A 144,179-nucleotide genomic window follows, 5' to 3' on the forward strand; every position below is an offset into this window, starting at 1 on the left:
ACCTGAATGGCTTCCTGGTAATCTTTTTCCAGTTTCTCAGCTCTGCGAGTTTATCTTCTTCTGAGAAAACTTATTAACAATCTTTTTTTGTTTGCTTTTCCTTGATGTTTTAAACAGCTGCATTTTCTCTTACATTGTATTTACAGTTTGCTATTATATTCCTGTTATTCAGATCCACTTTTTCTTTTGGTTTTGTTCTGGGTTTCTTACTGTAGTTGTTTTGCTGGACTTCAGTGTGTACCCAATCTCAGTGCTTGGAATGATGCTGGTAAGAAAATGCCAGTATACTTGCTTATGTGAGTGAAATGTATTATTAACACGCATTTGGGATACAAAGGCCTATGAAATTTACTGTGAACACAAAGAGGTCTACCTGTGTTCATCTTGTTACAAGAACTGAGCATAGACCCTCTTCCTATGTATAAGCAATTAGAACTGTTAGACACTCATCATGCCAAATTAAATTAAAGGCACTGGAAAGTCCAGAAAACTGTGCAGGATTACAACTGTTTTCCAGGTTAAAATCAGGTAAGCAGACTTGAAAATATTAAGATGATTTTTGAAGATAGAGACTTTAAGTATCAGAGCTCAATCAGATTCAGCCTTGTTACATTATTGCCTTTTAAAATGTAAAAATACTTATTGGGCTGGGTTTTTTTAAACATTTGCTTTCAGAGACTTAGTAAACACAGGGTTTTTTTTGTATATAGGAAATACCTTTTATAAAAGATAGGATTTTTATATATATAACCATTATATAGGCTATGATTACATGAAAAGAAAGATGAAGCTTGATATAAAGGCCCTGTGCACTTAGCTCTGCTAAATTCAAGTAAGCAGGTCATGAATTTGAAAACATGAGAAATGATGGTTGGTTTTCAGGAAAGCAGACGTTTGACACAGTGATACTCAGCTATGAGCCAACCAGGGAAAATGTCCACTGTCGGAAGAGAACTACCTGGCTTTTAAGAGTTGTGTCAAATGTTGTGTCAAATTGCATAATACATAGATGATAACGTCTCCAGCTTAAATCTGTGAGCACCTGTACTTGTCAAAATGTAAAAGTAAATACTAAGCTTTGAATAGTCTGATTTTTATGAATGTAACTGGTTTAATGTTAATGACCTTTAATTAATTCCAGAATATAAAGAGCTCCTAAACAACCTCTTATTTTACCACAACTTGTATCACATCTGTTAATTAGAAGGGAAAGTAGATCTTAAAAGTGAAAAACAGTATAGAAATACAGATTATGCTCAAGATAAGTTGTTGTTGAGAAAATGTATGGTAATAAAGACAACTAACTTGAAAAGCCAAAAATATGCAAGTTTAAAAATTCATTTTCCATGATGAAAAATACAGGAGGGCTTTCTGTCCAAGTTTCTAATAGAGACTATTTTAAGTAATCCTTTCTTACAGTAACAGTAGTTAAAGCTACTTGGTAATTTTCCATTCTCAAGTGATGAATGTTGACTGAGCAGTTACAGCTATAGTCTTTTCAGTCTCTTTACAAAAGTTTTMTGCAAAATGATGTCATCAAGACCCTTTCACCTGCTTGACTGCATAGTGTTGCATGGCCCCTAGGTATTTTATGCATTTTATTTTTTGGAAGATTTTAGAAGACACTACAAAGTGAGATGAATGAAGTTCAGAGAGCAAGATTAAGAACTAAGGACAGGAACACTTGTCTTTGGGTCACATGCCAATGAAAAGGCATTCCTGGAATAACAACCTTATATGAAGGGAGTCACAAGTTTGACCAAACTCTTTCTATAGTTCAGGAAAGTCCACCAAGTACCATGCCATTGCCACCACTTTGTCTCCTTGACTGTAGCTCTATTTCCTTTTCAACACACTGACTTAGCAAACAGCAACAGCTTAATAGTTCATATTATCTTATGAACTATTCCTTTTTAATATTACTGTTAACCTGGATACTACACTACCTGTCTGTTATGCTAAGAAAGAATGTGTGCGTATGTGCACGTGTGCATATAAGCTCCTGTAAAATCCACAAGCAGGCACTAGAAAAGTTCCAGTGTGGGAAGAGCCATAAGCATCTCAGATTTTTCCCACCTTACATTACTTGAGTTTCAAAGAACACTTTCATGTTTACTGTCTGAAATCCCTTTAATCTATGTTACTAGCAATATTTTACAAATTTAGGTCCTATCYTACAGTTGTGATCATGCATCATCCCACTAGGCTAACAGAATCTATTTCTATACCTGGTTTTAGACAAACAAAACATCAGTTTTTCTTCATTTGGACAAACTCTTCCTTGACTATGAAAATGCATTAAAATAAAAACCTGCATGAACATGATTACTGGTTGCCTTGAAGAGCAATACAGCAATAAACAAACATGGAAACAGCAAGTGATTTGAAATAAGGTAATAATATCTGAATTATATACATATTAGTAAATCACTCAAGTTTGGCTATGAAGATTATTTCTGTTATGTGCCATGAAATCCATCTGTTTCTATGCAAGCTTTGATTTTTGTTCTTGGTGCTTCTACATTTAGTTGCACTTGTGTTTTCTAGTTTGATTCTAGTCTACATCCATCAAATGCCACCTTGCGAAACCAAGCTCAGCTCTTCCCCAAACCATCACTGTTTTTCTGGTTTGCAGATCTACATTTACACAGCAAACTTACTTATCAATATTACTTTTCATGGGAAAACTGCCAAATAGTTGGMTTTTCATAATGAAATGAAAGCATCAGATTTCTTCTGCAATGTGACAGTGCTAATGAAATCTCATTATCAAAAATCACTTAGGGATAGTGTTTTGGYAGTAGAAGCAAACTCGTGAGGTCCTTATCCCAGTGTTCCCAGCAGTCTAGGTTTGGATATTAATCTCTTATAGGGAAAAATCAAATTCTATATACTTCAAGCCCACCTGCTGTTCATATTGATGGAAATTTTATAATTTACTAACAATGGAAAAAAACAATTCTTGAATTAAAGGATTTGTTATGCCATATCTCAGCAGTTATTGAACTACAGGCACATTGAAAAAAATCCAAACAGGTGCAGATTTCATAAATTTTACAAGAGATAGCTATTTAGCATATGTAAGCTTTTACTCTCTCTCTCTTTTTTTTTAAAACACATTCTCTGAAGTACTTATTGGCTCCATGGCTCAAGAATGGAAAGTACTGTAGAAAACATGTAAAAGTGGGTTCTATTTAAAAAAAAAAWTTGAGAAAAATGCAAAGTTGTTCAGTAAATTCCAAATTAAGAAATTTAGAAGAACTGGTCCATTTTGCAGCCTGAACAGACTAGTAAGGGAGTATTGCCAATGCGAACAGAACTTACTGTATATAACTTTCATATAATTCAATTGTGCTCAGTAGGTCCTACTTCATTTTACCCCTTTTCCTTCATATTTAGACTCTTACAGGTGTTTTGTTACAGGAGTTTATGGAACAGATGACAACTAGAACATTAAATTTTCATTTATATACATAAAGGTACTAATTTAATGGGGAAACTATATGTAATATTCAGATGTCTAATAAGAATCAAAAAAATCTTTTAAAGAAAACTTTTTATTTAGATTTCATGACTTATGCACTGTGACAAAGTATATTTTTGAAATATGCACAAGTCTGAAGTATCCAGCCAAGGTCAGACATATTTCAGTATGTTTGCCCCTCACCCTGCCCTCACTCCAAAGAAACGAACCAATTTTATACATATCTACAGTATTTAATAAAGTAGTCCAAACCAGCCAGAGTTTTATATTTTTCAGCAGTTAAAATAAGAAGAAACATTTAATTTGCTCTCACACAGACAGCAAAATTAAATGGAAATATAACAATCTTTTGAAGAAAGAATGCATTGAACCATCTCTCTCTGTGGGGAAAGGCAGTATCTTAACACGATGAACTAACAAAAACAACAGGTTAAATCAAGCAGGAACTATCCTTGTATTTAAATGTGTAAATATTTGCCAGTTATATCACCCGATCAATAACAAATCTGTACTTTTTTGGAGTCTGAATTAGTATTTTTTTAAACACATTATGAGAAGTTATTCTGATAGGATTTTATATAAATTCTTTGGCTAAATATGTTAGGGAACTTAAATACACACAAAAGCTACTAGTTACAAGTACCTTAATAAATGGTACACATTTACAGATCATATAGGGATGAGAGTGCAAATGTGATGAAATACAGTTATTTTCAAGAGCTAAGTTACTTACAACATCCAATTTTACATCCCAAACAGAAGGCTGTAGACAAACTTAACTTGAGATTCTTCAATTTAGAAGTGTTTCTGTAGAACAACTTGGCCACCTAAGAATGCCTCACACTAAACTGTTGCTTCATGTAATACTCTTACCACTTTTAATTATTACATGTAACCTGTAGTGCTTCTCTTTTTTCTTTTCTTTTAAAAGAATGGTGAAGAAACTGCTCGTATAAAGAACAGCAATACTAGTTATATCCCTATATGGAATTATAATGGTTTTAGATTCTTTCAGGTCATTTGAAGATCTTTCGTAAGCAAAATAGCAGAATTTCATGTCAGTTTTTAGAAAAAGTTTAGGGTTATAGTGATTTCATGAAAATGCTTAATTTTCTTCTTGCAGCATTTCTTCTATTTCTTTGTCCCAGTTATCATCACGTTTTTCTGATTCTGTCACCACCTCATATTCTTGAAGCTCTTGCTGTAGTTCCTTTTCCCAATCAGCAGTCTCTTCTACAAGAGATAAATGATGTGTGAGAATCAATTTGGTAATATCAAATGTTGCCTTTTTTTTTTTTTTAATAGAACTAGATGAATTTGCATTGAATTAATCTTATTTCCCTTGTATTCTATGGAAATTCTCATTCAAAATTAAAGAAACGATCAAGATAAAAAATTTTATCTTTTGACTGACCATAAATAGGAATTAGTACACACATCTGGATTCCCGTGTGCATGCTATAACAAAGATATAAAGTAAATAGATAAAAAAAGCAAATACATGGCTTAGCTGTAACAAGTTTCCTTTTCCAAACTCCTTTCCCATAGTGAATTCAAGTCTTTCACTCTATTATCAACTCAATCTCTATCAAGTCTCACCAAAAAAATTGTGTGCTATTCAGGAAATGAATAAAAGTTCCTAAGTTTGTAGAATAAACATTTCTGAAAAATCAAGACCAAATATTGTGGATGATTTTAAAAAGAAGTAGGTATTTTCCACACTGACATTTGTAGCTAGGCAAGTTAATTTAATCAGGGTTAAAGGTAATCATATTTCATACTTCAGGGCAAAAAATGAGTCAGAAGGCATTCCTGTGTTGTTAATCTCTGTTTTAATTGACTCTACCTATCATATGCAAGAGAGTGGGGGAGGAGATGAGCATTTGAAGTATTACATAATAATTACTATTATAATACTTTGGATATGAAGGTAGGTAATTCCATAGTCCAAGTCAGTAAGGCCAGCTGAGATTTTTCTAAACAAATTGCATGTTAATGGCTTACAGGTTCTTTGGACTTAAACTCCTCACAAATAACATTCTGCAGGAGACATGGCTTGACTGTCCTAATAACTATTACTAATTTCTGTAATATTTCCTCGCAGAAAATGTCTCATACATTTTGAAAAACAACCATAAATTTATTTTCCTAAATTTAACTATAGTATGTTTTTTCTGAATCAACCAATCTTAAAATTACTCTATTTGGTAAATAAATATTATGGTAAAAAAATAAACTGCTTATTATGCAGCCCTCTATGACCATTAAAAAACCCCAAGAACAGATGTGGTAAAATAGCTGTTAAGATAAAGCAATTATCTTTTTTTTTTTTTTTTTTAAACCTTACCTTCTACTACTGAAGTCTCTTCTCTTTTTTTGTCTAGCACCAGTTGTTCCATTTCTTTTCTTAGGTCTTCCTGATTCAAATTACAGGCATCAAAAGCATCACTCACAAATTCTGATACACCTGGACTTGTGGAAATCTCCTCCTCATCCTATAATAAGATAGTTTTGTAGAAGCTTATCCAAAAAGGGACAAAAAAGTGCCACCAATACATACTTTCACTTGTGTGGCTGCCTTTTAGATAGAGTCACCAAACAAAACAAATGCATTACAAATGCATTTTTAAAGAGTATTTTTGTACAGACAAGAATGTTAGATAGCTGTACTGAAAACAATCTGCTATCCATCCTAGGTTCCTTTTTGTATTCTCCTAAAAACTTTAATTGTGTATTTGTAATCTTCAGGAACAATAATGAACTCATAAGTAGTTCAGAACAGTAGCTATGGCTAATATTAAGTTTTGAACACAATTCAGTAACAACTTTCTATATACAAATAAGATTTAGAGAGGACTGTTCTTTGGAAATATGCTTGTTTAATTTAGTGCACTACGTATTATTGCCAAATGAACACACAGCTCTGCTTCTGCCAAGAGAGCTCTCTGGTACTGATTTTACAACACAGAAATGAACAAGTGTCATTAGGTGGCCAAGTTGATGGTTTTTGCAGTGTCAAGCAAAGCGCTTATTTTCACAATAAAATAATGTTGCTATGGCAATGCATAATTTAGATGTCCTAAACTTAAGCTGGCTACTGCTAAAGAGTTGGACAAAACATGGCACACTGTCTGTGTGTGCGTATATGTGTGTGCGAGAGTCTATATTCTAACGAAGCTATCATATTTAAATACAATGCAAACTTTGTAATCCAAACATGTTGGAACCACCTTACTCTTCAGAGTTGGAAAACAAAAACAAAAACAAAAAACCCCTTGTATTATTACAGTGTGGAGAATACTAATGAAAGTATTTACTCTTCAGATACACTACTGCTTTTTCTACTAAAAATGAGCTTTAAAGTATATATACTAAAAACAAATATTCTCACAACAGAGCAGCAGAGGGAACAGCAGGAACAGCAGCAAGTTAACATAGAACTGGCAGATATTTATATTATTACAGTTTCATAGTACAACTAACTCAAAAGGATGCATAATTACATATTAAATGACAGTTTCACATGCTAAATACCAGATAAAATATAGAAGCATTTTTACCTCTTGAGATTTGAGCTGAGACTTTATTGTAACAGGTGGTGTTTTGGGCCGTACTGTTTCTAAGAAGGGGGGGGGGAAAAAGGTAAATTATATTTAAATATATAAAGATCTCATTTAATCTGCATAGCTATTAAATATACAAGGAAACACTGTATTTTCAATTTTAAGGAATCCTCGTGGTGAAAGACTGAATTCAGCCATGGGTGAAGCATTTGCACTAAAAACAAGACTGTGAAGAGAAGTGATGTTATATGCCTAATTAATTTTAAATCAAATTTAACAAACTATTTCCTCATTCTGAATCCAAAGTTAAACCATAGGAACTGCTCTGCCCACCTCAAAATGATCCAAATAACTATGAAATATGAACAGTTGGGAATCAGGAAGAATGTCTTTTATAAAACACTCATGGTTTACACCATAGGGCGCAAAATCTATAACGTTATAAAGATGTAGACTTGCTCCTGAAATCCAGTTACTGCCTAGAATAGTTCCCAAACTTATCTGGTTGGCCACCACTACAGACATGGGCAGTAGCTAGCTCTTAGATCTACCAGACTACACCTGTATGCACATCCCTAAAAGCACAGGAGAAGGGTGCTTTGCAGCCTTACCTTTTCTTTCCACATGGGAGGAAGGAAATCGCTGAAAAACAGAAACCCTAGAAGCTGTCCCCAATTTCCTAGTAACGCTTACTGTGCATTCTGAATTTAGTAGCATGGTGCTAGGTGGGCATGATCGTTTATATGCATGGACAGATCTTATTCTTGGTAGGTAAAGAACATTCCAGGCTTCCTCCTCCTCATCCTCCTCATCCTCCTGCAACTAGAAGGGTAGAGGAGTTGCCATGAAAAGCCATATGGTTGCAAGAACAATTAACATACTGGGCAGATTGGGGTAGTGGTTATGTGCTTGTTTAGCAGTTTTATTTGTTTAAATGTGCAAAGCAGCTCTGACCTTACAGCTCCGTGTACTGTGATGTGCCCAGATGGACCTCTTCTGCTTACTCAGCAATTTCTGAAGGGGGAATTTTGGGGGGTTTAATTTGTAAAATTAAGATCAGCTCTAATTAAAATAATTCTTTAATTGGTGGTTGCCATTGCTTATACAGCTCATCTACTCAATGGCTCCTGTCACACCCTCTTTATTCCCTCCCCTTTCCAATCTGCAGAGGATCTGCTACTGTACCCAACATCACCCCTACAGGGGTGGCAGCACCCCCGGCAGAGCAGGCTGCAGGACTCCTGGCTGTTCAATGCCTAGTGCCCAACGCACAGGGCAAGAGAGRTGCCTCAAGTTCCATCACCCTCTCTCACGTAGACGCAGCAGAGCAACTTGGCCCTGGGCCACATACCAGTCTGAAGTGTCTAGCATACCATTAGCACTGGTTTGGAACCGCTGGCCTAGCATCGTCTCCTACAACCACCTCCTTTCTAAGTAAATAGCTCCTGATACCTGGAGAAAGATTAGAACCTGGCATTTGGTTACATAGCTTGTGCATATAGCTTCTCTGTTAGAATGTGGGATATCTCCAATTTTTCCCTTCTTTCTTCCTCCCCACCAACCATGCTAATTAAACTTGGTGAAAATAGCATATAAGGAAGAGACAGATGGAGATAAAATGGAAGGCAATTAACTCTATTTTATAGACATCAGTCAGCTTGGAGGAGAAACTCTGAACATCAGGAAGGGTTACTAGCAAACAACTACTTCTAGTTTTATCCACCACTTAGGGAATCCAACCTTCTAAAAGGTCATTTTAATCAAAAATAAAACACAGATGATTCACAGCCCCCAAGACCTGCTAAAACTCAGACTCAAACAAAACATAGTCTAGTAAATATATCTTTGCCATTACATAAAATGTAGTGATTAGGACAGTAAACCTATCTGCACATCCTATACTGGTCTTCTGAATTGTATGAGATACATGTCAGGTCAAAAAACATTGCATTTTGTAAACTTTTGCTGAAGATATGTTTTGTTTTCAGCTGCGATGATAAGTTTTACTAGCAGAACTCTTTGGGTGTTATCCAACAGATTTCTCTTTGATTGCAATTTCTAAGAGTGTGGATGACTCAAAGATAAGAGGTTTGTTGTTCAATAGGGTGAGTTGCCCTGTCTCTCCTGCAGAGTTGAAACACATCCATTGAAAAAGCCATGTCTTGGCTTTGCAAATGTGACCTACATACTGTACTACTTAAAACCAAGGTTACATTGTCCTAGGAACTTACAGTTTAACACTGGMCATTTAACTACAGGTTTAACTTGCGTAAAGGAAACATTCAGCATTGTAATTAATGACAGAAGTACTTCTGTCTATTTGACGAGCCAATCAGCCACAACAGTAGCAGCTTTCTATTTTCTGAAATTGGTTTACTGAAGCAATGAAATGCAGAAACAGAAATCAAATAAGAAGCTCTGTGATGAGGGGAAGCATACTAATAGTAACCAGACTTCACAGTGAATATGCTTAAAAACAATTGTGAAGAAAATTTCTTTTGGCAGAACTTATGCTTTAGTAAGCGCAAAGAAATCTTTTCAAATGTCACCTTTTTCTCTACACTATGGACTAAAAGGCTCAAAGATCATCAAGATATATATATATACACTCAAAGATCTATTGTAAGGCACTGCAGAAACCAGAGGAGAAGACAGTCACTACTCCTAACAGTTTACAATATAATTCTCAGTTGATATAATGAACAATCCAAAGGAAAAAAAATCCCCAAAAGATAAAGAAAAAAATCCACAAAAAGAAATCCCCCCAAAAGAGAGAATGATATAAATGCATTCATATGCCAGTTAGTTGTTGAGGTTCACAAAATAATACAAATATCAGAGATTCCCTGAGTTCATGGTAGCTGCACACAGAAAAGAAAACTGCACATAAAACACAAGTTGCTTGTCAGGAAATGACAAAAATGGGAGCTGAATGTGGGAAGAGCATAGAAGTGATATGACACGAACAGGTGAATAGGTAATGGGCCTAAATGTAGTGCACTAAAAGGTAAAGAACAAGAACTTTGTTATGATGAAAGAGTTGGTGTAGGACATTAAAGAATAGCTCTTTTACACAAGGAACAAAAAGTCACAGCTTCCATGAAACTGCACCTTGCAAGATTCTGAGGTATCTGATAAAAAAAAGACCTTATGTTGTCAACTTGCTTGTGTTGGAATCAATAATACAATATCTCTCCTTTACCCAGACACCAAGTTACATGAAATACAYGAAGAATTAATATCTTTGAGGCTTTTTTGCTCATATTGAGTTGACATTATCCACTAGTTTCAAGCTATTCTTCCTTTATAATTTTTGGCCAATTTATGACTTCCTGAAAAAATGATTTTCTTTGCAATTTTTTTAATCCTGCTTTTTGGCCAACATTTGAATAAGCACAAAAAGAGCCAATTAAGATGTGGAGGTCTCAGTTTTGCATGAACAGATAAAAAAAAATTATGAAAAAAATCAGCAGCAACACTAAACAACAATACCAGCTAACAATATTATTATCCATCTTGTCAGGCTTCTAATTAAAGTAAATACAGGGAATGAATATAAAAGAAGGAAAGAAGAAAAATGAGGTTCACAGGTTTGGCCAAGCAAAATAAAAGTTGATGATAAGATACCTGGGAAAGGATGTTAGACTTGCATGAAAATACAGAACTAGATGACACATGAATATTGGAGGGGTAGATTTACTAGCCACCGGGTTAAAAAAAAAAAAAAGAAAAAAAGGGGGGGGGGGACAAAAAAAAAGGTACAACTCCAAGGCCACATACACAGTTAAGATTACACAAGAACATGAGTGCAAGTGGATAGGCAGAGTCAACCAAAGACAAAATCCTACAGCATAGCATAAAAGGGCAGGAGAGTATCCACTGAAAAAGTTACCACAGAGGCAGGCAAGGTGGGACCAAAAGACAGCACCTTTAGTAGTGTAAAAATGATCTGTGATAGTACAAATATGGGATATATACTCCATTGGTCAACACAGGCCAAGAGATTGTTAGCGTTTTTGTTAAAAAACACAGCACAAAAGAAAACAACAACCAACAGAAGCGGCAACTTGGAACAATGTTCATAAATGGTACATACAGGGCATGTACAGAAAGAGCAAATGAAAACAAAATGGTAACTGGAGAGGAACCTGAGGTCAAGGATTTCTTTTTTTAGGATATTTTATCATCTACTGAAAAAAATCAACAACTGAATAAAATTTTTAGAAGCACAGGTAGGTAACCAAACAGATTAATACATAAAATAAAAACAAGCCAGTGAAAGCCATTTCTCATATACATCAGGTAATAAACAGACACTGCCTACAGWATAAGTCTTCACTTTAAAACGGAAGTAACTTGAAGCAACTCAGGAAAACTCGAATATTTTAAACATTTTCTAACAAGTCTCTCAGTTGTTTCCCTATATAATCTTATTTTCTCTATTGCTTCTCTGTTGTATAAATAAAAAAACTCCATGCTTACAAAACCACTGAAACAGTAGGAATAYTCACTATCATGTAGCTTGCAACTTCATTTTTTGTAACTGGCACATTTTTAAATTAAAGGTGCAGAATAAAATACACAATTTTTATACTCCTTTGCTTAAAACGGTCCTTTAAACTACACTCAGGAAAAGAATGACATAATTACAGTAAATAGATAAATCATGCTGGGCTACCTCTATACTGTCTTTGTTGACCTCCTCAGAGAGAGGAACCCTGGTCCCCACAGCCCACTGGTGTGGGCTAAWAGTTACTCTGCTCAAGGGCTAGCATCCCCTGGAGCCCACTGCCTGTGGCCACATTGCATAGATCTGGCCTAGATCTCCTCTGTGCTCCACGTAATACTGTCATGGGCCATAATTTCTTTTTTAGCTTACAAAACCTAAAATAGTATGAGCAGTGTTTTTATGATTGACAGTGTGCTGTTCAGCGCGGGGACATGCTGCAACGTCTGAGTATACACAGCCCATTGGGACAGCAGAGAACTGTACTGGATAAAAGAAGTCAGAATTGGTGCCTTCCTGTCTGGAGTAGATTCCAGAGTGAACTGTCCTGTCAGTGTTGCTTGGATTTTGACTGAGAGAAAACTACCTGATTCATTCTAGAAGGGGGCCTTGCCTGGGCTAACACGCACACACTCAAACAGAATCTATGAGAAACAGAATTAGCCAAACTGTTGGCAAACTACAGTCTGTTTTCAAAAAGTATCTTCTACGCAACGCAAAAACCTTGCTCTGTAAGCCACCTTGCAACCTCCGCCTCACCCCAAGATTCAGCTGCTTGTGCCCAAGGAGTCAAGGCCCAGCTGCGTAATGTCAGCTTAGACCACTGAGAAAACTGCCCAGTTGTACAAGAGCTGTGAGAAAGCATAAAAAGATAGGAAAGGTGAAACAACAAACTGAAGTAGGATTACAGAGATGGGATCATTAGTTGCATAAGGACTCAAGAGGAAAAATACCAATATAGAAAGTTGTAATATCCTGAGAAAGTTGTAATAAAAAGGTGGAGGGTGGGAAGAATGAGTCAACTTGACATTTATCGTTTGGTTGTCAGCCTGCCAGCGTCATCAGTGTCAATGGATTTGATGGAAGATGACAATTTGGGGATCTGAGAATTTGTTGAGGGAGCAGTGGAGGCTGACCTTTCTCCTTCTGCTAATGCCTGCTGGGCTGGCAAAGATTCTTCGGATGTCTTATTGGGGTGGTGAATGTATCTAGCTTAAGTTAGGATTTAATGAGCTACTAGGTATCTTTTGTGTGTTAGCCAGTAACTGTTTTATACTCTTAAGCTGTACATACGCTGCTTGCAGAGTGTCTTTACACATGGCTAAAGATGCCCAGTGACCTAAAAGGGGGCCTATAACGATACACCGTATAAACTGCTCAGCCTAACAGAGGAAACCATAACAGAGAACCACCTAACCTATGGTGGCTTTTTCCATCTCAAGGTTGAATCTCAGCTAGCCTCATGTCCCCCCACCTTTCCCACCTTTCCCCATTTCTACAATACATTCTGTCCCTTTCCACATCCTGTACGCTTCTGTGCCTCCCCCGTCTACAGTAATCCTACCTCCACATCACCAACTTACTTGTTTGGCCTGAGGCCTAAGCAAAAGAACATGTGCTGAGACAAGCCTAGAGCAACAAGCATGGCAGCTGGCTGGGTTGGCTAGCACCTCTTGTCTATCAGATGTACCAAAGGTACCTCCTATTTCTCTCTGACAGGTCAAAAAAGAGCTCCAGAGACCACTTGAGTTTGTGTCTTGAGCTGTTATAGGCCAAGGACAAAATTTTCTCTCTCAAGATTTCCACTATTCTGTGAAAATTGGTTGAAATTGGAAAATGGGTTAAAAATGCTGGGAGCACCATCTCCTCCCTGACTAGACAAAAACATCCAGCAAGATGCCTGATTTCATAGGAAACCCAGGATAAAAATTCTATGTCACCCAATGCATATAGTCAGCATGCATGACAGAAGTCACACTATCCAATTTCATGAGCCATGTCAAAACAAATCCTTTCCATACCTTTCAGTTGACTATCCTCTTCTCTCCCTTTGTTCTCTTCTTTCCCTACTGCTTGCTGTTGAGCAGCAAGTGCGGTGAGTTGTGCAGACTGTTTAATTAGGGACACCCTGTAGAAGTAATTTCTCCAGAACACCTCCTCCTTTACACTAGAGAAAACAAACAGGTTTTGATGACTACATGTGGGAATGTGGTTTCTTCTACCAACTAGCGATGAAATAAAACTAAACATGTTGAGGGAAAGAGTAGAAAGAACTGCCTCTTAAGTAAAAACTTAGAAATTTGTGAAATAAATGCAGTTTAAAAAAACCGCAAAATTTTGGTCTCTTACAAGATAGTTACATTGGACTTGAAAATATAATGGTAACAGGTTATTTGTTTAAAAAAAGCTTAACAGCAGGCAGCAATGCATATTTGGAAAAACATTATGCTGTTCTATCCCTCTTTCCAAATCATGTAAACAAACTCAACAAAACAATAACCCTGTTCTATTTACTTCCTCTCTAAAACCTACATTTTCTCATTGTGAAAGATATATTCACGTACATCTTCTCTAGACCTCAAGTGAAAATGGTATCTTTGATTTACAGACAAAAGCCCTTCTAAGATTGCGGCAAGACTATTTCACTTTCTGCATGACTTTCAGCATGCCCTAGTCTGCAAGTGCAGGACGTTCAGTAGCTAGAAACTGCCATCTAGTAAACAATCAGCTCTGATAAAAGGAAGATAATCCCACCTCTTGGGTGACATTTCCCACTGATGATCCTCCAGCAAAGAGGAGGAGACCCAGTTTTAACCCTGAAGAAACAGAAGCCAGAAAAAGCTAGGCAGCTTGGGAAGGAAGCCATGTAGGTCAAGAAAGAAAGAGGAAAGACTGGAGTTACCTTTGTTTTTTCATGTCCAGGCAAACAGCGCCTACTGAGACTAAGAACAGAAGAAAATCTATTAAGCAATGGGGTAGGCTAGGCAAGGATAGCAGGACCAGAGACTGAAGACAGCATTGGAGCAGATCTGAAGAGCCAGAATACAGGCAGAGCATTAGGTCTGACAGACCAGAAAGAAACAGCAGGGAAGGGGTAAATACAATGAGAAGCTATGAAATTTTACAAAAGGAGAAGACTTAAGACAGAGAAGCTCACAAAGCTGTTTACTTTCCAGTTTCCATCCTCAGACAAGGAGACTAATGCTGGAAACTCCTACTTAACAAGAAAGGTGACTTGTGAAACAAGCTTAAGGAGCAGAGTCTGGGACTGGGTAGGGAAGGAGAACAGGACTAGAATAAAACTGAGATTAAGAAGCCATACTGGAACAGGCTAGAAGTGCTGGCACAAAAACATCACTTATCTTTTAGTTAAGTCCGCTAGAAGGCAGTTACAACACRGAACTTTTTCCCTAGCTGTTCAAAACTAGTTTTTCTTGCCTGCATTACTTCTATTAGAATCAGTCTCTGTAATGTGTTCTTTTGTCCTTTCTTCAGAGGGCCTCTATCTCTACTAATCTCTTTGGGGTGTCAATTACAGCACTAGATCTGAAAAGTTCTGTTGCAATATTTACCTTTCTTTGGGAAAAAAATTCTCAATCAATTTAACGCCTCGAACTTGGAAAAATTTGAGATCACTTTCATACTCAAATCTTAACAGGTCCTTAGTCCTTCTGAATTCCAAACAGACCTACTTCTTTTTAGCTTTTCTTTTAATTGCTAAACTACAGTGCACCTACAATATTCCATGTATTTGAAATTAGCAGATACAAAATACATACAGTGGAAGTACATACTGGAAGAATTGAAGGAAGTTAAAAGAAGAAAGCGTAATCTACAGATATTAAAGCAGAAATATTACAAGTACAATGATATATAGTTACCAGCAAAAATTACTTACTGTTTAGGAACGAGATCAAACCTCATCCTATTGAGAAGTTCATCTTCTTGTAACATAACCATTGCAACAGGGTACATTTGATCAAAGTCAAAATTAAACTGAACACCTGCTGGAGGATCCCGCAGAAAATTTCGTTTATCCTTTGAAGAACATATTATAGTTGTTAACGGATATCAAAAAAGGGATATTGCATTCAACACACATGACCAGCAAAGCAATCCCACTTTCCACATATTTCTAATAATAGCACAAAGCTGCATAACCTTAAAAAAAAATAAATAAAAATTGTATCAGGGATCTACTTTAGCTCAAGTCAGTGCTGGAAGAACTCCCATTTACTCTTGCATGTTACCGGTGCAGTGACAGACATCTAAAAAAAAATGCATATTGACAATACATAACTTAATAATGCCAGACAAACTTACTTTGAAAAAAAGGAAGTTTTAATATCTAYGACAGAAAAATTCCAGATCTTACAGCAAACAATACTTACTGCTGATAAGGCCAGTATTTGTTGTTGAATTGTTTCTTCTTCATTGCTATCTACCCAAGGAGGCACTGCTGCTTCTATAATTAAAAGGGGAAAAAATAATTACCTTTTTATTACATTTAAATACAAAATACAAAACCCTATCACTAAACAAAATAATGTAAAACGTCACATATATCAGTACACCAGTTCATTGTTCCTTTATCCTAAACTAAGCTCAAGGCATAAGAGATGAGCTCTAGTAATGGATCTTTGCTTAATAAAAGTAAACAGAAAATTTAAATAGCTGCTGATTTCTGATTTGCTGATTTTAAAACTAAAACTTCAGGGTTTTCTTCCCACTGTTCTCAGATTTGCATTTTTTTAGTTTAGTTACTAAAGCAGCGTTGTATAACGGGCTGAGCGGTCTGCACACAGAAATTTCTAGACGTACTTTAAACTGTGTCTGATTTTTAAGTTTTCAGAATAATTTACTATTGAATCAATTTTTTGACATCCAGAAGGCTGGTATCAGCTAAGGAAGCAATTCCTTAGCTATGGAGAAAAAGAAGTTCTAAATTTATAATATATTACAACATGTTATACACTGAATAAGCATACTCCAGTTGATCTGATTTACATATCTACACAGATATTTCCAGAACAGTTCATTCTGTAGGCCATAAGCAGAAAAAGTGAACTGATCTAGATGCACAAAAATAGATTAATCTCTTCACTGTCTATACTGATTCAGCCTGCAGAGACATCATGATGCATTGCTAGTAGTCCACAAATAATTCTTGTGCACTAGAACTAATGAAGCTTGGTTTCCTATGCACCTGGCATATTTAAGATCTTTCTCCCACATGGATTCACTGATGTCCAATAGGTATGTGCTGATGCTAATGCTTCTTTCAGTTAGGCCACCTCTCTCTCTCTCTTTTGTCAAGCCAGCTACCTATTTTCATGAAATTTGTAGAAATGTATTTATCAGCAGATGTCAAAGTTTATTAATAGAAACAAAAAGACAGATATACAGACAGCATGATCACATGAGCAGCACTGCAAGAAGAAGCCAGATTAACATATTAACTACAGACAGTATGAAAAATTTCATCATGATCCATTTAAAACTGTCTCATATTCAATGTTAAAAACAGAGACACTACTTATTCAAACTGTAACAAATTATGGTATTCAGGTTAACACATTAAAGAAGATAAGCCAAAGATGAAACGTAACATAGAAAAAAAATTTGTTTATTAGAGTCTCAAATAGATCCACTGATCTCAGTAATACATGGGTGGATAACTCAAAGAAGGATTTAGATCACAGATAATTACAAAGCAAATGACTTATGGGAAAGCAAAAGAGCAATTATGCCTTTAATATAAGTGCAGCAACTCCCACAGTAAAACTAATTAAATACTATAGTGCAACCCCCACCCCATGTTTTTAATTTTATTATTAAAATGTTACATGATTGCTAAAGCCCAAGAGAGGTAATCAGTGTGTCTCCTTCCAATAATACACACACTTGAAATTCAAAACAACAATAAAGGATCAGCTTTGCTAACACATTGATCTTTGTTTATATTATGGTAAGTTAAATTTGGTTAAAAAAGCAATCTAAACTAATGTAACACTATTGTTTTACTAATCTCGCATAAAAATGGCATCTTTTTTCCCAACAACACGCATTAAGTTCTGCTATAACTATGTTTCATTAAACAGAATGAGCTTAATTATTCAGCTTCCAGTAAAACTTTAGTTTATGCACAGTTACCCTAATAAAAAAGTACAGTACCAGATTTTTTYGTCTGTTGCTCTTGGACAAATTTCTCTTGTTCYTTCTGAAAGTCTCCAATAATTGTCTAGAATAAAAATGAAAGAGCCACAAGAAATAAAAAACTTCACTTTTTTCATGTTTAGACAGAAAATACTTTCAAATACATTGCAGTGTCATATTCTAATATCCCCGATCTTTTTTTTGTAAGSTAACCACAGATGTTTCATGTCAATCACACATTACCCTTTACTGAACCACTCCATTTTGCCTTTAAAATCCTAGTTGACAAACTTAATTTGAACATCAGCATACTATGAAATACACTTATCTCCTTACCAAATCAAATACAAACAACACAGATTATCTGTTTAGACCTATATAGAACAGCTTTTTAAAACACTATAAACACTCAAATATACCCTTGGCCTTACAACATGTTTTAAGGATTGACTAAGGAAATATATACATTGCAATAACAATTTTACAAGTCAAATTTAAGTATGATTTTCAGTTTGACTCAGTGAATCTCTGAAATTGAATCATTTCTCCTTTTATGATGCTGACAAATTTTCATCAAGGACTTACTTCCAGGAATACCCTATATTGAAGTTAACCTTAAAAATGGAGAACGGTCATGGAAGAGCTATATGCATCACACAACTTTACAGCATAAGATTTAGTGTTTTCAAACATATTTCCAAAGTCAGTATGCCATAATCTAGAAGTAACAATGTGAATGCCGTTCTGCAGTAGAGAGCAGAGGCAAAAAAGGAATCAAGCTAGAAGTTAAAACTATAATATTTAAATTACTGGTAAGATAAAAAAAATGTGAAGAGTGAGATCTACTGATCAATTAAGCAAGTTGCCAAAAAGCATATAAATTCTCAAACCAAATTACGGTGAATCCCTATAAAARAGTTTCCAGCTAAAAACCACAGCATTTCAGCACAAGGTAACATCAGTGAGAGAACTACTGTAGTGCCTGTTATGCAAATAATCGCATTGTTTCCTCCTGATCTTAAGTGATATAAATGTTTAGCGTTTAGAGAATAAAATACTTCACATGGTACAAGAGAAAAGCTTTAGGATGCTATAGAAACTATAATCTGATTTCCCAGTATGCAAGCTTTTTAGTCAAAATAGGGAATTCATGTATTTGCAGGTATTCGCAGAAAAAAGAAAATGCTATTTTAGGCATAAGAAATTGTAGCTAAGTTACCTACAGCATATTTTATGAGCACTACTATTTCTATAATAAAGAAGCATTATCAATAAMCTTCTCAGTCTATTTCTCCTTTTTTCCCAGCTGACACACAGCTGCAGATATTCTGTGGATCAAAAGCATGCCAGGTAGACTCTGGTATCCTGGGTAGCAGGGAGTATAACTTTGCTATTACGTACAGATAGCTGTCATTAAAAAGTCAATGAAACCTGGAGATAAAATACAGTCATAAGAAAAATTTAAGAGTCATTTGATGATTATTTTGAGAGAGGGCATGAACACCAATTATAGCAAGAAACTTAAGCTCACTGTATTTTATTTCAGGGGAGGAAAAAAAAAGTGCAAGGCTTTATTTCCCCAGGCAACCAAATCAATGCAACAGCTCACTGATGCTGAGACAGGGAGGTCAGAGAGAAGAGGAGTAGGGGTCTGGTTGCACCTCTCATCTCTGACACTCTCCCACTACACTTGGGTTGACTTTGGATGGTTCCCCTCCCCTTCCAAGCTGCCTTTGCCCACAAAGCGCACAACACAGACTTTTTGCTGGATTTTTTTTCTGCCAAACTTGTGAGTTAAAGCACTGAAAAAACATAAAATTAAGCAATGGAGCCAGCAGCCAGGAACAGGGAGAGGAAGCAGAGATAAGTGGCGGGATCAGGGACAGAACAAGATAGTAGTGAGCTGTTTCTTTAGCTCACTGGGCCTTATGAAACCGTAACTATACAGCTCTAAGGGCTTCCTAGACAATATCCATAAAGCTGACTTAATTCTGATTCTTGCTTCAGAGATGCATTTAAGAGACAGGTTATAGCATTTCCTCTTCCCACTTAAGTAAACTGAAGACAACTGCTGGGAAAAACAAACAAAACACACCTTACTTCTCCCAGACATCCCCCAACTGCCTGTCTCAGCAGGAAAATTACCTTAAACAAGCAAAAAGTAGTACCTGAGCTAGATCAACTTAAAATAAGTTTAAGTCAGTGAGCTGTTTAACTGAAAAGCACTGAAGAGCAACTTCCCTGCATCTCTTCCTAAGAAGCAAGAAGGCAGCTCCAGGCAAAAATGTCTTCCTCTAGCACAGCTGGACACAGAAAATTATGCCTTCAAAAATACAGCCGGATCATTTGGTCAACAATTATAATTGAATCTGCTTCTCCCCTATGACCCTTCAGACCTTTTGATCAGGCTCTGATTAACAACAACATTGCAACTAACCAAACTTCGGTCAAAAGAGCACACACTTTCCTGTTTTACATCTTAAATGTGAATTCAAATTTAGTTAAGAATTGTAGAAGATTCTCTCATAAAGCATATTAAATGTTCCATTTCCTGGTTACTGGCTTACAGAGGATAACATCATGATATGCTTCCAAAGCGGGAGGGACAAGCAGTTCTATATGCATTTTTTTTTTTTAATTACAGGATCACATTATACACCTCCCTCCATAAGAGTTCTGTCTCACTCATTGTACCTCGTTTTTCCTCTGTTGGAACTAAGGACTTTAAAAGGAGGCAGCTGTTGTCAAACCAGAAGACATGTCATAAATGATGCAGAAGACTGCAGAGAGAGAAAGGACTGTCTTAATTGAAATAACTGAATGCAGCCCCGGAAGCTGATTTAAATCCCTGAGCAACAGAACTGCTTTAAGTGTAGGCAATTAAACCTAATTTTTCCACAGAACTGACCTGCAAATGTGTTGAACGCAAATGGGCTGAACACTCATTACTGCATTTAAGTTGATGGAAACTGTGTGTTTATACCCTGCTATTCACTCTGGAAATTTAGGTCAAAGTTGTCTCCTACTGAAGACTMAAATTAGTGAAATCTTCTGAACATGTTGTAATCCCCCAAATACACATAAATCCAAGCAGTAATACAGACGTTTTGAAAATGTGCATCTCAGAAGGACCCCAATGGTCATCTAACTCATTCTTTTGCTGAGACGTGATCAATTTTGCCTCACAGCCATATAATTAAAGCTTTAAATCTCCAGTAACAGGGGCTCTATATCCTAAGTTACCCATTCCCAAACTTACTCATCTGCATTGTTGGAAAGATCTTAGTTATTTCACCCAAGATTAGCAGCAAATTAAGTTGTTTACTACTTGAACAACGATCACTAGAAATGGCAGATAGTTTATCACAGGCATCTTTGTTACACCCCTTCCTTAACCCTTGTAAAAAGACTAAAACAACCCCAATTCTTCCAGCCTTTCCTCCTATGTCATCATATCTAAAACTGTGTTCTGGTCTTTCTCCAGTTTATCTACATCCTGAAGGATACTGAACACAGGTGCAATATTGAGTAAAGAAACGTGTTAGCACAATTTGAGACTTCCCACAGTGATAAATAATATACACACACACACACACACACATATATATATATATACACTTTTTGCAACAGCATTCATGGATGACTTGTATACATTTTCTGGTGAACAAAAATCCCCAGATGATTTCCAGTAATACTTCTTCTAAATAATTTTGCTTCTTCTTCATCTCTTCAGTCCTGAAATTTCCAAAAGGGAAATGCAAAATACTGTCTTACTGGATCTTAGACATGTTTCCAGTCTTGCAAGGAATTCAGAATATAGTATGGAGATTGAAAATGATATTGTAACTTTTCCTACTCTGGAATAGTCTGCAAACTTTAAGTGTACTCTCTCTCCTGCAACAGTTGAGCTCTAAATGCAAATATTAGTGGAACTTCAACTATTATGCCTTTAATTTCAAAGCAAACCTTTTTTAGTGTGTGTGYGGCTTTTTTAATATAACATAGTTGCAAAGAAATTTTTTTAAAAAACATAAGCTGTACCTGACTTACAATAACTTTACCAGGTCATTTTCATAAGCACAATACAAAAACATGCTCACGTGAAAACCACATCACACTTTTCAGTCACACAATGAGGCGTGGTGTTCAACATATAGACCAGATGTCACAACATGAAGAAAATTATCAAAACTGCCTGCCATCTCACCACAGCAAAACTGAACTGTTTCCTACTCCTAAAACTTTCAAATGACTACTGCAAGGGACAAATGTTTTAGAAAAATACATGAGAAAGTCAATTGTGCTTTCTGGTAAGAACTTGAATGCTGTGAAGTGAACAGGGCTAAGGACCACAAAATGAACAACGTGAAGAAACCCTGAACAACTCTTCAGTTAGCGAGCACTGTATAACAGTAAGCCTTTAAAGTAATTTTATTATATTAAAGAAACCCACCATGGTTAGATATTTAATGTCAGTTGTTTTAACAAGTGCATATATTATTAAGCTTACAGAGAAGCTGTTCTATTAACTGCATTTTCATGTACAAGTTATCTATTAACAAGTTTTTGGCATGTCTACACTGTACACACACTTCAGTCAAGCTGTTAGTCATGACAGGAAATAGCCGCGCTTGAACCATCGAATTCCTAAAGCAAGTTTAAAGAAATAAAGTGTCATGTGCCAGATTTGTTACACATTCCAGTAACAGTAAGCAAGCAGATGTTACAGATCAAGTAACCGAAAAATGAAATACCTTATCAATTATACTGTCGATTTTTCCTTCTTCTACAGACTTCTTTATAGTTTGTGCTGTTTCTGCAACTGATTCAGATATCTTTTTTGTAGCAGCAGTGGCAAAATTGAAGAGGTAACCTTTCACAGATGAGAAGAGAAAGAGTTGAAAAATCTCTCTTTACATCCAATCTTACTAGATTTCTTTTATTTTTCTACGTTTGGCTACCTACCTGAAGTCTTCTTTCAGAATCATTTAACTTAGCTTCTTGTCTACAAAGAACTCCTAAAATCCTATTTATCCTTTTCTAGTTCTTGTTATTTAGTTATGTAACTGTATGTTTGATCAAAAATTTCTGTAAACCATAAACTATCATACCTTAAACTTGTTTACTAAACCAAACATTTCTAGTAGCCTTTGAAATGCTGCCCTCCAATCAATTTTCTGAAGCAATGTCTTTTATAACTTCAATTATTTAAGTAGTATTCAGACATTAAGCAATGAAGTAGCTTTAGCAACATGAATAAAACAGTTTTTTTTTAATTAAGAAAATCAACATGCACAATAAAGTCTCATGAAGTGAGTCAACAAACACATTAAAAATTTCAGGTAGATAAGACTTCAAACTCCTTCGGAAGTCTTAAGGTAGAATATCGCTCTTGATGTGGCCCCTTTTCTACTTTGCATTGTCTTTTTTAGCTTCATTAGAAATAATGTGGCTCTTYATTTGTTACTGCTATTCTGATGCCATTCAGAAAAATACTTTTTAAAACTCTAATTACCATCTTTTTAAAATTCTAATTACCATCTTTTATACCAGCAGTGCTGAACTGAAGAAAGGTGGCAAGAAAAGAACCATATAGCAGAAACAGTTGTCCTGTATTGTTAGTTTTTAACTAAGGGGTCAGAACATACTTGAGAAGGCAAGCATCAAAATGTAAATCATTAACCTTCAGAAACATTAAAAATCAATTTACTGACAAAGTACCTTAAAACAATATTGAATTAGTTTATTTCTCAGATAGTTACACTATGTCATAARCACTGTATTAAACAGATGTATTATTGTCTGTAATTTCACAATTACAGTATATACAATGTCAGCATCTATAATTTAGGCTTGTAGGAAGATGTAATGGTGTTTTTAAGCTGTATGGTGATTATCAGAGACATATTTGAGGCATAAGAAAGAACGCAAAGCATGTGGGATAGCAAGGATCTTTCAGTTATTCCAAGAAATTTACTTTTACATAGGGGACTTAAAAACAGACAGCAGTTGCAGAGGGTGGGGGGAGAGAGAGGGAAGAAAACAAGTATCTTCCTTTTCAGGACCTCGAAAATTCAAGTTGCCTTATAGGTTAGAAATGTAAAAAATAACCTTAGCATGTGAAAAAATGTGAGTTATTTTAACACACACAGCTGTTAACAACTAACAGAATGAATTGCTTTGGAGTAGTCATGTCACTTTTTGCAAAGCTGGCTGCTGTTCTTTGCGGCTTATAAAATGTTCTTTCTTAATGACATTGCCAAATCCGTACTGAAAAATGTAGAGGTCTAGTCAGCCCTTAAGAAAGACAGTTTTCTACACATAACTTCCATTTATAAGTCACAGAATAGTGACAACCAAAATTCCTCCCAGTGCTTGCTAGCATCTTTGGTATCTCTTATCAGGCTTCACACATCACAAGCTTCATATTGTATATAAAAATGCCTATCTTACACTATATATATATATATATATATATATATACACACATACAGTATACTCCTTATGACAGTAGAGGAGAGAGCAGCCTACCGGATTGCTTCCCCCAACCTTTATTTGTTGTTTTATGCATCCCTGGAAGGTTTCTTGTATACAATTGTTTCGGATGCAAAAGGTCCTGAAACATTTGTCATTGCAGGTGGTGTATGTTACACTACAACATAGCAACTTCTCGGTATAGTTGAGCAAAGTGTTTTTGCCAGTCTTATGGCCAGAACTGAAACTAGTCTGAAGAGCAAAATGTTTTTTCTTTCTATTAAGGACAAGTATTCTTCTTATTTCTTCTTATACTAAGGTACTTATAAAGCCTCAATAGGAGGCAGTACTTGGCCTAGAGAACTAGTGGTGGAAAAACAATGCTTCCACTTTCAAAGACCGAGAAAGTTTCCTTCCCTCTTCCAAAACTATGTCCCTATTAAGATTATTTGATGAGCAATATTTATATTTTTAGTTCATATTGACGAATTCTCCAACCACGGATGATACTATGCTGGCAATGCTACCTTTTGTAATAACTTGATAATGAGCATACAAACAATATATGCAAGATTTCAGTTTTACTGGTAGAATTCTTTATGTGCTAGGGAAATCTGTAATGTCCAACTGCTTTTAAAAAGACGACCTTTCTACCACAATCTTCTGTTGTGTCACAGACACGGATGGACACAGACATGCGTCAAATCCATGGATCACTAGATCAAATTCTCACTTCCAGAGCAAATTAATTCACTGAAATTGAATCTAAAGGAGTTACATCTTTTACAGATTACTGTGTTTACTGTTATGGGATGGACCTTTAAATGCATAATGGTCAATACTTATTCTTCCTCTGAAAATTCAGTCTTTTTTCTGTCTTCCACAGTCAGAGTGACTGCTGGATTAGGATCTACTTAAAACACTAATCAGACAAGCATCTATGAACAATTTAGATAATCTGCTGCAGTTCAGAAAGCCCAAGGCAAACCATTCATGAACCATCTCAGACTAAGCTTTCAAAAGATATTGATCCAGTATTTCAGAGCATTAGTAACAAACATTTTATCAATGGAGTTCCACTTTGTATGAACTAAAATTCTGAGAACCTACTATAGTAAATTTTGCCTACATCTATTCTTGCCTACACCTAATTACAACCCTGTCTTATTACAGATGAGTTTAACAAAATAGTTAAAGTATTTTTACATAAAAAATCGTGCAAAACCCACAGCACTTCACAAAGTACATTATTCTGCATGCTCACATCACTTCTCCCATAGTTAGAACAGAAACTTAAAGAAATACTGCTCATTTAATAACTTTTCTAAGAAAGATAACTGACATGTTTGTAGTCAATGCCTTGATTTGTATTTCAAACATCCAAAAAGATTTTTAAATGATTTTTGATTTCCAGTGTGGCAACATCCTTCAACAGCGCACAGAATTGTTAGCAACTCACTTAAACACTTCTTGTTGTCAGTTATTGTTATCTAAAAGGAATATCTAACTACATCTTCATTTTTGGACTTTATGAGAATCAGCTCACTTTCAAGCTTTCAGCTTTATCAATTGCATGGGACTGTTTCAGAATTGTGGAGCACATTGTAGGAAAAACTCCAACCTGCGAAATGCACGGTAGTGATGCATGTCATAGATCACAGTTAACAAACATGATTTAAAAGAGATGCAAAACAGGAAGATATACGGGAACATCAAAGAACAAAAGGGTAGAGAAGAATGGCTTTTAACACATTCTTCACTGAGAGAACTTTACAGACTAGCTAACCTGATCTGAATTACTGTTTACATCTGGAAAGATATGCTTTTTTTTTTTTTTTTTTTTTAAAAGAGTATTCTGGTCATCTTATAAGCTTGCATTCCCCTTTTTGCATCACTAAGCAAGCTACATCAGAGTTGTAGTTATCTAGATGCAAAAAAAATTTTTCTTTTAACTTTGGTGAACTGAGAAGAAACATGCTTAATTCAATTTAAAACCAATTTGTGCCCGCTTAGTTCAGTTAAAGCTTTGCTTTAAAGGAAAATGATAACTATTTTTAACTTCTATCCTAACTCTTAAACATGCTTTAAACTGTCCTACCTTTGCTCCTTCAGTTGTTGCCCTGTGTTACTGTCACCATACAAAGACAGTTTTACTGCTTTAAAACCACTATGTTTTTTTTTCTCTCTTTTTAACACCACTATAAGCACCACTCCCCAGGTGAGGTGGCCAAGGCAAGACACCCCCCCAACATGGGAAGCTATTCTTTTACTGAGACCTTTTCCGTTTCCCCTGGCGTGAAGCCCTCCCAGCAGCGGGGTGGGTGGGTGTGGGGGGGTGGGTGTGTGTCGCGGGGGGGGAGGAGAAGCACTACTTGGAGCGTCCCCACAGCTCTCCGCTACGTCGCAGGCCGGCCCGGCCGGGCGTACGGCGGGGGAGCGGAGCAAAGGCGGCGGGGACACACGAGCCGCCAGGGCCGCATTGAAGGCGGGGGGGGGGGGGAAGGTGGGACACGCTTTTCGGTCAGGTGCAACAGCCCCCCAGCCGGTGTCAGGGCCGGGTCGCCTCCGCCCGGCTCCCCCGGGCGGCGGCAGCGCAGGCAGGACACTCACTGCCGAGTCCTTTGGCCTGGCTGAGGAGCGGGTCCGAGTCCGCCTGCAGCTCCGCCTGCTCCTGGCTCCGCGCGGCGGGCTCCTCACCCGCGCCTGCATCCGCAGGGCTGCTCCGACTCCCCTCCTCGGCCGGCAGCAGTTTCTCCTCGCCTGCTCGCTCTAGCCCCAGCCAGCTGCCCAGGCCGCGCAACATGGCGCAGGGGCGGCCGCGGCCGCGCTCGGCGGTTACCGGACACTCCTAACGGCACGGGCAAGCGGCTCGCTATGCGGAAACCCGGGCCGCCTGCTCCTTCCGCGTACGCCACTTCCGAACGTCGCAGGGAAAGGCGGTGCTCTAGCCCGCCTCCCTATGGCCCCAAGGGGCGGGGACGGGCGGAGCAGCTGAGCTGGCGGGCGAGGTAGGAAGAGCGACGCTCGCGAGGGGCGGGGAGGCGTGACGAGCTGGGCGCGCGGCCGCCGCGGGGCACCTGCCCCACGCGGGAACCGCTGGTGGCGCCGTGTGCTCAGACACGCGCGCACACCCACGCGGTTTCTCTGTATGCATCTCGCGCGGAAGACGTATGGCAGGTAACTCCCCCTTGCTGCCACCAATGCGTTAGGGTTTCCTCAGTCTCGACTAGCAGAAAGCGAGTGAGGCTCGTTCGCTGTTTACCGGTGGGGTCTGGGTAAGCGCTTTCTGCCAGAGGCCGCAGGAGTCTTCAGCCAAAGCTAGGGAAAGGTGGGCAGAAAGCAGTAGGTGCCCTTGTATTTCTCTTTCAGTGTAATGTGTCTGGTCTTTAGGGAGATGCTTCTTTTTCCCCCCAAAGACTTGCTTCTGTATGAAGATCTCCTGCTGTGTGGTTATTTCAATATTTAAAACTGCCTAAAGAAGCTGGTGACCTGGTTTATCTGAGTACAGAGTTTGATTCTGGTCATGTGTGCCAATACCTAACTTCACTGCTTTAAATACGGTGACTGAAGCTCGTGCACCCTGGGGTAAGCGCTTGCATGAGGGTTTGCCTGGCTGAGGCCATAGGCTGTAATCAGACCGTACTGGCAGCCAAGGTAAGTCAGGCTGTTTTAYCATGGTTTTTGCGCCTATTTTGCAGCAGAGCTGGCAGAAGGTCATGAGTGCTCCCCCTTCGCCTCAGATGGTCTGACACCTGACAGATCCAACCGAACTGCATCCTTATGTGGTGCAGGAGGATGTTTAAAGGTCTCAGAAAATGTTAAAACCAGATTTTTGTCAGTTAGCAAAGTTGGGAAGACAACTGCTCTGTATTTGAGGACTGAATTTAGTATGCGCTCAGAGCTTCAGGCCCTACAGCAGAGCCCGAAAGACAGCGGGTTTGCTTCCTAGTAATGACATCTCATCTTCAACCTCGGGCTGTTGGTTTAATTATCCGTTTTTTTTTAAAGCCGTCTGCCCAGGCCGTGAGCCTGTGCTGGCTCAGGTGAGAGCAGGCCCGCACCAGCACCTTCCCGTCTCGATTCTGCCCTCCCGCCCGCGACGGGAACGTGGCGCCCGGCGCTTTTCTCCGCGGTCTCCCCGCGCCCTCCTGCGGGCCGAGGTGCCCCCCGCTGCTCCGCAGCAGCGTTCCTCGGGCCGCCCCTGGGCCGCGCCCGGGCCCCGCGCAGCGACGGGGACACCCAACGGCCGCCGCCAACGGCCGCCCTCGCGCCGGCACCTGGGCGGGAGCAGAGCCGAGGTAACGGCCGCCCGCACCGTGTCGCCGCCGGCAGGGGGGGGATGGGTGGAGCGGCCTCTCTTCCGGCGCGGGCTCGCGGCCGGCCGTGGCCGCAGAGGGGCGGGCGAGGCCGGGCGGCCCCTGCGCAGGGCGCGCTGCTGAGGTGAAACACAGCGGCGGCCGCGGGGCGGGGCTGTGAGCCGCCCCCTCGCTGTGTCGGCGCCATGTGGAGGCCGGTGCAGCCCGGCCCGGTCGTGCTGGCTCGTGGCGCTGTCACTAGCAGCAGGGAGCACATTATTCTCCAGCGATTGTCGTGACTTAGAAAGCGTGTTCCCTGTCCCGCTGAGTGCTGTTTCCAAATCTCAGTATCAGCAGCAAGCACAAAATAAATATTTGCCACCACGGCTATAGTTTATTTCATAGTATAGAGCAGCACATTTGGGGTAGAGTTCTCCAAAATCTGTACTGATCAAAGTACAGTCCTGCTGGTAGGATTACGTGGAGTAATTTGTATTTCTGTGTGTCCAATTGTGCTGATTTACAGTACCCAACAGAGTGCTTGCTTCTAGTATTCTCTTTTTGCTTTTTCTCCTCAAACTATTAAACTCCTTCTCTTTTTACAAGTGCTATTGTACTTGTACTACTAGTACTGCTTACATTATTACAAGTAATATAGTAATTGGAAAGAATTGGAATATGTGTAAGTGGAGTTATTGAGTGAAACACAGAAAGTAAAACTGCAATGTGCATCTTAGCTACTGAAGTTGATGAAGGAAAGGCAATAAGTTGAGTTGCTGCCCAGAGGAGCCTAGCTGCCATTTTCAACAGCACTTGTGACTTCCCAAACAACCTTTTGTTCTCTCTTTTTTTTTCTATTGCAAGTAAACAGTGTGTTTCCTTAAGCTGCTGGGCAGTCTCTGTTCCTGAAGAAATTACAGTGAGCTTTTCATTTTGTGCATTTTCAGCTTTTCATGCCAGTCAGTGAGGTGATGGGGTTTGCAAATTTTGATCTGTCAAATATTCAAGATTTATACCTGTTGTTGACTAAATTTATTTCTTTTTTTCCCCTTTTTTCTGGAAATAGCTTTGAAAGTGACTTAGATGGTTACAAAATGCTAATGTTGAGAACTACGTTATCTGATTTGTGAAGGAAGAGTCTGAAACAAAGGAGGTATGCTCCAAATCTTAAAACCTATCCTATTAAAAAAAAAAAAGTTACATATTAAGAAAAAAATAAATGGTAAGGAAAAATTAATTCCTGGTGACATGGAATAATTTTTCTTTTTTCCTGTGTGGACCACACTTTCATGCTTTATGGGTCTTTAAAATTTGTCGTAATTACTTCCTGATTTTGCCTGTTTTATGAAATTTATGCCCATTAATTTTTTCATTTATTGATTTGCCTTAYGTTATTCTGAATTCATGTCATTGGCATGTTTGCAAATAACGAGGGGGAATGTTCCTCTTTTTTTCTTCTTTTTTCTTTTTGTTTTTCATTAGTGTTTGGTGTGAGCCCACCCATGACCAGTCCTGAATAAATTCCAAGGGTCCTTTTCTCCTGAGAATCATCTTTATGTTTGAAGTTACATACTTCTGATGGCTATCATCTTCCCTTTGTGCACACTGACAAGGAAGTAATAGTTTATTAAATCATGACTTCCTGTTATCAAGAATAAGCATGTCATTGTTGTTATGTTCTTAAACTCTGCCTCCTGAAGATCTAGGACCTTATTTATGTTACTTCAGTATAGTTAGAGGAAGAGCTATAATGTTCATTCACCAGCTGCTGCATACTACCAAAGTTTGAAGAACCATCCTGCTTAGATTTATCCTGAGCATTGTTAGATCATGTGGTGTTGCATGTTGTAGAAGACAGTAGTAGGACACACTTATTGCATTTCTTTTGAGTGGATTAGGTAAAGTAAGGTACCTAGGTAAGGAAAGATTGTTCTTGACCCCAGAATTTCAGGTCTGCGGCATGCCGTGCTGCCATTATTCAAAAATCAGTACAAGGGTTAGTGCCTATAGACCCCTGAATGCAATGTGAATGCAATTATGGTAAGATACACGCAGTGCCATCCTATTGCAGATGGGGCCGAGAAAAGATAGCAAAATCTGTGCATGTGTAAAAGCCAGAAGACGCTGGAGAACAGCAGAGGGAATTGTAGAGATAGCCTCTGCCTAGGCTATCATCCGTAACTGGATGATGCCACAGAGGCAGAGCATGCTGCAGTCTGAGTTGCACTTTTGAGCGATGTTTAACTTCTTCCTCCCTCTTCCCAGCGGAGAACATGCCATTACTTGTGTGGCTGTGAGGGAGGAGAGAACTTTCAGGGCATGCAAAGCAGGCCAGAGAAGGGGGAAGGAAGGAAGAGACAAGAGTAGGATAGAATTTTTCTTGGAGGACCTTGTTGCTTTTCAGAGTGAATTTGCCTGCTCCGTACCCCCAGTTTGCAAAATTAACTAAGATGTTGTATTGAGAACACCCTTTGTTTGAGGAAATAAAGGAGAGGCTCTTTGTCTCATGCAGGCTCAACTCCACCATTTTACTAGCAACTATGTTCTCATTAATGATAGGGTTAGATATATTGTTAGAATAGTTCAGCTAAAATCCATTAGTGTTTTTTTTAACATATATTTTGGTCATCTTTGACTATTAGGCATCTAGCAGTAGTGTTATAAACTGTAGTCTACCAACATGATATTCCAAAGCATAATTTGTAATTAGTTTTTTGGGGGATAGACAATACTTTACTAGACAATATTTTCTTAATCTACCATGTAACTCTAGACCTTGATACATTTATAGCTGTATTTCATGGTATGAACACATATTTTAATCATAAAGAGGCCTGTTAAACTTTAAAAACAGTTTTCTGTAATTGTTTTGCAGTTAACACTTGAGTTTTGCACCCATGACTGTGTCTTCTATAGGAACCTTTCTGAAGATGTCTCTCTTCTGTGATTTGTCTTATGGACTTGCAGAAACAGTGATGTGCATTGGTTTCTGCTTTTCAGGCTTGTCTGGGATGCTGCAACACTGAGAAGGTCCACATTGCTTGCAGCTGTATATCAGAAAAGGTAGAATTTCAAAGTTGTTTAACTTCTTATGTATATTTGATAACACTCACTTTATGCTGTTTTTATGACTTGTTGAACACTTGTAATGGAAACACTGAAAAATGGCTTTGTTTTCACTGTTCTGTGTCTGGACATCTATGATTTTGTAACTTGAAAGATCTTTTCCCAGTATAGGTATGTATCTTTAAAGGTAATCTGTCACTCATTTGCTCCTTTCCAACATCGTGAATAGGAGTGAATCTGTTTAGTTTGTTTCTTGTTGAGGATATTATCACTATTTAATTTCCATGTTTTTCATCTGTCATCTAGTAAAATAGTGAGTAGAATAATCAAATAAAATATTTATTCTTAAAATCAGGAATTTAAAGAAATTTATCTGAAAACAAGGTTTCTTTAATTCTAAAGCAAAAAATGTCTCAAAGTAGTAAGTATCAGTGATAAAGCTATGTCAATTAGAGGTGAAGTTGAAAGGCTTAGGAGTGAAACGCAGAGGTACCACAAACAACATGGAGCTAAAGAACCTTTCTGTAGACCTTTTTTACAAGTGTAGATATATTCAGGTTTTGGACTTGCAGTCCTAAAGCCCTTTTACTGTGGTGAATAGAAAATGTTGGGTTCATGGTCAGTTTTACTGTCCTGGAAGGAGAATAATCTAAATGTACTGGAGCCCAAGCCCGTGTATTGTATCTTAGCTATCCTTTTAAGAAATAAATTTGGACTGAATTGGATTTGCCCCTGAATCCATAATAGCACTTCTAATCAAAGCAAAGAGCTGTGTTTGCCAGTACATTCTTTACCTGAGATTTGCTGTATAATACAATTTTTGTTAGTTCAAAGTGTTTGTTCTGTGCACAGTATTAATTAATAAATAAAAAGGTGAGGAGTACTTACCTCCAAGACAAGCAGAGAGTTGTCCAAGAACTTGAAAGTGGGTCCTTAATGCAAGAATTTTATTAGACATTTACTTTTGGTGGAATTATACATTTCATAAATGAAACTAAATAACATTTCATGAAAAGTATGTGTCTTTTTTTTGTTAATGTAGACTTTCATGGGTAATGTATGTACTTCAGTATTGATTGTAATGGTTGGAATAATCTCTGTTCAAACCTCAAAGTTCAAAAAAAGAAAGTAAACACTAATTTCAGCCTATTTTCAAATAAATGTTAGTGATTCTTTTCTAAACATAGTAAGAACAAAAGACCATTGACAGTTTACTTTATGAAAAAATTGATAAGACTAGATGAAATGACTAACTAAAGGTTTAAGCTAAACCGAAGAGATAAGAGGTAGTCAGTGCAAGATGGCATAGCAATTTTTTCCCCTAAATTTTATGGTGTGCCCAGTATTGTATTTAAATCATACCAGCGAGTCCCTTTTTTTTTTTTTTTTTTAGCTTTAATTATCCAGGCTTTTTTTGAAGAGCCAAATTTTCAAGAGAGAAAGTTTCTGAATACCTGTTGTAGTATATGCTGGTATTATTGTAAAGCATTGTGAAATATGATGTTATATCTCTTCTGATCAAGGCTTTAGCACCATAATATTCATTAACTATCATGTCTATATCTTCAAGTAAGCTATAGTCACTATTTTTTGAAGGGAAAGCTACTGGGGAGAGAGCATGAGTGTTTTGGCTAATGTGGCAATGAAAAATCTTTGAGCTAAGTTCTTGGAACACATGTGAAATGATTAACTACTTTAATTTGGAAAGGATCAGGAGTGAGATTCATCTTGCCTAACTTGTGTTTCTAAAAGTTAGCTGCCTTTTGCTGTCACAGGAGAGAAATAGGTCAGATGAACCATCTTTTGGAAATGCCTATCTTTGGCATCTCCATGGGGCAGTGTATCAAAGTGGTACCTGTTCTCCACTTACTACGGAGAGGACTTAGGAGCTTAGCTTAGATATTGGTATGTAAGCTGGGAGAGAGGAATCCTGCTCCTGGAGTTCAAAATGGTGAGAGATGATTTTATTTTTTGTCTCTGAAGGCCATTTCAGCTTTCATTCTTTGCATATTGGGCCTGTGCTCTTCCCTGGGCTGAACTGGTATTCATCACAGGCATGTCTTTGTCATTCTAGATTTCCAGCTCAGGATCTGTGTGCTGCTGCTGATTTTCCAATGAAGTACATCCTGGTTACTGGTGGTGTCATCTCAGGCATTGGAAAAGGGATCATTGCAAGCAGCATTGGCACCATACTGAAATCATGTGGTCTACGTGTCACTGCAATCAAAATCGATCCTTATATAAACATAGATGCTGGAACCTTCTCACCATATGAACATGGTATGTTAGATAAAAGATTATTTTAGACTCTTGGGAAAGACTAAATCATCTTAAAATTTTAGGAGCTAAATTTTCAAAGCACATGTGATTGGTATCATTCTCCAGGTTATTACCCATGGATTCCTGACTGGAAAAAAATTGCCAATGAGCTACAAGACAATCTCGCATCCAGAAGGTTCTCATTTATAATGGAGAACATTACTTTAGCTCTCTGGCATATTATTAGTACATTCATTAAAAACAATTGTTTTCAAAGTTCCAGAATGCCTTCATCTAATAGGTGTTTCTAATTCTTTTTATTTGTCAAATTGTATCCGCTTATTTATAGCGTTTACCAAAATTTTTGGAGCTGGAGACAAATGTGTTGGTTTTATATAGAAACTTTGCTGCCTCTACCAAAAGTCCATCCATTTTTTTTCCATCTCCAGAGCTTCCAATCTCCATATATCCATACCTTCCACTATTAAAAGCTAGCAAAAAAAAAAAAAAAAAAGAAACCCTGTGGCAGAACTGAAAACAGACTGCTTTGCTTCCAAAGTGGAGGAAGAACATAGTGCAGCAGCCCTCTCTCAGAAAGCCAAATTTAACTAGTCCAGTAGTCATGAACTTTTGGAAGCACATCTGGTGCAACTTAGGCACTTGACTAGGGAAGTTCTGCCTTTACCTTTGGTGGTAAGACTTCTGCAATGACTTGAGATTGTCAGGACGTATTCCTACCCTGGCTCAAACACAGGGGAAGAGAGGGCAAGTGTGGCATCTTATTCCCACCTGTCATTTTTTTCTCTCAATTTGCAGAAAATTTTCTTATTACTTGTGAAAAAGCACAGGCCAGCAAGCTAGTAAGTACAAATTAACTGAATGGCAAGCCTCTTTTATTAACATTTTGGTGTAAATATGAGCCAAGTGATAATAATTCAGTGATTTCCAGATTTCTAAAAAGATTATTATTAAAAAAACCCCTTTATGCTCCATGGGCCTGCTTATGAGAAATATTGGCTGTGCTCTGCTTCTGTTGACTGAGATGGCAATTTAGGAGTACTGAGGAGGAGTTCAATGCTCCACAGTATTAGGCATAAGTCATCCACTCTGTTATATGTGCTTTTTCTTTTACTATTTATTGAAACAGAGTGTTGTATCTAGGTGGAGTACTTATTTCCATAGGCCAGAGTAAACCTTCAGGGGAATTACTGCTTTTTTTCTTTTTTTCTTGGGCATTAGTCCTGTAACTTGTCTAGCTGTTGATTCATTGGCTCATGGCAAAATGCTTTAGGGTTCTTCTGAAGAGCTTTCCAGTCTTACCTTAGAAACTAGAGTAGAGGCAGTAAGTTTAATTGCTTCAGAAGTTGACAAGATTCAGAGTTTAGACATTCCTTAGATGTTTAAGAAAAATCTGAACCCCAAAGCAAACTCCACAGCAGTCAGTGGAAGATTCTCTCTAGATTTTTCAGGGTCAGAAATAACCCTGGCCATGGATATAGTGGACCAAATATATGTGATGAAACAACTGAACAAGAAGCAGTGATCATATTTGTGGAAGTATTTATGTTCATCATAACTTTACTCCAGATCTAAGTCTTAATGATTAAAATAGATCCAAACAGCAAGAATTTATGATGAAGCACTTTGAAAATACATAATAATTCATGCTTAGAAAAGCACAGTTTTTGGCTGCCATATGAATTAATATGTTATTTGTAGCTGATTTATCATACCTGAAAATTGTTTTCTTCCCATCAAGGATTGTAGCATGCTGTTGAAATACCTGTAAAATATTTTTAAGTGACTTAAATATTTTGGCAATCTAACTTAAGTTCTTTTTCAAAAGCATTTGTGACTGAGGGATAGACATTCTTTGAAAAAGTAATTGTATCAGATATTCAGTCACACACGGTGGTGACACAGAGCTAGCTGTAACATGTACTTTATGATACAAAGTATTGCCCTGTGTCACTCTTTTAAAATCAATTCTTCAGTCTTAAGATACATTCATGGTACTCCTGCTGTTTGCTTAATTTCTGATTATTTTATTGCTTTTCTGTCTATTAAAATTTTCCTCGTAAACTATCTTATGTTATTTTTAATGATTTCACTTTCTTTTTTTCAGGTGAAGTTTTTGTATTGAATGATGGTGGAGAAGTTGACTTAGATTTGGGAAATTATGAGAGATTCTTGGACATTAATCTCTATAAAGATAACAACATCACCACTGGGAAGATATATCAGCATGTCATCAATAAAGAAAGACATGGTGATTACCTGGGAAAAACTGTTCAAGGTGATATTTTTAATTCTGTGGGTTGTTACTCTGTTCAGTCTTCACAAAAGAGTGCTCTGGCTAGAGCAGCTGCTCCTTGCTGCATTGGCTTGCTCCTTCTCTCCTTCCCAGGAAATGTGGTCCTATTCTTGTGATGCTGGGCTTCTGCAATCAGGGAAAGGCGGAATATAAATAGGGGCTGATAGTTCCCTTTTCACTTCCTGCTCATTTTTCCTCCTTTCCTTTGAAGAGTGATATATGGGCCTAAAATAAGAAGTGCTTCCCTTATTTGTTTTGCTTTGTCTTGCAGTTGTTCCACACATCACTGATGCGGTTCAGGAATGGGTAATGAATCAGGCAAAAGTTCCTGTGGATGATGACAGAAAAGAACCACAGATTTGTGTAATTGAGGCAAGTGTGGAACCTTTTAGCATATATATCTGTAGTGAACACAAAGACCTAGCTTTCTTTCTTTTTGCTATTTGCCATAAGTAAATCAGACTGAAGTTTTATGGAAAGCAGCAATACGAAGAGACATGTTGTATATTCTTTATGATTTGTTCTGAGAGTGATAGGCATGCTCTACGGCTTCTCTTAACCTGGCTAAATCCCTTCCAGAATACTGCTGAAACTGAATTGCTTAAGAGTTTATTAATTTATAAAAATAAAGCAGTCAGTAATTGTAAAGTGAAGTACCTGCCACAAGACAAAGATATTGGACTGAAGCTACGTGTACTCTGTTAATAGTATTAAGAAAACTTGTGTAGTATCTCCAAATCTCCTACAGTCAGTAGGATAACCCATAACATTTTAGCTTTCCATATGGCTTCAGATGCTCCATTATGTTGCTCATGGTCCTATTTGCAGGAATATATTTAAGCACTGTATGAGTTAACTTTTGGCTTTCTGGTTTTATTTTTAAGATCTCCTRAAGTACCTTAGTTAATCATTTAACTGGTTCGTGTTCTGCACAATGGAAATAATGAGTTTCACCTATCCTTGGTAAGGTGTTTCAGACAACTGGAAGAAAGGCAGCCAGTAAGTGCTAGGTATTACTATTACAACGTTAGTGGAAAATGCAGAAAAACATGATACCTGGGAATTTGGCAAAAGAATATGTTGTAGGTTTTAATGCTAGAAGTGACCACTGTAGTTGCTAGTGTGATAAACTGTGTGACCCAGGCCACAGAGAATTGCTTGTTATTTCTTATAGAAAGCCCATAACTTCTTTTTGCTTTCTAGCACATAATTTTGGAAGTGATTCTGCCTTGCTATCAAGTATTAACCTCAGGTTTTGCCTTGATTAAAATATACTTATTTATATAGCTATAAATCTTTTTATGAAGTGTGCAGAAAACTCAAACATTTCATTTAAAATAAGTGGAAAAACAATAAATAGAAAAGTTGCACAAGAACATTAACAAGTGGTGGGATTGTCAGTCCTTTAACTTAAAGCTTAATTTTCTGTTTCTTCCGTGTAAGGTTTTTTTCAGTATGGTTCAAGACTCATAAAAATACTTTTTTCGGGGCTTTCTGATACATGTAATTGTCTTTCAATTGTGAAATACTGAAGGAGTTAGATTGAATGTGTCTGTCAAGTACAAATGTAGTTGTCAGAAGCTTTTCCAGTCCTGGGTCAACACATACATGCATTTCTGCCAGCAGCCACATGGGGGCACAGGAAGACCATATTCTGAAATATGTTCACTCCACAGACTTAAGAGACAATTACTTTATTCAGTGTTTAGTGTCTCTATTACAGCTCTTTCTGTCTTTAAGAGAAATCTAATTCATGTCTTTATAAATCAAGTTCGTCATAGTCTTGGTCTGTATCCCCCTTTGGTTTGGTAATAAATGTTTAAATGTTTTTAAAACTTGAAAAAATATTTCGTATTGTCCATATGGCATTTCCTGATGTTGGAGAGCTATGATAATGTTGCTAGATGTCTGTATCTTGTTGGCCCCAACTGTTTATTAATCTGGCAGTCAGGAAAATAAAAACAGCTTCTCTGTACAAAAGCCTTTACATCAGCTAAATGATGGTTACTTGTTCACCACTTTGAAGGTAATGAAAATCATCTGAAAGCATGCATTTTTCAATAGCACCACATGTTTTCCTGTGCGGAATATATATGTTTGGTGTTAAGAGAGTGTAATGAGCGTGGAAAGTCATTTAAGTTCTCCACAGGAAGCAAAACATGCAGAACAGATGAGAGTTGGGCTCTTTGCAGAGTAAACTTGCAAAAGCAAATTTCAGTTGCCCCCCTTTTGTCCCCCCTTTTTTTAGATAAAGATAAGAGAAATTGATGAAGCTGTAAGAAGTAGACTTTGTTTTGTTTTCACTTTCTGCCACTCTGACAGGTCCAAGCTTTCTTTTTCAGCTGGGGGGAACTATTGGAGACATTGAAGGAATGCCATTTATTGAGGCATTTAGACAGTTCCAGTTCAAAGCAAAAAGAGATAACTTCTGTAATATCCATGTTAGTCTAGTACCACAGGTAAGTTATTAAAATTATTAAAATTGAATATATTTTAATTTTTAGCTAACTTTTACTCTGTATTGGATTTTATATTTGTTTACTTTGTCCCCTTCAGAAGGGATGTTGGAGGGGATTAGAGATTAAGAGACACAAAACCCTGCCCTACTGGAATTAAAAAAGGCCCTGGCACTTTTTTTATTGATGCAAGAATCTGTTTTCATGTTCCAAGTTACAAAAAAGAAGAATTTATCAATATTAATTTATCTAGAAAGTTGCATATACTTCTTGTACAGGGCCGAAAGTGTTTTTTTCATTCTAACTCTAAATTTTACTTCACAAAGAGGTTTTGTTATTATTTTAAGAGATAAATATTCATTGGGAAGATTTTGGTAAGCAGATGTTTGGTGGTGATGACATGATTGCACTTTGTATAGATAAAAAGAGAATATTAACCACTGCAGCTGATTTTCAGTGGGATTGATTCTGTGTATTTGAGAACAGAATTATTTACTATATCTGATTATTTCCAAGGATAGTCATTGAAGGCTTTGTGCTGTGTTGGACATTTTCCATTTATTAGCAAAGTCCAACTTTTGGAATTTTCTCCTTCTCCTATCTGAGTCAATTATATTGAAATTTTTTATCTGAAAAAAACCCAAAACAAGCCTCACTTGAATAAGGGCCGTATGTTTCTTCACAGATTTTCTAATATATGCAATAACAGTGTTTGAACAGTGTCTGTTTCTGGCATGTTGCAGCTCTGTTTAGATGTATGCTTACCTCCTGCATGTATTATTACTTGTAATGACTTTTCTCTTTCTATCTGTAACTGCTCTGTTAATAGATATTAGTTGTTTGAACTTTCAAAATATGTCTTTCCAGCCTAATGCCACTGGTGAACAGAAGACCAAACCAACACAGAACAGTGTTCGAGCATTGAGGGGCTTAGGCTTATCTCCAGATTTGGTGAGTTCATGAGTCAATAAATACAGATTTTTATCTATATTTCATCTAGAAGTATCCTTGCATGAGCAGTGTTCAGAGTCTGCCTTATTCTCTCGTGAGAGATGAGAACTTTAAAATAATTGCAACATATAAGAGGCACTGCTGCATGAAAGCCACAGGAAATTAAATTACACAAACTCACTTTAAGTTAACACAGTCCAACTCCCTGCAGTATCCTGGGACTGTAGCTATGTTCTTCCTGTAAAGGGATCTTTATAGAAAAATCACTCTTCACTGCTTAAAAATTGTCAAAAGTTCAGATTTCTCAGTTCACTTTGTGGGACGACCTAGAATGCTTTTGGGATCAAACATTCTTCCACAAATTTCTTTTTATGCATGAGTAAAGAGAAGCAATCTTACCTTTGAAAATATACTGCCTTTAAAAATATTCCTGATTGGAACTATAAAAGCTATGGATTCATTTTCAAAGTAAGGCTCCTTATTCCTTTTGTGCAATGAACTTGCACTTGTGGTATAATGATCCCAAAGCCAGCAAGTTTTAGCTTATGCCAATGGGCAGAAGATGTCAAAGGCTGAACTCCTTCCATTCTCACTCCCCAGTGCTCCTGTTAGCCAGTATGTGCTTATTCTCTGGATGCAATACTTGCTTCTCTGGGACTTTTCCTTGGGAGCAGAGAGGAGATAGAAGTAGTTTGCAGCTCCCTGTTGTCATATTGGCCTGCTATTGAGAAGAGAGCCTGGAGCTCACTTTAATTTGCTTGCTCAAGCGTTAGTAGCAGGGAGGCTGGGGCAGCACAGGCTTCAAATGCCAGTATAACCTCAGTTCAAACTTATTCTTCACATCTTCCTGAGCTGCAGCTGACACAGTTGAAGACAGTCTGTTTCTTGATCTCTCCCTGGAAGAGAAGAGGACGATTTTGCCCTTTTCTGTAAGGCTGCTTGTTAAGTCACAAGTCTGGAAGCTGTCAAACATTTTCGTTCCCTGTGCTATTTCCATTCACCTACATTCCCCTGGGAGAAAAGGCCTCTTAGCCCTTCTCAGAAATGAAAGAGCAGTGACACTGGTGTTCACTGGTTCTGTATAATAGTGGTATCCTCAAAAAGGAGAAATGATTCTTAAAAGGATATTCACACAATTAAATTCTGTTGTTGTGCTTTTTTCTGTGTTTTTTTTTTCTTGAACTTTTGCAAGAGTTGACTTTTTGGTCTATGTGTTTTTCTAGTTGAAAGCTATTTTTTCAACTGAAAGTTAAATTATATGGTATCTCACAAGCATGACATAAGGGGCATCTTTTTTCTTTCTTTTTTTTTTTCCTGTTTGTGGAGGGAAAGCCTGATTTATTAATACACTGCTGCTCTACATTCCAAACTTCAGGGCCTAAATTTCAAAATCCCTCATGTGCTGCTAATTGCATATGGAAAGTTACACCTAATTTCTGGAAGCTGTTAAGATAATTGCTGGTGCCTGATTTTTTTTTTCCCCCCCAGATCAGTTTTTAAAAGCCTGTTAAATGTGTGTGTGTGAGTGTGAGTGTAAAATAAAAGGAAAATGGACTAATATAGTTACTTTCTCACATCTTGAGTTACTGCCTGGGGCAGTCCTGGGACTGCCAGAAGGGCAGTCAATTTTTTTTTTTACTGATGCTGTTGACCCCTAAAGYACAGAGAGATTACGCTCTGAACAATGCTGGTCTGCACTGTCATAAAGTTGCCAGGGCATTGTTTCAATAAAACTTTTAAATTGAGTGCTCTCTTGGCCAGGGGCCCAACGCAAGACAGCCCGTGGGGAAGGTCCTAGGACAGCAGTTAGGAGGGCTTCTTCTGTAAGCTCTGCTGCCAGGCTGCCACGTCTAAACCTGGCTAGACTTGTTCTTGCTAGCTGCTGCCTCACTGTTTGGTCCCAGGCATCCTTGAGGTGGCGTGCTGGGCCAGTCTCAGCTGTGTGTATATGGGGGACTGCTCTCTGTGGTGTGTTCTGAGAGCTTAGTGAATACACTGTGTCTGCAGGTTTAATGGACTTTGTTATGGCATTTTGAAAAATGATTGTATGTTTGCCAATGCTGCCCTATTTGGTTGAATCATTCCTCTTCCTTTTTGTATTCTGTTGCTTTGAGATGCATCTCTCAGCCACTGTTACTATAGTTTTGCGTTTTCATGATGCTTCTGATGCTTCTAATTTGACTCCATTAACTCTAATTTTTAACTTTAAATTTATTGCAGCAAGATGAATCTTAGATTTCAAAGTGGATGTGATCATGTGCTCATACTATCGTGGTTATGAATAATGTCTTCAAACAGTACCCAGTTTTTAAATACAATTATATGTTCTGCTGTGCTTAACTGAAGAGAATGTACAAGTTATGTCAAAATTCTTTTTGATTATTGAAGTATTTGCTAATTTTCCCTTGCATTTGGCATTGTTTTTCTGATTCTCAAATTTCTTGCAGGGGTAGGGGAAGTTGATTAGATTTTTATCAATTTAAGCATAGCTAAGTTGCATTCTAGAAGGTGATCAATGATCAGCCACAAGTTTCTGAACAAAAAAAGGCTTAATGTGTTAAGTAATTGCATTTAATGTGTTAAGTAGTTGCATTTACTAGACAGAAGGGGAAAATAATAAATTACTCTTTTAAGAGGATTGTTATACTTGAGGCAGGATTCCAAATAAATGACAAAGGTAAGTAACCTATAGGCACATTCAGACAGCAGTTCAGTGTTCCTAAGTTAGTTGCCTAAAGTCAAATATTGCAAAAACCTTCCAACAAACTCCAAAGCACATGCTTATTTTCTTTGTTGGAAAAAATTGCAAGTATTTCTTAAAATACTTGAGTTTTACTTCTATCAGCAAAATAATCACAGAATAATTGCACCAGAAAAAAATAGAAAATTGTAAAATAGTTTCTTTTCATTTTCTGCCTTCCTTTTTAATCATGAATTAACAACTTCAAAAAAGGCATTGAAATACTGAAGGGATAGAAAACACACATGTAAACTAAGTGTGCTGCTCTGAGCTCAACTGATAAGGTCACAATACTTCTTTTGATTCATTGTATTATTTGTACTTACAGAGATGCTTGACTTTTACTTAAATAGTGTTACAATAATGGCTACAAAAAAGGAGAGCACGAGAAAGCAACATTATAGAGGAAGCTATAGAAAGATTAAGTAATAAAAGTGGGCCAGTATGAGCAAGTGTTCTTGGGGTAATTGATTTACTTCAGCTTTGCTAGCAGATATTTGCGAGCTATGATGTATAGTAGAGCTCAAAAAAAAAAAGTATATTTGCACTGGATTTCTGAAGGAGATGATCTTCATGAACAGTATTGAGGATCTTCTCCAGGTTTTCCTAGTAAAGATTTATGATTTTTCTTTCTATTGTGACAGATTGTCTGCAGAAGTGCAAAGCCTATAGAAATGGCAGTGAAGGAAAAGATCTCCATGTTTTGCCATGTGGAGCCTGAACAGGTCAGTAATGAACAGTTTGTTCATCATTACATATGTAGGAAAGCATCCAAATATTTATGTGCATTTCTATTTTCAACTTCAGATAATTTTATTAATATGGTATTGTTTCTACAATTTTTCTCTTGCTGTCATATGCACTATAACTCTTAAAAATATTGGGATTTTATATTTTAAATTTTATACATCAAATAGTCATTAACAGTGTAAGCACATTTTATATTATGGTACAATTATTTAATAGGTTATAAAGAATTAATAAAAGGAATAGATTTTGAATGCATGGTTAATTGTTATAAATTGTCATGAAAACTGTGCAGTTCCATAGACTGCTGAAAGCTATGGTTGGTGACTGTTCATAAATCATCTCAGGTGGTTATAATAATGGATGAACAAAGTGTGGTTGAAGTTAAGGATTTTGCTTATATCCGTAGATCATCACGGTCACGTGAAAATTCCTACAGTGATAATGTGTAATAGGCTATTTGTGCCCTTTAACATGCTTAGAACATCTATGGTATAGTTATATATCCTTTTGTAATTCACGTATGATTTTGACTTTAATTCCTGTGGCTAACTGCTATTTGAATACTAATTTTGGTAAATCAAATGCCCTTTAATATTTTTGGAAGTGAAAGCATGTTACTCTTTAATGTAGCAGATAATGTTAAAAGGATAATAGATGCTAACACTGATGCTGTATTTCAAATATGTGTCAGTGTTGACCTCTCTGCAGATGTGTAAGAAATAAATCTTTTTATAGTAAGATCCCAGATGAGGACATAGAGGACAGCATGGCCATTAGTTTTCCCCCCCTTGCCCATCTCTGTCTTACTATCTATAGGAAACAATCCCTTTGAGCTAGCTTCTGGAAAATCTTCCGCTCATCTGTATAACCATACCAAGAGTCCCATGCATACCTGAGCTTTCAGAAGAGCTCAGTCTCAGGGAAGGAGCTCTCTGCCTGGCATTGCACTGTTCCAGAGATCTGCCTTTGCGGGTAGGAGTTCGATAGCTGTACTGCTCACAGCTTTCATGAGAAGCTGGCTGTATCAATCTGGACAGAGTGCTGCACTGTTCCTGTACTGTTCTGGTTAGCTCAGATTTCTATACACAGTAATACTGTGTTGTGTAATATAGGTGTGCCCTGGGTGGTAGGACCCGGTGGACTGACATGTCATTCTGTCCAGGTGCCATGCTCTGTTGCAGCCTTATCTTTTTCTTTTTGTAACTGCTCCCATCAGAATTCTGGAAGGCCATCCTTAACTACCCTGTGTGTCTTAAAATTAATGAACCACTTCTGGATTTCTGAAGATACTGGCCATTGAAACAGTCTTTCCAGAAGAGACCACAGATTCCATGAATTTCAAGCTCTGTTGGCTAGATCACTCAAGATGTGCTTCCCTGTAGTTGGAATAGTACAAAGACCACATCTCTAGATATTTCCTGAAATGAACCTGGATTTTTTGTGAACTGAAAGATTAGGTGCATTATCAGTCTTTTTCCTGGAGCTATGCTCACTGCGGGCAGAAGAGAAGCTGCAGATTTAATTTGTGTCTAGAGCTGTGGTTTATTACCTCAAGGGGATCAGGCTTTTTAGCTCACCTTCCCCATTCCATTTCTTTGCTGTCATAACTAGTCCAAGACCATATGCTATTTTGTCACAGACTTCCTCTAAGTGGATTTTTTGATTTGCTTTTATCAAGTGGCTGTTGAGTGGCTTCCTCCTCACTTCAAAGTATGTGCCACTGAAACAAAAGCAGTGTCTTTGGCTTGTTTCAGGATTTTAGCAATCTCCATCGTCAGCAAGACTGTAATCCAGGGCAGCCAGTGGTTCTTTCTAAATATTATGTCCTTAACATGGTAGCTTTTAGCTGCCAAGTTTGGAAGAACAGTTGGATAAGCCTTACTTCCATTGTAGGAGGGTTGTGGCTGCCCTGTTCTTTTTGGTGTGGAATGGGCACGCAGAGAAGCGTGTGTACATACTTTACTTGGTGAACAAAAATAAGTAAAGGATAACTAAGGAAGCATCCTTTATTTCTCATGTGTTTCGGGGAGAGGACACTTGTGGTCATGGTTCTGAACTCTACAGTCTCATGTAGGCTAAATGCAATGAACTTAACTGCAAGCAGCTTGGACACTGTTTATAAATACATGTTCTTAATTAAATGACCCGTGAATGGGCTACATTAATCATTTAATTACATAATCTAATTCACTAAGGAAATCCTTTGTAGGAGATTCTATCACAATATAGACGGATCTGTTTTGTGAGGTTCCATTTGTGTTCATTCTTTCCCAGTAAATATTTTCTGTGAGAGAAGAAAGTTTTTTTTTTTTTTTTTTAAACAAACACGACTTCTTGTGGTGCCAGATGTTTGTATTAAAACGGACATGTTGATAGGCTTGACAAGCTGTGTTTGTACCATGTTGCAATGAAGAAGGGGAACCCATTTTTACTTTCAGGGTAACTTTTTCCTCATAGATTTGTAGAACCTTAAACACTGGCTGTATTGTCCTGCTCATTCACAGAAAAGTGTGTGAAAAGTATAATGTATGTAGAATACAAAATGCATGTGATATACAAAATGTGGAATGTATGTTCTCTGTGAAAAATATTTAGATAACTTTTTTATGTTATGCTTTTTTTATTAGGTGATATTTATCCATGATGTTTCTTCCACTTACCGAGTACCAATCCTGCTGGAGGAACAAGGCATCATTAAGTATTTTAAACATAGGTTAAATTTACCTATTGATGACCAGCCAAGTGATCTTCTAATGAAATGGAAGAAAATGGCTGACAGGTATTCTAAGTCCTGATACTCTTTCTGGAAGTGTTTGAATTCAATCAGTTAGATTCTTAGCTGCTGTGAAGTGACCAAACTGGACTGCTGCGTTTAGTAGAGTGCTGCTGATCAACACCTGAGGATGCTTTGAATTTAAAAACATGGATAGTTTTGAGATTTTAGAAGGTGTTTTGTGAGATTAAAGACAGAGCAAGCATTTGTTAAAGTGCTTTCTTTGTGAAAACTAGAGTAATAACTAGAAAACTTGTTTTTGTCAGGTATGAAAGGTTGCTGAAGGTGTGTTCCATAGCTCTCGTTGGCAAGTACACGAAACTAAGTGACTGCTATGCATCTGTTTTCAAGGCTCTGGAACACTCAGCGCTGGCAATTAATCACAAACTGGATTTAATGGTGAGGATATGTCTGCTTTTTGCTTTCAGGAATACTTTGAATACACTGTGTTAGCTTCCATCACATGAGGCAGTTTTAATTCATATTATAATTAGGAAATAAATCATGAAGATAAATACAGAATGGCTATACATTTCACTTTTTGAGAAGTCTTTAGAGATTTAATTTTTTTTTTTTGAACTGAACTTATCTGAAAAGAACACTGCAGTTACCTAGCATTGGAGCTGATGAAAAACAGACTTTACCTGCAAATTTTTATTTACTACCAAGGGTAAGTTTTATTTGTTCTAATGAGACTACTTATGTTGGTGAGATCAGCCCAAGAAAGACAAGAGAAAATAAGAGAAAATAAATTTAAAAAGCAGTTAAGTTTCTTTTTAAAATCTGGTGTCAGAAGCTGCTGCTGCTCTTAACTTCTGGTAATATTCTGAGAGCAGCCCAATATCTTTTCATCAGGATTCTCCATGGTGTGACATGTTATTCAGTGTTTGTGGGTAATGACATCAGAATTGGACCAGAAACTTGGTTTCTCCAAGAAGATAACTCCTCAAGTAAGGGACTATTTAATGACTTAATTTGCCTCTCACTTTAGAAATAGAATCTTGAACTCTACATGGAAAAGTGTTACCAGCTCTCTTACTGGTGGAACTATCTGCTTCCATTGCTGAGTTTTGCTGCTAGGGTTGGCAAGTCTGGAACAGGAAAGCAGTGCTGAAGTATATGTTAGTATCAGTTAATGGGTACAGAGGACATTTTGGTAACTTACAGTAGCAAAACAGTAATAAGTGGTCACAAAGTATCAGTAACAACATGTTGCTCTAGTATGGTATCACTACGTGATTTTAGAAAAATTCACCAAAGTGAGCAGTTGCAGGCTGTACTGTACATAGTGAAGAATTTATGCATTGTGTTCACTGCTACAAAGTATCTATGAAGTTATAAGGAATAAGTGGGATTCAAGTAAGGATTACGTGTTTATGTGACTAAGAAGCCACTTAGTATGTATCATGGAAAATATATTAAAAAACYCTCAGCTTAGGGAAAGTATAATAGCTTACGTTTCAAGGCTAAAGCTTGCTTTTTTCCTTTGGCGAAGGGGAGGAAACCTTCTGTTACTGGGTTAGGTGCTCTCCTTGTGTATAGGGTTAGTACCAGGCCTATGGACTACTTAAGTTCTACCTCAGTTCAATTCAAATATTTAGGGATTTGCTTGACAGGATCCCATGGGAGATGGGAGAGCAAAGAGGCCTAGGAGGGCTGCTTGATCTTCAAAAACAACTTCTCAAAGCATGGTAGTCAAGGAGGAATGGCAGAAGGCTGGCATGGATGAACAGGGAACACCTGACTGAGCTCAAATGCAAAAGCGAAGTACACAGAAAGTGGGAGTGGAGATGAGCTACCTGGGAAGAATATAGAGACACTGCTTGAACATGCAGGGATGGAGTTCAGCTAGAGCTGGAACTAATGACAGATGCAAAGAAGGCCAACAAGAAAGGCTCCTTAAGTACATTGTCAACAAAGGAAGGTTGAGGAAAATGTGGGCCTGCTGCTCAATGGGGAAGGAAACATAGTAACAAAAGATGTGGAAAAGGCCGAGGTACAGGCATACCTCATTTTATTGTGCTTCACTTTATTGCGTTTTGCAGATATTGCATTTTTTACAAATTGAAGGTTTGTGGCAACCCTGTGTCAAACAAGTCTGTCGGTGCCATTTTTCCAACAACATGTGCTCACTTCATGTCTTTGTGTCACATTTTGGTAATTCTCGCAATATTTCAAACTCTTTCATTATTATTATATCTGTTATGGTGATCTGAGGTCAGTGATCTTTGATGTTACTATTGTAATTGTTTTGGGGCACCACGAATGGCGCTCATATAAGACGGCGAACTTAATCGATCAATGTTGTGTGTGTTCTGACTGCTCCACCGACTGGCCGATCCCCCATCTCGCTCCCTCTCCTCGGGCCTCCCTATTCCCTGAGACACAACAACATTGAAATTAGGGCAATTAATAACCCTACCATGGCCTCTAAGTGTTCAAGGGAAAGGAAGAGTCGCATGTCTCTCACTTGAAATCAAAAGCTGGAAATGATGAAGCGTAGTGAGGAAGGCATGTCGAAAGCCGAGACAGGCCGAAAGCTAGGCCTCTTGCGCCAAACAGGTAGCCAAGTTGTGAAGGCAAAGGAAAAGTTCTTGAAGGAAACTCAAAGTGCTACTCCAGTGAACACACCAATGATAAGAAAGCGAAACAGCCTCTTGCTGATGTGGAGAAAGTTTTAGCAGTCTGGATAGAAGATCAAACCAACCACAACATTCCCTTAAGCCAAAGCCTAATGCAGAGCAAGGCCCTGACTCTCTTCAGTTCTGTGAAGGCTGAGAGAGGTGAGGAAGCTGCAGAGGAAAAGTCTGATGCTAGCAGAGGATGGTTCATGAGATTGAAGGAAAGAAGCCGTTTCCATAGCATAAAAGCACAAGGTGAAGCAGCAAGTGCTGATGTAGAAGCTGTAGAAATGACAACAGAGGATTTAGAATATTATTAGAACTTAGCAGYGGCAGGKTTTGAGAGGATTGACTCCAATTTTGAAAGAAGTTCTACTGTGGGTAAAATGCTATCAAACAGCATCGCATGCTACAGAGAAATCCTTTGTGAAAGGAAGAGTCAATTGATTCAGCAAACTTCATTGCTGTCTTATTTTAAGAAATTGCCACAGCCACCCCAACCCTCAGCAACCGCCACCCTGATCAGTCAGCAGCCATCAACATTGAGGCAAGACCCTCCATCACCAAAAAGATTATGACTCGCTGAAGGCTCAGGTGATGGTTAGCTTTTTTAGCAATAAAGTATTTTTTAATTATGTACATTATTTTTTTAGACATAATGCTATTGCACACTTAATAGACTACAGTATAGTGTAAACATAACTTTTATATGGACTGGGAAACCAAAAACTGCGTGTGACTTGCTTTATTGCGATATTCACTTTATTGTGGTGGTCTGGAACCTAACCTGCAATATCTCCGAGGTATGCTCATACTCCGTGCTTTTTGTGTCTTGATTTTTCACTGGTCAGGTCTGGCCACTGGCCTCCTGATTCTCTTAACAGAGTTTGTGGGAATGCAGCATTACCATAGCAGAAGAAGATGATACAGTTAAGGAGTACTGGAACCGACTGGATGTATACAAGTCCATGGAACTAGACAGGATGCATCCCAGGTTCCTGAGGGATCTGGCTGATATCACTGTGAAGCCACTTGCCAACTCTGAGGTGTCATGGCAACTGGAGGAAGTTCCTGATAATTAGAGAAAGGCAAATGTCACACCCATCTTCAAGAAAGGCAAGAAGGAGGGTCTGGGGAACTGCAGGTGGTTAGTCTTCATTGTTCCCTTGGAAGGTTGTGGACTAAATCCTCAGCATTGTTTCTAGTCACATGAAGAACAAGAAGGTGATTGGGAACAGCCAGAATGGATATACAAAGGGCAGATTTTGCCTGACCAATTTGATTGCCTTCTGTGGTGAAATGACTGGTTGTGTGGAGACAGGAAGAGCAGTGTATGTTGTATACCTTGACTTTAGCCCAGACTTTTGACACAGAGTCCCATAGTATCTAGTAGTCAAATTGATGAGATAGAGACTGGACAAGTGGATGATAAGGTGAGGGGATAATTGGTTGGACTAGCAGGATCAGTGGGTGGTGATCAGCAATACAAAATTCAACTTATGTTTAGCTTGCTTGATCTAATTTGCATGCCTCAGGAACTGATACTGGGACCAGTACTGTTTAATGTCTTTATTAATGACCTGAATGGAGTGCACCCTCAGGAATTTTGAGGATGATACCAAACTGGGGGCAGCTGTTGGTATCCTGGAAGGCAGGGTTGCTATTCAGAGGGACCTTGACAAGCTGAAGGAATGGGCTGACAAGAACCTCATGAATTTCAGCAAAGGTAAATTCAAAGTCCTGCATCTGGGATGGAATAACCCCATCACTAATACAGAATGGGGGCTGGCTGGCTAAAAAGCAGCTTGCAGAAAAGGACATGGAGATCCTAGTAGACAAGTGTAACGTGAGCCAACAGTGTGCCCTTGCAGTAAAGAAGGCCAACAGCATCCTGGGCCATCCTATTAGCAAGAGTGTAGCCAGCAGGTTTAGGAAAGTGACTGTTCCTCTCTCTTTAGGACTTGTGAGTCTGCACTTGGACTACTGTATTCAGTTTTGGCCTCCCTGTACAAGAAACACTGACATACTGAAGTGAGTTCTGGGGAAGGTCACCAAGATCAGGGGGCTGAAGTGCATGGCATGTGAGGAGAGGCTGGGAAAAGTGGGTTTGTTCAGCCTGGAGAAGAGGAAGCTTTCAGGGGGGATCTTAATGCTGTGTACAACTATCTACAGAGAGGGTGAAGAAGACACATAGTCAAGCTTCTTTCAGAAGTGCACAGCAAAAGGTTGAGAAGCAACAGACCCAGTTAGGAACATGAGAAATTCTGACTCCATAAAAGGGGAAAAAAATTACCGTGAGGGTGTCCAGATGCCCTGAGAAACTGTGAGATCTTTGGCCTTGGACATGTTCAAATCTTGACTGGAAATGACCATGAGCAACCTGCTCTAATTTGACGTGCTTTGAAAAGGGGGTTAGGCTAGACTCCCAAGGCCCCCTCCAACCTGCATGATTCTGTAATTCTGAATAGTGTCTTATACTGGCAGTTGCACAGTGGAAAATTTTTATGATATGTAAATAACTCTTTTTAGCAAAAACATGGAAGACACCAAGTCTAGCATCCACATACCTGAATGCTGAAATGTATGATGTTCCTAAAAGTGATAAATGTGCTGGCTCAATATGTTTGACAAGGAAACCAGAATTAATTTTAAGTGTAATTATTTTCTTCCTCCAACCACCCAGCATGATAAACTATCCTTTTAGTCTATCTGTACTATCCTGTTAGTATAGAATAATAACTATTTATGAATGTTGTTACTCTGTTGCATTTTTTGATACCTTTTGGAGTATGGAAAAAGTAGAAAATATTTGCTAGAAGGCAATCCTATCATATCTGGAAAACTTCAGACAATTTTTTCCTCGATTTCATTTCTCTGCACACAAATGAGTTCTGTCAGTCCAGATGATTTATTTTTTATGGTGGATGGCCTACAGCAAGATGTTATTAATTAAGTTATTCTCAGAAAAAGACTGTGTCAAAGCCAGGAATCAAACCGGAATCTTTTGTCCTCAATGCGGTACTTAACCACCTAGTCATTTGCTCTGTTTGTACCTCTGGAGCCATGTTTGTTAATGGCAATAGAGACTAATGCAAGATCTCTGGTAGATCATATAATGAGGCTGGCTCCCTCTGTACAGTTAATGTTTTCAAGTTAATCCACAGTAGTGCCTTTCTTGCAGGCTAGACATTCTAGGTTTATCTAGTTTTACAATAACATTAAATAAATTGTGGCACCCAAGAGCTGTGAAAGTGAACACCCTGACCACATCCCAGTTGGATGTCAGGATAAGGTTGGCACCATCCCTCAGTTGGTGCCTTGATTTCCATAGGAAGCAGATCTGGGCAGCTGTAGAGCACTCTGACAAGTCTGCTTGCCTGGAGAGTAGGAGAATGAGGACTGGAGACAGGCAGCACTTTCAAGCCACATGCATACTGGGTCTTCATTGTAGTTGTTACAGGTCTACTGGAAAATTCACTTGAAAAATGTAGTAGATTTGTCTTAATGCTATAGAAGTTGGTTATACAGTGTATGCTGCTTTTTCTGTGGAAGGAAGTACTGTTTTACTGCATATTTTTCTTTCTTAGTACATAGACTCAATAGATCTTGAACGTTCTACAGAAGTTGAGAACCCAGTGAAGTATCACCAGGCATGGCAAAAGCTGTGCAAAGCAGAGTAAGTGGCATCAGGTATTCTGTATACCAAATGCGGACTGTGATTTAATTTACATGATGTAAAATGCTTCAGTGAAACATTTCTCAGTGCATCCAAACTTGTGTTAGTTACGGAAAGAGATGGACTTGTATGGTGATAAGCATCAGACATAGCAAATTGTAGTGTTAGGCTGTATCCTCAAACTCTGTTTTAATCTCTTTAGACAAATTACAGTGTTTTGGATAGCTAGGCAAAATACTTTCTTTAGAGTGCAGATCAGTTGTCAATAATTTTTCTTTGTCAACATGCGTCACAGTAAAAGGCAGTTAGATAACAGCTGTGTTTGGACTAGTAAATGCTTGTGACACTTGGCAAACCTCTTCTTTTGAGTGTCATCATTGTCAGAATTTCAGTTTGTATATGTGAAGGGATGTTATCAGTTACCAAAATGCATTCATTTATTTAGATTTACTTAATAGCCATCAGATTTTGCTGTTAAGATCCTAAAGTGATGAATATATAGCTGGTTTATTTAAGCAATGTGAATTTTGCCGTGAAGGATGAGGTTGATCAGATGAGAACTAGGATGGGAAGATGAGACAGAAGTCTCTAAATTTAGATCTATATTCTGTGTACTCTGCATGGTAATACAAAACAGGCATGTCCATGTTGAATTGAGGAATTGGAATGTATTTCTTGCACTGTGCTTGCTTTATTGAAACCTGAAGATCTTTCTTCTTGCATGGACTTCTTTTGCTGGCTTGATTTTACATGTTGGTCACTTTATATTTGGCTCTCATTACAGTGGCATTCTGGTCCCAGGAGGGTTTGGAATTAGGGGAACAGAAGGCAAACTCCAAGCTATCTCCTGGGCAAGAACAAAGAGAAAACCTTTTCTTGGTAAGATAATGAAGGTTGGAAATTATTGTGTTTTGGAGATGTATAGCAAGCTAATTGATCTGATTTTTAAAAACTGTATAGTTGTAAAAAGCAAACAAACATCTGCTAGAACAATTGAGAAGGCTTATTAAATGATGTGGTCAGTGAGTAAAATGAACTATAGTAGGGAAGGATCCTGTCTTGTGGAAGTAGGTGTCCTGTTGTGAATATCTGCCTTGTAAGGAATGCCTGTGGTCATGTACTACGGTGTTGTACAAGGAAGGAAGAAAAACTCTCCCCTCCTCAAAGGCTTTATTTGATGTTTTATCTAGAAAATCATTCCTTCTCAATATAATTAAAACAGCATCATTACAGTTTTAATCAGTGTACACAAAACATAGATCTCTATGTACACATTTGTTWTATTAAATAATTTATGTTGATTTAGTGATATATCTTATTGTGGTAACATCCAAAGAACCCATCTGGCCTATGAACTGTGCTGTTTGTGTAAATGCCTCTGAAGCTTTGGTTCCTGCTTTAGATTTTTTATAATTTTATAAGTAATAGTGACTACTTTAGCTAGTTGCCAAAGCAAAATTTGAATTTGGACATACTGAGGCTTTCGGCTTTTATTTAGCTTTACAGTAATTATTGCTAAAATAGACGGGAAGAAAAAAAACAATATTTTTAAAAGGGCTTAAAGCACATAATTATGTCACATATATTCACAGTATGCCAGGTCTGAATTCTTCCAAGTGCAGATTTTACATTGACCAACCATTTTTGTTGTTTTAACTTTTTGGAAAGTTTGTGTATATACACTGGGTACCAAGATTTCTGAACAAAAAGTCAAGTTTAAGACAGAACGGCGAGTACTTTGTCAGTCCTGCTCTTTATCTTGTTAAATTCTGGGGGTTTTGTTTCCTCTTACAGGAGTTTGCTTGGGAATGCAATTAGCAGTTGTGGAGTTTGCAAGAAACTGTTTAAACTGGAAAGGTGAGCTCTGTATGCTAGCATGGATAGGATTTGTTTAGAAGAGATTTTGTTCTATATGTGCAATGTATATCTATTAATCCATCTAGTATATAGGTTATATGAACTTTAGATGCTTAGTTCAGAATGACCATGTTGCAAGAACTAAGCAGCCTGTGTTACCTTTCTATACAAAGGAATAGGAACTTCTGTTATGCAGGTTGCCTGAAACCTGCTCTTTGGTCTCAGAAGTGTAGGTGAAAGTGTATTTAAAGTTAACCTCTATAGTCTTTCTCTGGAGCATGTGGGTGGTTTAGAGGAAAAAGTGAGATGTGGTTTTCTTATTTACCTTTGCATTCTTTCATTGTTCGGAGTGGTCAAACCATAGCAGTTGCAGTAGTAGTGACTGAGATCATATGCTCCCTATGGTTGCTTCAAGAGTGCTGCAGCATGTGTAGTATTTCCATCTATGAGGTTGTAGCTGGAAATGCACACAAGCCCTAAAATGCCCCAGAACTGTTCTGGTGAGTCTGTAGTGCCTGTAGGACAATGGAAATGTATTATATTTGTTTTGAACTTCTGTTTCAGATGCAAATTCTACAGAATTTGACCCTGACACAAAAAACCCTGTTGTAAGTACTGGTTTTTCTCCTGCATATGTTTTGTGAGCATACTCTTGTATTAAAATGTAGTTACCTCTGTTTAAATTGAAGACTATCTAGGTATTTTATGTGTTAGGACATGCATAGATGTCCACTGTCCTTATTCAGTAGTGTTTAAAAGGTGCTTTCTTTTGCATAGTCCCTTGCATTCACCTGCTCATATCTGGAGTTTGACATAGGTTTTTTTTGTAATTTTTGTAATAATTTCCTTGGTTGTAGACCAGTCTTGGGAGTAGAGAATAATGATCAGGTTGGCTTTACTAGAGAATGAAATATAAAGGGAAGCTGGAAAGTGCAGAACAAAGCTATTATCAAAATAAAAATATAAGTTAAAAAAAAAAAAAAAGAGAGATATGGAAAGCTGTTGAAAAATTCTTGTATTTCCTTTATATAAATAGGCAGTACTTTTCTTTCCAAAATGCATCTTGCAGTCGTTTTGAGAAAAATTTCAATGCTGTAGATTTGATAGGGCTCTCTGTGTGGTATGCCAGTGGTGGTATTTTAGACTGGAGTTTTTCCAGATGTTTCCTAGTTCAGGAGAGCATGATATAGCATTCTTATAATGGTAAAACTTGCAAATGATCTGTAAGAGAGAGTTTTTGAGAAAATGAAAAAGAATAAAAAACTACATGTGGAAAATGAGGTAGTATCTTACTGTAAGATGTAAACCTCTGTTTTAGTGATTAATTAGTGGATTGCTCATGATAAACTACTGTTTCTGTATCCATTTTCTTCAAAGGAGTTTTGGGGGTTTTGAAAGTAAAAATATGTTTTTGTCTCATCTGCTTAGTTTGCAAAGTGCAAATAGGAAAGTTTTAAAGCATTTGACCTGTTTGCCAATGTTGTTTCCATGTATTTTTATGCATAGTGGGAGAGATAATCTAGTCTGAACTTGAAGGTAAATTAGAGACCTTTGGAGCTTTAGTCAGTATGAGACATGCAGCTAAAACTTGGTGGGGTTTGGAAAGGTTCTCAGATGGACAAAAATAAACTTAAATTTGATGCCAAATGCAGTGGTTTTGGTATTGGAAGAGGTCTTTTTCTTTGCCCTTCTTGAGTATATTAGAGAACATACCTTTTCTTTGAAAGGGTCAACTTGGTAATAGCAATATATTGTAAAATATGGAAGATTTTGAAAACTTACTGCAAATTTTTGGGTAGCAGGAAGGTTAGTACAGAGGGTTGATTCTGGGACATCTTTGGCTGTAGTCCTTTTTAGTGCCAGTTTTAGATGCACAGGATATTCCACTGTTGCTGGGTAGGAGAGAGCAGCATTTCTTATTCTGTCAATACCATATGTTTATTCACTTCACCCACTAACTAAAAAGTGACATCTGCAGTTTTTAAAGATATTTAGCCTTGGTTTGAAACATGGAAGCCTGTCTGCTGAAGTCCTACTGGCAGTTTCTTCTGTTATTACAGTAATAGTAGTGTGTATTAGTACAGTAACTTATATCTAGGGGAAAATTTTTATTGCATAAGTAATTGACTGAGTGATTAGCAGTTTGCATTTTAGGACAAGCAAGATTTATATGTTATAGAGAAAATTATGTGGACATAAAATAAAATAATGGAATGAATGTATGTGTCATGGAAGATTAATGCAGTGTGTACAATTGAAGCAATATGCTTGCAATATATATAACAGATATTCTTTTGTTCCAAGGAAGTGAAATTGGTGATTACCAGTCATGTTTCAGCATCTTGATTTGACCTTTGACATCTTAGTTCTGGGTGGGAAACAGCTGTAAATTGTTCTAAGGGGGAAATTTGCACTATCAATAATTATAACTTGTAAATGATCTGTTTTAGTAGAGTCCATGTTGTGCTGAAAAGTATTTAGGTATTATTATTCATAATAATAAATCAATAAAAATGGTTGAAAGAGAAATAGATTAATGGAGCTTATGAACTATTGAGATGATGTAGATGTTTCATTATCCATGAAAGCTGATTGGAAACACCATTATCAGCACTGATAATATCCTGTGATGCCACTGTGTGACTCATCTGAGTGCTAACTTAGGACCAAAACAGTGTTTTTTTGGTTCCTGCTCCTTTGGAAACTGGAGAGGGAGAGGAAAGGCATGGGTGAAGCAGCAGTTGTATTTCCTGTTATTTTTAAGAAAAAGAAAAAAAAAAAGTTCAAATATGCAGTTTGGCAGGGAGACTCAGGGGCAACCAAAGAATATGCAACTTCTTGCCTCTTTTCTTCATTTGCTAAACATTCAAATACATACAACTGTACATACCAAAATTAATAGATTTTATTTCAAAGTACATTTAAAAAAATCTTGGTGTACTTGCTGCATTATTTGTCTTTTGATTTTGAATCTCTGAAAGTTGTTTTCACCCTTTGCTATGCATCTGTGGAAACTTGAAACTTTTTTTTTTATTAAAAACAAAACTGATGTCATGTCATCATGTGACTCAGAATTACATGGGGGAAATATAAATATTGCAAGAACTGTGACTGGCATGAGAAATGACGTTATTTGTAACTCTTCTCAACTAAAACGGCACATGTTATCGTACTGCAAATAACATTGTCTGTATTAGGATAAAGTTGTTGAGTATTGTAAAGGTTTTTGTGTGATGAGGTAGCTGTTGTGACTTGTTCTGTTCTGAACAATCATGAGTACACAGCTACACATGCAGATGTAGTGAGTTGCCTATAACACTAATGACCTGTATTATTTTAGCTGTTCACCTATTTCTTGTTTTATTGACTATTATTACAAGAATGATAGTCAATCTGGATTCTGCAAAAGCATCCATGAGTCACTTTCTACAGGAGGGAAACCTGTATAACCCGTTTTGCTTGTTTTGGGGAATACTCATAGAAATTATATTGGTGTACAAATGACTGCAAGTATTTTAGAGTTGAGATTTAACATGCTGAGACAAAGAAGATGGAAATTAATGTCTTACTGATGTAAAATATAGCCAAAATKTTGTTTTAAACAAAATACTAGAGGAAACAATGTTCTGAAATATGAATACCTATGTAATGAAAACTTAGAGGAAATACAACGTAGAATTTGAAAATATTTTTAAGATGTGGATTATAAGCTGTGTCTGAGAGATTTGAAATCTGATATTTTTGTGATAGATTGGAGTTATTTATATAGGCTTAAATTAAAAGTGTGTACTCTGAAGAAAAAACAATGAGCTTCAATTTGACAGTGTTTTTCAGTACTCACCAGAGCGTACATGTTATAGTGATAGAATATCAATTTAAGGTTTTGGGTCCAATTTTTCTTTAATATAGGTTTGATTTCAATAGGGAAAATGGTATATGAGGGCACAGGTATATGAGCACTGATCACAGTCCCCCAAATTCCTGATCTCGGCTTAGCTGATTATTTGAAGGTCATGTTGTGTTATATATTCTTAAGCTTCCTGCTCCRCTTTCCAGCCTTTTGGATAATAATGATAGGTAAATTATTATTGTGCTTTGCTGTGAAGAAAACTCTTCTGAAAAGTAATGCATCAGCTTGAGAGTAATGTTTAGTATGAATTTTATGTTGCAAATGATCATTTTTAGATTTTCTTTTAAGAGTGGACTCTGTATAGTGCGCAAACTGCCAGAGAACTTGATTTACTGGGTGGCAGAACAAAGTGGTTTTTTTTTTTGTTTTGTTCCATATCCCTCCTCTTTTCTGTTCCCTTTCTCTACTATTAAACTTTGATTTTTCATTTTTCTGATGAGGCTTTTCATTATGTTCTTTGTCAGTTTTATTGTAACTGCATCTGATATTGTTCTTGCGAAAATGAATATTTCTGGAGATAATTCTAACTTTATTTTTTTAAGATGCTAATTTTAATTGTGACTATGGTTCTTCACAGCCTATTGCATCTTGCGTAGGGTGATGAAATTTCAGATACTACACTGAGTAAAATAAGTACTTTTTCTATAAATTCTAGAAATTGTGCAGAAATAGATTTTGCCAGTAGGTGACACTGTCATAACATGCTTGTTTCCTGATGCCCTGTTTTTCTATTCAGAATGTCAGTATAACCTGATTGAACTCAGAAATTTCTAATATTGTTTAATAGATGAAAAGGAACCGATGTGCCACTCATGCAAAAACACCTCTTGTAGTTCTGTGGTATTACTTATGTGTGTTGAGTTGCTAAAGGAGATGTGGAAGTAAATGCTTGTGTGGTATACATAGATTTGAAATCAAAATATATTGTTAATTTAAGACAAATAAAAATGTCCTCATAACATACAAAAAAGTAGTCAGTATTATGATTTTTTTTTTTCCTTAAAGAAACATAAGCTACAGAAATAGTGGAAGGATTTGTGTAGAAGTATGGTCCAGTAGTCTGTTTGAACACTCATGCTATCATGTTTGAATCTCATAACCTTTGAGGTTTCTGTCCATGCAGCACTGATGTGAAGTAGGAAGTGCTTTAATCCTTACTTTATAGAGGGGATGGGAACACTGATATGGAGTCTCTAATGCACTTGATACTCTCTGCAATTAATTTGAATCTTTAAGTCCTCTGAGGATCTGAGCCTAACTGATTTATCAGGGTAATGAATGATGTTGGTGTTAAAATTCAGTCCACAGTTTCAAGCTCTATGGTAGCATTAGTGTCTGATCCACTGTATTACTTTTCTTCAAAGTCTACTTTCTTCGTTTTTTCTTCTTTCTCACTAACTTCTTAATAAAGTAAATAATGTAGTAATATAATAAAGTAAGTAAAGTAAATAAAATCCCATGAATTATATTGAAAACTCATGTGTCTCTGGGAATTATGCAATGAAAAGGTTAAAACTGTGCCAAATGTAGTGAATGTTTTAATTTGAAGCAGCTTAGTTCCTATACATACCTATGTATTAACAGTTACAAGAGTCATAACAAAAGCAACCTGTTGCTTTTAAAGGGGAATGTATACTTAGATGAATATAACTTGAAACCAACATGGAATATTGCAGTCATCATACTTAATAAAGTGTGTTTTCAACAGTGTAGCAATACTATAAGTGTTTTAAAAATTTGAACTGTTTACCATATGGAAATGTCTCCTGATGTGCATGATGAAACTGAACTGGGCAGAGTATTAGATAGTGTGCACTAGAGGACAGTCTCCAAATGGAATGATATATCTTCTTCCATTGTACGTTTTTTATGAAGACATTTCATTTGCATTGCTCTAGAGGTCGAGATAATAACTCACTCCAGTAACATTTTTGTAGTGTGAAATAAAAACACATAGTTCTGCACTAATTGGGAAGCAGCTTAGCTGGAAAGCACTGGATAGCCAACATGCAAGGAAAACAATATAAAACTAATCCATTATATGTCAAATACATCTTTATTTTTTGTTTTTTATTATCACAACAAGGAAATCTGTGAGTGCAGGTGTATGTATACTGTATATGAACACCAGGTTTTTCTCCTTTCAAAGCAGTGATACTTCTYGTTCTTGCAGATGCCTTACTGTCCTGTACCAGTTATCTTTTTTATAAGCATCACAAACTCATCAAAGGTGACACTTCCATCATTATTTTTGTCCAGCGATTTAATTAGGTTATCAAGTGAGAATGTATCCTGTTGTTTTTATAGGAAAAGAATAAAAAAAAAAAAGTAAGATCTAAATATATAAATTGCCACAATTGTTTTCCTGAAAGGAATATTGCCAAGAAATGATACAGCCAGTAAAAGTCAGTGTTACGTGAAAATGTTACTGGTAATGTTGTGTTTACCAGTTTTACTGGTTAAACTAGAAGTACAGTGCTTGCCATCACCTGCCAAAACTGTTAACAAAAATAGAGTAACCATTTGAGAAGTATGAGCTATTTTCTGCCTCTCACTTGACATTTCAATGTGTGAATGCAACCTGATCATTCTTAAAATGTAAGCTATACTATCAAGAAATTCACATACATCAGTGGAAAAAGCCAGTGCACCTGTCATAGCCAAACCACAAGTATTACTTGGGCAGGGTACTTCAGTCTCATGTAGGTAAATTTGATTTGGGTTACATTACAGAAATGAGGAAGCGGAGCAGGTAGAACAGCTGCAGCATGCACGTAATCATGTTTAAAAACTAATATGCAATACCACCCACTGCTTTTATTAGATACTAATGCAGAGCCCACATAGACTATTTAAAAACATGTTGCTACTTTCAGTAGGCTTTGGACCAGGACTTGAGAATCTCTTTTCCTCCCCTTTCTCTCTCTTTGCTAGGAATATTGTGCTTGCTCTTGCAAAATTCTTTGCTGATGTATTAAAATCTACTATAGATTATTAACTCCTTTTATTCATCGTGTCTGGGAAGAGTGCATGTAATATTCTGATGCAGCAAGTATTCTGATTATGTCCCTGAGCAAGCTAGTTCACAAAATAATATAAAGACAGTTTTGATTATAATTTAAATCTTTAAACTGTTTTCTTTCTTTGTGCTGATGTTTTTATGTTTGTGTATGTTTTGCAATGTCCTTCCCTACTTTATGTTGATCTGTTGTGGTGCCATATATTTCTGCGAACTGAGCAGAAGGCAGATGGTGTCTAACATCCAGATGAAAAAGATGAGTATTTCTTTTTCTGAACGTTGGCTTTTCACCAAATCTAGATTAGTTTTTGTCCTGGGCTGAAATGTCTGCAACCAATATGCAAAGCAGTATCTTTCTGAATTTCCCATTGTATTTCCTATTAATTTGGGAGTTAACTTTGCAAATAATTTTTTTTTGAAAAGAGGAAAAAGACTTAGTTTTTTTCTTTTCTTTTTTTTTTTTAATTTACCACTTCGTGTTAGTGAAATGACTAAACTGAATTACTGTTGTTCTCAAAATACTGGTGTTTCCATTGAACTCCAACTTCTTTCAGACCTTTAGTAAAAATTGCTTTCATCAGTCGTATGTGTAGTATTTACATAGTATTTAAGGATTTGTCTAGCAAAGGAATCTAAATTCAGGAAAGGTCTGGCAAAGCATATTTATGAAGTCAGAATCAAGATTTTTTTCTGGTGCTGTGAAATGTGTATTTCTCTCTCTAGCTGAAATGCTTGGTGGCATCTCTTTTCTTTAATTGACATCTTTCTCCAATGGCAAACCTTTAATTTTGTGAAGATGGGAACCTAATCTAGATAGAATTTGACTTATATGCAGTACTTTTAAACTTGCCCTACAAGATACATTATTTAGACTGGAGCAAAAAATCTTTTATATGACTCAGATGCATTATTCTAGGTGAAATTTGGCTGACATAAAAAGTTTCTTTGATTTTTGCATTTCATAGAGCTTTGTTATAAAATCCCTACTTGGATATCTGTTTGGAGCTACTGCTCATTAATATGAATAAAGTTTCATAAACCTACCCTTATTTAAGGATTAGTAATGGAGTTAGTGAAATCAGGTGGGGCACAATTACCTGCCTTGCAACAGCATTACCTTTATTTCCTTTTTCCTACCCATTTCCTAGGAAGAACAGTGAATATGAAAAGAGTGAGACCTACCTTCAGGTACTGTGCAAATTGATTCTGAAGCAAATTTTTCAGTCCACCAATGGACAGTGCACTGGTGCTACCCTCCATCAAAGCATATTGGGTGAAATACTTCAAAAGGTTATCATTGAGTAAATGTTCCATGTTCCTCTGATGCTGTCCTGAAGAATAACTGAAAACAAAGCAGACAGTAACAATTCTGTACATCAAAATGTTTTGGAAATACCTCTGATGCCCAATTCATTGCATTACCAACAATGTGAAATGATAAATATTTTAGTTAGAGGATAAAGAGCTTTTCTCTGTAAAACTAGTTCAACTCTCACAGAAGAAAAAGAATTAAATTAGGATCAAAGATTTGAAATACGCAATACGTTTAGATCAGGCTTACCTCACTTGAAAAATCCAGAGCCTTCAAATGTATCCAGCAGAAGTGAGAGTCTGAAGGTTGGAGCTACCTTTATAGTTGCTTGCATACTCCAGCTCCACCCTGATTATGAAACTAGCTTTTAGTCAGTGCACTAGTTTTATTGTTTTTTAATAGGCAAAGGAATAGGGTACTTGAGCAGTAGGTATAAGTAATTTTTTTAACACTGAAATGGGTCACTATCAGCATACACCAGTGCACTTGATATAGGCTTCCCTGGTCTTTACAGGCCATCCTGGAGAGGTTTTCTCTCTTCAATTTGTGTATTTTGCACTTCAAGATGTGCCATACCCAAAGTAGCCTGAAAAAGGCTTCTATAGAGATATGCATAGCATTTGTTATTATAATAGACATTTAGAAAATAGTAAATATAGATTTGTTCAAAAAAACCCCCAACAAACAGGTTTATATCTTAAATACAAACATGCCACTTGCCCTTTGCATGAGCTGTTAGTCACCAATGCCAAAGCTTGTTCCTCTCCAACTTTTGTGTTGTTTTTTTAGCACAGGAGAACGCTGAAGGTGTTCTGAGATAAAATTGTGGTTGCTAATATTAAGAATCAAAACACTCCATGATGTGAATGGAAAAAACACGAGCCATTTCAAATGGGAAAGGTGAATCCAAGGTACTGAAAAACTATTCCTTTTTGGGAGCACCTTCATAACTGATTATCATGTTCTGTGGGTTCTGAAATCATGATGGTTTGTGGGGCATTTTTAGCGATATTCTGCCTAAGTGGCTGATGCTTCGTGACCCAGCAGAGGGTGAAGTACTGCAGCTATTTTTGCGAAGTGTGATGGATTGCTGGTTCTGACTGTGGGTTCTGCCTGATGTTATTCACAATTGTTTCTTGGTGCTTGGCTCCAGGCCCACCAGCTAGATATTTCACCCTGTGCTTCMCTTATTGAGAAAATTTTATAGCTCTACAGAGTCAAGAGCTTTGTGGGTATGTAGGATATGGATGGGTTGAGAGGTTTGTGGAGCTAGTAGGGGTTTTCCTGAGAAGACTATAGGCAAACTTTGCTAGATGAGCCACATGTATGTACACCTTGCATTAGTAGCTTTTTTGCATTTCATTTCCTAAAGAATCATGGAGAACAGAATTGTAAGGGCCCTCCAGAGATCATCTAATTCATTCTTTCTCTTCCACCAAAGTGGGATTGCTGGTATCGATGTTGAATGTTTGCTAAACCTATTCTTAAGTGCCTTAAGGAAGAGGGACTCCACCTCCCTTATCTGGTCCATTCCCCGTGGTTCCTTGTCCTCACTGTTAGAAAGTCCTGCTAATGTCTGAATTCTTTGCTGCACTTAAGCCCTTTACTTTTTCTGTCTCCAGAGACAAGGAGAACAGACTATTGTCTTCCTTCCTAAAATGGCCTTTGACATCCTGGAGAAGTCCCCTGTCCTTTCCTKTTTTGGTTCAGAAATTCTAGCTAGTTCAGTCTTCCTTTGGGAGTCCTGCTTCTTAGGCCTCTTGATCTCTTTACTTTCTCCAGTTGGTTGACATTCTCCTTGAGATGCTGTGTCCAAAGTTACACAGCTTGTTCACTACTCTGAAGGGGTTATCATGGTGCTGCGGGTGTAGATAGTGCCTGAAGCACCTGGTTGATGGAGGGAACCTGTATGTCATTTTGCAGAGAGGTAGCAGGGTGTACTGGTGGCTGGTCTTTCATAGTGGTCACTTTATACTGGGTTTGTTGTGGGGAGGACAAATACACTGATTTCAAATCCAGCATAAAAGCCTAGCATTAGCCTGAGAGTCCAAGATCTGGGGTCAGGCATCCCCAAAACTGTGTCTAATCTAGCTGAGAGAGAAAGCTGGAAACAGACCACCTCCAGCGTTTGTATTTGGCTCAACAGAGAGCCAGGGGTTGTGGCCATCATTGCTAGCAGAACCTCTCCTGCTGTTTCTGTAGCTGGCGGTAGCAGTGCAAGCAAAGTTTGGGAGTCCTTGTCTAGAATTCAGTGTATGGGTTAGAACTGTTCCATATGTCAAATGGGCCGTGAACTGTGTGCTCGTCCATGAGGATAAGATAATCAGAAGCCCTTTGCGCTTCCCTTCTCAGGCTTCCCAACCCCCCCCCCCCCCCCCCAGCCAAAAACAATGTTTCTTTCTCCTTTTGTCAAATCTTCCACTTTTGGTAAATGATGAAATTTTTAGTAGTGGTGCATGAACAGATCATTTGCTAAGGGTCCCGCTCCCCACCTGCTAATTCTGCTTGCCTAATCTTCCACCTGTGGTAGCCTTAAAACACCCACTGCTTTGTCATTCTTGGAAGCAGTGTCAGGAAGCTGGTGTGCTTCATGCATATTGTTGAGGTTACAGTATTTGCAGAACTTTTTTTTAAGTATACAAATTACTTGTCTTTACTTGTACCAAAGACACCTCCCTGCCACTTCTCTTCAAGATGTACTGGCTTAGTAGTAGGGGAATTGAGTTGGATTTTGAGGGATCACTACTCAAGGAATTCAGCACTTTAGCCTTGTTAATTTAATTTGTTCAGTTATGCAGAACAGCATAATTGGTTTTGCTGAAACATCTTCCCATGGAAGTGAGAGATGGGTGTCCAGAAGTTTAGGTGACCTGATCAAGAGTCACACAAGAGTTAAGTTCATCCTCAGATGAATCCATTTTCCTTGGATCAGTCATATTCACAGTGCAGTCACCTATAAGAGGTTAACTGAATGAGACAGTGGCAGAGTTGTACTTTGATCTCCCAAATTCTTATCCTCTTCTCTCTCAATTAGACCACAGTGCCTTGTCCAATGGCTTGTGTGGCATCTCTGAAATCTGCATCAGAATCGACAATAGGATTCAGTTTGACAGGCCCTGGTTCATTGTCTTGGCTGCAGGACCAACCTGTGAGACATAACTGCTATGCTGAATTAGGTATGGAATTTATCCAGCACAACCCAGTGATGGCAGAATAATATCCAGGAGTAAGGAACTGTTGTCACTGTCCAAGAAATTGAACAAAAGTAGGAGAAGATAATATGTCTCTGTTGCCACTGTTAGGTGATGCGTGACTATCAGGCAGCAGCATTTTTCTGTGATGAAGAACAGTGCTTGGTATCAAACTTCAAATGATACCTATGCGAGCTGACTCCCAGTATGGAAGCTGCAGTCCAGATTTGGTTGCAGTGCTTTTGCTGCTCTTTCTTGGATATATGAGTATATGTTGTTCCTGCAGTTTATGACATGGTTCAATTGGATTTGCCCTGGACTAGAGCAATTGTTCTAGCAAGTATCATATCCTTTTGGAATTGACATTTTTATTGTAGCTTAGATGCAAGCCAAAGAAGAAACTAAGCTGGTGATGTGTTGTCAGTTTAAGGGATGCACATCACATGTGTGTCCCTGTGATGACCATATGTCATTTCTTTTTCTGTGATGGTGTCTGCAGATTAAAAATTCACTCAAAATAGTCTGTTGCTCTGAGTGTTCCCCTAGTAAACTCATTTGCTGGCATATTTGAAGACGGCAATTGCAATCACATTAGAGAGTAAGAGAATTCATCTCTGTAGTTGCAGGGTTGACTGAAGTTGGGGCACCACAACTGATGGTAGGAGTGGTGGAGCTATGGCATCATGGTCAGAAGGTCTTGATGCATGTTTAACAATGGATTAAGTGGGATGGTAACTCAGGCACGATCTTTTTTGTTCCTGTGGTAGAGATTGTTACCATCTCTTCCCCCACTCTGCCATCATTGATGGCTGAACAGCATGTGAATCTGTGCTAAATGTACTGGACTATAAACAGGGTTAGTCCACCAATGGATTTCCATTCCATTCACTGACCCTGCTAGAGGGACAGCACTCTGTCGCAGGGGTGGGGCTGACACCTGGGGCAGTTACTGTCTCAGTCATCCTGTTTAATCCTCTACTGATGTGTCAACGCCCTAACCCTCCAGTGTTTTTCCAGCTTCTCAGATGTATTTTGCAGTACTATCACCACTGTTGGAATATGAGACAACTAGTTTAAGGCTAGTTGAGGAACCTCTATGAGACTTATAATTACAGTCTGACTGCAGTATAGAAACATCTGCTGTCAAGGTGAAGTTTTTTATAATTGAGAACATGTATTTGTGGATGTTGTGTATATGGAAAGAAAGAGCAGGGGCTCTTTTGTGCTTAGTGTTCACTTACTTGTACTTGTATGCTGCTTGTGCAGTCTTATTCAGCTGATGTCTAGTTTCCAGACGAAACCCTCTGTTAATTTTGTTATATTCTAGATTGAAAGTGGAGAAAGATGACAAGACAATTTAAATGAGTTAGTCTGGATTAGGGACTATGTGTAGGTATGTTTTCTGATGCAGAGATCTGTCATATAAGAGTGACTTTTCAGTGAGTAAAGCAACAGAGCAGTATTTGTATTGACCCAACACTAGTAGGAAGAATGCACGTTTTTCCATGCCTGTTGTAAAATACCAATCCCCATGCTGCACCAGGAGTTAAATGAGATATATACAGTCATAATTCAGCAAGAATACACCTTTTGAAATGGGTTGTACCAAAGATAATTTGCAAATAGTAAATGGCGAAAACCATGGAGATGCAGATGTCTGTTGCTACCACAGTGTGGGTTCCCCTTGGCTGTAAGGGGATTGGTCATGGCTTGGTGAGTTCTGCAGAGCATCAGTCCTGTAACCACGGTCATCTTTAGACATTTTTGCCCCTTTTGCAAGAAGGAAAAGACATTAAATATGGGGTACTGATAATCAGTCTAGTACATGGGACCTTTTTCAAGGTGTGTGCTGCTAGATGTGGGAGCTCACTCTAGTGCAAATAGGGGAGTTGCGATAAAACTTTCTAACACTGCCAGTAGCATGGATTGTAACTGTGAGAATAGGAGACAAAAGATAAATTTGGAGGTAAGGAACATCCAGTTAAAAAATAATTTTCCTAAAATTATCCAATAATTATGGGTGAGAAGTTCACAGAGAACTGCACTACAGCCACTGTAGAAAACCTGGCATTGCTCCAAGATATGGAACTGTTAGATGAAGTTAGGTGGGTTGTAGAATCCTTTATGTGTCACAGATGATGCATTACTTATGTTAAAATYGCCATTATTTGTAAAGCCTCCAGTGGTGACTGTATAAGGGTTGCCTCATCTCACAAATTAAACTTGAAGTGTATGGGTTATCCTAATGGTGAGGCAGTTTCTTCCAGGCCCGCCCTCATTATACTGTGATGTATACCTAATAATACGTTGAAGGTGTCTCCCTAAACAGGACTGGGTGCGGCTGCTACAGGGATGAACGATTTAATAGAATGCATTGCTTGTACTCAGCTTCACATTGGTGATGTGTTATTCAGTCTAGCTATATGCATCAGCTTTTGCTGTCATATGTACATATCTGGCAGACAAAGTATTACATTGCTGAAGCTCTGTGGGATGTAGATATTCTCATATGCTATATGAGATGTAGTTTTGAGGAAGAGTGTGTTTCAAGAAGAGGGTCTGTCCTTCCACTTACTGAACCTCTCGCTCATGCAGCAGCGCAGGAGGGTCATTACCGCCACAGCTGAAAGTTACAGTTAGAGTAATTACTAAAACTTTTTGTTCCTTTCTAAACTCTGATTTGTTTTAGGAACTTTTAAGAGGACTCAAAAGTGCATAAATCTGCAGTCCAGCAAGGCACATACAAATTTACTGAGTGCGGCAGTTTGCTGAGTTTCAGGTGGGGGGAATGGATCAACTGTAAGTAAGATAATGCTGTACAAGGGGCATTAGGAAGTTTGTTATTTCCCTATTGAGATTAAGTCTTAGCTGTCCTCTGACCTTGGAGATGCCTGGACTCTCTAGATATCAAAGCTATATCTCAGGACACTTCTTCCTCCTGAAAACAAAGTTGACAAGGAGAGGTAGGATCGGGTTGTCCAGTCTATGTTTTCAAAGCATTGCTGCTCTCTACAATGCAAAGCCTGATAGATAGTTCAGAAGAGGTGGATCTAATTAAGAACATGGTCATATAAAGTAGGAATTAGATGGAATTGAAATGCCTAGCCATGAAAACAATAAGAAACTCCTTTGCCCAGCTTCATCCTTGTGCTAAAGATGTCTACATTCCCTAGTACATCATATTCTGCTTTCATGCAAATCCAGAGCTACCCTCTGTGAATGTAGTTATCCAGCACAATCCTATTACTGAGGCAGAAATTTCACATCTGACTGTCTCAGCCCTGGAGAGGACCTAATCCAATATGTATTCGTACAGGTTATCTAATATGGTTTGATAGAATGGGGCCTGACATAACATGCATTAGTGATGTTTTCTTTTAAAAACACATTTAGAACTTGAGTTGACGTTTTGTATAGTGATCTGATAGGTTACTCTAGGTTCTCCTTTTGTGCATGTGGGGAGGATGGGGAATCCTGAGTTCTGGTCTCTCTTTCCAAAGCTATTTTGCCTTTTATGTTAAACAGCAGGAACTGGGAGAGTGATCCTCTCTGTGAGGATTCTGAATTTTTGACCACATGTGCCAGCCTGTACTGCTGAACAAGACAGCTAGCTGTCTTTGTACACTGAGTAGGGAGGATGGGCACTCAGCACAGTTTAAAAAAAAAAAAAGCTCAAGCCCCTAGAAATCAGGACAGTTCTGATAAGACTTCAGTGCTTACAGTGAGCCATAGAACCACTGTGGCCCTGCTGCAGCCGTTCGGGCCTTGCTGCTGAAGTAGGAGGGAATCCAGGAGACAGTGCCACAGTGCAGGTAAAGGTGCTTGTGCTAGGAAGTGACCTCAGCTTACCTCCAGAAACAACTGAGATGGGGAAAACAACAGCAATCATAAGAGGTGCTCTCAGGGAGAAAGAAAGGGTGGTTGTTTTGTAAGGCTAAATCTCTCTGCTCAATTTCTGTGCCTTCAGCACTCTTGTGAGAACGACCAGATCTTGGTCAAGCCTCTCTGACCTAGTCAGACTCAGCAGCACAAAGTGCAGAGACAATGAAATAAAGAACCAGGGTGGTTAGACAGTGGAAGAATAGGGCCAAGAGACTTTAGAGCTCTCCCTTTAGTTCAGAGAAAGAGCTGCTTATTTGCACTGTTTGAGTAACACGACTTGCTAATTCTTGGTCAGAAGTCTGTAACTGTGATATCCTGTGTAAACTCAGATTATTAGCAGTATTCCTGGATATGTTTGGGTATCTTCTTTGACCACATGTAACAAGTACTGAAGATGACATTATGAAGTAATGGCTTTACCTTTTGCAGACAAATCCTGTGTATGTTAGCACCTCTGTATATTGATTTATAGCTATAAAAGATATTCACTGATTTGAATAACTTTTTCAGTCATCTCTGATACGAGAGTTTGGGCCAACAAAAGCAAAAGGCTCTTTGTTTTGTTTTGTTTGTTTGTTTTTTTGTTTTGCAGAGTCAGGCATTGCCCTGGGGCATGAGGAGAACCAAAGATTAAATTAGGAAGAACTAATTAGGCTTGTAAGAAGAGTGGCAATTGTCTTAACTATGAATATTGAGTAGTCAGTTGTCTAAATGTTTTATTTGTAAGCATGGTCCTTTGAAAGAAATGAATCTATAGCTACTTAACATTTTTGTTAAGGGGAAAAAAAGGATAGTCAAGGAAGGATATCACTTGTGTATCTAACTTAATTTTAGCATTTCTAATTAGGTAATGTAGTTACTAAATCAAAGCCAAATTATAATCAAATAAGTAACAGCAGTAGTAGTTTGAAAGTTCTCAGTTCATGAAAATGCATCAAATTATTAGTTTTTATAAATTATAAAACAGAACTTAGAGGTGGATTTGCATTTTGTTATAAATTGAAGTTAGCAAATTATTTGTGTCAGTCATAACTCATCTGCTAGGTGTGCTGATGGGGAAACCAGACATATCAATTAAGTGGAATCTAAGTTCAACCTCAGGGCTAATTTAATTTGTTTTAGATTGGACTTGCGCTCAACACAGGGAAAGGTTTTCCTTTTCTTACTTTTCTGTTATATACAGAAGTTCACAGCTTTCCCATAAAAAGTTACAGTTTTAAGAAGTTTCCTAGGACTCAGAACCAAGAGTGCATTTAAGAAGGATTTTATGAGAAAGTTTTAAGCGTCTTTAGGTTATAAGACCCCAGGTACCTTATGGAGCTCAACCTTAAGGCTAGCAACAATTTGGAATAAACTTGTGTAAGCCAGAGGTACTTGCATGTACTGCATGTCCTATGTATGTCTGAACCCCCAAAACATCAAAGAAGGTGAAGCGTTAGTTTCCCTCTGAGACATTATTAAAGTTGACTTCCAACCATCTTTGCACACTCACCTTTTATTTTCCTTCATTCCTTCCCAAGATTGAAAAGCCATAGTATCTGGCTTTGAAGAATATGGATTTATACATCTGAAATTAATGAAAATGTATATAAAAGAATACACTTGGTGATTATTCTGTTGTGGCTAAAAATAATACAGGTTTAATTAGATGCAGCTTTCAAAAAAACTGAGAACAATACAGGTTTGGGGTTATTATTTGGCCTGGTTAGTTAGAGAAAGCCTGTGCAGGAATCAGAGATATATTTTGCCATGAAATTGTTAACATTGGTCTCTTATTGATGAGAAGGAAGCCCAACAGTTGCCCAAGAGCCTGGCAAAAATACCAAAACCTCAACATTGCTCAATCTGTAAAATGAAAAATAAGTTTTGACAACTCACAGCAGACATGCTGTGTCTGCAAACAAAGCAGATGAGCAACCATTGCTTTCTTGCACAGCTTGACTTTGTGCAAAGCTTTTTTGTCATATGGCAGAAAAGTATTCTAAACTTTCTCAGAATAATCCATTTAAAGTAGAGATAATTAGATTTCTTGCAAGGTGTGTATTCTCATAGTTGCTGGTTCTCTCACAGTTAATGTGGAATTTTATATGATTGTATACAGAAGCAATATGAATTCTGTAACACTAAATAAATTACTGTTTTTGAAATTCAGTATCATTGGCACCATTATGTGGTGAATATATTCCTATTAGCACCTTCTCACCCAGCTTACCTGCTTTTTCCCTGTGTAGCCAGAGCTGAAACTGTCTCCAACAGTGTTATAAGTAATTATCTGTGGAACAATATAGTAGGGCAGGTATGCAGTGATGCTTCCCCAGTATATTTCCCCCTTTCCTCCAACTTAGAGCTCAGGTGTTTCCTGAGCCAGAGGAGACAGGAAGACCTAAACTGCACAGTATAAATTGAAGCCACCATAGATACGAAAAATGTTACAACGGTCTCCTCTGTTGCGATCTTTCTTCCTTTTGTAATTACTGCTAATGTTGAATGGCTTTTGATGTTTACTGAGCACTGAACTGACGTTTTCGTAGAACTATCTGTTGTCTCAAGGTCCTGTTCCTGAGTGGCAGTGGTCAGCTGGAAAGCCTGTAATTGTAATGTGAAATAAGGATTGTGAAATTAAGGTTGTTTTATCCCCTGTGCATTGCTTTGTGTATGACTCTGCTGAATTTCGTCTGACACTTTAATCTTTAGTCACTGAGTTTCAGAAGATCCTTTTGTGATTCTTTGTAGTAAGCCCTCATCTTTATTACCCTTGATAACTTATGCATCATCAGCAGACTGTCACCTACTGTTCATTCCTTTTCCTTTTTGTCAAATAGCTGAATGTACTGATCTTAGAGCCTTGAATAACTCTACTGGTGTTTTCCTCCACTGTGAAAATTGCATTTTCTCCCGCCCTTGACTCTTAACTTTTTTTTTTTAATCCTGTAGCCACTTAGCTTTTCTAAGAGCCTTTGATGATAGTCCTTATTGACTATCTGTTAGAAGTCAGAGGACTGTATTAACCAAATCTCCTGTATCCAAATACTTCTCCAAAGAACTCTAGCAGCTAGGTGAGATGCAACCTCCCTTTACAAAATGTATGTTGGCAGTGTTCCAACCTGTCATAGTTGCCCAGGTGCCCACTACTTTACAGTTTCTGCTAGTTTGCCCAGTATGGACAACAGATGTAACAGTCTATAGGTTTCTGGATCTCCTCTGAAGCACTTGCCACTTTAAAGTCTTTAGGTAACAAGGCTGATAGGAAATTATTCACCACAGTTACTAGGTCAGCTATTTCACCCTTCAGTTGCCTTAAAATTTTTGAGTGGATATCATCTGTTCCCAGTGATTTCTTACTGTCCATTTTGTTGATGTGTTTTGTAACCACTTCTTCTAACACTTCAATTTGAGCTGTGTGTATCAAAGTCTCCTGTGAAGGTTTCTAGCTTGGGAACACCTTTCAAACTCCTTGACAGTGAACACAAGAAAAATGCTCATTTTTTTCCCCACAATGGTCATAATTTCTGTGAGTTTTTTTTTTTAATCCTGCTAATTTATTAGATTTACAATGGCAGATTTTCTCCTCCTACTCTCTATGAAAAATAATTCACTCTTAGTTATTTAAGTCTTTTACAAGTTTCTCCTCAATCATTTTTTTTGTGGGGGACATAGTGTTTTGGTATTTATACATTTAACTTACAAGTATTTGTGTTGTGTCTATGTTTGGACAGAGATTTAGTTTATGTGAAGTATGCTTTCTTGCTTTTAATAGCCTCCCACTTTTCTCCTGTCTTAAGGCTTTCTTCATAGGAAGGATTTTTATGAATAGAATTGCATTTTAGATTTTCAGAAAGCCTTTGATCTTTCCAGTACTTAAATAAGAAATTATGTGTGGCTAATTGTAAATCAAATAGGAATACTTATACTATGTGTAGAGCAATTTTCTGGATGAATTAGACCCAGGTGAGTATCTGTCAGTGTCTGATCAAACAAGCAGAAAACACTTATTTTATGGAGGACTGTATGCCCAAGTCTGTCTTAGTAATACTCCAGTATGTTTGAATTGTGTGTCACTTCAATATGAGCTATGCAGCTTCAGGGGTGGTATATATAGTGCTGACAAAGTATGGATGCAGAAGGACCATTCAGCAAACACAGTCTTCCGCAAGCTGGTTTAGCTGTTAGGGCAGAACAGCACTGCTTTCCTCATGGCCTAAATGAGAATTTCAGGCTGCTGCATTTTTTGGTGTGATTATCAGGCCAGAATGTATTGGCTTCTGGATGTGTTTGTCCCTGTATGGAAGGGCACTCGGATGACTGGCTTAAGTTAGCTGCATAACTTTCAAATAGCTAAAGTTAGGTGAGGTGATTCCCATCCACAGAGACTGACTCAGAAATACTGTGGTAGACTGTGGTTCCTCACAGCAGTCCTGTTTCCCTTTGGCAAGTTAAAAAGGCAAAACTGATCAATGAAATAAAGTAGATATTGGGAGGTTTGCCAAAAGATCTTAATCGTGTGATTGTATCACTGAAAATAATAAGAAATCATGAAATCATATGTGGAAAACAGCATCAAATCACCTTAGATTATATGAATGCCAGTTTCACAGCAGTGTTTCTCCTATCTAGGTAACTGACACAGTTTTATTAAGACGCTGGCCTTGTTAGAAGCTTACCTGCGAATCTGTCAGTTTATATGGTAGTGAGACACCTTGTTAGCCATGTGACTTTTCTAAAATGTAGAGAAAAGATTAGATGTCACTGAAGTCCTTGTTTCTGTTTCTACAAGGGCAGATAAATCACTTAATCTGCTTTAATTTTCTCATATACAAAATAGTGAAACATACTTGCCTTTGTAAAGTGCCTTGATACCTGCAAAGGAAAGGTTCTGTGCAGCAGTTGAGGACTTCCATCATTTTTATAACAGCCTTGTAGACATCCAGGAAGTGAGAACTGGGATAGAAGGTGTGCCTAAGAGCACATGGAAAAGAAAAACCTGAGGAATTCAGAGCAGTTGCATAGTTGCATTGGAGGGTGGATTTAATGAATGATCTAGCCATCATGCTCTTAACTATGTCATTTTAATTAAAAATGAAGAAAAACTGTTAGCCAAAGTTTTTCTTTTAATAAATATGAAAGCCCCCCTCCCCGTTAAGATACCTGATGAAAGCAAGGTAGAACAACAATACACAGGTTCTCAGAAAAGGATTTTTTTAAATTAAATACAAGGTTTGTTGTTTTCTTAATTCTGTATTTATTTGCCTTCCATCCTTTACTTGTATGTGATGATAAGAGATTCCATGTCACACAGGCACAGAACAACAGACCTTTATTTGCAGTGGATCCTCCAGTGAGTTACTGTAGGCCTGTGCTTTTTAAGTTAAAATTTCTTTGTTTGTTTTCTGATTCTTCATTGTGCCATTGGAGACATAAGCTATTAGAGGTGCAAGTGAAGGATAACAATGACTTTGTATGGGCAGCATTTAATATGAGACTATTTTGCCTTTGCAAGACTGTAACAACTCTATGTTACTTTATACAAGAGTTAACTGCTGTGTTAGCTGCATGTTATGTATGATACTATCCCATTAGGTGACACAGCCTAGAACTTTTTGYTGTGTGGCAATACTATCATTCTTTTGCTGGCTGCTTGGTAAACATTTGTGTGTAGCATATGAGTGGACTGCTGCATTATCCGTTGAACTGATCTGTACCCTGCCACCCACTCTTTTCACAGAGGGTGTTCAAAGTATGCTGGGTGTGCTCACCTGATGTCATGCTAATTAAATACCTACTTGATTTGTGGTAGTATCAAGGTGATTTCGTTCAGCAGATGTTACTTGCTTTGAAACAATATTGGTAAAATACTTTTTATTTCCTGTAGGCTTTCACCATCTTGTTAAATGACAAATGATCTAAAGATGCATTTCTTCTCCTCTCTGGCCTTTTTGCTAATGGTTCTTCATGTGCATGCATGTATCCTCTTCACTTCTCTCTTTCTTCCTGTTTTCCTCTTCTTACTTTCTCATACATGTCTTCTTCGATCTGAGGTGAATTTTATATTTTTTAAATGTGTATTTTATTCATTTTTACAAATGAATAAATAGATCTGTAATTCTTCTGGTTTTATGATGTGTTTGCACACTAGGACTGCACAGRTATTTCTGTACTGTCATGTTAACTCTGAGCTGGAGCTCATATTTGAATCCAAGCATCTTAGTTGTCCTCACTGCTGCCTTGTGTGGGGAGGAAGAAGAAGTCATTAACATTTGAGCTCTGCTGGTGTAGGTAGCATGGATGCAACTGGTCAAGTCACTTGGCTCTGTAAGCTCAAGTCTGAACTTGACCACAAATACCTGTATAGGCACAGTTAAGGAAAGCAAATTCAAAGCAATTCATCTCATTTGATGTTGATGGGGGAGAAAGTTAATATACCATGGGGAGGATCACAAGGAGTTCAGAGATGCATTAAGATCTGGACAGTGATGTTTATCAGGTTTTTGGAGGAGGCAGAACAGATGAAGTGAGATAAGGATACTGCTCAGAAGGAAGACATCATGGTTTCTGCTTGAAATGAAAAGGATTTGGATTGTAGGTGATGAATTTTCTACCAGAGATAAGATTCTGGCAGTTCAGGACAAGAAGATATTTGGCCAGCTGAAGAGTCTCTAAGTAGAAGCAGGGAACTATTAAATGTAATGCGGAGCATGTGACTCAGAGCATCCCTGAAATGTCTGGCAGAGGTAATTAATCCCTGCCATAGGATTAATATAAATCATTCCTTTTAGTTTTCTGAAATTGATGAGAGGTGTTCTGCTGTTGGACAGATAATAATGAAAATGCCAAAATACTTTTTTGTGAGATAATCTAACTAGTCAAAATTCAATTTTAATTATCCCTCTGTGCTGTTCTATCTTTTGGTTCTAATAGAGTTTATAGTATTCTTATGAAATCCTAGAATTAAAGGTCAGTGCCTCAATTGCCATTATATGATATGGAGTTCTTGTTGTAGTTCTTCCAGTTTTCCACCTGGAATGAGAAAGGTTACAACATGTGTGTGGGATGGACGATAATGACTCATGAAAGTAATCTGCCCTGTTGCTGTTCGCTTCATGGAGGGAAAGAAAATCATATTACTCATTGCTGGAGAGCTTTCCAGAGGACTAGATGTCCGTTCTGTATGACTAATGAGATATCCAGCATTCAGATTGTTCTTTGTAATTTGGGAAAAGTAGCAGCCATCAGAGATCAGATAAGCCAAGAGACTTTCGTTGTCCCAGGAGTACCATGGAAGACAAGTAAGAGTAGTTAAAATTACAGTGATTGTGCTAGAGGCTTTCTGCCCAGAAACTCCCTGTTAGTATGTCTGTTCCCCCTTGGTCCATAACATTATCACTATTGGAATCTCTTTCATTAGTAAATTACCTAGGGGACCTTGCAGTTACTTAATGGGGTAGCCCACTGAAGCTCTATAGTTCCATTTGTTTTGTATGCTTTTATTAGGAGAAACAGAGTGTTAGGGGCCAGGGAACTGACAAGACATTTAGACAGGCATTAAACAAAACCAGGAACTTCCAAAGAGGAAGAGAGAAGGGCAATACAAAAATGCATATAAAATCTCCATAGTAGATAGGAATCTCTGTTAAAACAGTTAAATGGTCCTGCTTGCCTTCCAAAAACACTGTTACTTAAGCTTGCATRGAGTTGTTCCTGGTTATAAATCTATGTCAGATGCCACTTCCAGATGCAAAAAAGAAAACAGAGAAAAGAAGGAGATAGAAGATAGGAAGAAGCATGACTGTACTATAAATGAGTATGAGAATTACTCTAGCCTTCATTATCTTCTCTACAAAATTATAGTTTAAATATAAAAGAAGAGTAGAAAAGAAAACAGACTTGCTCATCAGAACAAATTGCTTCAATTAAAGCTACAGTGATTGGCCTGAGTTGATTGCTCTGTGGTTTTGCAGAGTGGACTCATCTGAACTGCTTGTTAAACTAATTACATTTGTCACAATATTTTGGTACCAGGAGTAGAGCAATGTTTACTTTCACAGCTACCTGATATGGTTCTTTACATCTAAAGTTTAATTTTTTTTTTTTTTGCATTGATATACAAAATATCATATAGAAGAATTTTAACGTGTTTGCTCAGCAGTGTCTCTGAATCATTTCAAGATGTTCTCTCAATAACTTGTCTTTGCTTCAGTTGGTTCAGATTTTGGATTGTGTTGTAGGTGCTTTTTTTTTGTTCTTAGTTATAAGTTATATAACAACAGGGTTTTTTTCTGTTCTGAGTAAGCGTATTCTTTTCTCCTCCTATTCCGCTGATTTTCATAAAAGGCATACTTATCAGAGATACTAATTTAGCTCAGCTAGTAGAGACTCCTCTTTTTTAATGTACATGTGTCAAGTTTTAAGCTGTGATGTCCATTTTAAGGGTGATTAGTCATTGAAGCCCGTGGCTGCCACTGCTCAGTTTGGTCGTGGTATGAAGCCTGATATCTTCATTAGAAAGAGTGGTGGGTGGTAATGGACTTGGTTCCTACAAATCTGTAGAACAGAGCTTCTTATGGAGGTAGAATCCATTTTTATTTCCGTTTCATTCATTTACTCCAAATTTTAAAGAAGGCATTTTCTTGTGGCAGTGTTAAGCAAATGTGTTAAGCAATCTTTTTTCAGTTTAAAAACCTCATTTTAGTTGTATATTAAATATATGTGTAATAACTAAAACTAGTTGGTGAATTCATCTTAAACTTAATGAAGTTGTCAGTCTCAGTCAAGCATATGTTGTCATGTTAAGAAAAAATGATTTATCAGACTGAATCACAGACAGAATAAAGCAGTTTCTCTTAAAACAGAAACCAAACCATGAAAAATATAATAATGTTTAGGTGTGTTTTCTTATAACAGACATGGATTCCAAGCTGTGGATAGCATTTGCACTTCTTATTTTCTTGTGGGATTAGAATTTTTACTTGAAATCCTATAAACTTTCAGTCTCTTTTTCAATACTGAAGTACAATATTATACCATTCCCTTTGCTTTTTTTCTGTTCTGTAGGCTAGCCTTTGGATAGGATGTTTTTCCACCTCCAGTAAATAAAAGAAATAGCTCACAGGTATATTTTATTTCCATTGCATGATAACTGTTACATTTCAGCATGCACACACCAAGATTTCAGCAGATGGTGGCAAATGGTGGGCTCCCCACATGTCTTTTAAGGCCAGACACAGAAGGAGTACTTAAAAAAAAATTAATTAGAAAGAAATAACTGTGGCTTACTGTTCTGATTAGTATTTGAGAGAGATTCCTCAAAAGAAATGTTTCAACACCCATCAAGAACATTTCCAGGGATTTGTTCTCAATTCAGAAAACACCTAGCAGGTTTTATACCACAAAAAAGTACCTTCCAACTGGAATAAAAACTAGAATAGGATAATCTATAATTTTCTGCTTGCTGCCCACTCACTTCCTTTTTAAAAGAAATGACTCATTTTCTGGGTCCCAGAGCATCAGGTACAAAATTGTCGCTGGGCGGATCAGGAAAGATGGACAGGATATTAGAACAATTTGTGACATCAGTCCATGAGAAAGATCAGCAGTTGGAATCCAGGCAGTCTCACTTGCAAGTCTGAAAGCAGTCTGATCACGTTAGGGAAATGGGATGGAAAACAGTTGCTAGTTCTCCCCATGTTCCCTCTGAGGATATTGATTTTTATAGGAGATCAAAGAAATTTATTAACAATTACTAGGAGAGTGCAGGTTGTGATATTCGTAACTGCCTGGAAGCGGCTACCAGAATTTCATCTCAGTGAAGGTCTGGAGGGATGAGCATTTGAAGTGAGCCATGTTTTCCTGTGGTTCAACTCCTGTTGAAGTTGGAGATAACTGTTAATGAAGTGGTCCTAACTGACACTACCCTGTTAATGAATGAGAAATAAGTGGAATGGAAACTTGCTCATGCATGATAACTCAGGGTAGAGAAGTACAGAACATGGTGGTCAATTTTGAGATAAAAGTATGTTTTTATTTCTGCTAAGGACAATTTCAATCATCTCCTTGACTGCTTTGCGTTGCTTAGGTAGTGGGCTTGTAAGACAGTCAGAGACTATGAACTGTATTGTTGTTTGGACAATCTCAAGGGGTAGGTGTTTGCTAACCCCTATATTTTCTCTGTGACTGGGGTTCTTGATGAAGAGAGCACCAGACTTGGTCTCTCTCTCTAGGTTGTTTCCTCTGCTCTGGAATGCTGAGAGAACCTCCTTTCTCTGATACATTTCATGTGGATTTAACTGAATTTGATAAGGGAATTATACCTAGCAATTTCAGTTGGAGAAGTCCCCCTAAAAGGCACTAACAGAGTTTTGATTTTGAATAGATGTACGCGGCAAGGTAAGGTTTTCTCCTAGCTGCAGATGTCCTAATCCTTCTGAAATGAAATCAGTGAGTATTAGGTCATTAATTATAATGTCAGCTGGACCAGTCCAAAGTCTGCAAATGCTCATCCACTTAATTTTATTTATTTGGGTCTGTGGCAAATCTTGCACTTACTGGCATGGCATGACCAGCACTCCAGTGTATTTCTTATAGSTAGCACTGTCTAAGCTTGTTCCCTTTGCTAACACTAACAGTCTGAAAATGTCTTCTTAATCAAGTCTTTAAGCTGACTCTAGGATGCTTGACTGGAATAACTTGAATGAGTTCCGAAATKCTGTTAAGCAATATTTATATGGGCTTTGCATATCGACATCTCCATTAACTTTCTCAGTTCACTGTGCTGTGGTTATGAATGAGTAAGCACTGTTTGAAAAAGGAGCACACCCTTGGTGTTTTGTCTGAAGGAAATGTTACAAAACATTCCGTACCAGAATTTCTGCTTCTCCAAGCAGAATCCTTCTTAGAGAGTTTTTAGACTTTAATTAAATAAATGCTGTAGGGCAGTAACTTAATTCTAGAATAAGAAATAAAATTCTGGTAAGAGGAATGTCCAAACTAGAAAATGGCTGACAGTAACATGCTATTGGATGGTCATTAAGATTTAAAAAAAAAAACTGAAAACCCTACAAGGAGTCCAGTTACTTGGGGCATGAGGTCATGCAGGTTAATTTCCAGATTTTAAGAAATATAAGCTGAAATTTGTTGGAATATTTGRGTGCCATGCTATAGTTCAGTGAAGAGAGCAGAGGGCAGGATTTTTCATACTGGTTACTCATGTAACTGTGTAGCTGCATGAATCAGCTATTGCTGATTTCTGCTTTGAGCTTATACATGATGGTGCTCATCTTTCTGAAAACAAACATTATTTCAATCAAAGTAAAGGAACACTGAGTGGTCTGACATTTTCAAGTGGCTTTATGGCAATTAGCGAGACTCTGGAGGGCTGAGTGCTTCAGACAAGAGGGCAATGATGTGGTTTACTTGGAACGCAAAGCTTTGGGGGACAGGGGAGTAAATAACTTCTGTCCCGTGTGGTGGTGTCACACACTTAGTGTTGGGGATTCTGGCAGATGTGTGATCCATGCACATTCTTTCAATAATTGCCAATGCTAAATCCCTGATTTTGAATGAATGGGGAAAGAGCATCTTTTGTATTTACTTATCAAGTTGGAAGCTGTCAGCACTGCTCTTACTGTTGCATCTGTCTTTTTTTTTTTCTTAAACACTTTTGTACTTTTGTTTCTGTAATGTCACTTTAGCCATCCCATTTGTTGGTGGCTGAGCCTGTTTACTGGTGAACTTAATTTGCTTGAAACAGATCAGCCTGAATCTAGCAGGTATTGATTAATCCTTCAAGGAAATGATTCAAGAGTCAATAAGTGAATGGGTTCCTCTAGGCTGAGTCCTTGCCAGTTTGTGTTGCTGTTTTCTTTCCACAGCTGCACTCAGCAGGGAGTAATTTTCAGCAGGACCTGCTGCTGTATTCCCTGCTCCCATCAGCTTTCCCTCTGCACACCTCTTGTGTGCTCAGAGCCTTAGAGCTTCTGGTCAGTGTTCAATTAATCTTTAGGGTCAGCGCTTCTCCTGATGCTTTGATCAGCATGTTAAATAGTGATTTCTTTCAGCAGTGGCAAATTGTTTGTTCACCAGGCAATGCGGATTATGTGGAGTAAAAAGGCAGAAAAACCTAAAAACCTACTTCCAAGGCTGATTTACCAAGTAGTTATTCAAATCAAGGGATCAGTTCAGTGTCAAGACAGTGCACTGTGGCTGTTAAGTAGTGCTGGGTGAAAATGCTAAAATACTGCATCTACCCCCTCTGTGTGCTGTAACCCTCTCTGAGTGTAGATAACTCAAGCATGGCTGGCTGCTCAGTGGCACGCTCCCCTCCTGAAACACCATTCTCAGCTGGACTCACTTCTAGCTGGTAGGCAGGAACAAAGATTTGAGATTTGGGTTTCAAAGGCAGAGGAAGGAAAATCTCTGTCTTTCCGCAAAAAAAAAAAAAGAAAAAAAAAAAGTTTTAACGCCACCCTCCCCTTTCCCCCAATTCCAAGATAGATGTGTTCTTCAAAATGGCATTGCAAGATGTGAGGCGAAACAAAGACAAATTTTAATGGTCCTGGGGACATTAGCAAAATGACATGTGGTGGGTTTCCAGGGGCTTGGCTTCTGTATGTTGTGTCTGGGCTTGAGAGGTTTTCTCATTTGCTTTTATGAGTTTTCTAATAAAAATGAAACAATCCAGGCAGTAGATTTCCGAAGGAACGTTGCATTTCATGGATGGTTAAAGCCACTGTTCATCAGTAGTGTGATTTAATGCCAATCAGACTACTTTATATCTAGAATGTGCTTTGTGTTATGTCAGAGTGATTCATTATCTGTTTCATGTTGGCTGTCTGCTGTGTAATATGTGTGATCCCTGTAAAATCCCTGCGGTGTTAGCGGTTTTCAGAGATTGGGGCAAGGAAGATGTAATTAATTCCTCGCCTCTTGTACCCTCCTTCCTGATGCTCGTGTTGCTTGTGGTGCCCTGTTGTTCAGTGCTGTTCTCTGCTCTTTGAAGAACTAATGCTTTGTAAGAGATGATTCATTCTGTGGCAGGAAGCATAAGCTCTAAGGTCTTTGAAGAACTTGCTCAGTAGCACAGTTGTTTAAAATAACCACCACTTGAAAATTCATATTTTATCTGATCAAAAAAATTCTGTAAAATATGGCAAAATTTCCCATAATGTGAGTTGGCTTTCTGATGCTCATTACTGTTCTTTGGCAGTAGGGTTGCAGTGCCACTTTGCTTTTGGAAGCTTCTTAGCACAGACTTTGTTGCAGAAGAATTCACATAATAAATAAACATTGTGGGTTGTGCTGTGATAGCTGCTGAAGTGGARCAGAGCCACAGAGCATATCAAAAAGGAAGAGTCAGAGTAGCCCTGAGGCATTAATTCATACAAACTCCTTTCCTCACCAAGTCACAAAAATTATTATTTGAAGCCTTGCCCATTCTCTTAAAATAAACCTAAAAATCTTGGGGAAGACAGAGAGCTAGTTTATAATGCAGCTATCAAAGAACAACAAAACATGAACGTGAAAACAACATAGCCACACACAATAGGTTGCTTGATGTTTAAACTCAGTACAGCTCTTTTCTCGGCAGAAAATCTGCCATTGATAGAAATAAGATTGGACAGTTGTATCATACAGTGTTTCTTAAAAGATACCTCAGTCAAGACATTAGCAGACATTAATGCAAGTTTTAAGGGTTGGGCCTTCTTCCAAGTGTGTGCCCCTGGCCACACTAACGTAACTGTTGAGACAGGGAAGAAGGTCTTCTGGAAGGCAAAGACTAATTGGGAGAAGTGCCCAAATTCTTCCCTAAGAGCCCGCTCCTGTAATGGGAATTTTGTTGGACTCTCAACCTTGCACTGGGCTCTGACCTGAAGGGTGGGAGATGCCCTTGGCGGAGCAGATGAAGCTGTGGTTTCGCATGCCGGCCACGTTCCAGGCTGTTTTCTAGAGCTGGAGGGGGGACTCACGAGCATCCCGTGTTTGTTTTGTGCCTACTGGAAGAAGGAAGCGCAGAGCTGAGAGTGTAGCTGTAGCCTGTTCAAACTGGTACATCCTACTTAATGAACAGGAGACCATCTATTTGCGAACTGACGTTTTTGAGTCTTCCTGATGAGCACTTTTAAGCACAATAACTTAGTGAAATCTGCTATGGACTGCATGCACTGGGCCCTTTGATTTAGGGCCAGTGGTCTAATGACAGAGTCTAAGAATTGAGCRGCGCCTCGCAGGAAGTTACCCTCCCTCATCTTTTGCCTATGCTTCCTTCTATTTTGTGGCGTTGCTATCAGCATGTTTTGATACAGAGAAGATCTTAGCTCAGCAAATACTGAAAGGCAAGAAAATGGTCTAAGTTTTTTYTAAGAAGGAGGTAAAAAAGAGATATGGATATTATCAGGGTTTAGTTAGCAAAGTTAGACCAAAACTTTCTATCCAGAATTTTTAATAAGAGAAGTCTAAAGCTGAGGTCAGTGGACAGTATTTGGACTTTTGAGAATGAGGGGATATCAGATCTTGACTTTAGCCTCCAAATTTAAAAAATCTCAATCCTTATGGTCTTTCTTGTCAGCTGCAAATATTCACTAGGCAGCCATTAAATGAGAATTTTCATAATTGGAAAAGAAGTATATACTTAAAGACTGGAAAGCTGTTTGTCACCACTTCAGTCCCCATTTGACAGAAAACAGGAGCATGACTTTAAGGTTATCTGTAGTCTGGGTACAGGCAAGTAAACAATACCTCATAGAAAACATGTGCTTGATTTCAGGTGGACTGAGTGTATTCCACTCTGTCATATACATTCTAACTGCTTCTGAAGTTCTGTGCATTTTTTTAATGTAACGTTGGCCACTGGTGTGAAAGAAAAGTGAAAGTAAGTGGAAGGATATAAAATAAAAGTAAACAATCTCGTTATTTTTGGAGTAATATGGATTCAGTGAGTGTTTTCTTTGAGTTTTTTGGGGGGAGTTATGTGGGATTTTTTTTTTCAGTTGAAAATGGTGCATGGTCCTCACCTTCGTGTTTTTGGGAGGTAATTAGAGGATTTGTAATCTTCTGCTGGTTTGATCACAACTTCTGCTCATGACATTTTATAATGAGTATATAGCTTATAAATAACATTTTGAAGGTATGAGGTTATACAGAGATAATTGCACAGCTGAAATACATTGGCAAAAGGCCAAAGGCTAAGCACCTTCCACCGTCCCTTCCAAATTGAATAACTTCACTTTATGAAGTGTATCATCAGAAATTGTTTTTATTACTCCCAGAGGGCAAATTAAGGTTAATAAAAATCCAATTCCAGACTATCCATATATGTGAACATTTGTATTTTTAGAACCTTTCTTTGTCAATTGCATTCCTCACCGGGTGTATGTATGCAAATACAAGCATGTAGGTTGTTATTTCAGCTTATGTGTTTCTACCATTCTGAATGATTTTTCATCTCTGCAGCAGACTTTCTCTAAATATAATTGAGAGACCCGGCGCGATTTTCAAACTGAGCAAAACTAAATGTAGTCCTTTCATCAAGCAATTGTTTGTCATATCCACTTACTGCCACCATCTTGGAATCCATTTGACCCGTGTGGCAACCATTTGCCTCATATTCTTCAGTCCACAAAACCACTATCTAAGTATGCTCTTTGTTAAAAGTTGAAGTGTCGTCTTCGAACAAGGCAACCTGATATTCTGTGGATTCTTCAGCAATCTAAGGAAACCTTTTAGTAAAGGAGAATTAGAAGGGAAAGTTCATCCTTACTCTCACTGTCATAAATTAGTTACGTATGTCRTCTGAAATAGTACCACACAATATGTTCAAGTCACCTCTTCTAGTACTCTGCTTTTTTGATGTTGGATTAGAGTCTTGCTGCAAACGTTTTCTTCTCTTACTCCTCACTCTGGTGCCCCATGCCCTCCTCCTCTCCCTTCTCCCCCCAAAAGTGGACTTGCCCTAAGACAGCTGTTTCTGCCTCTCAGTGTAAGAAACAACATTAGTATATAAAGAACAATATACGGACAAATAAAAGAACGGGGCTAATGTATACTAATATTTACCCAGGATAATCTGTCAGCCTCTATCAGTCTGTGGTGCAGGGATTTACTATATGACAGGTGGAGTCTTTATTACCTTTTGGTGGATTTTTTTACTTCCATGAATTTACCAATTTAAAAAAATCTATGCAAACTTTTAGCACCCATAATACCTTGTGACAGAATCAGCCCATTTCTAGCATTTTGATTTTTTTTGCAGTTTTTTTTTCTCCATCCAAAACAATTAAGGAACTCATAAATTGCTTTTGTTGATCTTAACATTCAATGAAAATGTTTCACTCATACTCTTCCTCCAAGCATTCCTAATTATGACCTTGCTTTGCCTTTCCTAATGCTTTGTTCTCATTATTGTGACTTTAATACACTGAGTATATTAATTAACTAAATAATGTTACCATTTATGTATCTATGCAGGCTGTTGTATGATTGTTGCATATTTTCTTTATTTGTTGGACAAAAGAGTATTTAAACAATTTTCCTCTAAAGGTCATTGACATGCCAGAACACAATCCTGGAGATATGGGTGGAACAATGAGACTGGGGAAGAGGAGGACTGTTTTTAAAACACAAAATTCTGTTTTAAGTAAGTTATGGTTTTGCTGTTATCACTCACCTTTTGGATAGGAACTCTAACATGCCAAAGCAAAAATGCCAAAGCACTTTTTGTCAAAGGACCAGAGCCTCAAACAAGCTGTTGGATGACAGGTTTTCCGAGCTTGTTCGTTCTGATCCTCTTTCATATACGTTTACCCTGGACAAGAATGAAAAGGAATAAATGAGAGGTACCTGGAAGTCCCAGTAAAAAAGTGAGTTAGGACTTGATATGTTACATTGCTTTAAATAAGCAATGAGACTGTTCAGATAACTGAAATAAGTTTTAAGTAAATAGTTTTAATTTTAATACTTCATTATTTTCATAGGAAGGTCAGAGTGTAAGGAAATACTAGGGATATGTCTCTTCTCAGGTTTCCTTCTGATTTTCTTTGAGTTGATAGGACATATAAGTGATGCATCATAAGAACAGTCATGTTTGTCAGAGCAATGGTCTATCAAGCACACCATCTTATCCCTAGCAATATCTAAAAGCAGATGCTTGTGAAGGACTATGGGAACAGGACATGCATGCAGCAATACTTCCTTAGTATATTCTTGCAGTAAATTCAGTGTCCAGTAATTTGCAGTTAGGACTTCCTGAGATGTAGAGAGTAACTTTGTGCTTAATGGAGTCTGATGGATAATTTTTATTAAATTAATCTAATTGGTTTTTAATCTATGCAAACTTTCAGTATCTGCATTTTCTCCCGGGARTTCTGCATTTGTGTGTGTTGTGTGAGGATGTATCTATCTGTTTTTGTTTGCTTTGAGCCTGCTTCCCAGCTATTTTGTTTGATGTCCCTATTTCTTACATTAGAGCTGTTTCTTCTATTGAATTAAGATACAGCCATCATCATGCTGTACCTTCTGCTATCTCCAGTGTGAACCAGAGCTTCCTGTTTCTTGGAGCTTCATTGCGAATCATTCCCTAGGATTGTCAGTATACCTCAGCCTTAAACATCATCTAGTCTCGTGACCTTAGTCCTCGTCTTGTTTTGACAATATTTGCTGGTCTGTATCCTAATAACAGTCAGGCCCTGCTTATCTCCAGTCTCTGACCCTGCACTGTTCTGGGCCTAACCCAGCCCTGGAAACAGTCTTGTTTTGAGAAAGAAAATTATTTGTTGTAGGAAATGAAAGGAAAATTATTTGCTGTAGCAGAAAACTTCAAAAGGCAAATTAGAGCAACCACAGCATAGAACAAATGATTCCGTTTGAGCTATATGTATTTTAAAATTGCAGCAATATTTGATTCAAGTACCCTATTAACAGGCCTATTTTTACAGTAGTAATATAAGCAGTACTAAAAATGTATAAAATACAGTTTCTTATCCATGAACAGGTATGGGTATATGTCCTGTATTACTCTGCCTCTGACATTGATCTGAGTTATTAATATATTTAGCTTTGTTGAACTTATGAAAAGTATCCTTCTGATCTTAAAAAATTGCATCTACTTTGTCAGGAGACCAAAGTGTAAAACATATGCATGTTTAATGAAAAATCTGCCTTTATACAGAATGTCTTTGATAGTGATCTGACTGGCACAGATGACAGTTCACCTAGGTGTGATATACATATCACAATGTCCATTCTTTCATTTTTGCTTTACTGTAATCATTCTGTGTCCTTACTACTTAATAGAAAAAGTTAATTAAAAAATTACAACATATTGTAATTCTTGACCGTTATTGTGAGTTGTGTGGATGACAATATTTGTGAAAGGCTTGTAGAAAGCTTGGATAATCTACTCAGGAAACCTCATTCCTGTTCCTAATGCTTTACAACTTGAATGTAAATTTTGTTTTTTAAAAAGTGATTCATTAAGATTAACACATTTATCTCTTTTCATAAGGCTACAATACTATCACACTGCAATTCTGGAGATTTTTTTTCAGTTCCAGTTTTTCTACCAACCCCTAAACAAGACAGTAGTCTTAGTGACACTGGGATAAACTGAGAGCAGGGTATAGACTGTTACTTTAAGTGAGAGCTATATTAAAATTCCATTTTAGTGCACATCTCAAACTCACTCTTTGTTGGTGGACAGTGTAGTCTTCCATATTAGGCTCAGAGGGCTGCAAGAGTCATTTGGGTAAAGAGATCAGGAAGAGGGAGAAAAATAATATTCTTTTTATGTAATTGCACATATTATGCCAACTGCCAGGCATAATCTGTTAAAATGAAACAGATGCAAGCAAAAGGCTGGGGATCTTCCTTCACTGCACCTTTTGCATACAGCTATCGTAAAACACTGCAGGGATTTTATGCTGCTTGTTCACTGAAGCATTTGTTTTGTAGCTTTGGCTTTACAGTTTTAATTAATTTAAACCTGGCTTTCAGATTCTGCAGTCTACCTAAGCTATTTGTAGTCTGGAAATGCTGAATATGAATCTTGAATAAGCTCAGGTAACAATAAATTAAAGTATACAGTCATGACTCAGAAAAAACAAAAGTTGTGGTGAAATGAGTAGTGTCCTGTTGTTTATTTTCCGTGTGAAATTCTTTTCAGGTTTAAATTCCACAGCATTGTAGATCAGTGAATTGGTATTTGGAAGGTAATGCTGTAGTTTCTAGGTCTTTCCTAGAAATAGTTGTAAAAACCATTAAAGCGTTTATTACTTTCCTGTTGTATATGCAGGGAAACTTTATGGTGATGAAATGTTTGTAGAGGAACGACACAGGCATCGATACGAGGTAAGCACTACTAACACAGTTTATATATTCAGAAGTTACAGCTTAAGCAAATTGTGTTTCTCCTGATAGGCAAGATTCTCTTTGAAGCAAATGGGAGATTTCAAAGTTAGATTTTATTGCACAGGGTTTTGTCCAGTCTGATTTTGAATATCTCCAAAGATGGAGATTCCACAACCTCTTTGGACAACTTGTTCCTCTGCGTAACCACTTCATTGTGAACCATTTTTTCCTTATATTTAACTGGAGCTTTTCTGGGGCAGTTAGTATCACTTATCTCTCAGCCTTTTGCTATATACCTCTGAGTAGAGTCTGGCTCCATCATTTCTATACCATCCCATTAGATAGTTGAGGACAGCAACTAGACTTCCCTTTGCCTTCTCTTCCGTAGGCTGAACAAGCCCAGCTCCTTCAGTCTCTCCTCCTATGTTGCATGTGCTCCAGCCCCCTAACCATCCCAATGGCCCTCCTGTGGAAWTACTCCATTTTGTCAATGACTATTGTGTACTGAGGGGCCTGAAACTGAACACAGAGATGTTCTTGCAAGTGCTCATTGGCAGGGAATAATGTAGTGCACTGATCCTGTCGTGGAGACGGTGTAGCGTCTTAGCAAAGTTGTCTTGGAAAACAATGTTAGACATGCCCCGACTTTCTGTGAAGTATTCAAAAGGTGTAAGATTATAATCCTTAAGTGTATTGCTCCTGGGCTGATTGGGTTTAGTAAAGGCTTAGATTATGCTCAGGAAGTCCACATTCTTCCTTAGTCCAAAAATAGGCAGATATCGGACATCTACATCTCAAAGGTCAATTCAGATTACTTACTTCTTGACAATCATCCAACTGGCCCCTGGTTTAAGTTTGCACTTCTATTTGAAAACATCTGAGCAAAGGTGTTTGTGCATGTTCAAAATGCTGTCATCCAAGGAGATGCGCAGGAGCCAGACCTACAGTTAGCTCTGTTCACAAAGATAGTTCACAAAGCACCTTAGTCCATCAGTATTGCCAGGGGAGCCTGAACTATGAGGTGTGTGCATGCCACAAATTTATCCAGACAACTTTAAGTTCCCTTAAAAGCTGGGCAGAGAATGTGACAGTGGTGAAGGTACTCTGATTAGTAACCCAGTGGTTAGAACATCACTAAGGAAGTGGAACAGCTCCCTCCAGAGCTCCTCAGTCTGAAGGGTTTTGAACCACAAAGCTTGTGTCCTAGACCACTAAACTGTGTGGCGTTCAAAGAGGAGATCCCTGCTGTTGAAGATGGGCCATTTCAAAAGTGAGGAATGTAAGCTGCTAAGAATCAGGAGGACAGCAAGCAAGAGAGACCCTGGATTTAGTATTTTGTATGTATTTATTGTAAGTTTTTAAAATGCTGATTCATCTCATGTTAAAAAAGAATGCTCACTTTTACAAATTTCAGACCAGAGTTGTTAAAACAAGAAAGCAATAATTCCCAACTCTTTTCCCAATTCTTTTCATTCTCATGTACTTATTAAAAGCATTACAATTGAACTACTACTGTTTGTTAAATCAAAAAATAAGTAGAACTACTTTTTTTTTTTGATATTTCAGGTGAACCCAGAATTGATTTGCTGCTTTGAAGAGAAAGGTTTGAAATTTGTTGGCCATGATACAGAGGGGAACAGAATGGAAATTATTGAACTGGAAAGTGAGTGTCTCATTTGTTTAAATGCACTTTATGCATCCATGAAGACTGTAAACTATAGGTAATTAAATGACATGTAGGCACAACCCTGAGCTGTCACAACAGCCAGGGTACTGTTGGGTACTGTTGAGTCCACTTGTGTATTCCAATGGATGAAGATTGAGAATATTTTAGAAGCCTTACACTTCTCCTTCGGGACTATGAGTATATCTGATTATCAAAAAGACAAACGCTACTTTTGGAAAAGATCATAATTCTAGCTCAGTGGCATCATGTAGTCATATATTATCACARAATAATTTAGAAGGTAATCTAGTCCAACCCCATGCTTAATATGAGGCCACTTTCAAAACAGGTCAGGTTGTTCAGAGCCATATTCTGCCAAATTTTGAGTATCTCCAAGTATGCTGTTGGTTGGACCTCAAACCACTCACCACTGCTCTTTGAACCCAGCATTCCAACTAGTTTTTAACCCTCCTTGTGGTCTACCCATTAGTCCATATGTCCTAACTTGGCTGCTAGGAAACCATATCAAAAGCTTTGCTAAACTTAAAAWGACAGAGGGCCACTACTCTCCTGTCATCCACACACTGAGTGTTCTCAGGCTGACAGTTCCCAGTTGCCTTCCTGTCCTTCATAAGCCTGGAAATGGCTTGGAGGATTTGTCTCATAATCCTGCCATGAACTGAGGTTAGGCTGACTGGCCTGCAGTTCCTTGGATCCTTCTTCTTGAAGATGGGTGTGACAGCTGCCTTTTTCCCATTATCAGAATCCTCTCCTGATTGCCATAATGTTTTAAAGGTAGAGAACAGCTTCACAAGGACATTGGCCAGCTCCCTCAGCACCCTCCAAGGCATCCAGTCTGGTCCCAGGAACTAACGTGTCCAGTTTGCTTGAGTATATAAAGTATATACACTTGCATATGATGAAAGTATAAAACATCACTGGATTACATTACCCAAAGAGGTTGTGAAATTGCTGTTGTTGGGAACATTCAAAACTTGAAAATGACAAAGCCAAGAGCAACCTGATTTAACCTTGAAGTTGGCCCTACTTTGAGTAGGAGGTGGGACTAGAGACCTCCCAATGTCCCTTCCAAACTCAATCAGTTTGTGAGTCCTTCTTCCCCTACCCCACCCCCCCTTTAGAATCATAGAAACAATCCAAGGATGAAAATCCTATAGAAAGCAAACTCCTTTCTTTCACACAAGCGATTCAGATAGATGAACTTTTGAAATACTGTGGAAATTTGGTGGGTTTGTATGACTTTGCCAAGTAAGGCTTGCTGTCTTTCTTATGAGTTTCCAAGAAGAGCTATACTGTGTATTTGCTTGTCGAATGTTTACATAGAACAACTATTAAACAGTCATTCTGATTTTGCTTGAACCTTAAACCCTTTCTTTTAAATCACTGTTGGCTAGATTGATAGTAGGCACCAGAAGGTGCAGGCTACGGAACAAGATTTTTTTTTTTTTTTCAAATGGCCCCTAACTGGCATTGTCTTAGCTAAACTCCATGTACAGAGAGAGAAATTTGTTGTAAGAATGCATGGTCATCTTACAGAGTGCTATTTCTGACATAAAGTTCCTGATAAGTAATTTTATACTCCACAGCATGTTGAATAACAGTGCTGTAATTTTGAGCAAGAGTTTGAATACAGACATCTACTTACCATTTCAACAACTGCAACATTGAGAGTAAAATGAGACCAAAGAATACAGTTGAATTCATATTAATTGTCGTGGTGATCTTTGTTTAGTTTGTTCCTGATAACATACCTCTGTTACACATGCTGGTGAATGGTGTTAGGAGGCTATTTCATCTGCTCTGCATGGAACAACTTGTATAGAGAGCACAGTGAAATAAATCAAGCAGGATTTTAAAATTGCATGTTACTGTGAAAAGAATAAAAGCAACAGTAAAGCCTGGAATTATTTCACAATGGGCTGTAAGGAGACTCTGATTACTGAGGAAAAACAGTCATCATAGGGAGGAGGGTGGGATGGAGCGGAAGCACAGAAATACAGTACACCAGATAGCTTTGGCAAAGCTTTTAGCAAAATATCCTCACAGGACTGTTTGGTGCTTTGTCATTGTCTTGTTTTGCTGCTTTAAAGAACTAAATTGCACGATACAGAAAAAGAAGTTAGGGGATAAATTCAGAACCCAGGTTCTTTTTAAGACATAGCAACAGAGGTAATARGAACATACTAGATGATATTCATTATCGTCATAGAAAAAAAAAAGCCTACTTTCTTATTATCACTTATTCTGTATTACAGAGAAATTTCTTGAATGTTTGGGATTGTCTTGGAAATTGTCAAACCAGAAGAGATCTGTGGTTAATTTAGTCCAATGTCCTGGCTCTAGAAGTGGTTTAATGTTAGCTCTATTAAAATATTCAAAGAGGGAACAGGTGCACAGCATGGAAGAGTACCAAAACATTGTTTCTTAGTTATCCTTCCAAGGAAGACAGGAGGGAAGCAGAAGCAGTAGTAGTGAAGAGGTGCTTTGATGATTGGAGATTCAGAGAGCTAAAGATGTAAGAGAAGACAAAGCAGCGTGGCTCATTTAGTTTAGCAGACCTGAATGACATCATTGTCATCCTTAAACATAGAGGACAAACAGCAGGAAAGAAGAGCACCGTAAGAAATGGATATAAGTTGGCTGTGAAAAAGATAGCCTGTGAATTAGGAAAAGGTTTCTAAGTGAAAGGAGAGAGTATCTGAATAGCTTTCCAGTGGGAACAAAAAAACCTGGGGTGGGCTTAGGGCAGAGCTTTCACCCTCTGTGAGTGGGGACTGTATGATGTGGCTGCATTCAATAACAGGACTGGTATATCCCTTCCAGGCCTCAGTATTTGAACCTTGTTTTTCCGAATTTTCTGTGTATATTACTTCTGTATTTATCTGTTAGTGCATAAATAGTTGCTGTATGGTAATGCTTGGTCCTTTAGGAACTGTTCTGTTTTTCCTTCAGATACATATATGTGCATGTTCTGAATATGCMTGCGTAGATACGTATTGGAGACTAACACACTTTATGAAAATAATATGAGAAATGGCAGAATTGTTGCCTATGCAGCCTTTGTTTTTCTCCCCTTGCATGCCCATGCTATTGTGCAGTTTTATTATTCAGCCTTTAATTATATGATTGTACAGATTAAGGTCGAAACACAAGATGATTTTTCTTTAATTTGCTTTACTAACATTCTGCCTCTCTTGTCAGTTTTAATTTGTTCCTTTTCCATTAAAGAAATTTCAGGTCTCCGTTCCACCTTAAATCCCCATATACTGATCTGGTTTCTAGACTCCTCTGTGAAATTTTTATTAAACTTCCTGACATCTGTCTTTTAGATCACCCATATTTCGTGGGAGTTCAGTTCCACCCAGAGTTTTCCTCCAGGCCTATGAAACCTTCACCTCCATACCTTGGACTGTTGCTTGCAGCAACTGGGACACTCAGTGCCTACTTACAGCGTGGATGTAAATTGTCTCCAAGGTAACCTTTCTTATTTACTTGCCTGAGGATTCACAGTAACATTTTCAGAGGGATTATCCCTTCCGTCAATTCAAAAATCCAGAAGAGGAAAGGGAGTTCTTCATGTATTGATTTGTTCCTTTGTATGCCTAACGTAAACCCTGGTTTAGAAGTACCTGGAAGTAGCGAACACACTTCTTGATTTCTTGACTTCTTCAGAGGCTAATAGGAATAAATCCAGAATCATATGTTCTAACTAAAAGGAAATCAAAAACCCTTAGAAAACTCAAGTAAAGTTAGTTTAGCTTTCTGGCCTCCTGTGTTAACTTTTATTAGTGGTAGTTACCCAGGGAAAGAGATTTGCTAGGGGATCAAGCAATTAAGTGACATTCTTATCTAGTTGTATTTGAATGATTGTAGAAACAAAATAGAAAACACCAATTTTATTTTACAGTAGCCAGATAATTAATAGTGTCTAGCAGAGAAGGGCCTGAAACAAAACAGTTGGGCTATCTTTTAAACTTAACAGAAGTGTTTGGATCTAGATTAAAACTGTATGGTTCAGCCAAGCCAAAATCCTTTGTTGCTGTTGCCTTGGACACCAGCTTCTTGGTGTGTTTGTTGAATGTGGCAATACTTTTCAACCTGTGTTAACACGTCTTGTTTTTAATGATCCTATTAATCAAAGCTACCATTTCATTACAATAGCAATAATAATAAAGAGGTCAGAGGGAAGCTAGGATAAAATAACAATTTAAAAAAATCATAGAATGACTAAATATAATACAGAACATATCCAGCTCTATTCTTGTAGATAAAGCACTAAACTCACTAGGTCTGTTTTCTTTGAGTATTGTTTTCTGTTTTTAAATTGAGCTCTTTTTCTTGAGAGAGAAATAGAAATTTTACTCAGTTTACAGCAGAAACGGAAAACAGCCAAGCCGGGCCAGGTCAGTCTGTTTTGGTACCCTGCTCCTTGTGGTAACCAGTTGTCTTTTATAAGTGCACTTCATCTCTGTTCGTCTTTGCCAATTGTGCAATGATGTACATACAGAGAAAATGTCTTTCTGACTTCTGCAAACTATGGCTTCTGTTTTATAGCATGAGATTAAAATATACCTATTACCTTGGCCTGTCTGTCATTGTTAATAGTGGTCATAACATTATCTACCTTCTAAAATTTGTGCCAGTACATTACACAGGTCATATTTTTGTGGTGCTTAGAAGGAGGGGAGTCTTTAAGCCCAGTGATCTTCAGGCATTTCCTCTCTTGTGGGTGCTCTCTGCCTCACAGCTCATTATTTTCCAGTTCCCAATATCCTTTCTCTTATCTCTTCCTCCCATCAGTATACCTATTTATTTATCCGAGATAAATAAGAATTACTTATTTTGATCTAGTGATCTGCATATGCCCTGCTAATTTCAATTTAAATCCCTCAGCAATACAGAAAAATGTTTTCTCACCTTGACTTGAAGTTTCAGCGGTTACTGAATGTGCTACACTCAGTTTTTATTGACTAAATCTTAATCCAAAGAAGCGTATACCCATTTTTTCTTCATGTTCATACAACAAACTCCATCCAACACTTGATCATTTAGCAAAGAGAAAAATTCATAGCCAAAAACCTTACATAAAAAAATACAAATGTTACCATTTACCTTGTTACACAGCAGTCAAACAACCCCTCTCTCTCCACCCAAGAGAAAAAGCATTGGAATCGAAAAACATTTTGAGACTAAAAGAAGAGCATTTTGCAGAGAAGAACCTTCAGGAGTGACTTTCAGTACTAATTACAGCGCACCTGCTCACATTAGCATATCTACCTACTGACTGGAAGAGATTTCCAATTTAAGCCTTTAAACCCCAGAACACTAACGATTTCTTTGAACAGTAAGCATGTCATAACAAGATTTTTTGAAGCAAATCTGAGGAGAGGATTCTCTGCCTACCTCACCCAGTACTGCCTGCATGAGTTGTGTTTGCACTACTGACTATGGCAAAGACGTAACCTGAAAGGGAATGCATGGAGGCCAGCAAGTTGAGCAGAGTACTACCTAATGCAGGCTATAAAAGCACTAAAAGGAGGGTTAGTATTGAAGTCCTGAGACAAAGGGAAGTACTCATTTCAGCATGAGATTATTAAGAGGGACTAGTCACTCCAGAATATTAACAACCCCATAATTAGGACACTATTTTAGAACATCTAACACCTGGGCAGAAGCCCCAGCTTTTAAGAAAGCAGAGAGTGGATTTGAAGATAAATCACACCCTACACTTCTCAGGAGAGTGCCCTAAGTAACTATAACCAAATAAACCTTCTCTTAGTGTGGTGGTTTTTTTTTTTTGGTGAGGCTTAATCTGGTAGACACACTCTTTATTTCTTTTCTTTATTTCTTCTCTTCCCCAGCTAACATCTTCATTAACGGCCTGCAAGAGTAGGTTACAGCACATAATTGGCATTTGCAAATAATACCAATTAAAAAGGAGCTGGAAGCACTATTCAGAACAAAGAAATAGTATAAAAAGATGTAGAGAATTTAGAAACATGAGCTGAAAATAATGAAATGAGGTTTTACTTAGGGACAGGGTGAAGATAAATAATTTAAACACAAATGCCCAATAGGTAGGGGGAAATGTGGGAAGCATTCCTGTGAGAGAAGTTCTTAGGTGAAAAAGTGTAGGCAAGTAGGGCTGCTGCCAAAAGAGATTTTTGCAAGTCATCAGTGAAAATGCCAAGGGAAGGGACCAGTTCTACTCCATCTAGCCACAGAGTAGTCTAGTAAGGTCTGGACAGTTTATTAATAAAAGATGACTGATGAGTCACATTCAGAGACAAGCAAAAAAGTGACCAAAGGACAGAAAGTCTGGTGTTTAAAGAAAAAAAAATAGAAGACTTGCTCACATAGTGTTTACTGCATTAGCATGGTCCAGCTGATTCCCAAATCAGCTCTGTAGGGAGTTTTGGGCAAGCACCTATAAACAACTCAGGAAGCAGCCTTTCTGACTTGTTTGACCTGTATGAGGGCCAAAGGAAGTACCGGCAGGGCTATCTCAGATATCCSCTGTTAGTATGTGGGTTCACTTTGTCTTTAAGTGGGAAGAGGCAATGGCTGTCACAGGACTCCCACAGGATCTCACAGAGTTGATTCAAAATTACTCTCAGGTCTATAGCACTGAAAGGATTGGACCCCTTGAGAAGTGACAGTGGTGAAAGAGGTATGATATTGACAGTTTTAAAGGGTAAAGGATGTTATTAATGAAAGGAATTACTTAATGTTTACAAGTAGCTGTAATGGAATTCAATTTGTAAAGGGGAAGAGTGATCTGCATCAGGAAAGATTCAGTGAGTGAGATACACTTCAAAGTAATATACTTAAGAATTTGTGTTGCTTGATACTTAATAAACTGGAATGTGTGATGCTCTGGGCAGTGTAAGTTAGTAGGACAAATAGGCCAGAAGGAACTGTCCTACTTGTTCTGAGCAATAATCCATTTGCTGCACCACCATATCTCTGCTAGTGGCCAAAACCAGACATTGCAGAGGAAAGTGAAGGCAATTTTGTGGCTTGAAGACTGTCAGCAGCAAGAGAGGGGCTGCCTCACAAAAGGAGACAAGCTAGGAGCTGGGGCGGGGGCAGCTGTACTGGCAGGGGTAGTATCCTCGCCAGCAGGATAGCCATGCTTCCCTGAAGAAGGCAAGCAGAGCAGGTCCAGTGACAGTGACCATGCTGTACTGACGGTCCAGTAATTGCCCGAGAATTGCAAAGTGGCAAGTCAGGTCTGAGGTCAATCCAGGAATTCCAGTCAATAAGTGAGAAATGGCAGGCTGGCTACAGGCAAGCCTACAACGTAGCTCAAGCAAAGACTGGGGGCCAAAGCCTGAGTTTAAATAGAGCTCCTGGACCCATGGGTAGAGGGTGCCTGGGAAGAGGCTCCAGATGAGTCTGGTCAGAGCAGTTAAGACCTATTGGTGCCCTCAGGGCTCTGACAGAAAATGACAGAAAAAGGAAATCTCTTCCCAAGCATAGTGGTGTTTAGCAATAAACTTAGTAATGGTTAGCTATGGTATTTATTTCATCTCTTTAATGTTAGATGCTTGCAGTGAAGACATTTATATCTGAGCTAGTCACCACAGACTTTTTGTATAGTCACTGACTGAATATACACTTTAGGATAAGATGAATGATCCTTTAAGATAGAGTAGGTTAAAGGTATTGTGCCCTAGAAGTGCCCATTTCTTTCCATTGACTGTAAAAGAAGCCTGTGATAACTAGCTTAGATGAAGATATCTAAAGCTGTTGGAATGAATCCCATGCATGGGGCCTCGGCTGAATCTGAGAGGTTTTATTCCTTCCAGATATGTTCTGGCCTCTCTGTTTTGATATTTTATAATGCAGTGTCCTAATTAAACATTATCCTAGGTCTATTCTGTGAGTGCAAGTGTCTGGCAGGTTAGAAGTGGGGAGTCTTAGGTATGTGCTGAGGGTATTCACTGGTGAAATGATGTTTTGTATAAGCGTAGGATCATATAAGGATGGTACATAGTACTGCTTTATAAAGATAGTTAAGGTAAAGATCTATAAATATGTACTGAGAAATATGGATACCTGCGATTATAACCACTGCACAAACAAATATATATTTATTTTAGATATTGTTTTAATAATTATAATAATTCAGATTTCTTTGTGGGGGAATAATAATATAATTGACAGGTTTGGGTTTTTTTTGCTAGGTTCTAGAAAGCTATAACAAATTTATTTTTTTAACAGCCACAGTCTATATTAAATGTAGTTACATTTCTCTTCAACTTGCAATAGGGAAAAACTGCACTTAGCCTAACTCCTGCCTTTGCAGGGAATAATATTACTATGACAGTTGTTTAATTTGTTTACATCTCTGGAAGAAGGCCTTTTTCTCAATTATATGTTAAAAAAGGACAAAAAAACCCTCTGAAACTGTGTCAAATAATTTTGTTTTTAAATACATTGGAACATTGATCAGGATTTTCCAGATGAAACAAACAGGATTTTTGAGGAGTACCGTTTCACAGTGGCTCATGTTTCTGAATAAAAACATTTAAAGCAGGCAGTTCAGTGCTTTCGGGCAGCTGTTTGAGAAATACTGATTTAAAATTGATCTTGACTGTTAATTCTAGTATCTTTGCAGCTGAGATTGGTTGCTGAGGTGATGCATTCCAGCTTCAAGCCGCATGTCCCCAGCTATCAGCTGACTTCTATATAATACTGATGGGAAATCTCATCTTGCCACCTTCTGCATGCGTTTGACTGACTGATGGATAGCAGGGGTACATCAATACTTCTGTCAGTAGAATAAAGAGGTCTAGAATGGATGTGAGTTTGGTAATAATGGAACACATGCAGGAGGATGCTCTTTCTCTTGCTTATGTCCTGAGAAGGCAGGGATGAGTGAACCTTAAAACAAAACAAAAACCCATCATGTAATACATCAACAGAAAATGTTTTCTTTKCTCCAGTCTGGAAATATCATGCTGCAACTCTTGCCCTAGCTAGTATTTCACTTTGCAGTGAATGTATTTCCATTTACAGTTAGATTAAATAAGGGTCAAAGTGACCAAAAGTCTTCATCTGTATGCTGTCAGGAGACAGTCTTGAAGATGGAAGTGATTGACCAAGTGCAGTGATACCACTTGCTGTGTGTTTTGTTGTTTTTCTCTTGGCTGTATCCTTATACTCCAGATCCCATGAAAAGAAGGATGGAGTAGAACTACTATAGTGGCCTTACAGCTGCTCACTAGTTCCCTTTTGATTTGGGAGTCCAGTCTTGCCAGAACAGTTACAAACCAGATGAAGTGAGTGTCAGGATYGTGCCCAAGATATTTATTAATTGATTTGTACACAAACTGAGAGAAAACTTGATGAAGGAAATGTAAGCATATTTTTTCAGTTGAGGATTCAGTGTGAAAAGAATTTCATAGAGGAAGAGCCAGGCTTATTTGATTTTTTTTTTTTGCTGCTTTTGTAGCTGGTACATTTAAATAAGATTTATACAGCACACATAATATTAGCAGCTGTTAGCACAAAATATCCATTTGATTTTTATGTTTAATATCTGTGTAGCAGCTCAGTGTAATTTGGAGGAAAGTGCACATTTATTCCTAAGAGAGGTGATGACTCTTTTGTGGCTAATACCACATAGAGTTTTTCTTCAAATTTTTTCCAGTTGAATACAGTTCATATCATAGTAAATCTTACAAACTTGACATCAGTATTGCTTTGAAGCTAAAGCACCCAGGCCCAGATCTGCCATAATTTGTGAGTCCCCGTTTGCTTTCAAGTTCACCAGCAGCTGCTTAGCTCTTGAAGGAGTTCAGGTTTCCTTGGAGCCTAAGTTCCTCTTGTTAACTTGATGCTACAGCTTCTGGGGGTGCTTGGAGCTCTCCTTCAAGCACATGAAGCCTTGAGAGCCTCAAGGACAGACAGTTACTGAGGTAATTCCCCTGCCTTTGTGGCCACTGTGGCCTGCTCCTGCACTCTGTGCTAGGGCAATGGGTGGGTGGGGGAAAGGAGGAATTCTGTGCATCTGTCCCATCCCGTGTTTCCTTTTGCTCTAAACTGACTCAACACCCAGCAGAGCAGCTCCAAAATAGGGGAGACTGTGAGAATGCTGCAAAATGGTCAAGGGTGTGGTGGCAAGAGCCCTTCTCTGGGATGTGGAGTCAAACCTTGTACTGAATTGGGCAGAGTGGGAACAAGAACCAGGCTGATCCCCACCCTCTCCTTCCCCCAGTGAGCGTTTTAGCCTCTGGGCTAATGGCTARTTAAATGACCCTCAACTTTTGCAAACTGGAAACAAGCCTGAAAAGTGGGGGTGGATAGGTCAATGAAATGACTGAAGCATCCAGCATTGTGTGACTGCTACCATGGGTGACTTGTCTCCAAAACCATGCCTCACTGAGGAGGGGAGGAGTGGTGATGAGAATACTGGGTGGAGAGTGATGCCTAACTGCCTTGAGAGATGAAACTGGCCAGTTCTCAACTCACTTCATTGGTCCTTGAGCATTTTTACTTAGTCATCTGTTTCTCCTACTATATTGCATAGGGAGCTTTGGCGGATGTTTTTGGTCTGCGAATGTCACTGAGCAGGAGAGTTTGTAAAACATAAAAACATAATGCAGCACTCAACTCTCTGAAGGCTTTGGGCCTAAACTAGAGCTATAGTGAGATTATACAACTTGGTGCAATCAGTAATTTTATTCTGCATTCTATGGACAATTTTTGCTATTTTGCTGTGATGTGAAAATGCAAAGCTGTTTTAATAATGCTGAATTTTTATTACATGTTTCCATGGGTACTTTCAGAAAGAAGTAAGTACAGTATCAGTGATGTTGTGTGTGTGTGTGCAATTGGCATGCTTGATCATACTGTTAACAGCACTTTCCTCACTTGAGCTCTGTAATTGTTTGCCAGCTGGTGAAATGATCAAATTGAGCATTTCTAATTAAACTGACATGATCCACTCTTTACAAGAGCAGCATTAACAACATGTATGTAATGTAAAGAAAGTGCAGAATGCCTTAGGCAAAGTCTTAATAGATGTTAAAATATTTGGAATATCAACTTTGTCTTGTACAGAATTTGCTACAGTGATTTGCTGTAATTGTGGGAGGCTTTCTTAGCATTCTGAGGTAGAAATTAAGCGAGATGACTGTTGGTGCTGCTTACACTGTCCCACTTTTAAAATAGCTGTGTTTTTACTTAATCTTTAATCTTCGATTATTCTTTTGCAAAGAGGAGAGGGTGAGATTCAGGCTGAAAAGCAGTGCTCAGTAAAAAGCACTAGTATAGCTGGGTGTGGTTTATTCATTATTCTAAATTACAGTCCAGATCGAAGATCTCCCGCTGTGGGGTTACRTAGTTCCTCCTGAAACATTACATAGCAGGCGGTCACTGCAGATCAGTTGAGAGGGTTGGGGTGGGTGGGTCACATTCTGCGAGGGTGGTGGACTGGTTGTATGCTTGATGTCCCAGTGGGAGGGACATGGCCAGAGGTAGGGAGAGTTGCGAGGTTGAGGTCCTGTTGGATGGAGTTGTAGTTTGATGAGAGTGGGGTTTGACAAGATGGAGGCATGCAGCAGCTGGAGTAGCATTGGTGCCTGAGGCTGGCACTGGCATACCCACACAAATGAAGTCTGAGATCCCTAGGTCTGTTCTGTTAACTGAACCCTGCTCTCTGAAGTATCACAGAACTGACCAGAATTATTGCTCCTCACATGCACTTGTCAGTTCTCTGGGCTCCCTGAGCTGGCTTCTGATCTTGGGAAATTCAAATATCTGAAAAATAGACTGTAGAGATGGAGCAGGGTAGGGGGAGGTTGAAGCTGGGGATTCCTCTGAAGWGGTGCAATTTGTCATTTAGAAGAGTTAAGATAAAGCTAGAGACCTGATAGACATCAGTGGCCACAGACTGCACAAGGCCCTGTCCAGCTTACTGAGAACGTGGTTTGTGAATGGTTCTTTCTTTCAGTCACTGTGGTGCTTCCCATCCTTCACTGTTTCCTTGTTCTAGCCACTTACAACATGATCACTTGCATGGCAGTTTCTGTCCTGTGGAAAATAGTGTATTTGTCTCAGGAAATAGTCGAAGGGGATAAAACCTCAGGGAAAACTATCAGGCTGTTGCTTGGTGCAATGGAAATGATTTATGTTCTGACTCTGGAAGAGCATGAATTGTAATTTAAATATAAATTGAAGTTTTCTGAGTAAAGAAAGCTACAGCTGTCTTAAATTTTTCTTTGGTTAAAACAGTCATTTTTTATCATAAATGAGAAATTCCTTTTAGTCTTATGCTGAACAGCCACTATTCTCCATGCTGTTAATTGTGATTGCAGGCACACAGCACCACCAAACTGTAGAACTAGCATACAGTATCCAAACAAAAGAATATTGAACATACTGTTTATGTGGTGGATTATTGTTTCTCATCAGTTCTTAGACCACAGACTTAAGCCCATTCCTGCTGAGGAAGGCATTCTAAAATACCAAATTTGATCATGAGCTTAAAGTAATTTTCTGGAAATAGGTTGCACTTGAGGAAAGTGTTTGTCGTATTCATCTTGTGGGTTTGGAGGGTTTGAAGTAAAATATTTGTTTGAGATGCTTCTCACTGATGTATTGCTTTTAACAGTGACAGCTACAGTGACCTCAGTGATGACAATTCTCCAGAAAAAGAGTTTCCTAACTCAGGAGCAAGCTAAAATGATTGTATGAGATCATAGAAATGGATGATGCTATTGAGGTAAACTGGATCATTTTGATACTGCTTTATGACATTATTCTTCTTGACTTATAACAGGAGACAAAGTTATCTTGATTCTCCTTTTTGTTTCAAATCCCGTCTGAGAGCTTATCTTTTCTTCCTTGCCTGCAGCACTTAATTGTTCTCCTCTTCTGCTGCTTAACTCTGCAATTGTACTATTAAAGTCTGCTAAGTGTTTTGGATACAGCTTATATGTAAGATGCTGTACAAAACCAAGTTGTTTTAGTGTTTGAAGATACAATGAAAGTACATTCAAAAATTGTGCTTTTTTTGGTTACTTTAAATTGCATGTTTGGATCATTGAGTACATCATACTGTCACGTCTTTTTATTTTGCCTTAATATTCTGCTATAACTCTATTTGATGCATTATTATAACAAAGGCATCCCAAGACAAATAGTTGGATTTAATCTACATTGAGATGCAAACGAGTTTTATAATGTTGTAGCTTTGTTGGCTGTAGGCTTTGCCAAAGTGATGTTCCTTCTAGGGTTAGTTGTTTTTTTCACCTGTAAAGATGATAGCTATAGGTTTCCTTTTAGTTTGGAGATCACGTTTACTTTGAGCTACCTGACCTCTGCAGGCTCTTGGTCTGAATCTCAGTCTTACTTTATTTTCCCTACAGTGATTCATTGGAGTTGTGACTGGTGTGGTACTCTGATCCATGTGTACATTCATGATTTGCGGTATTTCTGAGCACTTCTGTATGCAGGACACAACTTTCCCCTCCTCTGATTTCATTCACTTCACATGGTGTAGTCACTAAGCAGCTGTGCCAAACAGGTGATTAAGGTTGCATATGAATGATGCATCTCCATCTGATGGTCTCATGATTAAAACACTGACCTGAGATGGTAGAAGTCTGAGCTTTGTCCTTAGCCACAGCAAAGGCTTCTTCTGTGAATCTTAACTGGTTCCTTTTCTCTCGTGCACCCCATGTTAAATAAAGATACTAATAAGTCCCCAATCATGAGAATGGAGAGGTGTTAGGTAATTCCATGGATCTGGTGCATTCAGATACAGTACAGATGCATGTCTTAAGAATGACCAATAAATAAATAGACAAAAGGCTCCTCCTTGTCACTTTTTCCTTTTGCACAGATCCTTCCTACCTCCAGACATCACTATGGCTCTGTTTCTTGCAACTGACATCTAGTTCACAACAGCCCCTTTAGCTTTGACCTTGCTTTCCTCAATGGAATGTATGAATGGCAATTCTCTTTTTACCCTTGCAGTTGTGACTTTTTCAGTACTTGGATAAATGCACTTTTGTGATGCTTTAAAGTAGTTATCAGTAGTCAAGCTAAGTTTTTTGAAGATGTTATTCATGGGTACCAACTGTATTCAGCAGAGTTACTCTAGAAAGGGGTAAATAAGTAATTGCAAGTATAAACATTGTATAAGTAAGCATTGGCTCATTTATTTTTATTTCAGGGATAATTCCACCCAGTAATCAGAGCTGTATACACATGTAGACTATATTCAATTTAGTGTTTTTGCTTTATGCTGTTTGACCTAGATAAAATGTATCTACTTGGAGTATTTACCATAGAATTATTTCTAAGTCAGTCTTCAGATTTGAGAGAAACTGACGTAAACATGAGGTAAACTGAGTTACAGAAGGAATTTTTATAATCATTGTTTTTTTCCTTTCCTTCTTCCCTCCCCTCTCCCTTTTTGTTTTAGAAAGTTGGAACAGGACAATATTGGATAGAAGAAAGTGGAAGAGTAAGCTGCTTAATTTCCTCGTAGTATCTTCCCCATACTATTTTCAAAAAATCTCTTTACAGAAGACAATTTTATTGTCCATAGCAAAAATTCTTCTGTATGAATGCTGTTTCTCTTTAAAATGATATAAATAGCTGTTTGTCTTAGCTGTTAATTGTTACTGATCTTGTCCTATATTTCAGAATGATCTCAGGTGAGTATGTCTTAGTTCACTAGTTCACAGCTGTTCTTGATTTGCAGGAAGGATTCTTTGCTTTCAGTTATCCTTAGAACAGTAAAATAAAATACATTCATTGTTGTGAATGAGGAGGGAATGCACTAAAAAGTTTAAGAGAAAGTTATCTTATCCATGAGCAGTAGAGAACTGTCTCAGGTTGTTTCCATATTAAGCTTGTTGTGTATATATATATTTTTACTTTTTTGCTGTTCATGTACAAATGAGAAATTATGTTACTCCAGCCCTTTGTGATTATAATAATTGGTGTGGAATATGCATGTCTTTTAACTTTGCTTCTTAAGTGATTTCACTTTGCAAAAGTTGAAGTTTGTTTGCTCCATTTCCCCTGAAAGTCTGATAATACTGAACATAATTCTGACCTATCAAATTACAGAAGTGATATTAGAAGGCATTTTTGTATTTGTATTTTGTATTTGTAAGAGAGAAAGTAAATACACTCAATGCAATCTTTACATTTGTGTGAAAGTTATAGAAGAACCAGTCATAAATCTGGAGCATAATCTGGGGTGCAGTCTTATAGCACACAACTAATGTCAATAAATAAGTTCATCCTTGCTCTCCCTCATCTATTGACCACTCCATGGGGCTCATTCCCCAGCAGGACAGAACAGTGTATTTTAATTCAGAAGTCATGAGCTGCTCTTCAGTCTGACAATTGGAGGGCATCCCACAAAGCCGGGACTGCAGCCTGGAATCACTGAGACAGAAGGAGGAGAGAGGTGCTGTACTCTGTATAAGGCTGGATCCCACCAGCCGTATGATGTCAACAGGTCTGTCACAGAGTCTACACCTGAGCTGTATGACAGGCCCCAAATGCCTGAGGCACCCTTTCCTAAAAAGAAAATTTCTGAAATTTGAGCTTTATCTTTCAGTTTGTTTTGGGCAAAGTTTGTTTTTTAATTGATCAAAAGGTAAATATCTGTAAAAAAATAAAATGCACCTTGTACTCTTTACATATTTGTAGAACAGTGAGTTTGCATTGCCGTAGAAAACCTCAGATTATACAGCCAATTTCTCTATTCACTAAAAGAACTGTAAATGGTAATCAAATATAAACTATGCTTCTATAGCAGTGTTTTTCTAAAGTGGTTTACAAATGTGTGCCTTAGAAACAGCAGGTATTAACGGAATTGGTATCACTGTATGTCTTTGTGTCAGTGAGAGATACCGGCCACTGGTTTGTAAAAGATGAAACATTTCCTAATATTGTCTGTAATGTTCAAATATATTTTCAAATATATTAAATTGTGTTATTCAGAAGTGTTTAGATATTGTGTTAAAGAGTCATGATGCCAGTTGTGAACTGTGGAGTCAGGGAGAGAGTGTTCCATTCGATCATCTTCCAGTTGTATTGTCTATAATTGTGGCCACATCTGTTTATATGATTTATATGTTCCTGGTTCATCAAAATGAAACAGCAGGAATCAAGACTTTCAGTATCCCAGGAAACAACTAAAATTGGTTCTGCGTAGCTGTGTTACAGAAAAGCTGTAATTTATCCAAAATACAGAAGGGAAAAAAAGACGTACAGCTTGCATTGTAACTGAAAACAGCACCTTAATCTCCCAGGGCCTTTACCAACCCTCTTTCTGCTAACTGTGCAACTTGAAAGACTCAGTCCTGGAGATCAAACACATCATAGCCACAAAGGATTCCTCTCCAAGCTGAACTGACAGGCAGCAGCAAGTCATTTCCAAAACTGATTTCTATATCCTTTCACCCCTATGCAAGGCAAGGAATGAGAGGGTGCTCTTCAATGTTCAGTATCTTCCTCTTTTCATATAACTGCTCCTCCAGTGTTTGAGCTGCTTATTTTTCTCCACTGGTCGGCCCACATGGACTGCATGATGGGCTGTCCCCGGTCTCCTGCACTAGCCCAGGCCCCCTTAATATCTCAGAAATGCCAGAATCTACCAACGTTGCCTGTCTCAGTCAATTTATTAATTTCATTTTAATTTGTCTCTATCTCCTCTTCCTGGCCTCCCTTCCATTTGCTTTCATGACATTTGTCTCTAGCTTTTCCTCTATTCTTTCCAGTCTGTCCATCCTTCCTTCAGATTTCCTATACATACTCTCACTGCCACCCCTCTGCCTTCTGACATCCACCCTCTTCCACGCAAACATGTGTGGGTACCACCAGTAACACTGGCAGGTATGCCCTGTCATGGCAGAAATAGCTCCTGGGTCTGTCCTGGCTCACATGCAGGAGGAAGCTAGCCTCCAGCCACGTGTGCTCTTCCTCTCAAGTGGATCAGGCTCAGACTGGCAGACTCCCAGAGGTCTCAGAGCCGCAAGTGTAACCCAGGAATATGATAACTTCCAAAACAACTTCTCTTTCCAGTTCACCCTGTACCCACTGTTGTTGTGGTCACAGCTTTGCTGGAAGATTTCTCTCCTGATCCCGATAAGCATCCTTTATATTTTTGATGGGGCAATGAATTTAGTGGTCACAGATATTTCTCACTGGGTCAGGGTCTCAGTACTATCTAATTATTTTCAAGCATTCATCTGTATCTGAATTGTTGCCCATGATGTGCTGGCAAGGTGAGATGAATTAAGGACTCCTCTGAAATAAGGATATGAAAAGAGTCTACATGTTTTCSACTGCAAAAGGAATTCGTATTTGGTGTAATTCCCCTATAATGACTTAGAGAATATTTACATAAACATCTATTAGTTATCTGAAGAAAAGTCAGATATTATTTCAATTGGAAGTTCATTCTGAGTAATAATTCCAGGAGTGTAGATTTTTCAGTCTCTTTCATTGATTCTCTTGATTTTGTCTGTAACTTTTTTTTAAGTATGCTTTTTTTTTTTTTTTTTTTTACCATAAATTAACCTCTCACAGAGCACAGAGGTGGACTATTTCTTTTGTTCCTTATTCCTGTACAACTGAGTCATCTTAAGTACTGTCTGCTTCCTTGCACAAATTGCACTAAGTTTTCTCAATGCTCATGTTAAAATTCCTCATGGATTACAGGGTCTAATAGCCTAGTCTGACCTAGCTGACCTTATGMTAGAATTATGTCTGTTAAACAAACTCACTTTCATTTTGTAAAAAACTGCATACTGTAATATTAATTTACACTTTGCTGGTTTGCTTGTACATGAAATATTTTCTTTCCTTGTAACATCCATAGTTGACTGAGGAAACTGGTTGTCTTATTAGACTCCCACTAACATGCTCTCACAGATTTGGAATCATAGCCTAGAAAAACAGCTTTGCCTGAAATGTAGACAACATTTTGTTTCAGGAATGCTCCTGGAAAGGTAAGCATGCCTTTTGTACCTCTGTGGACTGTCTGGTTAATAATTTAAGAAACTTAAAATTTGGAATCTCCCAGTGAAGTTACAGCAAAGTAGTTTGGATAACCTAAGAATTGGCTCAAGTCTTGGTTTAAAACATAATCCAAAACTCAATATACTTAAAGGAATGGTTAGGATAGTCTAGTTTGAGCTCCTGCATAACATAATCTCACTCAGTGATAGCGTCATTAAACTCCTGATTTCACAGGCTCAATTTGAGAATTGAAAATGCGAGCTCAGGTGTTATTTAGTTTGAGTACCACTTTTGCTGCCTTTGGAACATGTTCTTTACTGGCTRTGTCTTAATTAGAAAATTGGAAAAATAATGCAGTTTTGAAGCAAATTCTCTCCATTTACCATATGTGGTTTTTGTGCACCAGACCTAGGTTCCTTTGGGAGGAAATAAAACCAGAAGATCCATTCTAAATGGGGAGTGATTTGGTTCTGAACCCAGATTGAGGAGGATATGGCCACAGGGTCCTCCAATATGCAATTTATATCTATGTGTCAATAGAAGACTCTCAAACCATCAAGTGCTCCTGTGACGTCCTGAAATGGTTCCCATTCTATATAATGGACCAAGTGCTGTGTTCACCTTCCTATTTGCCGTTTGACTGCCAGACCTCATCTGTCTCTTGCAACTCATTTTCAACTTCTAGTCTCCTCTGCGACATTGACTGCTTCCCCTTCCACCTCTCAGAAAATTCAAAAAGGCCCTATTTGGGGCTGCAAAAAACACTGCTCATGAGTGTATACCATGAGAGGGTTTCTTGGGCAGATTATTCCCACTGACTGTGATGGGAGGTGCTAATCTCATGACTACTGCTGGGTGTAAGAGGGTTGCCAAACAGTGTTTCATTACATTTTAAAAAAAGTGAAGGGAATGCTCTTGAGTGAATGACTTCCAGGGTGGCCTGGCAAGGGGGCGTCTGTTATGGAGAGCTTCCAGTAATCTTCCAGTTGCCTGCTGGAGAATACAGAGGAGATCCACTGGCATTGCTTTGGGGTTCCCATACCTTGGCCCACAGAGGATCTCTGTGGAGGCACATCCAGGAACATCCCTTCAGTGTACTACTCTCATGATTTACATTAGCAAAGCGCTGTGTCACTACTGCTGATTCCAGCTACCATGGTTTTTATTCTCCTGCAAACTCTGCCATTAGGCATAGGAATCTGGGAAGACTGAGAGCAGACCATGCTGGTAGAGATGAAAGCAAAGAGAGCACTGAGTACCCCAATCTTTTCCATGTCCTTTGTCACTAGGTCCCCTGCCCTGTTCAGTAGATAACATGCATTTTACTGGGGCTTCAGGATAGTCTTCAGCTTTCTTTCTTTCCTGCCCTTTCCACATTGCAACAAGCATGAAATGCCACACCATCAGGAGCCCTCAGTCAAACTCAGATTGGGAGGGTGGTGGTGGGTGAAGCAGCAGGTGCCCCAGTGTCACTCAGAAATGGCATGAGATGGAACAGAAATATGACTTTTGCAAGTGAAGTACTCTGCAGGCAGTGGTGATGTGGAGGCTGACATGCTAGTGTTAGATGTTGGAGGCAGACATAGGAACAGGGCAGTGCTTCTCCAAACGGTCTGCAGTTGAGGAAGCAAAGATTAGTGCAGGACCTTCCTGCCAGAAAGTTTCAGTGCAGATGTGTTGGAAACATCTGGCTCTGGGTCAGGCTCTATCAATTCTGAAGTAAATCCCAAACCAACTATTAAGGGAGCACAAGTGGGCAGCACTGACCACTTCAAACTATGATCCCACTCCTGTTGTGCCAGGTTACTGGATGAGGTAGGTAGAACCAAACTGAAGTCCAGCTCTGCAAAGAAATACCCAGTAAGATCCAGGAGGAGCTTGCAACCTAAATATCCTAAAATAGTATTAAGGTAGGAGCTGGATACCTGCATTCAGTACTGTGATGCAGAGGTTTCTCACTCCAGCTGCCACACAGCCCAGGCCTGTAAATGCACTCTGTGTCTGCATATTTTGCTGAAATCTTCTCCAAACTTCCACACAGGTATCCTGCTCTGAGTTCCCAGAACAGTATTCCCACATGAGACCCAGCAAATAGACACTGCAGTGCTCAAGTCACCTCTGTGGCCTGTTCTGGATCCTCTTTGAGCCTGATAAGTGTCCTATCTGAGGGATGCCATTAAGCAAAATGCAGTACCACAGTCCTTGTTCTAACATATGTGATGCCATGCTCATTTAAGCACCTGCACAGTATCAACTTAATTAAATGTCAATGTCTATATGAGCTACTCACCACAGGCTCCTTTTATAGTCAGCAGAGAAAACAGGCACTTTTTAGTCATCCTTAAAAGAGCACAAATCACCCATGGCTATTGCTTCTTTTTTTTGTCATAGACTGCAAAAAGAAGCTGGCCCAATAATCTATTTCCCTGAACACTCCCCCAGCATGTAGGAAACTCATGGCTGACTTCCTCCTGAGTTCAAAATGAAGCCGGACCCCTTCTCCTTTGGGGAGCTGCCCACTCAACAAGGATAAAATCAGTTCTAGATGAGGACGGTCATTGCTTTCCTAGTGAAATTGGGCCAATCTGCAAGAAAGACATTCCTGTGTCAGAGAAACACCAAGTATACAATCCTGTAGGCTAGGCAATAGGTAGCCGTGGGAGGAAGGGCGCCTGAGCCCACGTCTTTAGGGACTGTGTATGTATTTTATGTGAAATAGTCAATGAATAAAATACACAAACTGTCCTTGCAAAGGAACCAGAGCACAGGACTCCCCTTTGTTAAGCTAGCGACATAATAAATAGGCTAAAGAAGCCCTCTTGCTTTCTCTTTTTGGCCAAATAACTCTTGAATCTTTTTCTCTAGGGTGGCGCAGATTCAACAGGAAGGAATGACAGGGTCTCTTTTTCTCTCTAATGGTTGGAATTTGCTACATCACTTCTTTGTCCATCCAATTATTATCCCTGCTGGTTCATAACAGTCTGTGCCAACTTCGGTTGCTGCTAGTGGCAGCCTCAGGCTGGGGAATGCTTATTATCTTCTCTGCTGTATGTGCTACTCATTCATCTGTCCTACCCAGTATTTTAATTGAGTTTATTCCAAAAAAGATAGAAGGAAGCTTGTAAACATAAAAGAAAACTGTTTTCAGAGTAGTTTCAATGCAAGCACTCCTGGGAAGAGCTTTAGCTTGTGTTAACATACCTGCCTAATGATACACCCTGTTTAAGTCTCAAAGTTTGAGAGATCTGATTAAGCATCCACATTTTTGAGCAGTCAAAGCATATCAACCTCTAAGGCATGTGGCTGGCTAATGTACTTTCCCTGAGTTTAGTCTTGTGAGCATAGTGTGACATCTTTTACAAAATTTAGTCAGTACTAATTTATTGTAGAGTGTAAAGCAGAGTCCCAGTTTAGAATTATTTCTTTGTACACTGCATTGAAAGGTTTCCCGTATCACACTGGTAACATCATTATTACTGCTAGGCTTGTGCTTACAGACTTACAAGGATACTACTCTGGGGGGAGCATATTCTTTCAGTTTTGCATAAGCTTTAAGGAGAAAACAGATTTGACCAACAAACATTTCTCTCTCGCTAACTGAAGACAGAAAGACCTCTTGCCTGTGTCAAGTCTGATAGCAGCGTAGCAGTGTGAGCAGGAAAGTCAGGCCTCCTGAGGGGTCTAAATTAGAAGGTTTGCTACTGGCATAAGAACATGATTTGGGGATGAGATTATATATGTAATGATCAGCTTTTTACTCAGATAGGGTAAYGTAGCTCTGAGCTCACTGGGGAATAAAGACAGGCTTGCTTATTACATTGAAAAGGGTGTAGATGAAGTCCTAGGATTGTTTTAGTTCTGGGACTTTTGCTAGAACACTTACTGGGGCAAGTTAGATTAATCAAACAAAGCAGGCTGATGGCGTTTGTGTGCGAGTGCTTTTATATTTAATGTTGCTGTGATGCAAATGTAAAAGTTTATCAAATAGCTTAAAATATAACTGTGTAAAGTAAAAAAATATGTACAAAATAACGTGTAAGAGGCAATTTGCTGAAACTGCTTTTTACGAAGTGATACTTTCAACATCTGTTGGTCATTTTGTCCTGCCAGGCAGAGGAATATGCAAGTGTGAAAAGGGTATAAGGCTGTTAACCAGTCTGCTTGCTTGAGTGCTTGCTCTGATTTTTAACAACAAAGAGCCTTAATTTACAAGGGTGCTAATTTATGTCTGTTTTGTTTCTACTGTGCAGACTTCTGAACATTCTAGTAGTAATATTTACTCCAGTGTTCAGCAACATGAACTTGATAAAAGAACGGGTGTCTGCTGCTGTCTGAACTAATAACATATGATTTGCCGACTGACACATCTGCTGACATATCATCTATAAAGTTAGAGAGAGGAGATACAAACTTGAAGGAAGAAGTAACAACCTTCCCTAAAATAACAGATTTGTCTTGAAAAGCTTTGACAAGCTTTCAGGTCATCTGAAGGAGAGCTTGTGTACCTGAAATCTTGTTTGTTTTTCTCAACAATATGACTTGGTCTAATAAAAATTATTACTTCCCCCCACAAACTATGCCTCCCTTTACCCTCAGTCTGTCATTGCTGTGATAACAAAACTGCAACAAGTTTGAGATTTTTCCACTGTATTTCTCTCTAAGRTAGCCCTGATGCTCTATTACCTTGTTTTTATTCTTTCAAATATTAATTAGATTTCTAAAGGTTTTTAAATACCTCAGTTTATTTAAAAACATTAACAGGTCCATAATCAGTTTCTCATTCATACTTGTTTGATAGATCAACACTCCTTTAAAAGCTAAGTATTTGCATTTGCTGTCCTCCTGAGAGTTTAAAATTACATTTCTTTGGCCAGAAAAGGATTAGATTTATAATTATGGCAAAATAATCACTAAAGATGAATACTTGATTCATGGATTGCTAAGTATCTGCCAGTAAATTTTGTCCATCATTATTTTCCATGGTAGGGATGTTTTGTGTTTGGGAGAACAAGGTGAAGTGATTCTTCATACTGAAAGACAAAGATGGTCTTCATGTCTGAAAAAAAAGGAATTTTGCCTGGTAATAAAACTTGACTGGACTTTTTTGCTGTTACTCAGGTTGGATTTTAAGAGCTGCGTCAATGATATGAAGTCCAACCCTACTGGTGCTTTGTTCATCCTGAGAAGGCAGAGGAAATGGGCACTGAAGATGTGGACATATCAGCAAGAAAATATTGTGCTACTTTTGTAGCTGGTCTGAAATAACTTTTTCACTGTGGCTGTGAATTTGCCTCTGCCACCAGTGGGGGGCACTTCTGTGTCAGTGGGTTAGTGTGGCTGTGTCCATGTTGGCTGGCCAGAATTTCTAAAGAGTTTGAAAGGCTTAAAGTGTGGGCTCTGTCGTCTAGCTCATACTGAATGGTGTAGAACTRGTTTGTGGTCCAGCATCTCATGGTACATAACACCAAGCATCTGCAGCGGAGATAGTGCCCCTGCTGTCAGGCTCCTACCTTGCTCACTGCCACTGCCCTTGAGGTTGGCCTAGCCTGAGGCTGTCAGGCGGGAAGGAGCACTGGTCCACCAGGAAAAGCACCAGCAGCTCCCCAGTGGGGAGTGCCAGTCAAACGAGGCACTGTGCCATTTTGCTGCTCTTATTTGAAGGGGATTTGGTTCCTGAACTGTGTGCTGCTACAATCTGAGGGAAACCCTGGGTCTGCTGCCCTCTGGGATTAAAAATTAGTTGGCTTCTGCAGTCAGCAGAATGTCAGCAATTCATGAGACACTATCACAGCAAGGTACCAGCGTCTTCAGTGTTGTACCCTTCATCACTTAATCTGTATGTTTTCTACTCTTCTTTCTACTCTTCTACCAAGATTTATGGTTCCTCTTCCTCCGCTACAAGGAATTACTGAAGAGCCTCTAAGTTTTGGAATAAGGGAAAGAAATCTTTCAGGGTCTTCACAGTGCTACGCATCCCAGCCACAGGACTGACTCTTTGACACCATGAGCTATGCTGCACATAACTGCCTGTGTATCTAACTAGCACTGAGATTTCTGTAATTCCTTTGTTTCCTGCCCCTCAGACTTGCCGTGCTCTTCTTCATCTTCTGACTCATAACATAACAAAGCAGGACACCCTATTTATTCTCCCAGGCTACCTTTTGATCCCAGGATTAGAGAAGATATTCTTTTACTTTAGGCTCTTTCCCCCAGAGTGTTCAAATATTTGAGTCATAGGGTATTTACTTCCCAAAAGATTGCATTGTAACACTGCCTAATATGCAAGCTGTTTCCTTCTTTATCTCATGCCATGCACTTCAGGTATCTTAGCTCTCACTGTCACTGAATAAGTGAGAGACCTGAAGAGGTTTTTAAAGTAAGAAGCATTTGTGGTTTGACACATAAGTATTGCTTCTGGCAAAATAATCTTACTGGGATTTCTGTTTTCTCAYTCCTCATTTGAGACTTTGACCAACTCAGTCTGAGGATTTATTTTATTTTTTTTTTCATTTTTAATTACGTGTACCTAGGGGCTTTTACCTATACTTTCCTCCAAAAAGAGTTTGAAGTTCTCTGCTGCGTCAGCAACTGGGTATCTAGTATGCTTTCTTTCCATCTTTCTCAGGTAGGCCCCATCTCTTCTTAGCTGCCCTGCTTTGTAAGTCCATCCTACCGTGGAGGAAATTACACCTTTCTGTCCATGCCATCTGTGAAACCATTCCCAAGAAATCATTCCCAATATAGCTGTAGGTCCTGCTTCTTATTGCCATGGCTATACAGTTCCTGMGATAGCTCATTTAAAGGTAGCTTTAGTATCTCTGATGTATATTGCAGTCTGCAGGATAGATATAGGATTGTATCTGGTTTAGGCTCAGGAGAAGATTGCTGCAATGCGGAAGTGAGATTTGGGACATCTGTTCTGTGTTTCACTATGTTACTGTAGGCAAGTGAATTTATTAGTATATGCCCCAGTTTAACCAACTGGATATAGTACTTTTATCCCAGATGGATGAAAAGTACTATATAAGTAATGTGTGAGAGGAAAACTGCTGAAGAAAGATATGGGTTTCACATATTATGACCTGAGCTGAGCTGTATTTTAGATAACTTTGGGTCAGATCATATATAGCTCTTTTGGATTTGAATAAGAATTTATGACTTCAAATACCAAATGAAGTTCACTCATCTATCTTTGTAACTTACATTAATGTGCCCAAAGGCAACATTTGGCCCTCTGCTTTCGGCTAAGATGAAAATGGTAGGGAAAATTTATGTTACAATGGCATTAACAGCTTAATTACCTTAAAACTAAGTTACCACAGATGATTTGCCACTGATGACCTACAATTAAAGATTTGTGCACTATGGTGAATTGGAAAATGAAAGTCCAACTTTGGAGAATGATCTAATATTTCTTCTTATCTACTCAATAATACAGAACCRAAACACCTACAATGATGTTATCACTTTAGTTACCTGAACAAATAACTATTCAATAATGAGTTTGTTCATTAAAAAAATCCAATTCCAGAGCATATTCCAGAAATGTTTACATTGCACTATTTTCTTCATAGCTTTAATTTCTTCTACTAAACAAAAATCTCTTTACAAGTGAGATTTTTAAAAACTATCTATGCTAGTCTTATTACTCAGAGGGAAATCCCTTAGTATGGGAGACCTCAGACCTGGAACACCCTTGTTTTCACACAGTCTGACCATCTTTAGTACCATATATTTTTTCTTTTTTTGTCATTTATTTGTAGGAGACTCCAGTGTGAAAGATATATGCTGCTCCTCTTTTCATGCTGTTTTCTTTAGTGATCTGGAGATGGGCAATATCATAACTCCACATTCTTCTGAATTCCCCTTTGATTTCAATTCCCACCTCTAAACCATGTATTTTGACTCCATATTGCTTCCCACAGCAAAGGAGACTAGATTCTCATTCTGGCTTAACTGTAATAAAAATGTCATTGAAACAGTGAAAAAACAACTTCTAGATCTAAAATCCCAACCCTCATTTGAATCTGAATATGGTATAAATGTGCTGCAGACTAAAACATGGTTGGCTTGACCTGCTTCTCATGTAATCATCATTGAATATGGGATCTATACTGAGTATCTTAGAAATGCAATCCATTTGGATTCTGCTATTCTAAAGCTGCCCTTATTCCACCCATTTTAAGTTTGGAAAACWGAGATCCATCCATGTCAGACTGGAATGATTCTCATGTTAGAATCTGATGGTTGGAAAAGAATTAACTCCCTTGTACAGAGTTAGGCCTGTTTAGAGGATGACCTGAAAACAGCTCCTTTTAAGCTAATAAGGCTTATTAACCCAGTACCTGATTATCTAAACTGATATGTATGTTGTTTTGTTGTCTCAGCGCAGGTCCCCTTGCCCGTGTGGGTGCAGGGAGGCATGAGGAGATGAAAGTTCAATGCCCCTGGCTGGGGTCCAGGACCAGCTTCCGCTCCCTGAGGATGGCTCAGATGGTCTGCAGGGGCCGCTCTGCTAGCCCATGCATGTGGCTGGCTCGCTGGGGCCTTTTGGAATAGGTAGAGAGCTGTTTACCTACTTATTTCTATCCAGTTTCTGCAAAGTTTGGAGGAACTTAACATTTCTGACATTTCTTTGTTGCACTTGATTGAAAATTTCCCCAAAGTTATCAGAAAGAAGCTCACTGAGAGACAGAGAAAGAAATGGGGAAAAAATGGTGCAAGGACAAAAGCCTCTCTTTCTTATGAAACAGGGCAAAAATTATTATTATCATTGTATTTTTTTAACCCCCAAGTCTCTCATCAGGATTGAAGCCTTATTGCTTGCAGATGTGACAGAGCTCTTACCTTAAAGAGCCCGTAATCTATTTTAACAAGATAGACAACAGAGATATAGACACAAAATTCCAAAGTGTTTAATGTATCACTTCAGAAACAATTGTATTTTCAGAAGTGGAGTCCAGAAAATGCCTGCTGCTGTGTGTGTTCATAGTCATTTCCTTTTAGTATAGATTTAAAAATCCAAATATTGAATTTGGATATGTGTAATGCATTTGGGAGAAGGGGGCATTAAGAAAAAAATCTGCAAATGCTTTGTCTACCCTATGTAAAACAATATCCCAAAGCCCAAATTACACTGTAATGTTACTTAACAATGCAATGAGCTGTAAAATAGACAGTTTTTATGCAGCTGAGCCCTCAAGCTTATTCTTGCTTCTAAGGCACTGCTTTTTGGAAACAAACAAGTGAATAATATACRTTGCTTTCTTTAGTGTTCTTTATGCCACTATTATTTTTGACCAGGGAGGATAGTGAGATAATTTAAATGATATAGATCACTTGTTTTCTTCCTTAATAGGAAAGATAATGAATGGATTTGTTTTGATGGCTTTATTGCCTGCAAGATAATGAAATATCCCAGCATGGATTTCATTAAGCTTTTTCTAGTCTCACTATGATAGACCCATTAAAAGGCCAGATCTCTTCTTTGATGTAAATAGATATTTCAAAAAATTTAGCACACTGTGAAAATCTGGTCACAGGTGTCACCAAAGAAGTTGCTGGGTCTTTAGATCTAGGCTGACTTTGTCAGTGGGAGAAACAAAAGCACTAACGCTGCTTATGAAAGTGAAATAATTCATGGTGCTGTAGGTATGAGGCTATGAGAGCTTTAGGATTTAAACTTCCTCATTATTTGCAGGGTTCAAGGTTAGAGAACTTACGGTGTTTAAATATTCTAATGCTCGAATATCCCAGCGCTCACACCAGTTTCATTTGCTGCCTTCCTCTGGCTGGTGAAGAGGACTGCCTCCTCTCTTCACCTTCAAGCCTGGTCCTGTGTAGAGAATCAGCATCAACAGAGCTGCAAGGAGGGACTTCTCAAGGTGTCAGCYGGGAAGCAGCTTAACAACCTGGGGTCGAGAAGAGACGAGAAGGTTGCAATGTGCTTCGAGTGGTCAAAATTGTCTGTATTCTCATACCAAGGATGAAAGAAGGCTAGGACTGAGGGAACAAGGAAATATGAGCCTCCTGAAATATTTTTCTGCTAAAACATCATATTCTTGTTATGAAGAGCTGCATGTTTTATTTCCACAGTGTTGGCAATGATTACAAGACCCATGCTGGAATAAAACCAGTAACTGTATGAAAACATGAATATTATCTATTTGATCCTTAAATGAATAGGAAAAGTTTGAGGCTGGACACATGGGAGGCCAGAAGGTAGTGCTATGCACTGATTTAAAAAATTGGCAATTTGTTGTATTTCTCTTTTTTGGCAATTGTTCATGGGGAAAAAACAGCTCATCATAGTTTGGAGATATAATATACACCTTCTGGATTTGGGGGAGCAGGAACCACAGAACATGACACAAAAATATGTTGCAGCAACTAAAATAAAAAGAAATGAAGGCTGAGAGGAGGGTTTGAACACCAGAAGGATCAAGGTAATGGGTTGTTCTATAGCCAGCATTTTGTCCTTTCTTTCTTTTCTTCTTGTCATCTTTACAATAGGTAATTGTCAGCTCCTATTGGAGATTATTTTTTCCTATCAAAGTATTATAAGAATGTCCCAAATCAAAAATTGGCAGCAATTCTCTTATGAATTAGTGTGGGGGAAGAAGAGTTAATAGTACTTAAAATTTCTTGCTGTAGTCTCCTTAGGGAGGGCCACACACACTCTAAAGCAAAATGTGATATACCAAGGGAAGAGGGTCATAGGAGTGATGCCTACCCAGATTTTTACCTGAGTTTTCTTCCTTTCCATGGAACAACTTCGGTAGGTGATTCCCAGCCAGACTTGACTGCTGCATTGCTGATACTGTTAAATGTTGTGACCTGAAATGAAGAGAGGGAAGTGGGTTTCTGTTCTTCTCTCCCTGTTCTTCTGTTTGCCTGAAATTGCATTAGTCCTTTGCYGTGGCTGAAACCACAGAGGTAGCTTTCTAAAGGTGGCTGTGGAACAGTCCTTGCACCATGGCTATTCCACAAAATATAAAGCAGCTGAAAAGCTGCTGTTTCAGAGCTCCTTTCATATCAGTGGGGACAAGGAAGCTGAAAGAGGTGACATAATACTTACATGGCCAACCTGCCTCTCTCCATGACTGCCATGGACAGGAAGCTGTTGCATTAGCTGCTCTCTGTGATTTAGGAAACCAGCAGAAATGTAATGCCAGGTTGGACTGCTGTCTAAGTTTCTCATCAGTCACAAGCTCTGCACATCTGATGTAGTATTGCACAATGGCACCTGTTTATAAGAATGCTGAAGCCAAATTATTTTGGGATGAAAATCAGAGAGAAATTCGCCCATCAGTCTGAGGACATTCAGATGCTTTCCATGTGTCTGGCCTTTTCTTGTCAAAACTATGCAGATTTATGTCAATTTTATGCATATTTGAATTGGCTTCATTTTCCTTCATGCATTTTCAGAATTCAGATTCACAGGACAGGTGATACAGGGAATAGAACTGCCTTCTCCCATGGCAGCTGTGTACCATAGGAAATCCTAATATGAATAAAGATTGCAAATTACTTTGCTCATCTGCAGGTGTTTGTATGCTACCCTACCAACATCTCCAGACCAAATATTTGTCAACTGCTATCATAAAACAGCATCTGAGTCATGCTCTCTTTCCTCTTTAAGCTTTATGTGGACTAAACTGTGGCAGCAAACAGATGCTCTGGGACCAAAGCTTTGCACTAAGTATTTACACAGCATAAGTTTAGGTTATAGACAGCTGATTCCGGCTGGAATACCTGTGATGATTTCAGATGTGATTGCTCCCCCAGCTGGAGGAAACATGAGACCTCTTCATCAAAGTAATCCAGGTTAGTTTAAACTGCCTTCTGCTGAAAACTAAATCAACTTAACAGATGACACAGGACCAATTAAGAGAGCTCAGACAATCAGTACTCCTGATTCTGATGAAGCAGTGTTAACCTCCAGCAGAGAAGTGGTAACTTCTGTATGAACTGTAACAGCAGTATGATCTGGCAGTCATTTCTGCAGAACATGTCTGACCACAGTCACAATAGTCCCTGAGGCCACTACCCAAGGAAGTGGAGCCAGTCCTTGGAGGGTTGAATTTCTCAGATAAGAAATGAAAAAAAAMCCCCAAACCCGCAGCAAGTCAGATAACAAAATGTTCTGTTTTATTTCTTCCCCTGTGGCCTGAGAAGATGATTAGAACAGATCATCAAAGTGTACTCTGACAGCTATTTCCAAACTCTTTGGGACTTGAACAGGTTAGGAGAGAGTCTTTGTAGGTGTCCTGGTGGCTCAGTGATTGATGGCTCTGTTCCACGGTTGGATGATGCTCACTTGCCTCCTGCATTGCGGAGCAGGAACGCTCAACGAGCCTGTTAGAAGAGCAAGAGGATTAAAAACTATTAACTATTAATATAACTATATAGTTATATAACTATTAACTGGTACACAAAGTATTCATTTTGCCTTATCGACTTCTTGATATTTATTGATCTGAAATTTGCTTTTAGAAGAACATTTCGTCTATTTCTAATAGTTCTTCTGTCTGGTCCTTTCCTTTCTTGTTATTTCAGTTTGTGTCCCCTGTTCATTCAAAGTGAGACTGCTCCCTCCATCAGGTTGGCTGGGAGCCAGCTGAGGTGTAGGTGGTATAAATTCCTCACTTGTCTCAGGCAGGTCCAGCATGCCTGAGAGGGGCTGTTACAGAGAATTTTCCCTGCGCTGCTCCATGGCCAGGCAGCCTCTGGATTGTGTTAGTGAGGGAGCTGAATCCAGTGTGCTTGGTGAGGGCTGGACCTCCAGACATCACAGCCATCAAACTTTCCATAGCATCTATGGAGTGGGTGAGGACTTTGAAGCTTAGCTGATTTTGGCTAGATTTTATGGGGATGAGAAAGTCACATTGCTGACGCTAGCTTCCACTTTCTACTGAATTTCAAATCCCTCCCCCAAAGCAAAGGGCAAGAATGTGGAAAGAAAAAAGTCCTGATAAATAACAAGGCCAAGCAGGATCCTATTCACTGTTTTCATTCTTGGAAGTGGTTGGACTTGCTAAAATTTTCCAGAAGGATCAGTCGAAGTTAGATATCATGTATGGAATATTTCATTCCAGACAGATGAAGTTTTGCAAGTAATAATTAACTCAAAAACTGGGTCTTCTAAGAGGAAATGTCCAGCCACTTTCGTAACAGGCAACACTGCTAGATTTAGTGTGACTAATCCTTGGTATTGATTATGTTGGCTGGTTGTTAAAAGGTAGCTTGTCTGTCTCTTGCAATTTAATTCAGTCATTTAGAGTAAATGAGTATGCCATTTGCCAGGACCACTGCCTACTTGCCTGTGTTCTCATTTCATGTGCAGCCTCCTTCATGCTGCCCCAAGGACCATTAAATCATGGAATAAAGTTCCCACAAATGGGAACTGTCTTTTTATATCCTAATGCTATCTCTTTGTTGTAGCTAAGCCAAATGTTTAAGTAACACATTGTATGATTTCCAAGATTTCTGATGGGAACTGCTTGCAAAGATATATTTATTGTCTTACAAGCATATTCTCCTGCTATCCAATTATGGCATTTTAGCAATGGTGCTACTAATGCTGAGGGTCGCACAGTACTAGGCCCTCACTTTAAAAAGAAAAAAGAAAGCTATAATGGCTGTTCCCATTTGCTTTGTGAGTCAAAGGACATGGAGATAAACTTTAGAACAAATGAGAAGGAGGATTTTAAGTTTTGTAACCTTGTCACACTGCATCCTAAGCCATTCACTGCCTGGGCATGCCCCTGTTCTAATGCTGTGTTTGAAGAGTTGTCAGTCAAAGGGTGTTTTAAGGCAATGATAGCACAGGTTTTATGTTATTCTTGATTGCCCTGTTTTTCAGTTCTGGAGGCAGGGAGCTAAATTTGTTTCTGAATATTGTGGATGACGCTGCACTAAGGGCTTCTTAGTGTAGGGACAGAGATGAAAGAAGGTCTTTCTTCCCCTGCCTCTTTCCATGGAGAAAATTCAATCAAGGTGTTATTTTGCTGTTTCTAGAAAATGGGAAACTTCCTGTGTTGCTCACAAAGGGCAGTGCTGATGAGGAGAGAACTTGTACAGTGAGTGCTCTGCTGGAACAGAAACGAAGGAGAGAGGACGACCCAGGTTGTGTCTCCACAGTGAATATTGGCAGTCAGTGTTGTACTAGGAGTTCTTTTCTCCTGCCCCAGTCCTTCACTCCAGCATAATCTTTTTCCTCTTCTCCCAGAGACTCCACTCTAACACTGGGCTGGGAGCCAGCAGAGCTGCCTTTAGGGGAAGGTGGAGGAAAGCACAACAGTCCTTCTGCCCTTCCTCTGTTGCCCAGCTCTGGAAGCAGCTTTTCCAGCAGGAGGGGGATGCAGGAATTAAGAAGCACATGGTCTGGGTTGTGCAAAATGCATCTGGGCTGGGCTGGCCCGGGCCATGCTCAGTGATGCAATGCAGGGCGTAACGCCTGTATTCTGAATACCACATATTTATTTATGAATATGTGGCTGAACGACTTCGGGATTGTTGGTATCACATTAGTGTAAAACTAATACAGTCATGATGTCAGACTGATGTTCCTGCCTCGATTCTGTATGAAAGCAGAGTACTTAAAAGCCTAAGTCTTTCTGAAAAGTAAACTAAATGTTCTTATTAAAACCCAGGTAACACAAGGTCAGGTAATGTTAACCCTTTGTCACAGCACATTTTATTAATGAAAATATAGCTCACGAGACCATTCTGGTCTCAACTTTCCTTACTGATTTAACAGGTCTTTTGGCTCTATCCATGTGAGTCTCAGACAAACCACACCTCCACCTTTCCTTGATGAAGATTTTTTTAAAAGTTGTTTGATGTCTAAAGCAGCCTGTCATCACAGCCTTGTGCATCCAGAGGGAAAACTGGTGACTAGCCTTGTGAAACAAAGCAAGGGCTAGAACAAGCAAAACAATCTGACAAAGAAAGTAGTGATATACAGAGTCCTCACTGAAACCTAAATTATGTTGCTAACACCTTGTGGTGTGCTAAGAATCTGTAGCCATCAGCATTCAGAGAACTACTTGGATATTTCTAAGATTACATCCAGCATCAAATGCTGTTGGGTTCTCCTGGTCCCAGAGAATACCCAGAGGACCTCAGAAAATATGCTTGGTAGTTGCTATGCTATGATGGATGTAATTTGGTTAGAGGGACCAAGTAAAGAATTTCCCAGGCAGAAGAAAACTTTCTACTGGCATACAAAGCTAAATAGTGCATACACCACCATAATCCTTCTTGCCCAGAGGATAGTCCAAAAGAAGAGGTATAACAGAAGTGTAAATAGGCTTCAGCCAAGCTGTGAAACTCTTAAAGCCTATTATGAAGTATATTATGAAATATTAGGAGTCAACTCAAATGACACCATTCTAGGAACAGTACTGCAACATCTTGACAATCAAATTAACTTCTTCAAACCAAGGTCATCTCATTCTTTTTATTAAATAAAGTACTTGGTTTGATAAGGAGTAAGGAACAAAATGAGCCAAAAGCTATATTGAGCATAGCATCTTGTATTGCCCATAGTTTATAAATGATATTCTCAGGATGTGCATGTGTGCTTCTTTCAGTGTGGGGGCCCACGGAACAGCGCTGGAATGGTTCAAGTGTGGTAGGGAGGAATATTGTATGAGCAAATTCATGTAACCCTGGCAACAGTCTGCGTCTAAAAATCTCCAGCTTCTTGCTTTGTCTGTCTTGTCTGTCTTAAATCTAGCAATTGGGTTAAATTTTCTGGTTCTCTTACAGCACCAGAAATGCATGTGAAGCTAAACACTTAAAAAGATTGTAGAAATATTAATAAAAAATGGCAATGAATATATGCTTTTTGTTTCTAGTTTTACTAAAGCAAATGTTCCTACTGTACTGTATACTGCAGAATTATTTCATACACATCTSCTCACTTTTTTAAAGTGTATATCCCTGTGCTTGCTTGCTTGAGTGCATTTGAGTACATTAATATTTGAGTACTTCTCCAAGTTAAGAACATGTGAAGAATTCCAACCTGAATGAGGAAACTGACTTCTTGGGTATAGAATGAAGAACAATGGTAATAACAACAAGGCACAATTTTTCCTGGATGTGGCTAGTGACAGGTTTCTTCATTATTTACCTACATAAAAGTCCAAAGGGACCGTTAGCATTGCTTACGTGATTTTCACACCACAGGCCTCAGAGCCTTATTTTATGCATCAAGTACATAACTTCTGGGTTAGTTGCAGAATATTTTGAAAGACTCACAGGCTAGGTTTCATTTTACCTGGCTTCAGATATCCATGATGAAGATGAAGGCTTGTTCCATACCAGCAAGCCATTTAGAGTTTCTTTAGAATCTGAACAGAGAAACAGGCACCTGTAAGACTGATCAACAAGAAAGAAGGGATGGGTCAGAAAAGAAAGGTACAATTTGGAGATCAAGAAGATTATGACCAAAGTCAGAACTGCTAAAAATGCCATTCATTTAGACTTTGTAAAGCACAATAAAACAAATAAGAAAAGTTTCTTCCAGAACATAGAAGCCCAAATAAATGTATTAAGTAATCTAAAGATAGCCTCACAAATAATTCAAGTTTACTTCATCTGCAGTTGAACACAACAATTCTGAACTTGATGGTAAAATATGCTACTTCCCATTACCAAATTTGAAGCAAAATTCAGAGAGCTTAATGCAGTCAAATTAGAGAGAGGGGCAATATTCATCCCAGAATTCGGAAAAAATAACTAAAGGCGAGGAACTAGATGCGGAATGGGCTAAAACATAACACAGATTTACTGACACCAGAATAGAATGTGCCAATCAAACCTAGTACTTATCTCTCATGAGTGATCTAATTTTCAATACAAGGCAAATGAAATAGCTCCAATTTGTCTGAAGTTCAGTAAAAAATTTCCTCATTGTAAATCAGTAATTGGTCTGGGGTTTTGTATGTCAGTTAGTATGATGGCTGAGGAAATGGCCAATAAGGAGATGCAAGCAAGCATCCAGGGGAAGGGGAACTAATCAATAAGAGGAAAGAGAAGACAGGAATTCCTCAGGGTTTGGATGTGGAACTCTGAAATATCTTAGCGTTTGGCACAAGAAGTAGGAACATGCTGATGAACTCTTTTGATCATAACAGCTGGGAGGCAGAATCATACCGGAACAACAGGATGACCTTACATCTTGACATAATAGAGAAGTAATGAAATTGTAAAAGTACAAATTACAAGGTTGCTAAGTAGCAAAAATTCCTGCTGTAAGCTGGAAATCATCAACTGGAGACAAAGGAGGAAGAAAAAGGACCTTTTTGTACTAATCAGTTGCAGGGTAAATGGCATGTGATGCAACTGTGGAAAGGCTAAAAACGGGTCTTCGGTCAGATCAGGCAAAGTACTTCCAGTAGAGAAAGAAAAAGTCTTAATTACCTTGTGTGAACCACTGGTAAGTTCTCATCTGAAACACTAGGCACAGTCATGATGGTCCATTCTTTCTGAAGATGAATAATCACTGAGGCAAAGGGAGAGGGTGATCAGAAGAAAGGAGAGTCTATTTTCTGACAGTTAACTAAAGGACTTTGCTGTATTTAACTGACCTAAATGCTGATACAGTGCTGATACAAGAAGGACTGGGTGTAAAAATGAACGAGAACAATTTCAAAGTGGAGATGAAACCAATGTTCCCAACCAATGGCTGATTTTCAATAGGAGTAAAAATAAATGTTACATGATTATCTCTTTATGAAAAAGTGCACATGACATGACTGATTGAGATGACAGAAGATCTTTCTAGTTGTCTTTGCTTAATCAATCTCCTSTCATGGTGTTTCCCTAAAGAAAAGGAGAAGAACAGGGGTAAAAATCCATTGAGTTCTCACCTCTTTCAAGTGGACATGCAGTGGGAATGAAAAAAGGGGACATAATTAATGTTTGTTTAAGTATTGATCTCATTAGATATCCAGTGTAGTGCTTTACACTGAAAAACTGTCCAACTAAAATAAACCAGAACACTGTACAAAATGCAATTTTTCAGTAAAAAGTAGTAGGCAATGAAGAAATGTTCTTGTTATCTTTATGTAATCTAGCACTGTTCTTAATATATTCAACTTTGCTAAGGAAAAATCTAACTTATAAAAGATGGATGAGGCTGCACAGACATGTATTATAACAGACATGCCCAGGGATATTCAATATGATTTATAGAGTAGAAACAGGCTCTATAATAATGTAGCACTTATTTAGGTAATCTTAACTGTGGATGTTGTCTAAGGAGAGAATCTATAAATGCCTATTTACTTGTGTGACTTCATTTTAGACACATCATTGTGATGCTTATGCAGCTCTGCAACAAATGGAGGAGCATCTTGAAAATCCAAGTATAGAGCATACAGGGTCACGGTCATRGGACCAAATCATAAGAGAGGTGGTCATGCTAACAGAAAAAATCACTTAATATAAAAGGTATGCTGAAAAAGTAGAGGTGCTGCAGGACCCAGATGTGAGGTTGCACTTGACAGAAATGTCCCTGAAATCCAGCTGCTGCTTGTATTTGAAAGGCATCTTGTGAGCAGCTGTATAGTTTACAAAGTGAAATATGGGCATGATGAAATAAAAGGAAAGGACTTTTTATTTACTGAGTTTGACAGATAGCACTAGCTTCTCTTTTCTGCATGGTGTTGCTGCATTTTTCAGGGATTCAACAGTGTATTTTGGGTCATTTTTTCCATGAATTTGGATACAAAACCAAAAGCTGCATTATATAGTTGTACATAATAACAGAAATGACTGTCCTTTTGTATTTATTTCTTGCTCTTTTAAGTAGAAGATGATGCTAAATTGCTGTTGCAATTATTTCATGCCTTTGTATCTGTGTAATAGCTTCTACTTGGCTATGAGGAGATCTTTATGATAAAGACTTTTTGTTTACAAGAAGCAACAAAAGTATTGATGTTATTTCCAGGAATGATGACAAAATTGTTCTGTTAGAAGGATCCTATGTACTTGTAATTACTTTTATATTTAGAATCGGAAATGACAATCTGAAATCAGAATATTTCATTAGTGAAAATGAATCTTAATTTCTGACAAGTAAAGTATTCCCAAGGAAATTACAGATGTTATTAGAATTACAGTTAATGACATGTGGATTAAGACATCTGAATAACTAAAAGCCAAGAATTTAAAAAGTATGAAGACATAACACATCTTTAATTGCCCAGTGTAACAACACGAATCAGATTTTCCACATAACCCCAAATTTTACYAAGTGAAAAGAGATTCTAAGACTCTGTGGGAGAATGTTAAAGAATATGTGGTTTTTAGCACTTGTTTTGGTCTCTTTTTGACAAATAACAGCAATCAACAAACACACCTCTTTTGTTCCATTGTTTTCAAATTTAAGAAACACAAAATGCATTTTATATTAAAAGTATTAATGATCTGATTTCAGTTCATAATAAGGTAGCTACAGTGAAACATGTCTGTGTCCAAACAGACTTTTTTCTGCATAGGAAAGTTCACAAAGAAATCTGACAAATGGTTTACATGTAACTTCAGTTGTTCTGAAGTTCAAACTCAGGACATAAGAAAACCTTAGCTTAACCTGAAACCACAAATTTTTTTTGAGACAAAGCTGAGCTTGAAAGAAGTTTAAGATATAGTGTCTGCACCTTCTGGGCCATTATCTTTACATGAACATGAAAGAATAATGCATTACCTATTTTGGTAACTGAAATAAAGTTGACTGGAGTGCCAAAAAAGAAGCTGGCTCTCCATGAAATGGCTCAGTGAGAAGAACTTTGTTCAACAGAGCCTATGGTCATATGTTTTCTGGGAAGCCCTTTGGACATATCACATCATAGCATGAAACTTCTTTCAGACTCTCTGATTTCTCTAGTCTATGCTACTTCAGATGTGGGGCAATGAGGAAACAGTCTCCAGGACAATTTCCCCTTGTCCCCATGAATTCACTATGTAAAAATCTTGTCAACAGCAAGGTCAAGCTCCATGCCCAGGGCGATGATGGAGCCATGCACTGTGGAGTGCCTTTTATTGATTTATACTCCTTGTTGGCTGGATGGCTGTCCTGTCCTGTCCTGTCACTTCCTCTCCTGCTCTGTGTTTTACTTTATTTGTCTCTCCCTTCATGGAGTTCAGAGTTATATCTTTACAGAAGAACTTTTGGGGTACTTTTTCCCAAAGCCTAGGAGGTATGTGCCATAACTCACTGTGCCTCCAACCAGTAATGGCCTTCTGGTTGTGATCCACAGGTTGTGGACTGCCAGCCCCTTAATTTGAGCAAGAAAGGGGCCCTGAAGGCCTCAGCAGTGAATATTGCTTAGTTCTTCTCCTTTCCCTCACTAAGACAATGGTACAAAGTATGTGAAATCCCACAATGAAATCATCACACCCAAGAATTTTTTGCTCCTGCCTATCTTCAGAAAGTTCAGCCTACTACGTTTCCACAGCCTTGTTGGTGATGACTTATCCTCAATGAACCAAAGTAAGGTGAAGCAGATCTATAGGGAGAGCTGAAGAATAAACACTTTCCTCTTAATCATGGAGGAAAATATACCTCGACTGCTAGGAAGATACCTAAGAATAAGTAGCAGAGAGCGAGTTTGAACAGCATTAAGTGCAACAATAAAGCTCCCCAGCAAATCAAGAGGGAGATGTTACTTTTCTGTCTGCATTCAAGATACAAACTGAGAAAGGAATGCTCTTAAATGCAGCTGCTTTRATTTGAAATAACCCAGGCACACTGACCTTCTAGGTGGGCTATGAAAGCCATCTGGTTAAGAGAGTGCATGGAGAGAGCTAAAACTCCTATTCCCGCAACAACAGAGAGTAGAAAGGAGCTCTTGAGAGTGTGTGTGGCAAACAGTCCCATTTCTGTTTCAAGTACTATTTTGTCAATGTTTGTGTTGCTGCTGTGATCAGGGCACTTGCGCAGAGCAGGATGCCGGCAAGCTGGGTGCTGGCCAAATACTGTCCTTGCCCTCCTGCCACTGGGCAATATAATTAGCTGACGAGCTTCCATGGGAAGACACAGACAGATGGGCAGGATGGTAGACAGCAACGGTGGGAACAGCAGGTGCTTTTGCCATGTCAAGGTTTCAGCAGTCACACAACAAAAGAGAACTTGGAGCTGACAGTTTTTGTAGAAATAATTGTGTGCCAAAGTGCCTAAGGGTGCTTGAAAAATTTCAACAAAACAGTGTTCCCTGGCTTTTGCAGAGTGACAGAAATTGAAACATTCAGTGGAGAAGGACCAGTTTCTATCAAGTCACAGCAGAAACCAGGGAGAAACTCAGTACCTGACTGCATGCCCACGTGGCTCACTGGCAGCTGGCCTGCTGGGCTCCCAGGTCTTGGGGCTCTGAAGCGACCAAGCAGGCAGGCTGTGTGGGAGCTGCACACTCCCACATTTCCCTATCATTAGCACTGTAAAACAATTCTCCCTATTTGAAATCAAACAAAAGATTAAAAGGCTGGGATCACCCCTCCATCCCCCAAATTAGCCTTTTTCATTCAGACATCTATTTTTTCTGGAGTAGCTGACAGTCAGTTTGGAAACAGAGCTGTATTTTAACGGGGAATCAGTCTTTAGGAATGACTGGTGATAGAAACACACAAGCTGAATGACTTATTCCTTGTCACTGCTTCCTGAATGCTACCAGTATTTTCTAGGGGTATRAAAAGTATTTTCTCTAGTAGGAAAAGACTTTTCCAAATCAGGAGATAAACTACAAATCAAATGACCTGTCAGATTCAGGAGAAGATGTATGCGTGTAGGGATAGCCAAAAAGCAATCAGTAAAAAAGGGAGAGAGGAAAAAAGAAGACACTACCTTAATCTTGCAGCAATGCTTTGAGTGCTATAGAGTACTCGGTACTTAATTATGCTTTGCTTGTACAAATGTTCTATCTCCCTATAATCACATAAACCATTTAATTTCTTCTAAAAAGGTTTAGCCCCTCCACAGCCAGTGCTATTTATGATGAAACACACTATTTTCATCCAGAGTTATGAACTATTTTTGCAAAACAGATGACATGCAATTGTGAGATGATTATCTGACCATGCCTCCTGTTCTTTTCCCCACTCAGCAGACCACCTTCCTTCTCCTTCCTGGCTGTGTATTAGCTCTCTAATAAGTAGAACAACTGCTTGTTTAAAAAGTAGTTTATAGCTTATTTTAATGCAATTTAGCAAGTTAGCAGGGTTGGCACCGTGTGACTAGGCAGCTCTGCACAGCACATTGGCAGCCGTCACTAGATTAGTCTGAGATCTGGTTTGCAGCAATATTCTGCCTAATGCAGGACATTCATCTCCTGTGGAATAAACCCTACACCCTCACCCCTTAAGTGTGGACAAGATCTACTTCAGAGATGGCTGGAAAGCATCTGGAAAGCTATTTAAAAGAGTCCACTTTCTTACAAAATCTTGTACTATCTTTGTCCATTTATAAAGTGCTATCCCTTGAGTGTTGTCACTCATGCATGCAATTTTGATATTCACCCTCTGTGAACTTCGCTCTAACAAGTGCCTTTCCCTCCCATGTTCACATCAAGCAAATACAAAAATACTGTGAAAAAAGTAAAAAAATCAACTCTCCTGCTGCAGGAGGCAACTACATCAKACGATGCCTTTCAGAAACGTGTCAGGCTCCATCTTAAGCACGACTTATTTTTTTGCCCCATAACTGACAAGGAGGTTGCTCCAAAACCTCATTGCTTTGATGTCTTTTCAGCCTGATTACACGGTTATATGCAATCAAGGATGTGATGATCTATATATCCTGTGGTCAATTCATTCTCAAGTGCATACTGTACAAATCTTATCATTCTCTGATTGCCCCCAGCTCTGGCTCCTTCTGTCATCTATTATTTCAGTTGTAAGCTTGTTAGAGGTCAGGCTATTGTTGCATTTGTCTTAAGTACTAGGTGTACCCAAGGAATTGAATGAATCATGTGTGTTGCACTACTAAAGTCCAAATATGGACTTTGAAAGGTCAAGTGAAATGAAATAAAACAATTGGATGGCACAACTTATAAATAAAAATGAAGCAATTTTAGTATCTACATCTTAGGAAAAACATGGATGATTAGGTATTTACATAAGAAACAACTCAACAGATGAAAAATAAAATACAGTAAGGTGCATCAGATAGGGGGACTATTGGAATAAATAGATGCAGAAAGACATTTGGAAAAGAGGAAGCATTATATAAATGAAATAGAAGAATAGTTTGATATAGCTAGTAAGAAAGGTGCTGACTGCTATTTTTCCCACTTGGGTATTTAATTTAGAAAACATGATTGTTTACAGTCACAAAGAAATTATATCACTAGTTCACAGTCTATATATTCTCAATATTGCTAAATGTCAGGCTGAGTTTGAAAGTGTTGATCTTCTTCTAGAGGTGTTTGAATGTGGCTATGATAAATAATACAATTCTAATACTGCAGTAGAAAGGGGAACTGACCCAGGATTTCCTTAGTATTCCCCCAGCCTTCTCACTAGCCCTTTTAGAAACACCATATACTTATGCCGATCACTTCATCTATTCATTGCCTAATGTAGACATATGTCTGTTTTTCTTTATTTTAAGATTATATTTTAATGCTTGTTTTTAAGCTTTTATTAACTGTTTGCTGCATCAGGGTTCTTTAGCATGGTCATATTTGTCAAGAAATGTTTAGGAAAACTTATCACACACATGCAATTTATGAAAGAAAGAAATAAACCAGAATGAAATAAAAAATAAACCAGAATGAAATAAAACAGTGAGACTGTATAGCCACAGCTTGCAGAACACAAGAGGCAGAAATGCACAGCATACATTAATACTAAAGCATTCATCAACAATTTTAGTTATGGGAAATAGACAGGATGAGAGCTGGGGCAAAGTCAGGAATGAGGGAATCTCATGAAATAACGGGTGCTTGGGATTCTTTGGGAACTTTGCTCACTCAGAACTATGAGGTTTGATGAATTAAAATTAACAAAGAATTGGAGGAAAAAATAAAAACCTCTCCAATAATTAACTGAAGCCACAAACCTGCGAAGTGACAATTGAATCTGTATGCTTCTGCATGTGCAGCAGGGCAACGATGGCTGATTAACCTAATCAGATTTTCCTATTAGTATATGAAATCTGGTTGTATAGAGAATAAAATGAAATGCATTATAAGCAGCACTTTACTTAACAATCAATCAGCTTTATTTTTAATAGGAGTCTGTATAATAACAATTGCCACCCTTCCAAATACAAACTGATGGAAACCTGACCTGTTTTCAGGACTTCACAAACAGCAGTGAGGGGCAACATTTTGCATGCCACTGGGATTTGCAGAGTAGTGATTAGCAATTAATAGTCCAGCCAATATTTTCTAAGTGGGGTAAATAAGTTTTCTTTGTTAGACTCTTTGTAGATGAGTCTTTTTGGCAAAACCTCTTCATATTCTTTTGGAAATAGGAATAAAGAATGAAGGCAGAAAGAATTATGTTTTGAAAAGTGATGAGACTGAGTTCAGCATCCCTGAAGCAGTAGCTGCTTACCCCAGCTACATGTCTGAAGGAAAAGGAGTCTCTGTGGCCTCCTGTTCACAGAGGACACTATGAACACCGGCCACATATATGCAGTACTTTTTCATTGACTTTTCCAGCACACAAACAAATCAGTATTGAGCTAAATATACCTGCCAGAAGTTTCTTGTCCAGCTGATCCAGATGTCAGTACTCCCTTTTCCCCAGTGAGCTGGAACAGTGATCTATATTAAAAGTCATGTGATTTTGGAGTCTAGAAGGTTTCTTCTTTAGTATTTGTCCAATGATGAGGAATAAATGTATTAAACTCTTGGACTTTCAAAGACAGAGAAACTAAAAGGAATATAGACTTTTGCACAGAGTGCAACAATTTGGTGATACCACTATTAGTTGGTCTTTACAACCAGAAAGGTGGCAATAATGAAAGCTTATCTATTTATTAGCCTGGTTTCCTAAGTAATGGAGCTTATTCTAGGATGCTGCACAGGTATGTCCGGCTTCAGTTCCCTTCGCAATAACTTTCAAACCTGTTTTTCAATTTCAACCAAATTTGACAGAGTGGTGAAGGCCTCAAAGACATTGCATTTCCACAGATTTCACAAATATAGGCCATGGAAAGACAGAGGGACCTTATTAATCCCTTACTGAAGGAAAGAAATTGCATCATGAGCTCAAATCCTACTAGGTGCCAGAGAATCTGTGCAGAAAAGAGGTACTTGAGCTGACTTCATGGCCTGCTGGTGATTTATGTTTCACAACTGACTTTCAACTGAACGTCCCAAAGGGTGAGTATCAAGGGAGGGGTCCCCTCTTCACTCAAGGATTTGCTCCTAAGGGGATTCTCTGGCATTCAGTAATAATTAAAAAAACCTGTCCGACTGAAGTTTTTCTAATAATTCATATTATTTCTTTCTCCTCAGTGGGTTCTCTAAAATCCACTGACACAGTGAGTTCATGCTGCAGCCTTCATGTAGTTCAACTAACTATAAGATACCATTGGAAACCAGGCTCCTCTAGTTCTGGAACTACTTCTTAAAACTTTTTGTCAGAGGGATACTTTCTCTACAGCTGTTAGCAAGTTCAATTTTAATGAACTATCAATCAGGGCTCTTCTTCTCTCCCACCACTATTTTATATGATGAGCAATTTGTAGATTCCAAACCAGCAGAAATGTTCCTGTCTTACTCTTTTGTACAATTTGCTCATGAAAGAAAACAAACAAACAAACAAAAAATGCAAACCATAACCTGACAGTGGAATTCATTGCTATAGTTTAGGGAGACGACTTGGCAAAATTAATGAGATGCCATTACCACAATAACATGGGCTGTTTTCTGCATAATTACTACTATTTATATAACCATTGCATCCAATGTATTATTTTCACATGCTAGAAGCAACCACCAGGGCCCTTTGTGTTGGTGTGCATGCATAATACATTTCAGTGTCCAGGCACACCCTGTAGGTAACGAATAGAGATGAGTTTAAAGTCACAGAGCAGCTGTCTGTTGGTTCTCTCAAGAGCGAGGAGTAAAAATAAAACAGGATGTGAATTAATAAGCTATTAATTTTATTATAATTTCCCATTGTTGTTAATCAACAACAGCTGTGTGGCAAGTTGTGAGACACCCACTTCTGGAATGAAACCGCTCCAACTGCATTGAATGTATGGGATCCTAAAAAAAGGCAGATACGTCATTGAGAGAAAAATCACATCCCCTTCTGCTTCTATGAGGGAAGTTTGTTTTTTGTTTAGCTATATAATCACATCCCCTTCTGCTTCTATGAGGGAAGTTTGTTTTTTGTTTAGCTATATACAGCATCACTACCTGTTCTTGAGTAATGGCAGCACAGGTATGTGGGTATGTGTACATTTAATTCTCTACGCTACCTAATACATATTGATGCCGTCAGGGACCGACTGCTCGTAGGCCCAAGGGCAAAATGTTCTAATATTGCCTTAAATCAAGCAGGCTAGAATTTGTGGGCAGGTGTGTGTGTATGTGCTAGTCTGCACACTTGTGGAGATTTATTGAAAATGTATCTTAACTTCAGAATAAATCTTGCTACAGTTAAAAAACAAAACATCTAATTACTCTTGCTAATACAATCACTACCCTCCAAAACAAAGCCAAAACACTGTCAGAGCTTGTTTCTATGCTGCTGACAGAATTTATTCAAGTTCTCCGCACAGATGTTAGTGCAAAACACTCACAGATATTTTATTCTGCTAGTGGAAGTAAGAAAGAGACATGTATCACCATCTTAAAGATAGGTAACCACAGCAGGCTGGAATACGACTTTCTACTATAAGGGGTCAGAACAGGGTGAGAGCAGACACTGCTTGGATGGTACAAAGTAAGCTGAGACCTCTGAAGCTTAATGAATATGAGTCTGATCCATGGCACCATGAAATCAGCAATTCCCACTGACCTTAAGGGACTTTCCCTGGGCTAATATAGAGCAATTACTTTAAATGGCACTAGTCAGACCAAACTGACACAATACGGTAGAGCTTTCTTTTCCCCTTAGTGACCTCTTTGCCCTACCCAAGAAAAGTGACTATCTCTTAAGTGGTGTAGAAAATCTTAACATGAGTTTTCTTCACTCCATTCAATTCCAGTTGATTCTGTTCCTCTATGAAATGATTTTGCACCTCACCTATGTCACACCCAGCAGTATACTCTCTCCCTGGGAAATCTCTGTAAAAGGAAAACGTGCCTTTTTCTCTATTTAACTGCTGACAATAGGTTAAAGTAGAAATAAAAAGACAGTTAAAAGCTGTGAGGAACAGTCTCTGTGTTGCTCTATAGTAGCTAAACTTTTCAACTCCACAAGAGAGAAACCAGTAAGGGAAATGAAAGAGTTGCTGATGTTAGGAAAATATTCTTAACGTGCTAACTAACAGGCTTTTCAGTGCAAATTGAGTCCACTGTCATGCATGTCCTTGATTTCCACATGAGATATCTTGTAGTACACAAAGATATTTTACCTTATTTTACCTTCTGGATCTTCCAGRAGTGCACCTTGTATTCTAAGGCATGCTACATAATAGCAAATGCAGACAGGATCTGCAAATGGAAAAATACTTCAGCTGAAACTTCAGTTTATGGCCTTGGCCAGTGGTGTTAGAAATGTCTCAGGTGGATTAATTTTCTGTTCCTACTCACAAAAGGAAGAGGTTGGGGAGATTTTGGCTGGTGGTGAGGACTATCCTTATTGGGCAAGCCCCAAAACTCCCCTACGTGTGGGCAGAGCCTGCCTGGGTGGAGCCCAGCACATCAGCAGCTCAGTGCCTCTCTGCCCTGTCCCACTGCCTCAAAGACAGTGCCTACATGAGCAGGAGTCATGAGCTTGACTTGTGAAYGCTCAGCAATTGGACCCTGTTCTAGGCATGTCTGAGCAACTCTTACAGCTTGGTTGGGGCTGCTGAATATTGGTTAATTTTTGTAAAATGTCTGATGTTCTTTCCTGTGAAATTTAAGAACTGTTTTGTGAACAGCAGTTTGTGAGAGTCAGCCTTCATCAGCAGTTTGTGTCAGATCCATCTTACCTAATTCTGCATGTCTACCCCCACTGAACTAGTTGACTTGGAGTCCCTGCTAAATGCAGTGAACCAGACGTGCCTAAAGCACTATTAATCTGATGTGTTGCAGATGTATACCTTGGAATGAGCTGATTCCCACCTTACAATTGTCCTTATTTTTTCTGTCGTCTAGAAGAAGAGCCTGGAGTCACTGAGTGAAATTCTGGGTTGAACTACTGAGATTGAATGAGCATAGTGAATTTATAATCTATTAAACTGGGAGGCTTTACTTAGGACATTAGCTCCAAGAACAGCCTGGATGGTCAGCTGCTGAAGCGGTGTACTGTGCTGGATGTGACTTAATGAAGAGCTAGATCCTGTCTGATATACTGTGGCAGGACTGATTTCCACCATCTAGTCCCAGTTTCCAACTTCAGCACCAATCTCTTGGGCAAACTCACCAGAGGCAAGCTCACTAGCTGGCCCATGTGTCTGCTGTGGCTGTGACCTGCCTTTCTTATACATGTCCCCAGGCTGCCTCACAAAAACAGTTCCTAGGGTTTGATCCAGGAATTAAACAAGAAAGAGGGAGAAGCAGTGTGGACAGTGCACCCTGGTGGGTTATGAGACCTGGGCTGCACACGCGGAGCCTGAGGATGCACATGCTTTTACTTTGCACATTAAAGGGAGTAGGTGGGATAATGCGTCTGGAGAAACCAAAGCAAGAGCAACAGCTGAGATATTCACAGCAGCTGTCTGATCCATGCAATACTGTTCTGCTTTCGAAGCAAGCTGTGACTTCCATCCTATGCTGCCACAAGGCTCCTCGTCTCCGTAAGGGGCCACAGAGATGAGAAGTGCTCCTGCAGTGGTGCCAGGGAGTCTGCAGGGACAGACAGGGAAGAAGTGGCTGGGAGATGGGAAGAGGAAACAGTGCTGGAGCACCTGAAGGAAAGAGTGCAAGAAAAAGTCAGGACCCTGAGTGCACCCCTCTGTCCCACCTGGGCTCAGGGCCAGCTCTGACAGAGCCGCTGGTGGCCTTGAAGCGGGGTTGGAATGCATGGGGGCTGTCACCTGGGGGTCTCCTGTGCATGGGGGCTGCATTTCGGCCCCGTCCCTCACAAGAGGCCTGCCTGTACYGCCATCCAGTGCCTGCACCCAGCCTGCTCCCTGCCCCAGACTGGCTGCCTCCATGTGCACCACATGTGATGACACTGGCACCTGGGGACCTTCTCCATTCTCCTGTCCGGCTGCCCAAGGCATGGCAGAGCGGCACTGGGGAGCCAGGACGCACAGGGAGCCGGGCGCTGCAGCTGCAGCTGTGGGGTTTCACTGAAGCAGCCGCTGGGGCTGCCCCTCAAAGGTCTTTTGGAAAAAAAAGCTCAGGAAAAACCTTATACATGAGGCTGGGCAAACAATTCGATGAATATAACCCATAACGTAAAGCCCAGCTTCCTTCTTAATAATGGAAAACAGAGATTACTTGTGATTTGTAAACTTCCCACCCGGGACAACCTGTTTCACCTTCAGGGACTTAAAATTGGTGTCTGCAGAAATTGCAACATGGAAGCAGCAAGTATGGAGGACTAACAGCAGCTACAGGCATTGCTTATTTGTTCAGTCCAAATATACAAACCAATATACAATCTTGATGGGCAATAACTCATCATATGTTCTTGTGACATTTCACTAAAACCCTCATCAGTCAGGTTGGAATAGCCTGGTCCAGCTATTTGGGTCAAAGGCATCTGCACAGACTAAGCTCATCAATTATATATCAAGGTATTACCTAAATCCATTCCTTTTGGCTGCTTGTAAATTAATAAATTAATTAGTATGAGGTGGCAGGATTTGACAGCAATGAATGGTATTTCGAAAGTGTAGAAAAGACGACCATTTCTGTGTTTTTTTAGAATAAATGATGTGTATTAAGATGCTTGCTTTTTATTTGCCAGAGGAAATGAAAAACACATTTGATAGAGACAATAACTTATTGATTCCCTCCCACGGATTGTTTGACTTGGGAAATCTGCATAATACAAGTCATCATGTATGGATACACACCAGTAAAATATCTGTATATTTGCTGTTTATGTAACTGAAGTTTCTGTACATATGGATTTTCTGGGTGGCTTCTAAATAACTTTGTAGAAATTATATTGTTTAAAAAGGATTACTGAACCAATTTATCTCTTTAAAATAAAGATAAACTATAGCTATAGAATTCTGGAAGTATAACTTTTAAAATTACAGGGAAATAAAATTCAACAGAAATTACCATAAAGCATGCAGAATTTAACAGAATGCTAAAAATGTTCCCTAGGACCCTTTTAGCTTCCTCCCAGTGAAAATCCCTCAAACTTTTCTGAAGGGTGGCTATTTTATCAAGATGGTACAGGATGTGATTCAGATTTTTCATAGCTGGAAAACACTTTAGCACAATGATCCTCTTCCTTCTACATTTCTTACAGCCCCTGAGGCAGAATGGTGTGCCACAGCACCCTCCCCACCCCTGAACGGTGAACAGTCCTTCCCCTGGCTTGCCCACCAATACTAAATGTTTAAAGCAATACTGCCTTTCCTGGGGTCAAGTCGAAATAGCCAAATAGCCTTTCTGACCCAGACACCTCACCTGGGGAGTCCTTGGCCTTCCTTGCGGAAGCCACAGCATGTTTTGGCAAGGATTCCCCAAGCCCATCTCGCCCCAGCTTGCCAGCTCAGGCTTTTGGATATCTCTTGTTGCTGCTTGAAATGCTTTGGAAAGAGGAARGAAAGGGCCCTGCCATGTGAACAGTTGTCTGTCTGTAAGCAACCAGGAAATTCTCCAGCGATTGTCGGGACTTTGTGGGCCTCAGTGTGAGAGCAAACTGGCACAGCAGGTCCGTCTTCACCAGCTCGGTTCATTCGGCCGCTGCCTCAGGAGCAAGGTTGTTGTAAAGAGCCACCTGTTTCACTAAAATTAAGGTGTGTTAAATGTGTAAGTTTAGCCATAAGTGGGATGTGCAGAGGAGAAAGTCTAGAAACCTGTTTTGTTTGCTCTTAACTCAAAGCTGTAATTCCTGCAACTTCCCCGTGCTCCTCTGCCTGAAGCCCTGTGCCTGCAGCGGGGTGAGGAAGAGCAGGTCAGTGAATGCCTGCGTGGGGCTGCACTTGCTTTGCAGGGATGCTTACGGTGTGATAAATCACTCTGCCAAGTGAGAGCGAGTGAATTGCAATGCAAACAGTAATTTCCTTAACTTAGTGGATAGACAGGAATGAATGTTGAGATCAGAAAAGCAGCTGATAGAGTAAGAATGGTGTTTCCTTTATTGGCCCAGAGAGTGTTACTTTTTCTTCGCAGCCTCCTGGAAATTGCCCATCTCAGTTTCACTGCTAAGCCATGTGCCCAGCTGCTCCCGTACCCTAAAGCCTCCAAGGGGCCCTATGCTCTCTTTTGGTAATCATGGGGAAATCAGTGGGTTGCTGAAGGTCTTTGCGAAAAGGTTGAATTAGGGGGCCTCAAATGGCAGAACTGAACAGAGGTTGTCTTAGATCAGTTAGCTGGCAAACCCTAAGGAAAAGGGTGAGACTAAGTGGTGACCTGCTCCCTTCCCCCTCCTGAGGCATTGCAAAGCCTTGCAGGACACAGGTCCTTATCCTTGTGAACTTGATCTCCCTTTGTACCTTGCTCCCTCTGGTTTGCTACTTCAGCTAGATCAGGCTTTCCTCCCCTCATCTATACAGATGTGGAAGGTTATATGTGCTCGTGTTTGGGGAGAACACACATTTGCATGTGAAAGCAGGAACAGAGAAATTATATGCATAACTTTTATGGCAGAAGCTTATTTCCATGGTCATCTCTGGAGGGACAAGTTTCTCGTGACAGCTTTCCAGCCATCTCTCACCTCCTGAGAGCTGAAGTTCATGACCTCAAGAGTGCTGTAGCTCTCTTTTTTTCCCAGCTCTCCTCACTTAGTGCATTCTTGCAAAAGGACTTCATCTTTAAGTACTTTAACTTCTCTGTAGCCCCGTGCTGTGGCTCATGGGACATTCTTACCTTATGCGAAGGTTGCAGCTGCTTGACAATGGGGGCAGCACATCTTTGTCTCCTGATTCAGAAAGTCATTTGAGCAATAATGCTTTACCAGGCAGAACTAAAAGTACTTTTTAAGCATTTCATGTAGGTAGTAGGACTAGGCAGCATTATTTATCAGCCAGGTCACAGAGTGCATTTAGGACAATCCTCAGTCCTCCCAGGAAAGTATCATGCAGGGTAACAATGCAGAGCATGATGGATCACTATAGCTCCTGCCTCCATAGATGTGACAGACCAGTCCACAGAAGGAGCTGGCATTTCAAGTAAGCAGAGGATAGTCCCCAAAATGCTTTTTTTTTTTGCTGTATATGGAGATTCTGTACTTCATTTTGCTCTCATTGTGCCGCCGTTAAGGTCTAGTTTACACCAGGCTGTCTGTGGTATCGGAGCTGCAGTGTAATATTTATCTGTAAAGGAAACTTTACTGGTGCTGGTGGTCAAGGTAGCTCATACTAGTTGCAAACTGGGAAGAACTCTTCTGGTTTCAGCGGAGAAACCGTACTGGGGTAACCTGACCACTGCAGGGATGAGGCATCAGCCATGATGCTAACTTTACTGCCCAGTGTGACTGCATTTCAGAGACTGATCCCAATTCACACTAGTTCTGCTCAAAATCCTGGTGTCCTCTACAGTAGCCCTCCTATAGGATTACTTGTATTTACAATCCTGTATGGCACATGCTGTTTGCATGCTCTTCAGCTCTGGTCTGGGACACCACAGGCAGCAGCAGGGTGGCTCAGGGGGAAGTTGAGACATTGCTCATTGCTTTGCCCCACAGCGGAGTTATGGCAGACAGGCAAACCTATGTGAAGGCCAGTCCTTCTGCTAGTAATTCTGTTTGGAAGCTTTCTTTACAGAAGACTTCTAGAAAAAAACACTTGCCCCTTTCTTCATGCTGTATGTATTCAAACCCCTAAAAATGCAGCAGCACTAAGAGTTAAGAAAACAGACAAGCATGTCAGCTGAGGTGATATACTGCTAGGAAAGTAAACTGAGTGTATTTTCAGCATATATTTGTATTTGGTCTTTGGAAGAGTATATGAGACACAGTATTCTGCTGATAAAACTTGAAACATTGGTGGCTCAAAATAAGATTATTTATATCTGTTAAAAAGAATTTAGAAAACTGTAGGCATAATGTAGTGCTTGAGTATAAATGAGAATTCATATACTTGGAAGAGAAAACTGAACATGTTTGAATCCATAGGTAGTTTAGTCCTGTCCTTCACGCAGACATGCTATATGAATTTAAATCCCTAAACAGCGAAACTTCTCCATTTCTGAATGATTCACTAAACATTCATTCTTTCATCACTGCAAGGACTTAGCACATGTGCAGGGGGAAACTAAATATCAGCACTGAAATCAGTAATGTAGGTTAGGGACATCTTAACCTTGCCATGTATTTTTATACAGGTAATGTGCCACTGTAGAGCACAGAGATCAGTTCTAGTAAAAAACATCCTTCTCTCCTTATTTCCGACTTAATTGAAATGTAATTAGTTGCTCAAAGAACAAAGTAATGTTCTCAAATTAAGGCTGGTTCTGCTTTGATGGATCTTCAGGAAGTAGAGCTACTGGTAGAGAGAAAGAAGAAGTGAGCAGAGCCCCAGTGATCATCTCCTCATGTTCAGCGTGCTCAGAAAATAGCAGAGCTGCTGTGGAGGCGGCAGCTCGTTTTCTGCGCAGTCCTGTGACCCCCAGTGGCGGGTGAACAAGGAAGGTTCCTACATCTTCTCACACCACCGGCCAGAGGTGCAGATCAAGTTCAGCTGCAAACCTAATGTGATTATGTTTTTTCTTTTCTTGAATTTCTTGAATTCATTTGTATTTTCTTGATATGGTAGCTTTTAAATGACTAATTATTGTTAGTGTATGCAAACTCCATCAGGACTGAGCTCTTCTGCACCAGGTGCTGTGTGAGCCCTCAGGAGCAAACAGACCTGTGTCAGAAGACCTTGCTGCCTTGTATTTTCTTTTTGAGGTTTGATAGGGAGCAATATCAGCTGTTGTGTGAAATAAGGATACATTGACCCTTGAGGGTTTTCCTGGTAAACTGCATGATGGTGTTTGATATCATTTCACATGATGACTGCTTTTATGGATCCCAGTAACTAGTATAGCTAATTAGTTATATAACTATAGATAGGTATTTGAGTAGTAACTACAGTAAGTGAGCAGCAGTCCATCATTTAAGAATATTCCACAGTAAACGTCTTTTGTTTATTTGCTTAGTGATTTTCTAGAAGAGAGCAGCTTGCTTTTTCATTATTCAATTATATGGCTATTCTATGTGTATATGAGTTTATTGTGCATTTATTTTAAAAAGAACTTAAGAAGGGAAAGCCAGAAAAATGTCTCTGCAGTCAGTGTGCTGAGGTAAGAAATTACTAGTTTTTCTCCCCTCATTAATTATTGTTTCCGTATATTTTCTGGTGTTGACAGCACAGTGCAAAGACAGGAGCTTGTCTATTATGAGGGATAAAAGCAAACTGGATTCCCATCTAGAGATGAGAGGAAGAAGGAAGGAGAAATGGAATAACATGTCATGCTTTAAGTATATTGTTTACTGTATATTGTCTCATATTACAGTATCTTTGTCTTGAAATACACTTGTCCCATTATTTTGATTTTTACATCTACATTCATCTGCAACTGCAGATTAAGAGCTGCATTTCATTTTCTCCTGCTTGGCAGTTCCTCATTCAGAAAGACTTCCAGCATGGCCATGTTTGCCCTCTCAACTTCAGAACGTGTGAGGCACTGATCTTAATGGGTGAGTGCAGCCAGATATTGCAGCTCCTTCAGGAAAGCACTGTGGCTGCGAGAAAAAGAAACCACTTCAGCCCACTGCACTTCCCTGAATTTGCTTTGAAGGCATCTTTACATTGAAGAGTAATTGCTCGAGTTTGTTAGAGATAACAAATTCTGGTTACTTCAGCTGACACATCTGCACTTCAGGATGTCAAGATAATTCTCAATTACAGGGTGCAGCCAAAGAGTCTTTATTTTCTAGGAGCAAGAAATCCGTACCCATTGCACATCACTTATTTAATCAATTCTAGTCTCACTGACTTTTGTGTCATTTTTGCATGGTCCACTCAGTGTAATGTGGTCTTTTTGTCTGTTCATAACATCCCCTGCCATTCAGTTCAATTTATTAATGTTCATACTGCCTGTTGCCATAGCAGTTAAAAACAGAGATATCAGAAAGGTGTCCTAATTAGAAAAAAACATACTCCCTGCAGTAAGAGGTAGCTTTTGATCTACTGTGTTTTTCTGGTCCATCATGGTTTTTGTTTTCATGATGTAAGCAGGAGGCTGGTGTGGGGGTGAGGGCATGGGTTTGCACTTGCACAGTCAGTCTGCACAAATGTCTGCAAAGAGCTGCTAAATCAGAGTGCCCATGCTTTATACTCACTTTGCTCAGGTCCAAAGGAATACGCATGGAGGGGCAACTCAAGCTCCCAAAGGCCCCCAGAGTGCTTGGAGGCCAAGATCTCACCCCAGATGCCAGGACAGGAGGATTAAGCCTCTCTGTATGAAAAGTTCCTGTTTCAGGGATGGATTTAGCAGAGAGGGATTGTAGCCTTGCGGGCCCACGCAGGGACATAAAAAAGGCCCAGGGGGCACATGTATTCCTGGTCACTTYGCATGAACATGCACTTACTTGGAGCAAATTGCACCGACCCCCAGACAATGGACTCGTGTTGCTGGTCTCTGCTCTGTTTTCTGTCCCTGTTGTGAATGA

The 144,179-nt window shown here is 38.7% G+C and overlaps 3 protein-coding genes across 15 annotated transcripts; 1 reads left to right on the top strand and 2 right to left on the bottom strand.

Annotated features, from left to right (window-relative positions):
• Positions 1-3,539: 3,539 nt before the first annotated feature.
• SYAP1 (synapse associated protein 1) lies at positions 3,540-27,085 on the bottom strand. Its single transcript, XM_026089612.1, has 9 exons — positions 26,795-27,085; positions 22,465-22,583; positions 17,729-17,795; positions 15,946-16,019; positions 15,453-15,592; positions 13,576-13,721; positions 7,045-7,103; positions 5,832-5,979; positions 3,540-4,717 (listed from the first exon to the last, which is right to left on the bottom strand). The coding sequence occupies exons 1-9, from the start codon at positions 26,985-26,987 to the stop codon at positions 4,590-4,592; spliced, it is 1,074 nt and encodes a 357-aa protein (XP_025945397.1). The 5' UTR covers positions 26,988-27,085; the 3' UTR covers positions 3,540-4,589.
• Positions 27,086-27,122: 37 nt separating this feature from the next.
• CTPS2 (CTP synthase 2) lies at positions 27,123-106,262 on the top strand. 13 transcript variants are annotated; one of them, XR_003257478.1, is made up of 24 exons: positions 27,204-27,361; positions 29,546-29,632; positions 29,962-30,095; positions 31,480-31,542; positions 33,620-33,825; positions 35,930-36,100; positions 36,390-36,490; positions 38,461-38,577; positions 39,442-39,525; positions 42,910-42,990; positions 45,643-45,794; positions 46,055-46,187; positions 51,997-52,085; positions 52,870-52,964; positions 53,880-53,942; positions 54,507-54,550; positions 85,784-85,880; positions 88,533-88,588; positions 90,155-90,251; positions 93,605-93,749; positions 102,898-103,008; positions 103,655-103,812; positions 104,716-104,757; positions 105,594-106,262. XR_003257478.1 is itself a non-coding variant. In XM_026089603.1 (22 exons), the coding sequence occupies exons 3-21, from the start codon at positions 30,058-30,060 to the stop codon at positions 102,965-102,967; spliced, it is 1,902 nt and encodes a 633-aa protein (XP_025945388.1). In that variant the 5' UTR covers positions 27,123-27,192; positions 29,546-29,632; positions 29,962-30,057; the 3' UTR covers positions 102,968-103,008; positions 104,716-106,262. The 13 variants fall into 13 exon arrangements, 8 of the variants coding, with proteins under 8 accessions (XP_025945388.1, XP_025945387.1, XP_025945389.1 ...); XR_003257479.1 differs by having other exon boundaries at positions 104,720-104,757; XR_003257475.1 differs by having other exon boundaries at positions 104,716-106,262.
• S100G (S100 calcium binding protein G) lies at positions 60,031-62,185 on the bottom strand. The gene is made up of 2 exons (XM_026089611.1): positions 62,054-62,185; positions 60,031-60,144 (listed from the first exon to the last, which is right to left on the bottom strand). Exons 1-2 carry the CDS (start codon positions 62,183-62,185, stop codon positions 60,031-60,033), a joined length of 246 nt encoding a protein of 81 aa, XP_025945396.1.
• Positions 106,263-144,179: the final 37,917 nt, after the last annotated feature.

The sequence above is a fragment of the Apteryx rowi genome, unplaced genomic scaffold (genome assembly GCF_003343035.1).
Source record: "Apteryx rowi isolate R43461 unplaced genomic scaffold, aptRow1 scaffold_823, whole genome shotgun sequence".
Taxonomy (NCBI): Eukaryota; Metazoa; Chordata; class Aves; order Apterygiformes; family Apterygidae; genus Apteryx; species Apteryx rowi.

What these genes read in the sequence shown, in the direction of transcription:
- S100G (XM_026089611.1), bottom strand. Translation starts at nt 62,185, where the DNA reads ATGGAACATTTACTCAATGATAACCTTTTGAAGTATTTCACCCAATAT. An exon ending in AATTTGCACAGTACCTGAAG is followed by an intron (nt 60,145 to 62,053) that starts GTAGGTCTCACT and finishes TAAAAACAACAG; the next exon opens with GATACATTCTCACTTGATAA.
- CTPS2 (XM_026089603.1), top strand. Translation starts at nt 30,058, where the DNA reads ATGGCTATCATCTTCCCTTTGTGCACACTGACAAGGAA. An exon ending in AAACTGTTTAAACTGGAAAG is followed by an intron (nt 53,943 to 54,506) that starts GTGAGCTCTGTA and finishes CTTCTGTTTCAG; the next exon opens with ATGCAAATTCTACAGAATTT. An exon ending in AACACAAAATTCTGTTTTAA is followed by an intron (nt 85,881 to 88,532) that starts GTAAGTTATGGT and finishes TTGTATATGCAG; the next exon opens with GGAAACTTTATGGTGATGAA.